General features: G+C 39.2%; 2 protein-coding genes across 4 annotated transcripts in view; one reads left to right on the top strand and one right to left on the bottom strand.

The window, feature by feature from the left end:
* Positions 1-35,546: 35,546 nt before the first annotated feature.
* On the top strand, positions 35,547-125,571 carry nfatc3a (nuclear factor of activated T cells 3a). The gene is made up of 10 exons (XM_084107523.1): positions 35,547-36,059; positions 65,290-66,484; positions 79,243-79,405; positions 96,750-96,949; positions 98,169-98,341; positions 98,444-98,584; positions 107,244-107,299; positions 107,585-107,711; positions 110,545-111,558; positions 122,966-125,571. The coding sequence occupies exons 1-10, from the start codon at positions 35,969-35,971 to the stop codon at positions 123,043-123,045; spliced, it is 3,240 nt and encodes a 1,079-aa protein (XP_083963649.1). The 5' UTR covers positions 35,547-35,968; the 3' UTR covers positions 123,046-125,571.
* Positions 125,572-132,135: 6,564 nt separating this feature from the next.
* The window catches only part of esrp2 (epithelial splicing regulatory protein 2), a 24,154-nt gene continuing 12,110 nt past the window's right edge, over positions 132,136-144,179 (bottom strand). For 2 of the 3 annotated variants that reach the window (XM_084107858.1, XM_084107859.1), the window contains 11 exons: positions 144,048-144,102; positions 143,686-143,796; positions 143,277-143,409; positions 141,389-141,431; positions 140,636-140,937; positions 139,760-139,993; positions 139,460-139,658; positions 138,720-138,918; positions 137,291-137,474; positions 134,934-135,035; positions 132,136-133,320 (listed from right to left, as the gene is read on the bottom strand). In XM_084107858.1, coding sequence (XP_083963984.1) covers positions 134,949-135,035; positions 137,291-137,474; positions 138,720-138,918; positions 139,460-139,658; positions 139,760-139,993; positions 140,636-140,937; positions 141,389-141,431; positions 143,277-143,409; positions 143,686-143,796; positions 144,048-144,102 — 1,547 coding nt within the window. In that variant the 3' untranslated portion in view covers positions 132,136-133,320; positions 134,934-134,948. The remainder of the gene's footprint in view (positions 133,321-134,933; positions 135,036-137,290; positions 137,475-138,719; positions 138,919-139,459; positions 139,659-139,759; positions 139,994-140,635; positions 140,938-141,388; positions 141,432-143,276; positions 143,410-143,685; positions 143,797-144,047; positions 144,103-144,179) is intronic. The other variant, XM_084107860.1, reaches the window with a different exon arrangement.

Genomic DNA, 144,179 nt, shown 5'->3' with positions numbered 1-144,179 from the left:
TGAGGTGGGGCTGGAGGACTGGCTGAGCTCTGTGGTGAGAGGGAGAGATAGGGAAGTTGGATGGGATGAATGACAGTAATTCAAAGTCCATACAGTCTGACGACTCCATCTTAAAGCTGGACTGTACCAGTGGTGATGATGAAGAAACAGAAGATTGAGGGTGGGATAGAGTGGGAGGCAGTGTCCCATTCTATCAGCCAGTCCTCTTTGTCCAAGTCCACCAGTATTCCCTCTGCCACAGATGTCGCTGATTCACACCCTGGTCAGACTCACTCTGGGGCTCCGAGGCGATGGTTGGCACTGTCCTCACTCGGTTGGGCTCTGGCTCACTCATCGCAGCGGGCAGACGCTCTCCATCTGCGGGGGGTCATGCGAATTCTCCGCGGTGCTGGGTGATGGTTGGCTGGGCTCTGTAGTCTGGATCAGGGGTAGATGCTCTCTGGACACCTGATGATGGCCTCCCTCCATTCAAGTCCGTGGGTGTATTGGAGGTCTACTGGATGTAATTTACCCTGATCCAGTGCAACGACTTGATTGTCTCGTCGTCAAAAAGAAGCTCTGACGGCGAGACGGCAAAATTCCACTTTAAAGTCCATTAAATCAAGGCCTCTCTAACAGTGAACCTTGCTGCATAAGAGCCTGCAGCGGAACAGTGAGCGAGCCAGCAGCCGGCCTGATCCAGCAGCGAGCCAGATGCTTACTTTCACATCCAAATAGCGCCCCGTCACAGACCGTTCTTGAGATTCGCGTTCGACGGGACAGCTTACCAGTATACAGTTCTGCCATTCGGACTGTCTCTGGCCCCCCACACTTTCACGAAGTGCATGGATGCAGCTCTCTCCCCTTTGAGACAAATGGGAATGCGCATCCTGAACTACCTCAACGACTGGCTCGTTCTGGCCCGGTCAGAGGAGGAACTAAATTTCCACAAATCTGTGCTCCTCAGCCATCTAGAATGCCTGGGTCTCAGAATAAACACAGCCAAGAGCTTGTTGCTGCCCAGGCAGAGGATTTCTTTCCTGGGTGCAATTTTAGACTCAGCCCAAATGAGGGTGTGGCTGTCAGGCGAGCGCGCACTGACTATCCAGCGACTCGCGTGCTCGTTCAGAGCAGGAACAGAACCCTCAGAACGTTTCAGAGGATGCTAGGTCTTATGGCCTCAGCTTCATCAGTACTCCTGCTGGGTATGCTGCATATTGCGCCCCCTGCAGTACTGGCTGAAACCTCGGGTTCCTCCCCAAGCATGGCACTCGGGCAGTCTTTCCATCAGAGTGAACCACGGCTGTATCAGCGTCCTGGCTCCCTGGTCGACAGCCAGTCTCTTCAAGTCTGGGATGAGCTTGGGGACTGTCTCAAGACGAATGGTGGTCACCACGAATGCCTCCAACAGGGGTTGGGGTGCTCTGTGCGAGGGCGAACAGGCCTTCGGCTCTTGCACATCAACTGCCTGGAAAGGATCGCAGTTGTGCTAACCCTCAAGACCTTCCTACCATGTCTCTCGGGTCACCATGTTTTGGTCCGTATGGACAACACGACAGTGGTTTCCTACATAAACCGCCAAGGGGGACACAGGTCGAGACGGCTATACAAACTGGCCAGAGACCTCATCCTATGGGCGAGTGGCAACCTGCGCTCTCTGAGAGCAACGCATGTACCAGGCAGAATGAACCAGGGAGCAGACATGCTGTCCAGGGTCCAGGTGTCCCCCAGAGAATGAACTCTCCACCCTCAAACGGTTCAATTGATATGGAGTGTTTTCGGAAGGGCAGAGGTTGACCTCTTCGCCTCCGAAGACAACTGTCATTGCCCAACATTTTTCTCGAAGAGCAGAGAGGTGCTTTTGCTCTGGTCTCGCTCCTTCCCCAGGTCTTAAAGAGGATCTGGGAAGGCAGACATGTAGTCCTACTAGTGGCCCCTCTTTGGCGGACCCAACCTTGGTTCCCTGAGATGATTCAGCTGCTTGCAGCAGCCCCGTGGCCAATTCCCCTGAGGAAAGACCTCCTTTCCCAGGTGAACAGGATGATCTGGCACCCCCGTCCCAAACTATGGGCGTTACATGTGTGGCCCCTCGAAGGGAGCTTGGGGACCTTCCAGCAAGCATCAAGAGTACTATCAGTGAGGCTAGAGCTCCGTCTACCAGGCGCCTCTATGCTCTTAAGTGGTCTGTGTTCTCTCTAGCTGGTGCGCAGCCAGAAACCAGGACCCAGTCTCGTGTGAGGTATCGCAGATACTCTCATTTCTTCAAGAGATGTTCGATGCAGGCCGTTCTCCATCCACATTTAAAGTCTATGTGGCAGCATTGCAGCCTTTCACGTACCGACATGATTGTCTGCTTCCTGAAGGGAGCCAGGAGGCTTAACCCCCCACGGCCCCCTACAGTGCCCTCCTGGGACCTGTCAATGGTTCTTCGAGCACTGAAGGGGCCCCCTTTCAAACCATTGCAAATGGTCAAACTAAAGCCACTTTCGGTGAAAACTGCGCTGCTGCTATGCTTTAGCATCAGTTAAGCGAGTTGGTGACCTGCAAGCGCTCTCTGTGAGCACTTCCTGGTCTGGAGTTTGGCCCGGGTGACTCTAAAGTCATCCTCAAACCAAGACAAGGCTATGTGCCCAAAGTGCTTTCAACCCCGTTCAAAGCACAGGTGATCACGCTCTCTGCCCTCCCCTCCCCTCCGCGGAGGACGAGCAGCACTTGCACCTGCTCTGCCCAGTCAGGGCTCTGAGAAAATACAATGAGCGTTCCACCCAATACAGGCAGGCGGATTAGCTTTTTGTGAGCTTCGGTGGCCGCACCAAAGGGCTTCCGGTCACGAAGCAAAGACTGTCTAGATGGTTGGTGGATTCTATTGCTTTAACCTACGTTTCTATGGGCCTGCAGTACCCCATAGGAGTAAGGGCTCACTCCACGAGAGGCATGGCCTCCCCCTGGGCGTTGTCCAGCGGGGTGTCCCTTGGTGATATCTGTAGAGCAGCAGGCTGGTCTTCGCCATCTACATTTACTAGATTTTACAGTCTGGAAGTCCCTGCTCTGCAGGCAGGTATTCTTTCTGTATAGGAAATAGGGGGTGGGGAGAAGATGGCCCCTGTAAGCCTCAGCACTGTATGGCTGTGCAGTAGCACTGCGTTATTTTATAAAGGCTTCAGTATTTCGAAGAAAGGAGTTTTCGCCTAGAGTCTAGCAAGACGCAGTACTCGTTCCCTTATCTCAGGGAACCGAGGTTACGTTAGTAACCGAGTATATTTCCAGTGAAACAGGAAGTAGAATGTCCCCCGGTGACCAATATTTTAACTGCCTACTCTCAGCTTGCTCAACATTTAGAATTCACAATTAGCTCACATATTACTCACACTGTATCACAGTATGAGAATGGTGGGATGTCACTGTGTCTGTGATCATCACATGATCACACGTGTTGACTGGGTGACAAGCATTCAATTACTTTCCCAGCTGTTATGTTAACTGAAGACATAACTGAATGCGGTTAAGTTAAAAAGTCACCAAGACGGACATTTTGACATATTTTTGCGTGTATTTAAGCGCGCACTCGAAGCCCAAAGCAGCCTGTACTTGTCCGTTTTTTTCTCCGCCTGTTGAACGCTCTCTTTCACAGCTCAATACGCTTTTACACGTGATTCGAATGATTTGGATGTTAAGTATGGGTGACAGCGCACCGCTTTAAAGGAAAGGAATGGAAAGCGGCATCATGTTTTCATAATTGTTGGAAGCCAAAATCAAAAACGAAACTAAAACACAGCCCTAAATCTTCGAGCTTCAATCTTTGAAATCTTTGGGCTTCGAGCATTCTATTGAGAGCAAGGGGGTCCCCTGGTTGTTCGGGGGCACTATGCAGCTTGCGTACTTTGCGTATAGGGAGGACCAGCACTGGTTTAAAGAAAAAACGTTTTGCATCACAATAAGTGTATTGTGATTGTCAAAACATTTTAGTAACTAAACAGAATTGTTTTAGGTTTAGTGACAACATGTTACAATGTTTACAATTTCTGGTAAGCTATGTTTTTTTATTATTGCTTGACAAAAATTTCACGATTTCAATTCAGTTCAGTTCTTGTGATTTCATTCAATATTCCATTCGATATTCAATATATAAGTACACAAGAAAGGCGTTAATTTTTCTAAAAAAAAAAAGATCTCACCTAATGCTGTAAACATACAGACAGCCTTAACAGCTGGTAGTATTATTTAAGGTTACAAATAATAATTAATAATTAATAATTATTATTAAATATAATGCGTTTTTATTATAATAACTTTAATTTAACTTTTTTTAACATTCCTAATGGTTTGATTGCCCATCTGTACGGCCCTGTAGGTATGTCTGAATAATTTACCATCTATGGAAACATTGTCATTCCCTTTAAAATTTATAAAATAAAATAAAAACGTTTTTTAATTTAAAAAATATATTTTAACAGAGGGAAAGAAGCATGACTCTGGAATGCTGGCAGAATCTGGGCTGTTGGCATTGCTGCAACGTCATGCCGTCTCTGTAGATGGCCATCCAATGTGTGTGTATGAGGACCCAGCATACCCATTGCGTGTGCATCTGCAAGCCCCATTTCAACATGTTCATCTCACCCTCAAATGATGGAATACAACAAATGAATGAGTGAAGTCAGAGTGTCTGTGGAGTGGTTGTTTGTGGACATAGCAAACTACTTCAAGTTCATGGACTTCAAAAAGAATTTAAAAATTGGTTTGAGTAGTGTTGGAAAATTGTATGTTGTATCTGCTTTGTTAAGAAATGCACTAACTTGTCTGTACGGTAATCAGACATCGCAATTCTTTAACTTGGATCCTCCACACATTCGTGACTATTTTTCATGAGGTAACACATACATGCACAACTACACTGTGCTATTTAGGCCTATGTATAGGCTAAATAAATTAAAAATAAAAATAAATAAATATAACATAGTATACAAACACACAATATAAAAACAGAATTGTATTTAAAAAGAATGAGACATTTTATAATAACACATTTTTATTTTATTATTAACAAAAATATAGTATACATATGTAGTTAGTTTACACAAACACACAATATACGTAAAGTAATAAAGCATAGGCTACTAACAACATGTTATTAAAAATATGCTATTTTATGTTAACAGATTTTATATTTTATTATTAATAGAAGGGTTTATACATTGAAATGTTTTATGAATGAAATCACAAATAAATGTTTTTAAATTGCAAAAGAATAACAATCATTTCTTTGACAAATTTTCAATGAGGCTAACTAATGCTTTTCCTTGCTGTTGCTGTTGCTGAAGTAGCATAGTCTGCATTGCCTGCATTTGCTGTTGCTGTTGTTGCATTAGTTGCATCATGTCACTCATCTGCTTTTGTGTTTGTTGTGCTGCTTTTGCTTGCTCTTCAACCTGTATTTTTTTCAATTCCAAATCCTTTTCTCTTAGAACCCTCTCAGTCTGGCTTCTCTCCCTCAAAAACTCAATGGTGTCATTCCCACTCCTTCTCCTACGTTTGTTGTTTGTCCAGTCCTCTCCCTCTTCACTAAGCCTCCGTTTGGTCTGGCTAGCCCTCTCCATGGCCTTCTTCCTTGCCTCTTCTGCTTTGGCCCTGTCCGTCTCTAACTTCCTCGTACTCTCATCACTCCCTTTGTTTTCCTCAGCTGCTCTTTCTCTGTTATTTCTTCAATGAGTTCATCAAGTTCTGTTATATCTGCAGATGTTCCACTGCTCTTCTTGTCTTTATTGTTTCTGGCCTTGTATTTCATCTGAATCAAGTTGAATCTCTCCCTCACTGACCTCTGCATAACTCTGAATTTGAGATCTTGAGAGCAATTCAGTGTGTCTGCTATAGTTGACCAGGCATTGCCCTTGTCAACACTGCCCTCCTTGTACCTGTATGGTTCTGTGAGCAGGATTTCTCTACAGAGAAGTACATCATGTTGCTCTTTCCACTCCATAGGGGGGTGTTGTTCGCGGTCGGTTAGGGCCAAGGGGTAAATCTTTCAGCCGGAAACTGAAGCTTCCCCGGGGACCGCCATTGATTAGCAGACCATCACCTGCTGTTAGCATCCATTGACTCCCATTCATTTTGGCAGCGAATAACTTTAAACCTGAGGCGTTTAAAGACTCTATTTGTCCATTATTTATTTCTAAAGAAACACGAAAATGTATAAAAGGCTCCATTACCTTGTATCTTACGTTATGGCCCCGTAGAAACAGTTTTTGTAAAAATAGGCTAACGATTGCATCATAACCACGCGACTCTCTGTTGCACAGTAGAGAAATTACCGTATGGACAGGAGGAGAAGCTTGCGAGCAATCGGGGGGACGTGGAGGCAAAATGACAAAATAATTAATCAGAATACTTAGCAAAAGTTGCTCCTGCTCCTAGCTCATGACACCTCCTACTCACGCTCTCCGTCTCTGCAAGTTTCGGAAGGGAATGATTCAGATTTCTCTTGGCACAGCTACTAGAAGACAGACAGGTTGCTCACGTCACATCTACGTCGTCAAGCTCAGTCTGCGCAGTACGCTCAGCCATCAGGAAGTGAGAGCTTCTAATTGACTTCACTTTTCTCTGTTGAATCCAATGGGGTCGCTGTGTCCATTTTTTTTACTGTCTATGGTTAGGGCCGCCGGCGATGAAGATAGATAGATAGCGGGTGCGGGGAGAGAGTATAGAGATGGGAAGTTAGGAGTGCTGTCGCTACTGTGCTGAATGCTGATGCTATTGAACTGCAAAACCCGGCTGGACTTTGCCCTTTTGTAACTGACCTATGGTGGGATTTCCCCTTTTGTGACTGAGACTGTCAGAAGTCAACGTGAGTGGTGAAGTGACAACACACCGCGACGACACTGCTCACATTTCCCTTCACGGAATGGTGTGGAATCTCTCTTTGTGAAGTTGTGGTGGTGTGTTGTCTTCTGTTGCCAGACCATACTGGCTAAAATAATTAAAGGTGGTGGCAGCAGCCTATTAAGATTTATCGTGATTATAATACTTGGCTATTTCATATGCAAAGATGTTAGCCAATCACTGCAGTTGGCATTTACACTGAAGTCTCACAGCAGACTCACCTCTTCAAACAGAGCGTTCAAATAAGAGGGCTAAAATCAGGGTAGGAAAAATACCTTTTATTTCAAAATTATGACAATTTTTGATGTCAAACTCATTCTAACATTATACGTGCACCCCAGGAAACATTATAAAATAATAAAATAATGCAGTTCATGACCCCTTTAATCTCCTACATGATTGAAAAGACTGGCATTTAAATTCTGCATTGCAAAGGCTTTAGTGTGGTTGGCTAATTAGAATGTTAATCCTTGGGATAAATTAGCTGGTGTGAACATTACAATGTACAATCTAATTGAAATGTCTTATACAGTATACCTTACCTTAACCCATGCAGCGTTGCATGGCAAGGTTTTCCATTTATAACTCTGAAAGGATTGTGGTTTTTCATATGAACATTTAAGCTGTTGTTCTCAAGATGATTTTAGATTTGGGCTAAGCAAGCAGATGAGACATGTGAGAACACACAAAAAGACACTCACTCTTAAAAATAAAGGTTCTTTATTGGCATCTATTCTATGGTTTCATGAAGAACCTTTAACATCCATGGAACCTTTCAATTTCACAAAATGTTCTTTGTAGTGGAAAAATTATCTTAAAGGTGCAGTCTGTAATAATGACTAGCGGTCTAGTGGTCGAAATAGGTACTGCAGTCCAAATTCAAAATATCTGTGATTGTTGTTTCCCCCACACCCTCCTCCTCAGATTCTACATTCACGCGGGTTGCCAGTTTGAGGACACGAAAGAGGAATGAGTGCAATTGATAATGAAAGCTGGGGAGACTTACACGCTGTAAGTTGATAAGTTGATTTATCCGCATTTTAATATGCTCTCGTTCATAGAGATTTTTAGATGGATACCGAGGCTTTTTAGGTTGGGTAGAATCTGCAATCTCTGACCCAGTTTGTTTGCTGGCTGCAATGGCTGCAATACGCTGTATTGCCAGCTGGCATCCCGGGGAGTTGAAATACAATTGGGTATACAACAAAAATTTACTTAGTTACTTACGTAACCTCGGTTCCCTTAGAGGTAAGGGAACGAGTACTGCGTTGCAAACGCTATGGGAAAACTCCTTTTCTTGAGAATATTGAAGCCTTTATTTTAAAATGCAGTGCAGCTGCACAGCGAGCACATCATAGCTGAATGAAGCGTACTGATTGGCTGTGCCGCGGCAACTGCACGAACCTATGGCGAATTAGCAAAGGCGGTCCAATCAGAGCGCTTGCCGCCTTTCCAGCCTTGAGCGTGCCAAAATGGGCGTGGCTGTAGGGTATAAATTCAGAGGAAATTCACCATAGGACAGGTTAAATCTATTCGGCGGTGACTACTCTGAAGATGTCCGGGGAGCCACGGGACTTATAACAGAGTAGTCTGAATCATCATAGACCAGAATGTCGGGCCTTAGAATGATATACTACACATAGAGAAGTGCAGAGGCCACCGCGGGGGGGGGCCTAGGTCATACATAGGTCTGGGTCGGAAGAGCCAGGGTCCTAGATAGAGAGAACCCATGCCTGCAAGGCGGGAACCTCTAGGTCAGGGAACGACAACTGGCGGCCCGCGGGCCAAAACTGGCCCGCCAGTAATATTTTCTGGCCCGCCGGATTATTTTGGAAGTCCTAAATGCTGCACAAAACTCTTCCAATACTTGAGAAAAGCCATAGTCGCGCGGCGATTTCACCGCCGCATACTGTGTGAAACGCACATAGGGAATCATGCGGCGTGGGATTGCATTTTAAAGTATAACTGTGCGTTCACACCGGACGCAAATAGCGCGTCAAATTCGCGCCTGCCGCATCTAGTTATATGCTTGACCACTTTGTGTGCATTCGCGCGTCAAAAGACGGTAGGGGTCAGAACTCTGGTGTACTTTGGACTGAGCGGGCGATCTGACTGACAATAGCCCACTCCCAACATCTTTTGACAGCATATCCGCACTTAATTCTGACCACCTGTACACCTAGCTCTGAGGAGCTGTTTGGTACTGAAACCATTGTCAGTTGTTGTAAAGTTTTCTTCCATCGAAGCAGAGACCAGTGAGACAGTTGGGATCGCGTTCAACGGAAGTTATTCTTTATTGAGAACTCCGCTGTACGTTGCTGTAGAACTTCCAACATGATCTAACTCTAATACAGTATGCATTGTAGTTATATACATTCCAAGGGGGAGGGATTACATAGAGGTGGAGATTCTGAACAAAGCATGCAAATTAAGTATACAGGTTAAGGTAACACCCTAGACTGAGGGTCTGGCCCATCCTAATTCAATCAGCATAAGGCTCCAAGAGCCATTTGGGTCCGAAAGCCATTTGCAGAACAAAAAGTGAGATTCTCAGTGAATCATTCGTGTGCTAATCCCATCAGTCTGACAATAAGGAGAGAACAGAAAATGCAACTTTGCTGAGATCTTAACCTTAAAAGATTCTTTACCATGATGTTATGTACAGAAGCATTTTTGAAATATATTCTTAAATTTGTAACCCTTCACAGTCAACAACATTCTTTTTTTGCAAGGATGTCTGAAATAGTTTGGCAGAAAATAGCCTACTTCATTTGTCAGTAGGGCAATATGATTTTCGTTTATGTTGCTTTGAAATTTGAGTGATAGGCTTTGTCCTATTCAATTTATGTTATTTATATTTCATAAATTTTTCCTGTGGCATTTTTTTTTCTCTGATGACAGTACAATGTTAAAATAGCCTAATATTTATATTGACACGAACCCAATTTTTGTATAGCATTTATAATTATTATAGGCTACTTAATCTCCTTCTTTCCGTTAGAGACATTTGAATGTGAGATTATGGAAACGAGAATTTTGCGGACCCCACAGGTCGGGAAATAAAGCGGGTGAACACCGAGTGTATTTTAAGCGGTTGCTGAATAGAACCTTGTGGGAGCGGGACGGGAAAAAACAGTCCCGCGCAGACCTTCTTAAACCTTAGGTGTGTATGTGTGTGTCCCGAATAAATAATAATAATAAAAAAGGAATAAAGTTCAAAAGTTGGACTGTAAGCAAATGAGGCATGATTGCTATTCACACCTTTATTAAAATGGCTGTAATCTGTTACCACAATAGTACTTGATCTGTTTAAAATTATTTCCTTGATATATCATGCCTAAGGTGTTAAATTCAAAATTCTAAATCAAAATTAAAATTTGTCTAATCCAGTAATTATTTTTTTCTATTTTTGATCTGAGCACAATCAGAAAATCAGAAAACCCGTCGTTATTCGTTTTTTTTCATTTTAGTTCAGGAAATAAATAATGGAAAAACAAGTCGTTTTTCATCTTTTTATTTTTGGTTTTAATTTGAAAAAAAAAACGATTGAACGAATGATCCACGGACGGTGACGGACCCATCATATTCCGCGATTATAGGCCTACAGTATATAAGAGTATTTAATTTGTATCCATAGGCCTACTCTGTGTAGCTGGCCCGCCATCTACTGGCTAAAAAAAATATTGGCCCGCGGCCAAAGTTACTTGCCGACCCCTGCTCTAGGTTATAGAATCTTGCAAATGTGGACCAGTGGTGGAAAGAGTACTAAATAATTGTACTTAAGTAAAAGTATTGCTACTTAAGTAATAATTTACTTGAGTACAAGTAGAAGTACTGAAAAATAATATGACTCAAGTAAGAGTAAATAAGTTTGTACTTATAAGTAGTTTGCTTAAAAACTACTCAAGTAACTACGTTACAAAGTACTTTAGTATTATTTTTCTATTTTTAGCCAAAATGGGGAGATGATAGCGATATGGAGCACTAAACACTCTCATGTCAATTCTGTTTCATTCATACTGGAAGCCCAGTACATGCTGATTCATACCTTGCGCAGAAAGTCCACAAGTGAGATTCATAGAATGATTCACTTATGACGTTTCAGGAAATGCCAATATGGATATAATAACATGCAAATAGAGACATTTGACTGAAGAAACATGAAGACAAACACATGATAGCGATATCTTAGGTATTTTCATAAGAATGATGTATGTCTTTAAAGGGATAGTTCACCAAAAAAGGAAAATTAGCCCCTGATTTATTCACCCTCAAGCCATCCTAGGTGTATATGACATTATTCTTTCAGATGAATACAATCAGAGTTATATTAAAAAATGTCCTGGCTCTTCCAAGCTTTATAATGGCAGTGAATGGCTAGAGAGAATTTGAAGCCCAAAAAAGTGCACCCATCCATGATAAAAGTGATCCACTTTTACTCCGGGGGTTAATAAAGGCCTTCTGAAGTGAAGCCATGTGTTTGTGTAAGGAAAATACCCATATTTATAACTTTATAATCTAAAATAACTAGCTTCAGCCAGACGACCGACCATACGCATCGATTTACGGTGGAAGACTAACCCCTGACTCGATGCACAACGTATATATATTATAGAAGAGCTTCAGTTTGTTGCACAGCCCTAATTGTTTAAACCACGAGAGGCGTCTAAGTTTACGATACTCCTACATTCTACATCATACATGTGTCACAGGTTACTCTTGTGGCGCAAGTCAATTTGCTTAGTATGCGTACGATCATCCGGCGGAAGCTAGTTATTTTAGATTATAAAGTTATAAATATGGGTATTTTCAAAAACCCATGGCTTCGCTTCCGAAGGCCTTTATTGACCGACTGGAGCAATGTGGAGTATTATTTTTTTTTATCATGAATGGATGCACTTTTTTGGGTTTTAATTTTTTTCCAGCCATTCACTGCTATCATAAAACTTGGAGGAGCCAGGACATTTATATTAATTATGTGTGAGTAAATCATGGGTTAATTTTCATTTTTGGGTGAACTAACCCATTAATGCAATGCTAATCAACATAGCCTGTATTATAGAATTTAATAAAATAATATATTCTCACACATGATTTTTGAAGCAAAACATGATATTAATCTCATAAATTGTAGTTTTTGACGGTATGCTAAGCAAACATATAGCTTTCCCTGTTGTCAAGAGAAAATGTTTTATTACTAATCTTTAAAAGTCCAGGGGCCTGTACCATGAAGCCGGATTAGGTGGCTAGCCAGCTATGTTTCAGCTTAGTTTCCGCCAACCCTGGGTTTTAGGTACTATGAAAGTAGCTCGGCTTTAATCGGTGTTCGTTGCCATGGTATCTTACGCTGCACGGCTAACCTGCTCCGGGGCAGGTTATGTTCTGGATTCAAGATCTCAGACTGAAGTTTGACCAATCAGCTGAGAGCAAAGAAACATATAGGTGACGTAACTTATTCCAAGTGTCTGTTACAATGACTTCACCTTTTCTTCGAAATCCGGTGGACATCTCAGCACAAATTGTTTGACGAGCACTTCGTAGAGAAAGAGTTTTTAGCCAGACAAAATCCCCTTGCCTTTCCTGATAGTTACTTGTATGAAAGATACAGATTTTCCGCGGAAGGAATTTCTTATCTTTGCGAACTTCTTGAGCCGCACATAAAGAATTTAACACGTCGAATTCATGCACTTACTGTACCGCAAATATTGCGTTGCATTTTTTTTTGTTTTTTTTTTTGCAAGTGGTACATTCTTGCACGGTGGGTGACGCACAGAAGCTAGGGGAAAACATATGTTTGTCGAACCATTCGCAAGGTGGTCATCGCTCTGCAGGAGTACATGAAAAGTTTAACTAATAATGTTCCCCGGACATTTATCGACCATGTCCATTAAAGAGGGCTTTTATAAAATTGCCGGTAAGATATATTGATAGGGTGACATCACATGAACACTTTTTTTTTTTCTCAAAAAGCAAATTTCACAAATGTACTATACAATATAATACATGTTAAGAATTATTTTGAATCTTTTTTATTATTCTTCTGATAATCTTATGATATGATTCCCAAGTCATTGCAACATGTATGCAGTCTATTGCTCCAATCTCCACTGCTCTAGGGGAACATGAGGCAGATTATGTTAATAGGAAGTCCTATCACAGCCTTAATGTTCAGGTAGAGATGATGTGAATATGTGAGATGATTATTTTCTGTGAGATGAAGCTTTAAATTAATAGTAACTTTAACAGATATAACAATGATCTACTAAACATTTCATCTGCAGATGACTTGTGGTCATGAACATATGATCAAGTTTGGATGCCAAATGGCCTGGCTCCAGTGCTTGTCTTACAAATTTTCCATGAGTCTGTGTTGTGTCAGCGCTTTGAGGAAAGCAAGTTAAATTTGGTACAGTACAAAACACTGTTCATTTGAACTGAGATAGAAAAACCTACACAATAACCCCCTATCATGACCCTCAGATAGGGCCACAGCACTGCTTCAATGTGGCCCTCAGTAAAACCAGAGTGAAGATAGAGATGACCTTTGGCATCCTAAAGGCACATTTCAACTGTGTTCGGCGCTTCAGAGTCACCAGAGCGGGCATCACAGATAGTGGCTGCATGTGCCATTCTGCACAATATAGCCACCAGTAGAAAGGAGCGAGAAACACAAAACCAGCTTCTCCCCGATGAAACTGACCCGATCACACTTGACCACCCAGCTGGTGCAGAGATGCAATCACCATACAATATTACACTTAATAAAAGCACATTGAAACTGCAGATAGGTCTCAAACTGTTTTATTGGTTTTGTGGGATGGGAGGGAGAAAGAGAGCAAGAGAAAGTTGCATTAATAAATATTCATACTAAAGTGTTACTTGGTTAAATAAGTTATACTAATATATATATATATATACACTATATAACTATATACATACTGAGATCAGTTTTATCCAGCTGTTTGATTTTGTTTGGAGCCTCCTCAGCTCACAGTCAGCTCCTTTAGTGTGCAGTCTAGTTCAAGTCTCCTTTAGTGTGCATTCTAGTTCAAGACTCCTTTAGTGTGCATTCTAGTTCAAGACTCCTTTAGTGTGCATTCTAGTTCAAGACTCCTTTAGTGTGCATTCTAGTTCAAGACTCCTTTAGTGTGCATTCTAGTTCAAGACTCCTTTAGTGTGCATTCTAGTTCAAGACTCCTTTAGTGTGCATTCTAGTTCAAGACTCATTTTGTACAGGGCCCTGACTGAGTCTGTTTCCACCTGAAACATAATTCCACCACAAACATGATCATTACAAGTTTTCTGGAGGCTCATCAAATCACAAAAAGTTCCTTGACTTCCTACAAACACAGGACTGACTGTAGTTTATGTCAAGGGTTTTAAATCCTTACACATTTCTTCTGAAGCCCATTGAGGTAGAGGCCTCAGTTTCTGGTCAGGTTGTGAAAAATCCTACAAAAGAGATGTGTAAGGGCCAGTCCCTTTTTTATGCCACACATTCAAATATTTGCCATAATAAAAAGCCCAGTGCATTCACATCAGCAACTGTCTGAGAACACACAGACAGAGTGTCTTCATCATTTGCTTCACCCTAATAGTGTGTGTGTGTGTGTGTGTGTGTGTGTGTGTGTGTGTGTGTGTGTGTGTGTGTGTGTGTGTGTGTGTGTGTGTGTGTGTGTGTGTGAATGTGTGCTAGCTTCAACAGGGACACTGTATTTCCCTGCAGAACATACTGTCAGCCATATTTAAAACTTAAAAAAAAAGTAGTAATGTATTGCACACGTACCCAGTGTTACTTGCTTAGAGGAGCCAGCACCAGGGTCAGATTGTACAGCACCTGTAATCCCATCCATAATCGGCCGTCCCTTATTGCCTACTCAGAGCCAACTCCTCTGCCACAGTGTATTCTGGTTTTCTGAATTTAACTATTTATTTCTGTTTGCTGCAAACAAGTGTGATAAAATGTTCACAAAAGTAATAAAAGGTTGTGGTAAATACTCTTTGATTTAACTCCTTGAAATAACCTTTGAATTATATTTTTATATTTTGTCTTTATCTGCTGCCAAGAACATTTGGAGTTGGGGTTGCATCTAAAAATCTAAAAATCAATGAATATTAATCTTTCTTAGTACATACATGCACATTTTTTATATATTATAAAAATAAGCTATAGGCTATAGTACACATATAGGCATACATATATACATACATAATTTTACATAAATATAGAACGTATTTGTTTAACTTACACATTAACAATCAGCAATCTTTCTCCAACAGTCTTCTCTTGCTTTGGCAGCAGAGAACGTATTGTTTCGAGCTTGAAATACATATTTAAATTCATCGTAATTATGAATGATTATCTCTTGCTCCTCCGCAGAAAAATATATCGCTCTCGCTCTACCCGCGATTGGTTGTTCAGTGTCGACGTCACTCTTTTATGTGCACGCGCGCGTGGAGTAATCATAGCTTGAGGATCAAAGCCTGAGTTGACAAAGAAAGTTGATGAGCTGCATCATGGTACCAATAAAGCCTGATTGCATCGGTTTGGTTTTGTCAACTCAAAACTAATCCTGTAACCCCGAGTTTGTTCAGCTACCTTCATGGTACAGGCCCCAGGTAAGATCATTTGAATGTTTTTATTTGAATAATTTCATAATTGAAAGCAAAGAAGGTTAAGTGAAAGGTCCGATAAAAAAGAGAGATGTATGAATAAAAAAGTGCCAGTAAAAAAAAAAAAGAAAAAAAAAGTGGTGTAGGCTATGGTTAACGTTAAATTAAATGCTCTTTTTTTCGTTCTACCGAAACTGTGCTGGGAGCCTACTATTGCTTTTACATGCATCTGATTGACAGACAAATCATGCGATCTTATTTCACTGTTGTTGAGGGTTTTTCAGCTTTGTACAAAGTTTGCTTCGTACATTTAGTTTAACTGTATTGTTAAAGAGGGCGAGCTTTACCTTTCAGTTGAACTGTGTTAATGTTTTCAAGACACTTACATTGTTCTTGCTCCGTCCAAGCAATAACGGTGTCCATGTTATGAGCCGAGTTTTTTATTTACTTCAACTGCTCAATGCTCTGGTAATATCAATGGGATGACCCATTGCAGGAGTTGCCATAATTAAAATTTAAAATCAGAAAATGAGCATAGCTCACTTACATTCAATAAAATATTGAAACGTTAGCAATACGGATTCTAAACACGAGCGCTAGTGATTGAATGTCAAAGCGCGGTTTGAACGCCCGCCCCCCAGCTGAACTGGAAGTTTTGATTGGTTTTGCACCCGAGTCAGACCTGTCTGTTATTGGCTGAAGCGCTTCAGAACTGTCTGTTATTGGCTGAAGCGCAGGGCTGAGGGCTCAGCCTCCACCGCACGCACACACACTCTCTCGCTCTCACGCAAACTCACACACGCTCACTCACGCACTCAAAGTGTTTGTGAAATGTAAGCTCGCTCAGTTGCTCCGTCGGCATCTTTGTCAAAGTACTCTGTACTTTTGGTGAAAAATAAATGTAGCGAAGTTGAATACTTTATTTTAATTCTACTCAAGTAAAAGTAAAAGTACCACAATTTAATTATACTCAAGAAAGTAGAAAAAATCTAAAAATCTACTCAAGTACTGTAACGAAAGTATTTGTAATTAGTTACTTTCCACCACTGATGTGGACGGAGCGGACCAGCCGGCCGCCGCACAAATGACTTCAATGGGGACTCCACTGGACCATGCCCAAGAGGAAGCCATACCTCTTGTGGAGTGGGCTCTTACACCTATGGGGCACGGAAGACTCATAGAGGTGTAGGCCAGAGAGATGGCATCTACTATCCATCTAGACAGTGTGAGTTTCGTGACCGTCAGCCCTTTGGTGCGGCCCCCGAAACAGACAAAGAGCTGTTCTGACTGTCTGAAAGAGGCAGAACGCTCCAGATATATCCTTAAGGCCCTGACGGGGCAGAGCATGTAAGAGTCACTATCTTCTTCCGATATGGGAAGAGCCGATAGGGAAATAACCTGGGCTCTGAACGGAGTTGAGAGCACCTTTTGTACATATCCATGTCTTGGTTTAAGGACGACTTTGGAGTCATTGGGCCCAAACTCAAGACAGGAACCGCTCGTGGATAGTGCTTGTAAGTCCCAAACTCTTTTAACTGATGCTAGTGCTAACAGCAGAGCAGTTTTAAGAGAGAGGGATTTCAGATCAGCCGACTGGAGTGGCTCGAAGGGAGGTCCCTTAAGACCCCGCAGAACCAAGGATAGGTCCCAAGCCGGCACCAAAGGTGGCCGAGTCGGGTTAAGTCTTCTGGCTCCTTTTAGGAAGTGAACGATCAGGTCGCTTTTACCCAAAGAGGAGCCAGCCACCGGTAAGTTGGCTGCCACATATACTTTGAGCGTGGAGGGGGAGCGCCCTGCGTCCAACAGCTCTTGAAGAAATGTAAGTACCATCGGTACTTCACAGTTATACGGGTCGAGGTTCCGAGCTAAGCACCAGTTGGAGAACACTGACCATTTGAGGTGGTAGACGCGCCTAGTGGACGGAGCTCTAGCCTCCATTATGGTATTTAGGACTCCTTCTGGGAGGTCCTGGGGTACCTGTTGAGGGGCCATGCATGGAGGGCCCACAAGTCGGGACGGGGGTGCCAGATTGTCCTGTTCGCCTGCGTGAGGACGTCGCTCCTCAGAGGGATCGGCCACGGAGCTGTGGTAGACAGCTGCATCAGCTCTGGGAACCAAATCTGGGTTCGCCAGAGGGGGGCTACAAGGAGGACTGCACACTTGTTTTTTTGACGGCATGCTTATGGGGCGGGCAGCTAGCGGATCGTTAGGAAAGATTAGATGAATGTGCTAAAAAAAAAATTGGGCCTGAAATCACTGATACAACCTTTAACACAACTCCAGCCGCCTGAACTGAAGAGGGGGCTGTGAGAGGCACTCGAGCGATCTTCGGGGGCGGTCCGGCCGCAGCGGGACATGGACCCCTCTTTCCGCCGGCTAGGACGGCTTCTTAGACTCGTGATCCAACGTGAGCTTCAGTCGAGGGCCCTGGCGCTTGGGGAGCAGGTACCGTTTCGCTGGCTTGAAGCGTTGACCGGTCTCAACCACTGGGCGGGGCTGATAAACCTGAGGCCCTGGTTTCTCTGGCTGCGGCGTGCTCTTGGGGCACCACAAAGCAGAACTGGAGCGCTTAGGAAGGAAGTGCTTCATCGCACTGGATGCCTTCTGAGCTTCGGTGAAACGTTCTGCAAACCCATTAACGGAGGGGCCGAAGAGACCTGTAGTGGAGACCGGCGAGTCGAGGAAGGCAGTCCTGTCCGCGTCCCTGATCTCAGTCAGGTTAAGCCACAAGTGGCGCTCCAATACCACCAAGCTGGCCATGTTGCGGCCAATAGCCTGAGCAGTGGTTTTAGTGGCCCGCAGTGCCAGGTCCGTGGCGCTGCGGAGGTCTCTGAAGGCGTCCGGATCAGGTCCCGACTCATCCATAGCGTGGAGGAGCTTAGCTTGGAACACCTGAAGGATCGCCATGGTGTGCAGTACAGAGGCGGCTTGACCAGAGGCGGCTTGACCAGAGGCGGCTTGACCAGCGGCGGCGTAAGCGCGTACCGGCAATAGCAGAAGTAGTTCTGCATGGTTTGGATGGGTGCGCTGCTTTTGTTCTCCAACTGCCTGCAGTGGGAGGGCACAAATGAGCGGCGACCGCTTCCTCTAGTGGTGGGAGCTTCACATAACCCATAACCCTTCTCCTCGGCGCCGTCAACTGATGAGAGCGTGGCAGAGGCAGTAGAGCGCTTTCGCGCTGAAAAGGGCGTGCGCCAGGATTTAGTGAGCTCGTCGTGGACCTCAGGGAAAAATGGAGCGGCACACTGGCGAGGGGCCTGTTGGCGCCCCGGCAGGAACCACTCGTCGAGGCAGCTTCTATTCGGGCTCTTCTGGAGAAAGCCAGTCGAGACCTAGCTCGTCGACAGCGTGAGTAATGACACGGAGAAGCTCGGCGTCAATATTCGCTCTGGTGTCGATTCGTTCAGACTGAGAGGGAGGGGCGGGGTCCGCGGAGCCCGACCAAGCCTCACCCTCAGATGCCGCCACAGAAACTGCGTCATCCAGCTCCTCTGCAGATCCGCCAAAAGAGACGAGTCCAGTCGCTTCGAGAGAGGGGCATTGATCGTTCTTGACGAACAGCACAGGAGAAGTGTCAGATCCTGGTGTGGGCGAGGCACGCGGGGACGGACCCGGTGTGCACTCGCTTGAATCACCGCGCTCGTGGATCATCTGCTCGCGCCGCTTCTTCCTTCGGGGCTCGGTGGGCACCGGAGATGGAAGGTGGGCGGGCTCGCTCTCTGACGTAGCGAGAGCGAGCCTGGATCGGAGCGCTGAGACAGGCATACTTGTCGCAGGAACGACAGCCACCTTTAGTGAGCGCTGCCTCGGCGTGCTCAGGGCCGAGGCAGACAGCACACTGGGTGTGTCTGTCAGACACATCCAGGGGAATCCTGCAGGTCTCACAGACGGGGAGCGGCATTTGCAACAACGCGCTCTGCTCTTTTAGAAAGAAGCGATAAAGGATATGCTCGTCGGATGCCACAGGGAAACGCAATCAGCTGGGACGAAGAAAATGGCAGGCGCTGAAGCAGTTCCGCTGAAGAGGCTGAAGAGGCTGATTCCGATTGGACCGCGCCTTTGCTGATTCGCCATAGGTTTGTGCAGTTGCCGCGGCACAGCCAATCAGTACGCTTTATTCAGCTATAATGTGCTCGCTGTGCAGTTGCACTGCATTTTAAAATACAGGCTTCAATATTCTCGAGAAAAGGAGTTTTCCCATAGCGTTTGCAACGCAGTACGAGAGAACCGTTCTCGTAAGGGAAACAGACATTCCAACACGGAACGCACATTTCAAAGTAAAATAACTGGCTGTAGAAGTGTTTTTCAGAGAAACGAGTATGTGAACTAAGCATATTTCCTAAATATCTGCAAACATATTGTGTTATTTTTACGCTTTAGTAGAGTGAAAAAGTTACATACAGTACGTATATTAAAACAGCTCCAGACTATATTAAAATGTTATTTACACTAAAATATTGTTTATTTTAAGAACCCTTAAAGGTTCATTCTGGAGCCCAAAATGGTTCTTCTATAATGGTATTGCTGTGAAACCCCCTGTTTGGAACACTTATTTAAAGAGTGCACATATTTTTGTAATATTGTATTTGACTCTCTTTCTTTGTTTTTATGTGCATGTTTGAGTTTCTTTGTTAGCATGTGTCCAAACAATTGCAAATATTTATTATACTCACTCTGGTCTATCTAATGACTAAAGATTTAGAAAGCACATGACTACATGGTGGGTCCCCCCAACCCCCTCTCCCTCTCTCTCTCTCTCTCTCTCTCTCTCCCTCTTCCAGTTTGTACTGTGTTGCTCTCGTTCCCTTAATTAACTCCTAATTCTTTGTCTTTATGAAATAAACTAGGAAAGGGCTTTTAAATACATTGGTTACCATGACATTATCTCTGTTCTTTCTCTCTCTTTCCTAATATCTTTAGTAAAGGGTTGTACTCTTCATAATAAATCTGTTTACTTTTCTTGGCTCTTAAATGGTTCAATAGATCCTGTGTTGAGCATGGGGTCAGAGCTATTTTTCTATAACTGAATGATTTTTACAGGAAAGAGTCTGAACAAATCAAATAGTACAGGTACATCATACAGATTGTTTGTGAGTGAGTGCCTTGTGGAGTTAAACCACATGGGAATTCATATCTTTATGCAGTTTATTGGTGTAATTGAAGGTCTGGATAAAGTTTAAGCTCCTTAAAATGACAAATCTCTGGGTTTAAAAGAAAAAGAAAAAGCCTAATACTTTCTTTCACAATGTACTATAACTTAATGCACTGAAAGCCACAAATCATTGAAAAAAAATAGGACCTTGTTCAATAAAGATGGTTCTTTAAAAGTTGTTTAAACGTAGTAACAGTTCTATTTAGAATCATACCAGTCTAAAGAACCCATTTTTTTTCCAAATCTTTTAACTGTCAAAGCCCACCTCATCATTGATTTTCTGAAGCTCAACCATCCTGGTTTCCTACCAGTCATGTCAGCACACATATTTAGAGAACAACTTTAGCTTTAAATCTACAAATAAATGTACATAAATTGACTTAGACAACACTTTTTTTTGTTCAAAAATTAACAAAGATTAAATAATGATGTTTTTGTCTTACCCTGATTCACTGTGGTAAGCCTATTGCAAGTATTTAGATTTAAGACGGGGTAGGACAGTTTTGGCGAGAAATTGTGTACATACATCACTAACCCGTGCGTGTCTCATCATATCTGTAAACAGATGGTATCCATTGTCATCACTTTCCCGCCGAAACACGCCCCTTTACTCTTTGCCTGTAAAAGCTTTATATAAATACAATATAGTTAGGTCTAAATCCGGGTGATCACTTATATCAATGTTATTATTATATATCATCATATCGTCCAGCCCTAAAACTTGTAGTTTTTTGTCAGTGTTTATTTAAAAACATCCAGTTATGCAAAATATATGATGGTAAATATTTAAATGACAAGTTGTCAATACAATATATATAACAATACAATATAGGGTATGATTTTACCCCAAAATTCAGCATACTGACACATAATGATAACTGCAAATCCACGTTTTGCTGCCTGGAGTCCAGTTGTTTCTGTGAATTACAGCAATCCATTTGCTTCTCTGTTCTGTAGCTTTCGGCAGTGTGTAAAAATATACCTCAGATTTCTTGTCAAATCTATTTATACAATCAATCTCAAAGCTCTTTCCCGGTTTTAAATGTGTTTTGTGTGTCTTTCGCGGCATTCATGCTGAAAACCAATGCTGCTGCTCAGTCTTTCTGCCACTCAGTTGGCGTAACTGCAGTCACTTGGCCGATGGTGTCGTCACGCGCATAACCTATATAGAGAAAAAGTTGCTACAGTGTCATGAGTGATCTCCACCCAGGATCTGGTCTACATCAGGACCCAGAGTGATCCCATTGGTTCAAAGAACTTTTAATGAGTACTATTTTTAGCCTGATTACAATTCCTGCAAAATCATGTAATGATTGAAATGCGTTAAAATTACCATTAATGTCTTTTAAATTAAATGTTTCAAATACTAGTATATAGGCTAACCAAAGCTATGTGTAGGTTGGAAAATCAAGCATTTCTCATTCATACTGTTTTAGCTTATGTACTAGCACTATTAATTGAAAGTGATCAAATGTGCAGACATAACCAACCTATCTGCATGGGTTGCTTTGGGAATGATGTAGGCTTACCTATGTGTGTGATGAGGCTGAAGGGGTGGATTCTGGAATCCACTGCTGCTTCAATGTATTATATAATGAGGGATTATAATCAAGGTATTAATCAATATTTCTCCTTCTAAACATCACATGAGTTGAATGACTTCTCTAGGCTTATGAGATTTTACTTTGTTATAGAAGTGTTGTGTTATGTGTAATGCAGAAACAGTGCTTGCTCATTTAGCCCGGCTTCCAGAAATGAATTATGGAGTTCTTTAACATGTGTCAATTCATCCATCTGCTTTTCTAGGGTACTATGACATCTATGGTCACAGGGGTCATTGAAGTATAGTATAGTTTAAGGGACCCTTTCTTTGTTAAAGCCTTACTTTCCAGTTAGACTAAAGTGTCCTCTCCTTTAGAGAAAGAACGTATTATCTTGATGATTTGAGAAGACTCCCCTGTTAGTTAGAGCCTGGCCAAATCCAACCTTGAAAAAGCTGTGTGTCGGTGTGTGTGTTAGTCTTCTCGGTTGCAGGTTAAGGAACCAGTGGCATTATTGGAGATGGACTGACTTGTTTTCTTTGTTGGCGCCTAGCAGGGGCGATTCTAGGATTTTCATTTTAGGGGTGCTCAGCCCCCAATGAGGGTTTGATTTAAAAAAAAAAAAGTTAGTTTATGGTCTAATGTGCATTATTAACTAGTTTCATTCATTCATCCATTAACATGCATATGGCAGGGTTTTATAATCACTGAGGTACCGAATGTGAGGTATTTAGGGGGGTTCGGGGGAGAAAATTTTGATTTCTCTGATCTACATATGTGCATTTTAAGATGTTTTGAAGGCCAAAAAAATTGGATAACAATAGCTTTAAAACCATGTGCGGGCAGCTGTTTATTTTCCACACCTCATCAGCATCACACTCTTTTTCTCTTTGTTTTTATCTTGCTCTGTCTTTTCCCCTCCTAAAGCTGAGCTTTGACTGATATAGGCTTTTCATTTTTGTCTGTCAGTGAAGAAAGTAAACATAGGGTCAACTGATAGGTTGATTCATGAATCATTTTCTCAGACAAAGCTACCAGGAAAGCTAGGTAACTAAGTTTATTAAATTCATTCACAATATGTACACATTCATTATTGATCTAGGCCTAATACATGGCCGTAGACAGGGCTTTATAATCAAAGAGGTCATAAATTTGAGGTTGTTATGGGGTTAAACATTTTTATTTCTCTGATATGTGCATTTCAAGACGTTTGAAGTCCAAAAAAGGATAAGAAATATATTTAAAACCTGCTCTCTCCTCATCTCCATCACTCTGTCTTTTTCTCTCAGTCTCCTGATCTTGCCCTGTCTCTTCCCCTCCTAAAGCTGAACTTTTTTAATTTACTGAAGGCTACAAATTGTATTATATTAATTCTCAACATGTGCACATGCATTATTAATCTTGTGCCTATTGAAACGGCTTTGTTAATGTTTCTTGTCCCCTCACAATGACATAATTACACGTTATAGGCCTATTTTCAGCTCAAAATGGCGAAATTAGACAAGTTTATTCGTTTTCTAATAATTTTTGTCATTCGTTTAACATTTATGACCTAAAAAACTGTCAAATATAAAATGTTTAGTTTAGCTACTTACATCTTCTTAACTCGTCTCGCACTTGACCGTAAACTGAAGCGTCAGTCGTGCTGCTAAAATTCGCGCTCAGCAGCTTCTGTGAACATAAAGCCCGCCTACTTTGATTTGATTGGTCATCTCAAATATTCTGACATTGACGAGAAGTGAAAGACCAATGAGGCTCAGATGAACAAACACACACACACACACGCGCGCCTCTGTTTCTGACCTGCGCTCTGCTTGGCGCTGCTGCGGACTGAAGATGAAGAACATTATTTAACCTTGTCAAAGACAAAAAATGTAAAAAAAAATTTTTTTTAGAATAACAACATTTCTTACTCCAAGTTTTAGGGGTGCTGAGCTCCTTTTTAGGGGTGCTGAAGCACCCCTAAAAAGGGGCTAGCCTCGCCCATGGCGCCTAGACACACAGGGCCCTATTTTAACGATCTGAAACACAAGTATCAAACGCGAAACGCAAGTAACTTTGTGGGCGGATCTCGGGCGCTGTTGATATTTACCAGCGGGATAAATGACTCTAGCGCCTGACGCAAATCTAAAATGGGTTGGTCTGAAGTAGCTTCATTATTCATAGGTGTGGTTTGGGCGTAACGTGCAATAAACCAATCAGAGCATCATCTCACATTCCCTTTAAAAGCAGGCGCGCTTGTTCTATGGCGGATTGCTATTATAACGGCGGATTTGCCAGGCGCACGCCAGGAGCGGTTCAAAGCCGAGGAGACCAAAGTTCTCGTCAGGGCCGTAAAAGACAGAGAAGTGACATTGTATGGGGATGGGAGAAACCCACCCAAATTAGCTTCGGCTAAACAGGCGTATAATAATTTGGGTAAATGTGTAAGCTAGATTTATGACTATTTTTTCACATCTTCATGGACACCACAATGATTTCCCTCGTGTGGAATATTTTTCCTTGTAATTATGTATGGTTTGCAAAAATGGCAACTGCTGCGCCTGTGTAGATGAGATAAGCAAAGTGTATGCACACGCTACATTATGGCCAAGTATGCGCCCTTAAAATAGCATCTGAATAGGTGCTTTAGACTAGGTTTTTCCTGGTGGAATTGTTTTCTGGAACTGAAAAATAGCACCAGGGAACGGTTGCGCTGGAACACGCCTCCTCTTTTCGCTGAACCGCCCCCGGGAATGCAAGTTCATTCCCTAATTTACCGACGTGCGTCTGTGGAGGGAAAAGTCCGCTGTGCGTCGGGTGCAAAATAGGAATGAAACATGCGTCGGTGTACAAAGTCAATTGCTCTGGGTGCAAGATAGGGCTCATAGTCTTGTTACCTTGGAGGACCACTGGTACCTAACTCAGTGTCCTGGTGGCAGCCGTACAGATTATGGAGAGATGCTTCAGTCTATCTATCAGTCGCGTCACTTTATAAACCTAAGGTTAAACCACTGGAAACACATGGATTACTTTAATGATGTCTTTACTTCCTTTGTGGGGCTTGAAAGTAGTAGTTGCGTAGGCTGTCAGTGGAGGGACAGAAAGATTTTGTGTTCCGAAGATGAACGAAAGTCTTACGGGTGTGGAACAACATGAAGGTGAGTAATTAATGACAAAATGTTCATTTTTGGGTGAACTAACCCTTTAAGTTGAAATATTTAATCGGTGTAACCCATGGCAAAATTTGCACATAAATATATTTCAGAATATGCTAAAAAAGGTCAAAGAATTGCTAATATAGATTTTAAAATATATTTACATTAATATATATTTTCTTTTTATATTTATATTATTTTCTAACTTTTTCTTTTCACCACTTTAAGTAAATTGTGTAATATATTTAGACATTTAAAGGTTTAAATGAAATATTTTTTTTTCAAATTTGAATAAATTTCCTTTATCTGTACTATTTGCAACATATATCATATACTTTATTCATTTATTATTTTAAATCAAATAAATATATTTTTTTATTAAAATAAATATATTTTGTGGGAAATTATATACAAACAGAGAAATTAAGTGTTTTAACATAAGTAAAGGCCTGTTTCTTCTTTAGCTGTTATCTGCCCTGTTTATTGTTCCCTTTTGCCTCAGGAAAAAAATAACAAAAAACATTCTGATTCTGGTGAGAGCTCTGTTCCTGCTTTTATTAAACCTGATAAGGAGAACGTCTTGGTTACGTATGTAACCCTCGTTCCCTGAGTAGGGAACGGAGACGTTACGTCGGATGACGACGAATGGGGTTTCGCTTAGAAAGCCTATCACCTTCGAGTATATAAAACGAGCCAATGGCAATGAAATGCCATGGGTCTGCGGAATTTGCATAGCGTAACTCCGCCCTACCCTGGGGGTATAAGGAAGTGCGCTAGCAACATGCAGATATGTCTTCGCTGAGGAGCCGAGACTGAACTCAGGCATTCCAGCGGTACAGCGTAAGTGGCAGGGAGACATAACGTCTCCGTTCCCTACTCAGGGAACGAGGGTTACATACGTAACCGAGACGTTCCCTTTCGTAGTCACTCCGAGTTACGTCGGATGACGACGAATGGGGTTCCCAGTGTAATCACGCCACCTCTCGACTGTCTTCCAGTGCCCTGCGTAAGTCTGAGCTCCCTGTCGTGAGACTGGCACTGACGAAGGACTCCTACTTAACACAGGAATACCAAGGTACACTGGGAAGCATATCTCAGTGGAAATATGCAATCATGCCCAACCCGAAGGGGGGGACTTAGAATACACATATGACCCCGAAGGGCTACATATGGAGAATCACTGGGGTGTCCAGCCGCAGGTGGAATATTTCAACCCCAGGGGTGGCAAGGTGGCTTGCCGAGGGAAAGACACATGCTCGGAGAGGCTTACAGTGGAAATACACATGTGGGGGTCGCCCAGAGGGGGAACCATGCACATGGAGGCACCTAGCCAAGCGCGAAAGCTGCCGGTGGCATAACTCTGGCGTTGACGTCGACAGTGCTGGAGGAGACTCAGGGCTTATTAGGCTCACCTGAGGAGAATATCGCACGTATCCCGTCCGTGGAGAGGAATGGCGAGCAAGCGAAGACACCTGAGCAGAATCTAGTACCGGCTAGTTGAAGCGAGTACATGAGAAGAAACTGGCTCTACTCGGAGATTGTAAAATCTCGCAAATGTGTTGGGTGTCGCCCAGCCTGCAGCTCTACAAATGTCTGTTAGCGAGGCGCCATGCGCTAAAGCCCAAGAGGATGCCACACTCCGAGTGGAGTGGGCCGTCACACCAAGGGGGCATGGTCGGCCTTGCTGCTGGTAAGCCAAAGCAATGGCGTCCACTATCCAGTGAGACAACCTTTGCTTGGAGAGAGCCTTTCCCTTCAGCTTCCCACCATGACAGACAAAGAGCTGGTCTGAGGTCCTGAAACACTGCGTTCTGTCAACGTAAGCACGGAGGGCGCGTACTGGACAGAGCAGTGCCAAGGCTGGGTCTGCCTCCTCCAAGGGCAGCGCTTGCAGGTTCACCACCTGGTCTCGAAAGGGTGTGGTGGGAACCTTGGGCACATATCCAGGCCGGGGTCTCAGGATCACGTGAGAGTTAGCCGGTCCGAATTCCAGGCACGCTTCGTCAACCGAAAATGCCTGCAGGTCCCCTACCCTCTTGATGGAGGCCAATGCAACCAGGAGCGCTGTCTTCATTGACAGGAACTTAAGCTCCACTGATTGCAGAGGCTCAAAGGGAGCACTCTGCAGGGCAGTTAAAACCACTGAGAGGTCCCAAGAGGGTACGAGGGGAGGACGAGGAGGATTCAGTCTCCTCGCTCCCCTCAGGAACCTGACGATCAGGTCGTCCTTTCCCAAGGACTTACCATCGACTGCGTCGTGATGTGCGGCAATGGCGGCAACATACACTTTCAGGGTGGAGGGAGACAGCCTTCGCTCCAACCCTTCTTGCAGGAAGGAAAGCACGACACTGATGGGGCATTTCGTGGGTTCTAGATGTTTAGAAGAACACCAGTTGACGAAGAGGTTCCACTTCAATGCATAGGCATGTCTCGTGGACGATGCTCTAGCGGAAGTGATGGTAGCCACCACCGCTGGTGGTAGGGTACTCAAACCTACCTCGTCCCGTCCAGGAGCCACACGTGGAGGTTCCAAAGATCGGGACGAGGGTGCCATAAGGTGCCCCGTCCCTGAGAAAGCAGGTCCTTCCTCAGAGGAATTGGCCAGGGAGGTGCTGTCGCGAGGAGTACTAGTTCTGGGAACCAGGTGCGGTTGTGCCAATACGGGGCAACCAATATTACCTGCTCCTCGTCCTCCCTGATCTTGCGCAAAGTCTGCGCAAGAAGGCTCACTGGGGGAAACGCATACTTGCGGAGGCCCCGCGGCCAGCTGTGCGCCAGTGCATCCGTGCCGAGCGTGCCCTCGGTCAGGGAATAAAACAGGTCGCAGTGGGACGAGTCGTGGGAGGCAAACAGATCTACCTGTGCGTCCCCGAACTGATCCCAAATCAGCTGGACCGACTGGGGATGGAGTCTCCATTCTCCAGCGAGAGGCCGAACCCGAGACAGCTCGTCGGCCGCCTGGTTCAGATCTCCCGGGATATAAATGGCTCGAAGCGACCTCAGATGCTTCCTCCACGACGCGACCCGGAAGCAGCTGGCTGCTGGGGCCGATCGGGAGGGGCGGGAGCCGCAGGAGGGCGCCCTCGGCGGCGAGCAGGCTGAGGCACCTTTGCCGATGACTGAGCTGCCGAAGCAGCGGGCCGCCGGGGCAGGACATGTTTTAAAGCCTCAGTCTGCTTCTGGGCAGTCGAGAACTGCTGGGCAAAGTCCTCGACTGCACCGCTGAAGAGGCCAGCCTGGAATATGGGGGTGTCGAGGAACCGGGTCCGCTCGGCCTCCCGCATATCTAGCTCGTGGAGCTCGTAGATCGGGGTGCGGGTGAGGGGACTCTACCACGAAGGTCATTGAGTCTCGACCGCAACCGTGCGATGGGCATGTTCCCGCAATGGGAACATGATTCATCCACAAACGCTGCCTTAGCGTGCTCAACACCCAGACACACAAGACAGCGATTGTGCCCATCAGAGTCAGAAATGAAAAGACCGCAACCAGAAGTGCACGGGTGAGGCATCTTTAAAAAGACGTGCCGCGTGCAATGCTCTTTTGTGAAAGGAGATTTCTCCGCAAGTGTCGAAGCGACCAGGGAGATGAAACACACAAACTCTGGCAAATCACTGCACAGATAAGCAGGGAATGTGCACTCGCTGGAACTCGCTGTCACACCAACACTTGGAGAGAGGCTCGTCTCGAAGAGAATGAAGAGATTAACTCAGTATTGGCTGTGGAGTGAAGAATCAACTTGGCTCCGAAGCGAAAACATATCTGCATGTTGCTAGCGCACTTCCTTATATACCCCCAGGGTAGGGCGGAGTTACGCTATGCAAATTCCGCAGACCCATGGCATTTCATTGCCATTGGCTCGTTTTATTTTCTCGAAGGTGATAGGCTTTCTAAGCGAAACCCCATTCGTCGTCATCCGACGTAACTCGGAGTGACTACGAAAGGGAACTATTTACTACTGCTTGTGAAGACAGGGGTCAGATGAAGCAAACAGTCTCTGCAAACCTGTTACACAGAGACTACAGAGCATGGGTAAGTGTGTGTGTGTGTGTGTGTGTGTGTGTGCGGCGTGCGTGTGTGCGTGTGTGTGTGTGTGTGTGTGTGTGTGTGTGCGTGTGCGTGTGTGTTGGGGGATTTGTATTGATCCTCTGACATTACTCCCAAATGTTGCATTGATCAGCCATCTGATTGAAGTTCTCTCCATGCAGTGCAGCACACATACTAATGACCGAGTCACGTTGCTCACCAACACACATTTAAACAAAGAACAAGATGCAATGAGGGAGTGCATTATTCTATTCTTTTAGATTATTTTGGATTTGACATAATCCAAATTTTTTCTTACATTGTGGTGTTCTCTGTGATCAATCTCACAGATGTTTTTTTTTTTTTGGTACTCACACATATAAGGATTGAATTCGATCAATAAATCAAAACATTTGCTACTGAAAAATTAATTTGTCTAAATTATCCCCATTTTAATTCCCTCACAAAAATGAATTTAGTAATATCAAAAAACTGCAAACATTTCAAGAGCAACTGACATGGACAAAGAACTAAAACATCAGTTTCTGCCTAAACCTAATACATACAAAACTTTCTACTCTCACACAAATCCGGTTCAAAACTAGTTTTCTTTTCAAGGATTGGTGTTTTGGTAATGTGTTTTCTGCTTGTCATGTGCAAATAAGCATTGTTTCACTGGAAAAACAAAAGCATGCATTACGTTTGAAGTCCCAAATAAGATTTATTAATTAAGTTTTGATTTGTTTAATTTCTTTGCACATTAGTTTTTATTCTCCAATGGAAAATATAATTTAATATATAATTTAATAAGATTTATTTCCAAATAGCATATATTTAAAGTATAAAAGTAGGCCTATATTTAAATATCTATATTTATAAATATATAAATATAAATATATTTAAAGTTTATATTTTCTGAACATACTATTTAGCTTAGTTCTTATTTTCATCCCAGATGGACACATTTTGTTGAATCTGATTTAGAGAGCAAACTATCTGACCAAAAAAAAACAAAAAACAAAAAAAACTGTAATGTCTCGAAACCATTAGCCTAATAATCAGTCTATTAGGACACATGAATTATGGTAACAGTTGCAACGGCTGTTTATTTAAATCACTGGGGCACATTTTTTACAGTGACGGTTGAATAGTCTTTTATAAGTGTCAGCTGTGTATTATAAAGAGTAAAAGCATTCTGTTGTAGTGTAGCCTACTGAATGGCAGTGACTGGTGAATTTTTTTTCTTGACTCATTAACCCCCCCTGTTGGCAAATATGCCGTACACCTGAAAGGACGCTTTATTACGTTCAACTGAAAGGAGGACGCTTTAACTAGTATTATGAATTGAGTAGTATTATTATTTGTATTATTAATTCAAAGCTTATTTTAAACTGAAGTTTTTTCATTAAGATATATTAATTTGAACATCACATAGGACAATATTAATAAATTTGGTAGGTGTTTTGAATGTGTATCATGGTGTAATGGTATAATTTCATTTGTAATTGCATTTACAATCTTAGAAGATTGTAACACAACATACAATCATTTTACACAATGATTTTTGCACAAACATTTACCAGGTCACTAAGATAAGAATCGTGCTGTAGGCCTTCCGAGTAAATGGCAGAAAAATAATACAAGAAACCTTTAACATTTGTGAATCCATTGTTGATATGGTTGAACTGCTTGATTAGAGCACTAGTTTAGGGCCTAAAAGTTATGGAAAAACGTTAATATTGGCCTATGGGTGAACAACACATGCTGTGTAATATAGTCAAACCATCATGTAATATATACCTGTACCAGTACCTGACTTATTAGGCTTATTCATTTAAATATTCCAGGAGAGAGAACAGGGTAGGGTGTTTATGATCCACATTTTAGCCATATTTCTTTTTAAACATATAGTCCAACAGAGGGCAGCATGCATCAGTTGAAGCTAGTGTTTCAAGATCAAAGGCTTTGTTCAGGACACTGTATTTCATTAACTTTGTACTGTACTTATTTGAAGTCTACTTTAAAAGAAATGGTTTCGAGACATTACAGTTTTTTTATTTTTTATTTTTATTTTGGTCAGATAGTTTGCTCTCTAAATCAGATTCAACAAAATGTGTCCATCTGGGATGAAAATAAGAACTAAGCTAAATAGTATGCTCAGAAAATATAAACTCTTTCATATTTAAATATAGGCCTACTTTTATACTTTAAATATATGCTATTTGGAAATAAAGCTTATTAAATTATATATTAAATTATATTTTCCATTGGAGAATAAAAACTAATGTGCAAAGAAATTAAACAAATCAAAACTTATTTAATAAATCTTATTTGGGACTTCAAACGTAATGCATGCTTTTGTTTTTCCAGTGATTTTGAAACAATGCTTATTTGCACATGACAAGCAGAAAACACATTACCAAAACACCAATCCTTGAAAAGAAAACTAGTTTTGAACCGGATTTGTGTGAGAGTAGAAAGTTTTCTTTCTTCTTAACTGTCTTTACGAGAACACAGTATCAAAAACCACATCGTCCCCCTCCTACACAATCCACGGATACCGTGTTCTCTATCTTCCTCCCACAAAGGTCATCAGAGACGAAGAAAAACACAGGTATTCTGAATAGTAAACAATGAGTTCGGCAGGATCATTTCAACAGTGTGAGCATGTGTTCAGGCCAATGCCCTTCACGCTAATATACAATGTCTGTGTTAATCTCTGAAATTGTATTTAACAATGAAATAAATGAAAGTCAGATGAATCATATGCAGCGTTATTCATTCTCATTGAGGCTTCTTTGAATATAAAACAACTATCCAGGACTGGGTCCCTTTATTGTTATTTTTCAATAACATAACATTTAACATTTAATAACATTTATTATTATTCTCATTCAAACTTTCAGAATTGTGCAGTATGCAAAAATGTGAGTAGGTTTGTACAGTTTTTGCAAAAGAAAATCAACATTCTGGTTGATTTAGTTTAGCTTGAAGCTCATAATTACATAAAAAGATAAAAAGTCTAGTAAACGCTATGTATTTACCACCTGAGACCAGGTTAAGAGCAAAGTGGCTCTGCAACTGATTCTGCAACTGCCGCCTGTTAATAACAGCCTAACTGATCAAACATGTTGAGTATTCAATGAAAGTTCTGCATTTAATGTGTAGATTAGTTGACATCAAGTAAATAAAGACCACAGGAAATGTGAAATGTGAACATGGCTGTTGATATGGTTTATACGCCCACATGCGTCAAAGAAAACATTCTTGTTTGGCGGTGTGAATTCCCTGTCACTGATATAAAACTGCTTTGTCCACACTTTTATGTTTTGTACTTTTTCCCTTTTCTCGATATTGTCTGATATTGTGTTTTTCTCTTAGCCGTAACACAGCACCCTGCTGACTACAGTGCAAAATACAACTCAAGTTATGAGAGGAAAACAAATGATCAACAAATGATGATGTTTATCATTTTGTTTGTGTGTGTGTGTGTGTGTGTATATATATTTATTTATCCTTAATTTTCCTGTTAGATATAGTTTCGTGTACATATATATATATATTTGATATAATGTACAATATATCAAATATAAAAAAATCTCTCGTATGAGACAGTGCTCCTCCTGAATGTACTTCAACATTAAACTTCATGCCACTTTAGAAGACTTCAGTGACTCAAACAAAAAAGTCCTCTTAGGATAATGAGGTAAACAAACACTCCACGCCGTTGAGTAATCTGGTTAAGTATTTTTGCTGATGACTTGTGTCATAACACTTTTCCTGTGTTGCATTAAATTAGCTATTGAGGACTGAAGTTTGCACTGTGCATTATTGTTTGTGTGAGTGTGATGACAGATTAAAGTTAGTTTTATATGTGTGTGTGTGTGTGTGTGTGTGTGTGTGTGTGTGTGTGTGTGTGTGTGTGTGTGTGTGTGTGTGTGTGTGTGTGTGTGTGTGTGGATGTTAAGGCATATTTTATTTACATAAATTATAATGTCATCACTCTAATTTAAAGATTAGGAAAATAATAAGCTATCTCTGTCTGTGGTAACAAAACTGTGTACATGAGTATTGAAATGAAATTCTTTAACAAAACACAAATCTTAAAGAATATATGCTGGCATATAGTTGGGTATAAATGTCTGACACCACATTGATAATCTGGGGTTTAAAATGAATTTAAATGTGGAAATAAACTGATTTCTAATTTTTTTGAGAATATTAAAACAATTAACTTTGTTATGTAAATATTAAATATTTAATTTCTGCAATATTTAGATGACAAATGTGTGACATAGGACATGTTCCTCTAAATAAATAGCCAAATGTTCTGGTTTTCAGTGATGCACAACATGCTCTTTGGTCCAGCTCACATGATCATCACGTTTTCCATAAACTTGTGCAGTTCATGCAGCTTGAGTTCTGCTGTCATTAAAGCAAGGGAGAACAAATATTGAAAAATTCTCTGAAATTTAATTTTGACTCAATTTGTAATACTGATATTATAATTTGTAATGTTTTTTCTTATTATTATTATTAAATTAGAAAATGCTATCCAGAGTTATTTGTAAACCAGACTGAAGAGCAAAGATATATGGTTTATATAAAGGGGACCTATGCCCCTTTTTACAAGACGTAATATAAGTCCCAGGTGTCCCCAGAATGTGTCTGTGAAGTTTCAGATTAAAATACCCCACAGATCATTTTTGAGTGGAAGGAAAAACATGCTGTTTTCGTGCATGTATCTTTAAAGTCGACATTAAATCAAAATTGGCCCTATTTACTTTGTTAGCGCATATTACGAGTCTTGTGGTGAACAATTAATCCGTGCAAGTTAATACACCGAAAAAAATAGTTTGCCGTGGTAATCTTTAATCAAAATCTGAAAAGTTACTTCCGGTCTGGAATGGCGTTCCTTTTCTGATGACGTCAGTTTGACGGCTTGGGTTGAAAACGCTTAACCACTCCCCTCAAACCGTTAGTCTGCTGAGCAGAGATGGAGAGGAGGAGCGCTAAAGTAAAACCCTGCCCTCTGTTCAATATTCCATTTCACTTGGAAATATGTCACAACACTGGAGAAAAGTTGTTTGCAACTTTCGGTTCACGGGGAAATAAGCTGCTGGTCACCACCCAGCTTTCCAGAAGAGGGTGGAGCCTGTACCGCTTTGTGTCTGGCATACTCTGCCAAAAACTAAAACATCCATTTGATTTTGATTATTTTTTATCATCATGAAAGTTTTTATTATCTGCATACGTTTTTAAGCCATATAAGTCTAAACTTCTGATATATGGTTTTCAGTGCGCACACATCCGAAGCACGTGCACAGAAAGCTGACTGTCAGATAGCGCGTCCCGTGAGTATTAAACTAAGTGCATGTGTATATTAGATTTGTATTAAAGTGAAAGTACCTACTGCTATATATGCTTATAATATGAATCAAACCATGAAAAAAAAAAAAAAAAAAAAAAAACAGAAAATAATTCACTGCTCTTGCTAACTTTTGTAGCTTTAATAAGATTTATATTTCTTAGGCTACTTGAATGCTGCTGTTAATTGTTCTGGCGAGGAGATAAACATGGCTAACTGTGTACAACTCACTCAGGTGAGGAGCAAAGCTGGCAGAGTCCATCAGCAGTCGTGGGCAGGGCCTGTGCAATGTGAGGTCACACTGCTAGAATCTGCAAACAGCTTGTTCTGAGACACTGCTTATGATTTATGGGGATTAAAAAAAGGAGTGGGTGGATTTTTACCTAATGGTAAAAATCCACCCACTCTTTTTTTAATAGGGTGGTTGTGTACACACACTGCCGGCACACATTTATATTCAAAATGAATAGAATACATACAATGGAATACAACAATCTGAGACCATGAAAATTTGGAATTCAAAATCTAATATAAACCTGGCAAAAACAAAGTTATAAAATTTAGAAATTATGTAAATGATGAAACTTTATGGTGTAAAATAAGTATATAAGTATATAAATATTATAATATAATTTATATGAATTATTAAATATAACAATATGTTACATTTTATTCCGTTATATTCAATATTAGAATTTATATTAATGTCATGTGTATAGTTTATTGCTTTCACAATAAAATGCACTGAAACACGTGGTCTTTGAAAGAGGACGGGTGATTCAACTGCAGCCGTCACAGAAACTACAAGACCCATAAGCCCACTAAGTTTGTGTATGTGTGTGCGTGAGTGAGAGATTGAGTGCTTGTATATGCGCGTGTGCGCGCGCTTGTGTTGTCTGCCGACTCGCCTGACGTCACCGCTGGAACTGCCCTGTCACGCGCTGTTAGTAAAAGTTGGGATAGGAGCTCGAGCCTCGAAACGGAGAGCAGAAGCGAATTTACGGACGAACTCGACCAACGGTCGCGCTGACGCACAACGCTCACCCCCCTTCACGCCACGGGCAAAAAGTTGAAGCCGCTGCGAGTTCGCTGAATCTCCGCAGAAGGTCGAGCTGTTTGGATTATTCTGAGGGAGAAGCAATGACATTTTCTGCACGGACTTAGAGAAATACAGCACGGAGGAAAAGTTAAAAAGTTTTGCCTTCAATATTTGTCAATGTAGTGAGTTTATTAAAGAGTCGGCGTACATAGACGGGGTGAGCCCGAGCTGTCAAACCCGATGACTACTGCAAACTGCCCCGGGAATGAAGAGCTGGACTTCAGACTGATCTTCGGGGAGGACGGGCAGCAGCCGCCGTTAGGCCCCGTAGGTCAGTACCTTTTCTTCGGGATACTCTCTCTCACACTGCTTCAGTATAGATTAGCTCATGAATCATGCATCGAAAAAGTGAGGAGGTCGATTGCACATTGAAAACACGCTATCAAAAGCAGCGGAGCCGCGCCGTTAGAACGACAGCACTCGCCGGCTTTTCGCTTTACACCAGCAGCTGCAGTTTTGTTTAGTTTTTTGTGTGGTTGTAAATTCAGCCAATGAAAACGAGAAGCGGCAAGTTTAGGCGGGTGAATGAACTAAAATATAACCAACAAGCACCTGTATAGTCTTTCCTGAAGACTTTAAGCCGGTCAAAAAACAAAAAAAAACAAAAAAAAAACTAGTTAGCCGACTACCTAGACAGCCTTTTTGGGACAACATAGGCGCGTTGAGGTGATTTGAGACAGAGCCACCACGAATCTGACAGCTGCTGCACAGTGAAATGCTATAAAAGTTTCTGTTATCACTTGCTCCTGCCTTCAGTTAGAGCACATGGAAAAAGTTTCAACCCATAAGTTTCCACTAATACTGAACTTACACTGTTCCATCTCTCCATATTTACATCAATACAAACAGTATCTAGTTCTGTCACCGACTTTGCAGGTGATACAAATTTATTAAAATAAATGATTATATAAATGAGTCCCCATCACAGTTCAGTTCAGGGAGATGTATCTGTTTTTCCTTTTCCAGAATATGAACATATTTTGTGTGTAGTCCATCTGATGTCAGTTATTGTGTTCATCCCTAAAGTCATAAAACTGCTCAGTTTGATATTGCCTACTCTTTGTTGAAGTATTCTTGCTTTTGTCATTAACATAATCTACATAGCTATTCAAATATTGCATTAAGCAATATTACATGCCAATCACATTATAAGATTAAAACTAAGTGTTGCTGTAATAAATGTGAATATTTTCCTTGAAGGATAGTTAGGCTATTATGCTTTTGCATTATCGAAGTTTTAAGAGTTGTTAAATATCTCAGCAAGTGTTTTCACTTAATGTGGAAATTTAATTGATACCGGGGTTTTGATTATTTGATAATCACTTTTTTTTGTTCCTGCCCTCATTATTTTGTATAATAATAATAATGTATAATCAGCAATGCAGATTGTCTCTAGTTTGCTACCAACAGACATGACATATGTGTGTCTGTTTGTGTAATTGCCTAATGAAAAAAAGTGTGTGAGAAGCAGCAACCCTATCAGCCTCTGTCAGTGTGCTCGAGTGTGTCGTGAAGGAAAAAGATTTGGGTATAGTGAAAGCAGAATGCCTGTGTGTGGGTGGACCCCTGTGTCTGTTTTTTTTTGTTTTGTTTTTAAAGTATTGCATGATGATCAGTAAATTGCATATGGATATTTCATACATTGCCAAGGCAAAAGAGGACTGAGCATTTTATCGTATTTTAAAAGAGCAATCACCATGTTTTGTTATTAGGTAAAATACTGCATTATTGTGGTGTGAACAGTAACTTTGCTACTTCAAAAACTACAGGAATCAGTGGAAACATCACTGTTGTGCTTTTGTTAATGCACAGAGATTTTACCTCACACACGACCGCCTGATGGTCTGTATGGAAATTGACAGAAGAAAAGAGAAAACCTTTCATTTGAGACAGAAGTTGGGAGGATGTATTTGGACTAAATGTTGGAAATAAGGGGGTTTAAGTTAGTTGCTCTGTATAATTTGGCCCGTATGTAGGATTTGTAAATTAGAATTGGTAGCAAACTGTGTTTATTTTTTTTCTGCTACCATATAGTCCAACTTTATCCCTAAGAAGTATGGAGGATTAAGAAGTATTTCAGACTACCCCCCCCCCCCCCCCCCCATATCTGTGTATCTATATGCACTCAGTGTCATATCTGAATAACACTTTTAAAACGCTTCTTTTTTAATTTTTTATAAAAATATAATAGTTTTAAGTTGTTGAACAGGTTTTATCCCAAGGTAGGTGTCCACTCATGCAAGGAGTCATCAGGATTTTAATGTAGCTAGAGGACAGGGCTGTTGTTACTATACACAGTCACTCATCTGTGTTTTCTGCTCTAGTTGTTTTTAGACAAAAATAACTGAATTGTTTAGTCTTGTATTTGTTATTAAGCTGAGACAGTTGAATTAGGTCAGGTCTCTCTTTGTAAGATGTCACAATATAATCACATCCTATTAAATTTTGATGACTATTTTTGTATTTATTTTTTGGCTGCCATGTTTTTTTTTAATCATCAACTCATTTTATTGACCAAAAATCGTAACTCTGAAACTTTATTAAACAGAATTGAGAACTTTCCAAGCATGACATTATGGCCACTTGAAGGTGAAATGCTGATAATTGTAGGCATTCGCATTTTTATAGATTCACAGCAAGCTGTAATTTCTGCCGATTTATTTTAAAAATAAAAATGTTAAAGCCAAGGTTTATGAATTTTAGCATGCCCATTTTCAAGCTTAATTACTGTAATTCACCTAAACACAATAGTTATACAGTTAGAGGAGAAAAAAATATAAATTAATGTAAAATGACTTAAACAACAAAGATGATAACACATCTGCGTATGAGTGATGTAACGGGAGTGCTGACATTCAGGCAGTGGGTGTAGCGTTAGAGACCGTTTAAGTGCACATGTACTGTATGCTCTCAGTCTCACTCAAAATCAGTCACACATAAACGCTAGTCTCTAACAAATCTGATTTGTTGTTGGTTGTTGTGATAATTGCAGTAACAGCAATGCATCAACATATTTGTCAGAATCAACCATTCAACCCTGTTGAGAAAACTGGTACAAAATATTTAATGACCAACATGTAATCCCAAAATATTTTAATTTAGACTGTATCTGCCACCTTGTTACCCGTTCTGTCACATTTTTTCCTTTTTGTTCCGCATGTAATCGATTTTGTCTATTTAATTTATAAATGGAAAAAATATGCAATTTTCTTCTGGAAACAAACTTTGTTGCATTATTTTCCTGTTATCTCTGTAAAGCTGCTTTGAAACAATCTGTATTGTAAAAAGCGCTATATAAATAAATGTGACTTGGCCTGACCTGACTATTATATTTATGTAATTTTTTTTGTTAAAAATAATCAGACAATTTAGTCAAATACAGTTCCAAAATTTTGTTAACAGGGTTAATCAAACTAAATAAAACTAGTTCTGTTAGTTCTCAGTGTTGTTTAGTCCAAAGTGAAATATCACAGGACTGTCTGCTCGTTTGGTTAATCTGTGAATATTTGCATAGTGGCCATCGTCACCTTGAATGACCCACCCCAGATGAATTTGAGTACATGAGGCAACTTTTAATTTGAACTTTTCTGTGCAGTTTTTCCAAACATAACCGGATGTGACTTGGTAATACATTTATTATTGTGAGCAGAAAAGTAGAAACAATTTAAATTGAATATTAAATTATGTAATTGTTATTTATTTAATTGTTATTTATTTGTTATTAATTATTATAAGTCACATATTTTTTTTAAACAATTAAGTTTCATTGTAATAAAAAAATAAAAGATTTTGACTAAATGAACACCTTTTTCTTTTTCAACAATTTCATATCATGTTACTGAATCCAAACCACAATTTCTTGATCAGGCTCCAGACTTGCGACCAAATGGTTGCATTTTGCGACTTTTTTCTTGTACATTGCAAGTACATTTTGTTAGATGTCGCACTGATAAGAGCTGCCATTTCTGTTGCATATGAAAAATAAACAAATGAAACCACGCTTCTCATTTGAGCTGCGCTGCTCGGACCTTTTATCAGCTATAGGATTAATAACAGACAGTGCAGCGCAATCTCAGAACAGGTAGGCTACTCCGAACACAGCACTGGGAGATTCAGTGAGAAAGCGTTTGAATATGCCGCAGTATTAGCCTAATAATCAACTAATTGATCGGATCAGCTGCTGAGAAGGGTGCGGTATCATTATACATTACGAGAGCGGCCTCTAGAGGCAAAATAAAAAACACCACTGATGCTTCGTGGTGTTTGTTTTGACACATAAGGCTGCACGCTGCACAGAGCGGGACACTTCAGATACGGATTTAAAACATAGACAACGAAACAGTATATACTGCATGTTTATATATTATTATAAATAATACATTTTGTTGACTAGATGCTGCATTAGTAGAGAACAGCAGTATGTTTGCCATCGAGGCTGAGAGGATGCTAACATTAGTAGCCTACCTCAAGCTGTTAAAATAATGTGACAAAAACATAATTTCAATGCTATGGCCTTTGTGTAGATATTTAAAGATGAAAATCTTTAAGCATGACTATTTGGATTTATATGAAATGCTAACAGTACAATAAGAGTCCATTTGTAACATTTACTAACTAAGGTTAATAAAAGTATTGTTCATTGTTAATTTCAACATTTAGGCTACTAATACATTTTTACATTTTATAGTTGCAACATTAGTTAATACACTATGAACTAATATAATAATATATTAATATATTACTAATAATAAATTAATATCTATATTTAAAAAGTATAGTACATTTTCATGGTTCAATGCTGTTTAAAAAAAAAAATTAAGTTCAACACTATTTAATGGGTTATGTTTGTTTCCATTCAGTATCCATTTTAAAGACTATGGGTTGATTAATCGGTTATTGTCCAGCATGGTCCAATCGAATTATCGGTAAAATCTGTAAAAAAAACTCTAATAACATCACTGCGAGATCTAGTGAGAAGCATTCAAACTTGCCACAGAATTCTCTTGTTATAAACTAGGGATGCAAATTATCGATTAATTCATTAATCATTAATTGATTGACCTTATCGATCGATTAACTGATAAGCGGCTATTTTCCTGAGAATGTAAATTTCTCACGGTATCAATAGTGTCTAACATAAAAAGCAAAATATTGCTTATAGGCTACTGAATAAAAATGCATGTTATATTGCTCAATTGATGTTTTATTGTAGCAGTTGCGATATGGTACAGATAATGGCATTTATGTAGTTTAACAAAATAAATTATCTACAGAAAATTAAAATACATAAAAAATAATTGTGCACTGGCTCACCTGTTGCTTGTGAAACATTAAGCAACATAACATAAATTTTAAATAAAAATCTACATGGGTAGGCTTAGCCTACAATATTAAGCCTACATATAATAATCTATCTGGTAAACTACTTGAATGAAAAACTTGAAACATTAGCAGCAGCAGCACTTATAATCCCCCTTGGTCTGAGAAAGGTAACAGTAAGATTACTAGACCTGGAAACTTCAAATATAGAACTGAACACAACTTAAATCATCCCTGAGGAAGGTGACAGTAAAATTAGAGGGCGTCCCTCGTTTACACTGTCAGTGAAATGTGACCAAACTCCGTCTTCCATTTTTTTGCTCACATGTGACACAGATCCGATGTGTTCTATGACAGTGTAAACAGGAAGAAAACGCATGCATTCGGATATATCGAGATCGGTTTCAGGCCTCATTCATATGTGGAAATAAATCGGATATGTGCCAATGCGACTGTCATGTAAACAAGCAGGTCAGATTTTCTGAGGCATTAGGCAACGTCTCCGCGGTTTAATGATGAGAGAAACCCACGCGCATCTGCAAAGGGACGGATGGCCAGACGAAACGTTGTGTCGTCGTAGGAGAGGAATGTGGACAAACGTTGACACAACATGTTGTACACAACAAAATTTCGGTCCCACTGCTCCTCGTTAAACCCAATATTTAAAGCCAGTATGCTCCCACCAGTCCTGAGATCTCTCTCACACACAATAACTGAAGCATGTGCGCAATGGTGGCACTTTTCGTCCTCCTTCGCCTCAAATTTGAAATGCTCCCACACTCCACTCCGTTTTGACCGCCTGATGTTTGGTTTCTTTTTTGCCGCCTCAGGTTTGTGTCGGGTCTCTCGCCGCCAGCGAGAATCTCGTGTCACGTTCGCAATGTTCAATTAGCCGACAATTAATTTAATTTAATCTAGTAAATTCTTGTCGACAATTAATCGATAATCGATTAACCGTTTACATCCCTATTATAAACCATTTCAGATCAAAGAGCGCTGACGTGGAAACCAGGAGAATCATTGTGCCATGAACGAACATTCACCGTTGATTTAATGTAGTAACACTGTAATCATGGTATTTTGGCAGAAATAGTCAAATGTTTGAATTCCTTTCAGGGTTCGTACAACCCTTTGAGAGCACTTCCCAAATTCAAGCACTTTTCAAGGTCTTTTAAGTGCTTCATACAGCACTTCAAAGCTCTAAATATTATCCAATTTAAATGTTATTTTTAATGTGATGACCCCCCCAAAAAAAAAAAATTACATTTCCCTATAAAAATTAGGTTTTTACTGTTGTTAATAAAAGTAACTTTTTTTTCAAGCTCAGTGCTTTACTGTCAAATGTACATTTCCAAAAATTAAACATAGTATTATCAGTTACTATTAGTCCCTTATTAATGCAAAACAATGATTAAATTACCTCTATAATAAAAATCCCCCCACACCCCAGTGCTACCAAATCAGGTGCTGGTGCCACCATCTGTAGAACTTGGTTCTTATGTTAGCCCATTAAACCAAAGGTTAGTCTGGAGCCCTGTTGATGTTTGGTGAATCTCTAGTTTGGAGATTATAAAATATCAGAACACAAACCATCATATTTACTGTCTCACTTGCTACTATTATATTATGCTATCTCAAATTTTTAGTCTCAAAAATCTAAATTATTTTATGCCCTCAGAATGAAGGCTTTGTCCCTTGTTTCTAAGACGTGCAGTAAAAGTGGCCTCTTCCATTGTAGAGGTGGCAGTAGTAGGGCAGAAGGTGCTCTCTCAGGGCTGGGTAAAGTCAGATAGTGTGGAGCTGTCTGGCGTAGTGCCCAGGCACAGCATGTGGTCTTCAGATGGCAGTGGAATTCAAGGGGAGGGGCACGAGACCCTCCTGCCTAGACAGAAACAGAAAAGGGGGTTGAGTCTTTCTCTGTCTCTTCATCTTTTCCATTAGTAGTTGGCCCAAAATGCCACATGTAAGTGTGTGTGTTTTCTTTTCTTTTATGATAGACCTTTATATCTTCTTATGGTCTTCAGGCTCTGAAAAACCAGGTTGACAGAGTGCATGAGTACCAGTCTAGAGGTATTTTTAGGAGTGGGTAGTTAAATGTCGGTGAAGAAAAAGCGGGGCGTGCAGTGTTTAGCGTCTGCTAGCATGCATGCTCATCTGGCTGGCTGGCTGTCTCAGTCGTGGGAAAGACTGAAATTACATCGCTCTCAGGGTGGGTTATTTTAAGCCACAGCAAAATTGGTAGAGGGCAAGACTGCAGGTTCGCTAGTCCCGTCAGAGGAGAACTCCCCCCTCGGCCAGCAAGTGCCACCGGACAAATCGCCACACCTTTCAGCCCTGCACCGCCTCGCTCTGTGTGTGCCGAGCAGCAGAGAAGTGTTGAAATGCTGTGCGCTACGTCCCCAGGTGAGGCCGCAGACTCAGGTGTATCATTGAAGCTTGTTGGTCAGGGGACGAGTAATGGGGTGTAGCTTAGCCTGGCAGTTTTATTTAGACCACAACAGTGTAACTGCAAGCCGCTAGTATGGTAGGACGTTACCATGAAATCTATCGTGACATTAAAACAATTTGAAACATTGAGTGGGAAAAAAAGTATTGAAAAATTGTTGTTGCTGCTTCCTAAAGGAAGCATCAATGTATTTGGTTTCTCATAGATTTGTTTTTTTTTTCTAAACCATTACCCCTAGCCTTAAGTGTTACCCTACAGTGCACAACTTGTCCCACATCAATGTGCTACGGACATGAATGATACCTAAAATGGTGCATCCTGTTTAGGAGATGTGCCATTACTTTTTCTAGACCATTGGGCTGAAGAATTTTGCCTGGCAAATGTTCAAATGTAGGGGAAAATACTCCTCTAGATTTGCATTGAAGGAGAGAATAACTTATGCAGTGGGTTGGCTCTTTCTGACTTAACCAGTAAGAAACCACCTTTAACCACCCTAGCAACTGCATAGCAATACCCTAGCAACTCGCAACACCATAACATTGTGGCAGTGAATATTCAGCAGAAATAGTTTATAAAACTCTCAACAGCATAAACATCGTCTGCTCAAACATGCAAGTGTTTGAGTTAATGAAGTGCATTTTTTTTAAAATGTTATATTCATATTCAATTCTGCCCAGGGTTTGAAGCAGGCTAACAGTGCTGACTCATTTTTGCCTCTGCAACACCGTGTTAACATGCAACATAAACGTGTGAATGATCTGCTTGCAGGCGATCCATCGCAGAGGAACCATGAGGAGATATTATGGATATTGTAGCTTCAGAAGGTTGCTAAACTCCAGCATGAAAGTCTACATGGAAGTTAACGATTTTTATTTTTTTTTCACAAAATTTCAGTCATTAGCCTTATTATTCAGTTGTTCACAGAAGTTGGTCTGTGCGACCTTGGTTGTCAACAGGTGAACTTCAACAGCCATGCCAGCTCACCTCTGCTGGGTTAAAGGCATCTAAAACACAAAATATGTTTTGCAGAATACCATTGACTTCCATGAACCAAAAACAAAACACTAAAACATTTCTCAAAATATTGTCACTTCATTAGTTCCACAGAAGAAAGAAAGTCATACAGGTTTAGAGCAACATGAGGTGGGCTCTCAAGGCCTTACCAGTGATCAATTACTTTCCCATCTCCAATTCATTCTTTTATTTGCAGTCCAACAAATATGATCTGGTTAAAATGCTTCCTGTTCTTTCTCTTTTCAAAAAGAGAAATGCAAAAGCATGTATTGCTAACGCTAAAGCAGGGCGCTGATCGTTGTCCGTGGTGGTTACATCCATGTGGCGCTGCTGTTCTTATTTTGGGCTTCATGTTGATTTGCTTCCAGAATGTGGTGTTGTAATACATGACAGTGAATCAGCTTTACACACATTCAGGGGACTTGATACTAATCGTAAGGGCCATCAACATTTCAAGCTCATGTCCCACAAGTTGTTTCTAGAGCTATGTTTGTGGCAGTTTAGCTGTTAGCTTAGCTCCAGCAAGAGGACCATGTGTACCAGTGAATCGTCTCACTCATCGGGTGTCAGAGAAGGTGTGTTTTCAGAAAGAATCTGAACACTGTGTGAGAGGGGATCTGTAATGTGGTGGGTTTGAGGGACTTGTTTCCTGGGGCGAGGCACGAGCAGATATGTTTGGCATTTGTCTAGTTTAAATTTAGTGTAACTGAAACCAGCGACATTCATTGGATGCTAATGCACAGGGGACATTCTGAAGTCTCAGGGTTGGGCCATAGTAAGAGGTAGAGAGACGGGAGCTTGTTGGATCAGACACAGGTGCCAGCTGATTTTACATTTCAAATAGAATGCGTCATAAAAGCACCTTTGGCAACATCCTTTAGCTTTAAAAAAAAAGATGGCCTAAGATGACTCGTGTTTTACTTTACAAAGAATAATAGTTTTAACTCTTTAAAATTTACTGTGAAAGTCCACTACTGTTCAGAAGTTTGGGGTTAGTAAGGTTTTACTTTTATTTAGCAAGGATGCATTAATTTGATCAAAAGTGAGAGAGAGTAAAGGTTTTGACATTGTTAAAAAAGATTTCTGTTTCAAATGTTCTTTCTTTACTTTCTATTCATCATTTTATCACAGTTTCCAAAAAAATATTAAGCAGCACAACGGTTTTCAACATTCATAATAATTATACATTTTTCTTGAGCAGCAAATCGGCATATTAGAATGATTTGTAAAGGATCATGTGACACTTAAGACTAGAGTAATGACTGAAAATTCAGCTTTGCCATCACAGGAATAAATTACATTTTAATATATTAAACAAAAACAGTTATTTTAAATTGTAATAACATTCCGCAGTATTGCTGGGCTTTTACTGTATTTTAAGAGAGTTCCAAAATCAAAAAAACAACTTAATGGTAGTGTATGTTAATTCAAACTTCCAAAATTGTTTACAGTATTTTACTATAAAATTACTTTTATTGACACACTTTACAATAAGGTCTCATTTGTTATATTCTAATTTACAGCATTTATTAACCTGTCTTAATGTTAGTTAAAAATCTTAATGTTCACGTTTGTTCAGTGCATTAACTAATGTTAACAGATTTTAATCAAGATTAGTATTAAATTCTGTATAAATATTGTCCATTGTTAGTTCATGTTAACCAATACAGTGAACTGTTAACTGATGAACCCTTTTTGAACTGATGAAAAGTGTTATCAATTTTACATGTATAAAATTATGAATATTTTCATTAATATATTTATATTATTCATTTATTTAATTAGTCAATTACGAAATAACTTCGAATAATTATTGTAGTAACATTTGGAACTTAAAACAGCTTCAGTCTGAAGATAAAGCATTGTCAAAAAATGTGAACTATAAAGTGAAATTTTAAATATCTGCGGTTATAAATCTGTGTAATGAAGTCTGGTTGCTTTAAAGCTGCTGGATTTCATGTACTAATTATTGAATTAACTGCTCTAAAAATGACATTCATTGGCCCTTGGCAGTGTTTGGCAGAGGAGCAGTGTTGATTTCAGACCTTGTGTTCGCCATAGGGCATCACTGTAGTGTATGTGGCGTTAAGTTGCGTGTTTATAAAATACTATTATTCTCTCATCAATCATCTGCCAGTAATCTCTGTGAAATCACAAATCATTATGAAATATTGTTTTTTCTTTTCAATTTCACATTTGATCTGAATTTTCATAGCAACTTGTGAAACGCAAGCCTCATTTTTAATTTTGCAGTTGGTTACACCTAATTTTCAGAGAAAATTGCATCAACACACATGGTTTTCTACCCATGGCAGCTATCAACACTCTGGAAAGAATTAGGGGTTGTTCACACTCTTCTAGAGCGCAACTGAATGGATCAGAAGAGTTTTTTTTTTATCATTTAAACAATTATTATTATAATTTTTTATTTATTTACTTGAGTATTATTTATCTCTTGTGTATTCAAATTATGGGTGTGCGATTTCACGATTTTTGATCGTGGATGATAAAAATGTCTCCACGATCTGCTTTTGAAGAAATATCGTGCTACAGTGCATTCTATCAGTTGCAGTTCTGGCGCCTCCGTCTCAAAATACTGTAGAACGCGACGCATGTTCACATCAAATGTTAACACAGAGGAACGGGTTTGGATTTTCTGAGCAATATGATGTCATATTGCTCATGCTCCGCCCACGACCACTGACGAACTGTCCCGTATTAACATCTTTCGGCCCTCAGCCATTTGTATACTGTCTGCCAAGGCAGCACTTTACGTGTCGACGTGCCCATGGAAGAGAGGGGTGGGGTGAGCAGTTGCTCATTGTCATTTAAAGAGACATGCACCTTAACGGGTTGCTGTGAACAGAGCTGTTTTTGAGGAGGTAAAAAGGGTGTTGTTTTATACAACCATTGAGGAATTCTAACCAAAGTATGTTACAAACTTTACATGAAGACCCTAAAGAATCAACTTCCAACTTCTGCCAACTTGTGGAAAATGGGCATCCGATGACCCCTTTAAAGCCTTGCCGGTTAAACATGTCATTCACATGCTGATGCGCTGTTCTAACATGCGCTTTTCTGAGCGCAAACACCCAAAGCGCAGGAACTAAAAGCCTGTCAAACATAGGCTTGGGTATCGAGTATCGAGTATCGATTGGAACCGGGACTAGCTTTGCGATTTTCCCGGAATCGTTCAAAAGTTTAAATTTCGATTCCTAGTTTCGATTCCCAGTCTGCCGACCGGAAGAAGACACCGCTGTTAGGGGCTGTTTACACCTGGTCACTTCATGCGTTTTCTCAGATTGGATAGCTATCTGATTAATCAAAACGATTCCATTTACACCTGGTCACATAAATGTGTTTTTGCGAAACGGATTTAAATCCGATCTTCAATTCCCGCGCTATATGCAGATTGTGCACGTCACTGAAAGCAACAGATATGAGCTGCATTTTATTGATCATCAGCTAATTTCAAAATCAAAGACCGCAATAAGAGAGAGTGACAACAGCCCTGGTAAGATCATTTCTTTCTTTACTTTTAATGATGATGATTATGTGTTAAGCGTCTGCGACTTACTTTCACTTTACTTTGCGATAGTTTGCACGTTGGCTTAATGAACAGATGCTCAGCTTCTCATCTGCGGTGACGCGCGTGTTCCAGTATCGTCGTATCTGGCTATTACATTACATAGCCTATAACACGCTCTCACACGTTTATTTATTTTATTTTTTTGCATTTTTGGGAGGAGGACAATTTACATATGTGGTTTCAACAACCAGATGCATTTACACTTGTCCAGTTTCGTCTGGAATGCGGCCCAGGCCACCTCCTGAAGTGGTTTGAGCGATCGGATTCATTTTACTCACGTTCCCCTATTAACTCACAGTGCCTCATAAAATGTATTCAGAGCAAACAACCCTGACGTTAAACTTTAAAAACGTACTTATATGATGTTTTCTTATTCTTCGGTATCTTGCAAGTTACAACCATATTCTCTCGTCCTCTGCTCGTTCGTTTGAAAACTGCGCGCGATGCCGGCGAACGTAAAATAAATAAATAAATAAATGATGAAAACACATTTACACATGAGTGTAAACAACCTTATTTAGCCTATTTTACCTGATAGCCCATTTAGGTCAGACTATTTCCTTCAGAAAGACCGTTGGTTAGCTAGCTCATTTAAAATATCCTAAAAAAATTGTTTAAAATAGATTTGATATTTATATTGTACTGTAGTTGAAAACAGCCCTGTGAGAAATTCATAGTAAAGTTCATAAAAAGTAAAAAATTCATAGAATTAAAATTAGGGGTGTCCATGGTTAACCGATTAACCGATTAACCGTTAAAAATTGCTTAACCGAGTGAAACATTTTGCTCGGTTAAGTGGCGTCAATGGCGTGCATTTAATTTAGTTGTAATACATTTTTGCACCACCAGAGACCGCTAGACCAGTTTTCTAATATGAAGCGGGCAAAGAAAGCGCGCGTCCGAGAGTGAAGGCTTTGCGCGAGCCAGAAACAAACATAGTATCCGCGCCACTGATGGCAGCACAATAATATCTTTCTGCAGAGCCGCAGAGCCACAGCTTTACCCCAGCAGTTTTACCCCGCGCATGCGCAGTTTCATCACAACAGTTTTACCCGCAGAGTCCGTTTACCGTTACATTAAACCATACAATTTGTATTATGCATTTCCTAAACATGTACTTGCTAATCAAACACTTTATATGAACAAACTACTAATCTATAAAACACAATCGGTCTACCGACCTTTTACTATTGTGTTGATATGCGCGAGGGAGAGAGAGCAATACAGCGCTCGTGTTGTTTGAAGGCGGTGAGAGTGCGCGCGCGCGGCCGGGGCTCTCTCTCTCACTGTTTGTTCTTATGCGCCCTGTCCACTGATCTAAATAATTAGTTGTTACGACGACTTATTTGTTCCCTCGTTTTAATAAATCGTGGACACGTTAAACTAATTCCCTCCCTCATTTTGATTTAACGAATTACAACGTGGCCAAAAACAGTTTGATACTATTAATAATAGTGCTAAAGACCTATTTTTTGTGAATTGGTGAATATTCAGGTGAATTGTTTCGTGGCCACAAATTAATAATAATTATTAAACTGTTTTTCTTACCTGTGAAGATAGCTCTTCAGTGAATGCCGACTATTCTAGTAGGCCTAACGTTACAGCTTTTTATTCCCTTTTTTTTTTTTTTTTTTTTTTTTTTGTGAATTGGTGAATATTCAGGTGAATTGTTTCGTGGCCACGAATTAATAATACCTCAGCACGTTTTACAAGACCCTTCTCGATCGCAGCGGCAACGAGCACTTTGATCACTTGATTTAAAAAACAAACATTTCAGCGCTAGATCGGCAAAAAAAAAAAAAATGAACGAAATGAATGCTCTGCTAGTTAACTGGAGATGTTTTGTTTATTTGTATTGGTATTCGTGCCGCGAGATGTTTCAAAAGTGGTGGGGACAATATCGACCTTAGAAAATAGTGGTGGGGACATGTCCCACCCGCAAATTACGCCTATCTCGGGGTTGCGGCGCGCACACTATGGTTAACCGATTATTAACCGCTAAGGGCCTCGGTTAACGGTTAATGAAAAACTTGAAAACGTGCAGCCCTAATTAAAATTGATCTAAACTTTTTTGACCCTACCTCTTAAAAGAATCGGAATCGAGAATCGTTAAGAACCGGAATCGAAACAAGGAATTGGAATCGGAATCGGAATCGTTCAAATTCAAACGATACCCAACCCTAGTCAAACAGTGCCTGGTTACTGGACTAAGTTATCTTTCGAGTCATATTGCGCTAATACTGTCAAATACACACAAGGTTTACGTAAGCAAAGTTGGTTATGTCTAAAGTGAAAGCAAACAAAGAAAATTGAGAGAAAATCTGCTTGTCAAATGTGTGTATATTAGACGTGTCGCGTGCAGGTCTTAAAGAGACATTAGCCTAATAGTAAACATGCTGCCGCTTGTCCTTGAAGGGATAGTTCACCCCAAAATAAAAATTCTATCATTATTTACTCACTCTAATGTTGTTCCAAACCTGTATTCATTTCTTTCTTTTGCTGAACACAAAAGAAGATATTTTGAAGAATGTGGCTATCCAAACAGTTGAAAAAAAATATAGCCTATACTATGGAAGTCACTGGGGACCAGCAACTGTTTGGTTACCCACATTCTTCCAAATAACTTTTAGTTTCAACAGAAGAAAGAAACTTATTCGGGTTTAAAACAACTTGAGAGAGTAAATGATGTAAGAAAGTAAGAAATTACTTTCTTCAAAGCTACTGTTAAATACTGTCAAATTCATTTGTATATTAAGTTGTGTATGTGTAATGTGTATCTTTGTTCTTAATTTTTAATAACAAAGAAAATAATGACAAAGATTTTTATCTTCGCCACTTTGGCCTAAATGTCTGCCATTCTTTTTTATTTAATATTTTGTTACCTAAGGCTTTGTTTTTAAAATAGGGACATTAGTTTGGCTGTAATGCTCAGTCACTTGCAAAATAGTAAAACCAACGAGAAAAAGAATCGTGATAAAATCGTGAATCGTGATTTTCCTGAAAAAAATCGTGATATGATATACGGTTTTACAGTGAGGAAAATAAGTATTTGAACACCCTGCTATTTTGCAAGTTCTCCCACTTAGAAATCATGGAGGGGTCTGAAATTGTCATCGTAGGTGCATGTCCACTGTGAGAGACATAATCTAAAAAAAATAAATCCAGAAATCACAATGTATGATTTTTTAACTATTTATTTGTATGATATATTTATGTATGAAATACTTATTTTCCTCACTGTATATCCAATGATCTTTTTGCACAAACTTGGATTTAAGATGAATGGGATTCTGAGGCTAGATTATTTAATCTTCTAGACCAGTCTTTCCTTCCCTCACACTTGTTTGCGTTGTACCTAAGGTCCCTCATTCTCCCCCAAGTCACCGCTTCACTTCCTTCCTCTTCTTTTGGTCCCAAAGGCACTGTTACACAATTTACCCTCGGGCCGTTGTGTCTGACAGCTGTGTGTGTGTGTGTGTGTGTCTTGTATGTGGTTGTGGCGTATCACAGATTAGGCTCTGAGACTTTTGGCGGCTAAGATGATGAGTGTATTTTGATTCACCTCAGCAAATATACTTTCAGTCATGTAAATGGCTGCATCCTCTGCTTAAAATATGTAGTTTAGACCACAAAAACTTTTATGTGTAATAGGTAGTAATGCGGAAAGTAAAATGCTAAAATCAGTGAACCTAATTGTCATTGCTCTGTGCAGCGCTATTTCTTAGTTTCCCATTCCTTTTTTTCTTTTACCTCTGTTTTTTTTTTTTTTTTTGGCTGCAGTGAAACCAAAAGTGTTCCTGAAATAGTGGACTGTCTGTCAGCTCATCAAAATCTTTTGAATTCTTTTTGCTCTGGTAACCACTTTGAACTAAGGGGATATCATCCGTTCAGATACAGTACGAACAGGAAAAAAGCACTGTTTATGATTCATAAAGAGAGGCATGAGGCCGTTATTTATTTCTGGGTATTGTAAGCTATTGGCCAGACGTAAGATCTGAAACCAACTCTATTGCTTTGGCTATTTCGGCAGTGATTGACAAGGTTGGGACTAGATGAACCTGAGGCGTTCCCTCTGCCGGCTGAGCTTTGTTTATCCTGTAATGTTATCACAGCATGAGATGGTTTAATTAGGGAGCTTTATTTAGAAAGCAAACATACGTTCATGTTGGCTTAGGCTTCCATCACCTAGCACAGCGGACATCCGCAGCTTGTTGGTGATGTAACTGGCTGCAGAACTGGCGCCTGCATGGTGAAGAGGGTACAAAAAGCTAGTGAATGTTGCTAAAACAAAGAAACGGATGTAATCCTCCTTGAAAGAAAAAAAAATGAGACTTTTTTTATTCTGTTCAATTTCAGTTAAATAAGATTGCAGAATTTCTTTTTTGAAGATACAATATTATTAAGGAAAGAAATGCTTCTGATTAAATGTAGAAATTCCTTAATATCATATTAAGTACACATTATTTAATAGGGCTGTCACTAATGATTATTTTGGTAATAGAGTAATCTGTCAATTGTTTTGACGATTAATCGAGTAATTCGATTTTTTTTGTGGTAATAGAAATAGACCTAATTGTACAATTGGTTCAAATAAAGTACCAATCAGGCCATCCTTAAATCCATTTTTCACCGATGTCTAGGGGCTGTTTACACCAGGCCACTTCATGCGTTTTCTCAGATCGGATTGCAATCTGATTTATCAAAACGATTCCATTTACACCTGGTTACATAGGCTAAATGTGTGTTTTTTTCCGATCTTCAATTCCCGCTATATGCAGATTTAGGAGTGCACGTCACCGAAAGCAACAGTTATGAGACGCATTATTTTATTGATCATCAGCTAAAATTTCTGAATCAAAGCCCGCAATAAGAGAAAGCGGAAACAGCCCTGGTAAGATCATTTTGTTTCTTTACATTTAATGAAGATGATTGTGTGTTAAGCGTCTGCGACTTAACGTTACTTTCACTTTGATTTGCGATAGCTCGTTGATGCTCAGCTTCATCTGCGGCGATGCGTGTTGCAGTAGCGTCGTCATATCTGACAATAACATGACATATAGCCTATAACACGCTCTCACATGTTTATTTTTTAATAAACCATATTCAACAACATATAAAAATGAAATAATCTTTAGAGTAAAGCCGCAGCCATCATTACCAAGCGCGAACCATTGACAGTGAATGAAACGAAGCGAACTTAGCCTACGTATGTGATGCGTAAACCAATGGTGTAAACATAATCATAGATGACGCGCCACGGGTTTTTATTTAAAAGAAAGAACGTAGCTTATGTTTGTATGTAGGTCTAGGCAATTTATATTCACAATACTTAATAACTATTATTTTATTGCATTTGTATTAGTTGTTTGAAGAGTTTAAAAAAAATCGGTCGGTCTTAACGCAAGTTTACAACCGGCAAGTCGGTCGGACTAAAAGGGAAAAATAAATAAATAATTGGGTCGGTGCTAAATTGACAGGGTCGGTCGGGTTACGGCAAACAAGAATATTTTTAAGGATGGCCTCATGGTTTTATTGAACAACACTATTAAAATACATAATGTAATATTAGGGCTGGGCGATAAAACAATAACAATAGGCCTTTATCGCATCACAATAGAATGCCGGAAGTAGCCGCGAAAAATTGCTGAAGCAGTGTACTGCGTCTTCCGCTTATTGCGTTCACCATGGCTGCCTGTTAATTATCACTGGACTACTTCGCTCTCGCATCTCTCAAAAGTTTCTTTTTTTTTGTTTGTTTTCTTGATTCCATTTTAATGGTTTAATTAAATTGTTATAACCAATTATTTAAAATGTAATGATTTAAGCAAAACTTTCTTCAAAGGTTAAACCAAACTTTTACTTTGACGGGTTGCCGTGTATACCTTTGACGGGCTGCCGTGCCGTCTTCTCTGTGTTTTATGATATGACGATAGTTTAACTACGTTATAACGAGTCATTAATGTATTTAATGTATTTTAAATTATACGTTTCATATACTAGTATTTAACCGAAGCTATAGATTGTGAAATTAAACATTTCTCGTTGTTAGTGTGTTTTTTAGTTAGCTTAGATCATCGGATAACGTTAGCTGTATGCTATGCTATTATCTAAGCTAAAATACATGAAATACATTAATGACTCGTTATAACGTAGTACAAACGTCTTCTATAATAAAATGATTTTGTATGATTTGTAACCAGGCACTAAAGCGATTACCCATAAAACGTGCTTTGAACCAATCAGATTGGTTGGGTGTGTGATAAGTGGAAAATGAGTGCCGCAGCGAGCGAGGAAATTGTTGATAAAACAGGGGAAATCAGCTTGCCAGTATGGCAGTTTTTATAAGTCTGACTGTAGTCAGACCAATGTCGTCTGCAAATTATGCAAGACCGTCGTCGGTTTCTCTATGTTTGTATTTAACACTTTGCACTATTGTATTACACTTTATTAAGCATTTCTTAAGTATTAAGTATTATTTAATTTTGCACCTTAATGTTAAGAGATAATTGTTAAGTGTTCAGTGTGTTTTTAGACTTATGTTTACATTTTAATTATTTGAGTGTTTTCCATGGTTGTGTTGACATTTCTGCCTTTAAACCTGAGGGGATTATAATCAGAGGAAGGTTAAGTTTAAAATAAAAATGTTTAAATGTAATATATTTTTTCTCCTGGTCCTTATTTTAAATAGGTCATAAAAAATATCAATAATTATCGATATCAACCGATATGAAACACTTATATCGTGATACAGTTTTTAGCCATATCGCCCAGCCCTATGTAATATACATAATGTAAAGAATTAACTTATGTACATTATGTATTAAAACAAATGCCTGCAGATGGCGCCAACATGATTGTTGTTGTTACACTTTACAGCAGATCAAATCTTTTTCATATAGGCCAAACAACATTTAATTTAAATGTCCACTTAATCTTTATTATTTGGTCTCTTCTTTATGATTTTTTTTTTTCTTTTCTTTTGTTAAATTTCTTGAACAAGAACATGTGGACATCAAAACATGCAAATTCAGAGTAAGGGTTTAAACTTTTATTTTGAAATCACAATGAACAACAGTTCGCACATATTGATGCATTCTCCTGTGTTGGCTTAGGTTTATAAATGATTTACCTTACAAATATTGTGAAATGATGCATGTCGTGTTCCCAGATGAATGCTATAAGAAACCCAAACTCGCAGCATATGCAGAGATGGAGTTTGAAACGCTCTCCATGCATGTAAATGATAACAGTGCAACACTTCGCATGAAACGCAAAGCGCCTCAGACTTTATGCATTCCCAAATGCACGTTATTGGTACCCAGACAAACAGCGCATTGGTTAATAAAGGCCTTCTTTAAAGATTTTCAAAGTCTAAGGCAGTCAGCCTCCCTTTTGACACAACTTACCCAATGGCAAAAAAAAAAACCCCACACAGCAATATGTAGAGTGATCATCAGTCTTGGGTCTGTTACAACTAAGCAGTATCTACTTGCTTCTTCGAAAGACGACTAGTCATCTTTTTTCACTTCCTAAAGCTACGGTTTAATTTGTAAAAAAAAAAAACCAATTTGCTACTCTAAAAATCAGTTTGGGAAATTATGGGACCTATTTATAGAGCCTGCCCACAAATAACCTGTGTAGGGTTGCAACTAACAGTTATTTTTATTATAAATTCACCTATTGAATATTTTCAATGGACCAGATAATAGAAAAGTAATTTGTGTGAATTCATTACCACAAGCAAAACAACAAAAAAAAACAGCCTCTTACAACTCGGTCTGATTGAATAAGCATCCAACATCGACTATTAGACACACATATGTGCACACACTCATATGCAAGCTTAGACAAAGGCAGAATCGCTCAGTTGTGCGCACACACTCCCGCTGTGGGTCTTATTGTGTTCTTAAGCGGCTCATTGTGCGCTACAGAGATGTCGGTGCTACAGGTGTGGGCTGCTCTGTGCGGTTTGCGTCAGAGAACTCAGTGTTTAGAAGTGATGGCACTCTGCCAGCAGTTCTTAGAAGCAGGTTGTGTTAGGAGGCAGCTTGTTCGGTCAAGCGAAAGCTCTTATTTAAAGTCTTCATCATTCATTTTTATTTTATTTATAATGATTTGTTTGGGTTAAGGCCATTTGTACAATATAGGCTGATGTTTGATCTGTAAGAGAAACCTTTCGTTTATGCGAATGTGTTCTACATAGGGAATTCCAGATTAGGTTGCACCATTTGTCTATGCATGATACACACTCTCAAGCACTCAGGTCAGGACGTTGTGTAAGCAGTTCAGGAATTTACCCTCTTTGAGGCAGGTACATGCATATCTTATAGGAGTTCACGCAGGCTGTCGGTTCAGTGGATAAATTCAAATTAAGGTATTTCATGTCGAAGATAACAGTGTACTTGTGATTATGACATTTTCACAGTGGCCTAAGGCTTAATTCTTGAGCTACTGCATCATTTTCACAAAGAATCAGCAAAACAAATGACTCTGGAGAGAAGCTAGGAAAGCAAAACATCATGTGCAAGTAGGAAAATTGCAAGACTTGAAAATGAAGCCAAAATGGAAAATCGAAGAAAGCAGGACGTTCTCAAATTAGGCTTGAGAGTTTAAAGGCATAGTTCACCCAAAAATGAAAATTTTGTCATCATTTACTAACCCTCAAGTTGTTCCAAACCTGTATGAGTTTCTTTCTTCTGCTGAACACAAAAGAAGATATTTTGAAGAATGTCAGTAACCAAACAGTTGATGGGCCCCATTCACTTCCATAGTATTTATTTTTCCATAATATGGAAGTCTGTGGGGCCCATCAACTGTCTGGCTACCAATATTCTTCAAAAAATCTTTTTTTGTGTGTAGAAAGAAATTCATAAAGGTTTGGAACAACTTGAGGGTGAGTAAATGATGACAGAAATCAAGCGTAGCTTCAGTTCTGGCAGGTCACGTTAGTCAAGCTCGCATCATCTGACTCTCAGCTGATCCACGTCTACCTATAGGAATACGACGCCTATCACTGTATACATATATGAGCTCCTTCAGTATTATCAGCAGCTATCGCGTTTCTCAGGAGCTCATTTCCCTCCTCCATCCACAGCTCCTCCTCTCGTCAGTCGGGATTTGGCACTCTGATTACCCCTGAATAAAAAATAAAAAATAGAAAAATTCTCTAATTATGTTGTGCATTAAAATTAATTAATGTTATCTGCAATACATTCATGTTGGTTCTGTTCTGTTTACCCTAAGGGGTTATTGCTGCTCTCCCTGCTCTTATCCATGCTAGGCTGCATGGATGCTCAGGGAGTTCTTGCCCAGAACAGAACCATACCGCCAATCCTAACTGCATGCTAATTGTCGATAGTGGTCCTGACAGAATTTTTATTTTTGGGTGAACTATGCCTTTAAATGTTGTTACACCCTTAAGTGATCTGTTTTCCTACAGTAAGTTCTCAATAAACCGAAATGAGTTCCTGAAGTAAGTGCATTCCTCCACCAATAAATTACCCAGATGTCATTGCTTCATCAAAGTCAAAGCACAGCACAGATATTGCAATTTAGGGCTTTTCACACTTTAAATACCTAACCCAGGGTCAATTTAAACCCTGGTTAAACGGATTATTATTAAAAAAAAAAATTCATGTTTCACACATCATACTTTACTCTGGGTTAACAATTAATACTAGGTATTCATAAACGGACTTTTCACACTCTACATTCCTAAACTCTGGGTTAAGGTCCTTAGTTGCATATTTACGATGTCATTGATCTGTAGTTAACATAAAGGCTCTAGCATTGCATATCCTCATATTATAGGCCTCGTTTACACTGTCAGTGAAATGTGACCCAATTCCGATTTTTTTGCTCATATGTGACACAGATCGGAAGTGTGCTCTGACAGTGTAAACAGGAAAAAAAACGCATGCATTCGGATATTTCGAGATCAGTTTCAGGCCTCGTTCATATGTGAAAATAAATCAGATATAAATCAGATATGTGCCAAAGCAACTGTCATGTAAACAGGCAGATCGGTAGTGTAGTGTTGTCAAAGTACCGGTACTTCGGTACCAAGTCGGTACTGAAAATGTGACGATACCAGCATTTCTGTAGTACCGGGTATATTCAGTACCCACTAATAGGCAGCTGCTTTAAGTCGCTTCTGTGTTTTTATCTAAGCGCGGGGCTCCAGACTAACTTTTTTACTTGGAGCACTGTCTGTAGCCGATATATACCACTATATATATATAGTGTCTGTGTATATTAAACTGCAAAAAAACTATTTAAATATTAACCCTGCATGTTCTGCTTGTCTCTGTGAATGAATGGTGCAGACGCTCGGTTTCATTTACCTCACACACACACACACACACACACTGAAGCACGAGTGACGCTCGCGCTGTTTTCAGTCTCTGCTGCCTCACGATATGAGGACATGATGAAATTCATCTCCAGAGCCACTCTGAGAGTCACTTCATGAGCATTTTACAGTTTAATTTGAGAAAAAACTATCATCATATCATATACACACAGAAACTCAAAGGTCTTCACGGCAACCCATCAAAATAAAAGTTTGGTTTAACTTCAAGAAATTTATTTTTTTTGATTGATTTAGCTACGTCTCCATGGGATTTTTTTATAAGCAATATTTACGTTTAAACAGCATGTAGCCTTTAATGCTTGTATGTATCATTTACTTATGATTACCGTCATAAATAAAGTCATTGAATTGAATTTAATATTTTTTTTCAAATAGTTAAATAAAATAGAAAAATAGTTCCAACAGATTTTGCTGTGGTACCGAAATTGGTACTGAGAACCTTAAAATTTGAATGGTATCGGTACCGACTACTGGAATTTTGGTACCGTGACATCCCTACATTATTGTGATTATGAGGCACCCGATTGGCTGTCTGTTGCAAAGCATCCAGCCTTAATTTTCTAACACCACATTGTTTCACACTGTACAAGTTTGACCACATGCAGGGTTAACACCACAAATAAAACCCTGGGTTAAAAGCAGTGCTAACCCTGCTTTTAAATTACAAGTATGAAACGTTCCTCTGCCCGGTGTTGAAAGCGTGGTTTAAAACGATGAAAAGCCCTTTTGATGTTGATTCATCTACCACAGTGTTTCCCAAACCTGGTCCTGGAACTCCTTTCCCCCAAAACACTGTACATTTCACTGTACACTGTACATGCTTTTCTTATCTGACACAACCATTTCAGGTCTTGGAGTTTCTTCTAATGAGCTAATGAGTTGAATCAGGTGTGTTTGTTTAGGGAGACAGACATCTGAAATGTGCAGTGCTTGGGTGGTTTGAGGACCAGGGTTGAGAACCGCTGATTAGGTCTGGGTGATACAACAGTATCTATTTATCAATGGTATACCTTTATCGATAACGCTAGAAAAAATGTTCGATGTAACGCTCGACAGTTTTACTTAAATGTATTAATGTAAAAACATGAAACCACATAACAAGTTTGGTCCACCGTCCCTGGATCATAAACAGCCTATCATATGCCTTGATAAAGTGCTATGAGTGACAAGTAAACTGCCAATAATTTAACGAGTTGTGTTGCTGTGGGAGGTTGCGCCATCGCCATGTGACATCAGAACACACAAACTCATGCCAAAATGGATTCTGTGCCTGCCGTCGATGGGGAGATTATGAATAAAAACTATACATCGTGCAGCCCTACTTTTACGTGCTGCCATGATTTCCCTTTCAATCCTGTTTCTGATATTGATGTCTTAAACCACACAACATGCACACAAACACAGACACACTGCAGCAGGTAGGGACAGTTGGACTCACCTCTGGGTGACTTTATTGGTGAAAGCCTGTGTATTAGGAGTGTCACAGACTGGGAAAGGCATTGAGTGCTTCTCAGCGCACTGCAGCGATTTCCCACTATTATTAGCTTAGGAACAGCAAAGCCTCTTAGGGCTCTTTATTTAACCAGATAGCCAGTCTGATGTGGATCTGAACAGCAGGCAACACTGAGACTCCATATTAGTCATGATACTACACTTTTGCAGTTTTCCCCCATTTTGTGTGTGTGTGTGCGTGCGTGCGTGCAAGGCAACAAGCATCTTCAAGTATGCAATGTATTTGTACCACACACAAATAAAATACGACAAAGTTTGGGGTCAGGAAGTTTGTTTTTTTTAAGAAATTAATAATTTTATTCAGCAAGGATACACTAAATTGATTGAGAAGTTCTGTAAATACATTTAACAAAAGATTATACAACTTTTGTACAACACCTATTTCAAATAAATCCTGTTCTTTTGATTAACTTTAGATTCAGCAAATAATCCTGAAAAAAGGTATCATGGTTTTTACAGAAATATTAAGCGGCTGTTTGATAATAATTTATTATTTGCCATCACAGGAATAAATCCAGAGCACTTGCAGTAATCGCTGCTGGTTTTCCACACTTTTCCACTTTAGATGATGCAGATGTCACAATCACATTACAGTATTTATCTTTATCATGTGAGCTGAGGGCCAGTGGATGGCCATACTGCTTTCATCATGATATTCATTAGCTCCGCTAGGGAGTCTGAAAGGTCTTTTGGGGAACGAGCCGTTCTTGGAGAGGTAGTTGTGTTGCTCATTACTCATTTTCTCTCTTTCTCTCTCTCTCTATATATATATACACATATATTATATCAAAGTCTTTGTACAAATTAAAAAGCATGTAAATGGTTTGAACTGATTTTATGCTCTATTGGGGAGTCTTCAAAGCTGTAATTAAGAGCTTTGTAGAACATCTAGAAAACCGAGGAAGGCCTAACAGCATATTTACTTTTGGCCTGACGCAAATGCTTTTGTTCTTAAGATTAATGTGCTGAGAAGAAGCATAGGCTGTCTGCTCCCTTCCTTCACAGACCTCTACTTTGAGAAGCAGGGTAGGGATTATCTCACCACTTTCTGGCTTGGACATTTTCTGTTTCAGATCATATAGGTTATAAACAGGGACACTTCTGTCATCTGAAATTGGATGATTGTCATGTTTTTTTAATGCATTATACTTTCTAAAACGGGTGTTCAATTAATAGACTATTGTGATGTTTTATAACTGTGGTTATAATTATTGCTGAGATCACACTAGGGCAGTCAATCTTCCTCTATAATACTATTCGAATTCCATTCCTTATTTTATTTAATATTCGAATAATATTCGAATATTAAATGCTCAAATTCATCCTATTATTAATATTTACGACATTACACAGTCTTATGGATCGCCAATGCCAATGCGTGATGTCAGTTTGACTGTTATCGCCTTTTGGCGGACAGCTGGTATAAGCCCCGTGATGAGGAGAGGAGAGAGGCAGAAAAGAAGTAATTCTTGCCTGTTTTAGCGGCGGTTCCTCGGACAGATCGCCTAGCTTGTCAGGGTGTAACGTTGTCAGGTGTTCCCTCAGGTTGCTAGTTGAGGAGTGATATTTCATTCGGATTTTGCATATTCTGCTGATTGCCACTTCTTTATTTGTAATTTTTCCATTTAGGGTTTGAAATCCAAACACCTTCCACACGTCGCTTCTCAGGCCATGTTTTCGTTTGAAAACGTATATTTTTCTCTCCGTTTTGGCCTTCCGTCCACACTGAGACGGCGTTTTTATTAATCAAAACAAAGCTTTTTTGAAAACGCACTCCAAAGTGGGTACATTTGAAAACGCCGTTTTCACATTGTAGTGTGGACTGGGAATCAAATTGTCAGGAGTGTTGATCGCCGTTTCCGTGGAGACATTGCTGTCCGCGATTTTTGACAGTATTGTTATGATGATACAGCGTGGATCACGTGCACAATTGTGTTACGATTCAAAAACTTTAGACGAAAGAAAAGCATTTCATTTTCACATGTGTGTAAGCCAAGGCGGCGAGAAAGGCAAGATTGCATACATTTTTTGAAAAATATACATAAAAAAGCAATATTCGAATAGGAACTTCAGCATTCGAATAGTATTGATTTTTTTTTAATATTCGAATGATATTCGAATTTCGGAATTTGTTCCAACAGCCCTAGATCACACAATGCATTATAAGGTGCATTAAAAGGCATAACTGATGCATTAAAAATAAAAGTGTTAGTGAAGTGTTACCCTATTATTATTATTGTTATTATTATTATTATTATTATTACAAAACCAAAATAATTTATACTGATTGGCTTGGCTATAGAAAGGATTGAATGACTACAAATTTTTGATGAAACAGGACCTGGTGAAAGCCAAATGATCCAGCACTCTGTGGGGCATTTTAGTGGCTGAATCACTAAGTTACAACTAAATAAAAATTCATTTCTATGTCCATTTTATATTGAAGCATACCCATAGCATTACAATACATGTCTCAAGCATCTCTTTACATGTCCGAACTGAGCCTTATATCAGACTCAAATCGTCAGCCTGCTTTTCCACTGCTCCCAATACTCAAAGCTTTTAGTGCCTTTTTTCTCCTTTATTTTATCCCTCCATGACCATTGCATTTATTCATAGTGTTATGCTAATGAACTGGCAGCCAGCGTATGGTGGATTAATCAAAGCCTCCTTTCCAGCATAAATGAATTTCAGAGTGAAATTGTGGGTAAAAGAAAACATGGATTTTGCCTTTGCCGATTATCTCTTGGATTGGAAGATCGCTGTAGTAGAATGTTATTCTGAACATGTTTTAGTACTTATACTGCAGTGTGTGTGTCAGACTGATAGACTGAACCCCCAGTGGTCTGTTTCCCGCGAGGTCAGAGTTCACAGTTGGATTGGCATGTTGAGTCTTGTGTGACACGTAGGTTTGTCCCCCTTCCTGTCTGTCTAGCTCTGTCATCACAAATAGGCATGTCTTATGACAGGGAGTGTGTGGAGCATCTATAAATAAATTGATCAGATGGTGAGGGGTAAAAATAGAGAGATGAGAAATGGGGTAGAAAAACATAAAAGAGAGAAAAATAAAGCTGAGTCAGTCAAAAGAGAATAGAGAGAAAGAGTGAGAGAAAGGTCATGATGACTTAATTTACAGTCATTACATGCATGTATTAAGCTAATGCTTTTCTCCCAAAGCAGCATACCAGTGGGGAATCAAGATAATATTTAACAAGACCTGATTGCGTTGCATTGTGAAACCGCAACGCTGTTTCTTTGACTCTGTAGGGCTGAATGCTGCTTGTAGAAACACATCTCACTGACTGCTCACTGCTGTCTGGCCCTGTCAGGCTCCCTCTGCCCAGTCACTGGAAGCTCATCAATAACCTTTAATAGAACACAGGCACAATATGCTCTGTGGGTGTGTGTCTGTACAGTATTAGAGCATAATAGCCATCTGTGTGTGTGTGTGTGTGTGTGTGCGAGCTGGCGTTATTAATAAGGTCGGTCTCTATGTGGTGACAGGCCAAAGCATACGCCTATGTGCGAATTTGTTTCCCGTGTGTTTTTTGCACACGTCCTGAGATAGATGACATGTGCATGGGTTATTCCTCTCTGGATTTGAGCCCATCTGTCACCCCACCCAAAATTCTCCCCATTGACTAACCCACCGGCTCTCTGTCTCATTATATCCGCTTCTAAATGGATCAGACTCTATGGATCTCTCTCTCTCTCTCTCTCTCTCTGTCTCTCTGTCTCTCTCTCTGTCTCTCTCTCTCTCTCTCTCTCTCTCTCTCTCTCTCTCTCTCTCTCTCTCTCTCTCTCTCTCTCTGTCTCTCTGTCTCTCTCTCTCTCTCTCTGTCTCTCTGTCTCTCTCTCTCTCTCTCTCTCTCTCTCTCTCTCTCTGTTCTTCTTACCCCTTCCCCTTGCGCTGATACTGAGATATCAGTACCGTTTGTGCTATAACACTCTTATTGTTAACCTGTTGCTAGTGTTGTAGTGTCTGCAGATTCCCCAGTGGCTTGTTTGCAACTAGCCCAAGTCTTTCCTTTTCAAGGCTATCAGAACAGCAGTCCAATAAAGGAGAGAGAGAGAGGAGAGAAAATAGCCTGTTCTCTTTCATCTCTCTTATCAGCAGACAGACGCAGACCTTGAAGTGCCTCAATAGACAGTAATTATTTATGTGTTAGTTATACAAGCAATTACACTGTAAACTTCAGTAAACGTTATGCAGTTTCTGTGAGTGACTTCTTTCATGCACACTTCCTGTCTATGCTGGTACTGAGTACCATAGTTCAGGCCCTAATGTCCCTAAAACTGTAGAATTTGCTTGTGCTGTTTTTAATCATTTCAGAAACTAATTTCCCCAAACAAGTGTGTTTCTAATGCATAACCGAAAGGTTTTCTATCTCTTTTCTTTACTCACTCTAGTGATTGTGTATTGTGCAATATGGAAATGGGTTATTTAAAAAAATGTTTGTTGTGGGTGGGTGTGTGTGTGTGTGGGGGGGGGGGGGGTTCTCTATCACTGCATTGCCACTGAAAAGGGGTGCAGGAAAACTACCTTAACTGTGATAGAAATGACAATTTTATACTGGTCGGCAATTATATCGCCCACCTCTTGTGTACATATAAGCCTTTTACTTTTTAATGTTTAATATTTTGCATTTAATCTTTTATTATATTTATGTATGTCTGTATGTATGTATGTATGCGACAGTTAAGTATATGGCACATTAAAGGCCTGTTCACTGCAACTCAAATGTTCTGCACAAAAATTTGGTTTGGATTTTTGCATGCGATCTGTCTGTTTAGACTTGTGCAACAAAAAACATTTTTGCAGACGGACTGAAAGACAATGTAAATTCACTCTCTGACAGTAGGTAGCACATATAGAAAAGCAAAAATACAGCCCTTTACAAGGGCAGCAGTGCACAGCTTTATGTTTCTGACGCCCGCTTGTCATGAAGAAGAAAGGAAGTCAAACTGTATTTACATGTTTTTAACAGTTGTTCAGATTTTTGTGTTCATTATGGTGTTGATGAAGCAACGGCAAATACAAGAGTACAAAGACAAACAAGCCGGTTCCAGACTCTTCCTCTGCTTTTCATTGTCACTTAGCAAAATAGTTTGTTTGTGAGCACCACCAAGTCGTAGTTTTTGCAACTGCAGCTTCTCTGGGCATGTAGCTTTTTCCACATTCTGGAAAAAACTGTTGCATTGACGTCATGTATTGTTTTTGATTTGTGTTGTTTTTGTTTTATTTTTAGATCTAGAAACAGATGATAACACCTCATTTTACATCCTGAATGTTGGCCAACCTCCTTTACTGGTGAACCAATCACACGGTCTCCAGCGGCATGGAGGCCCGCCCCCAGCCCAACTCATTGCCACCTCCCCCTCCCTGCAGGCCCACCAAAAGACCTATGAGCAAAGCTATGAGCATCAGGACTCTAAATACACGCCCACAGGGATGGGTGGAGGAGGGAACGGCCCACCAAAGGCCTTTGAATGTCCCAGCATCCAGATCACCTCTATTTCCCCAAGCTGCCAGCAGGAGATGGAGGCCAGCGACGATGAGATGAGAGCAAAGGGTCCGGATGGAGACTACCACGACAGACCTCTGTCTCGAGACCACCTATACCTGCCTCTAGATCACTCGTATCGAGATTCGTCCCTGAGCCCGAGTCCATGTAGCAGCCTTTCCTCACGAAGCTGGTTCTCAGACGCATCGTCCTGCGAATCCATCTCACATGTGTACGATGATGTGGATTCGGAACTAAATGAAGCAGCGGCGCGTTTTACCCTGGGCTCACCGCTCACTTCGCCTGGCTGCTCTCCACAGGCTGGACCACAGGAGGAAGTATGGCAACAGCAGCAGCAGCAGCAGCATCATCATCATCATCATCACCAGGCCTTCACTCACTCCCTTTCTCACTCACACGGCCATTCTCTCTCGCCCCGCCAATCGCCCTGTCACTCGCCCCGTACCAGCGTCACAGATGAGAACTGGCTGAGCCCACGTTCACCTTCACGGCCCTCTTCGCGCCCGACATCGCCCTGTGGGAAGAGACGCCACTCCAGCGCTGATATATGCTGCCTGGGCTCTTTATCACCCCATCACTCCCCGACTGCCACTCCCGGCCCCTCGCCCAGGGGCAGCGTGACCGAAGACACCTGGATAGGAAGCCCATCCATGGGTATGTCCCCTTTCCAATGTTGTCCCTCTGAGGCTGACATCCCCTCCAAGACCAGGAAGACCTCCCAGGACTGTACAGCAGCAATCCAGACAGGGAAGGGCGATATGAGCATGGATGATTCTGGGAATGTATCTCCTTTGCTTGACTCACCTGGTGAGGATGCCATGCATGGATTAAAGAAGGATGGATCTGGAGAGCAGTTTCTTTCTGTCCCATCTCACTTCACATGGAACAAACCCAAACCAGGACACACACCTATTTTCAGGTAAACCCCCTTCTCTGCTTAAAGACACAAGTAAGAGTAACCATTATAAAGTTCAGTGCTTCTTTCTTACAGGTGTTCATGTGTGTAGACATTAGCTCTTTTCTCAAAACTTAGAGAGCTGTATGCTACATTGTCAGTGGCCTTCTAAGGCAGCATCTAAACTGACAAAGAACATCATGTGACTGATTTGGCAGCAACTTTATTTTAATGGTCACTCACATGCAGCGCACAAATAGTGCTCCTTACACGCATAGGAGACTCAACTTTCAGTTAGATATGGCCGATACCAATAATTATTTTGATCTTATCTTATGTCTAATAAGCAATAAATGGCAGATATTATATTTTGTCTAAATAAATAAAACAAAACAAAAGAATCTGTCATTTTAAATGCTACAAGTCATTTAAGGCATCACAACTTTATAAAATACAATAAGTATGGATAATCAAAATGAGATTAACAGTGTTTTTAAATATTAACTAAGTGAGTGTTTGATGATGACAAAGGAAATCTAAATGTAAAAATATGGGGGATTTCGATACCGATAAATTTATATGAACTAAAAGAAAAATTAATAACGATTAATCACTCCTAACATTTAGAATTTGGAATCATAAATACAAAAATGTTGAATCATAAGTACAAAACACACTATGTTGTTGTGGAAACAACATAAAGACAGTATTTAAAATATCTGACTTTAGCATTTACTTCAGGGAGTGGAAATATGGATGTTAAACAACAAATATTAATCTCAGAAGCCAACTTGTTATTTTTCCTTCAGCCCTAATTAAAATATTTTTAATATCAGCTGATAACTGGTATTATACCTTTTAGAGATGCACCGATTACAATTTTCTTGGCCGATCCCGATTTCCGATTTTTCATTGAGTTTGACCTGCCGATCACTTTACAGCACACACAAATATTTATTTTCTGTCTTTTCTTTAATAGAACAGTTTGCATAGAACATAGAATTTTTTTTTTAACAGATAATGTTAATATGTAATATAGAACTATATAAATTACTCCTGGTGTGGGAAATTCACAATGCAGTGTTATGGAAGAACCATTTCCTTCTTTTCACATTCAATATCAATTTCTTCTCTCATCTGCCACATGTCCAGCCAGGCTAAACAAGCACTCACTGTCAACACTTGTACATGGCGTACAAGTACAACACACATAGTGCAAGGTACATGCACTATTTTTTTTTTTTTTTTTTACTGCATTGTGGCTAAGTTATTGATTTTATTTCACACATTTGCAAAAACTTGCTTTGTGTTACAGTCACACCAGTTCATTTGGGGTTGGGGTGGGTGGAGTGAGTCTATTTTGCACTCTTGATATTTTAGAGTGTCACCCCTTCACTTCACTCCCCTGTACTTTTTTTTTTTTTGGCATTCGTGGCTTATTTGTAGATTGTACCCCTAAAAATTGCTCTATTTTTTCATAATTTTCTATTTCCCATTAATAACACAAGTATGACTATTTTTTACAACCATTTAGCTTTTTCGAATCAAGTGTACTTTTTTTTTTCCAGTCCCATAGTGACTGCCACAAAAGTCACCGAGCTTTGTACCATTCCGTTGAAGTAGCTGTTTTTAAAAATTCGAAATGTTTTATATATATATATATATATATATATATATATATATATATATATATATATATATATATATATATATTATGGATGCAAATTATCGATTAATTCATTAATCATTAATTGATTGACCTTATCGATCGATTAACGATTAACTGATAAGCGGCTATTTTCCTGAGAATGTACATTTCTCACAGTATAGTTTCTTTAACATAAAAACCAAAATATTGCTTATAGGCTACTGAATAAAAATGCATGTTATATTGCTCAATTGATGTTTTATTGTAGCAGTTGGGATACGGTACAGATAATGGCATTTATGTAGTTTAACAAAATAAATTATGCACAGAAAATTTAAATACATAAAAAATAATTGTGCACTGGCTCACCTGTTGCATGTGAAACATTAAGCAACATAAAATACATTTTAAATAAAAATCTACATGGGTAGGCTTAGCCTACAATATTAAGCCTACATATAATAATCTATCTGGTAAACTACTTGAATGAAAAACTTGAAACATTAGCAGCAGCAGCACTTATAATCCCCCTTGGTCTGAGAAAGGTAACAGTAAGATTACTAGACCTGGAAACTTCAAATATAGAACTGAACACAACTTAAATCATCCCTGAGGAAGGTGACAGTAAAATTAGAGGGCGTCCCTCGTTTACACTGTCAGTGAAATGTGACCAAACTCCGTCTTCCATTTTTTTGCTCACATGTGACACAGATCCGATGTGTTCTATGACAGTGTAAACAGGAAGAAAACGCATGCATTCGGATATATCGAGATCGGTTTCAGGCCTTATTCATATGTGGAAATAAATATGTGCCAATGCGACTGTCATGTAAACAGGCAGGTCAGATTTTCTGAGGCATTAGGCAACGTCTCCGCGGTTTAATGACGAGAGAAACCCACGCGCATCTGCAAAGGGACGGATGGCCAGACGAAACGTTGTGTCGTCGTAGGAGAGGAATGTGGACAAACGTTGACACAACATGTTGTACACAACAAAATTTCGGTCCCACTGCTCCTCGTTAAAGCCAATATTTAAAGCCAGTATGCTCCCACCAGTCCTGAGATCTCTCTCACACACAATAACTGAAACATGTGCGCAATGGTGGCACTTTTCGTCCTCCTTCGCCTCAAATTTGAAATGCTCCCACACTCCACTCCGTTTTGACCGCCTGATGTTTGGTTTCTTTTTTGCCGCCTCAGGTTTGTGTCGGGTCTCTCGCCGCCCGCGAGAATCTTGTGTCACGTTCGCAATGTTCAATTAGCCGACAATTAATTTAATTTAATCGAGTAAATTCTTGTCGACAATTAATCGATAATCGATTATACGTACGCAAAAATCACGGTTCGGTACGTACCTCGGTTTTAAAGTCACGGTTCGGTTCATTTTCGGTACAGTAAGGGAAAGAAATGCAAACATTAAACTGCAGGTTGTTTATTACTATAAACTTTTTTTAACAATTTGTTTACACTTTTTTAAACACTTTTTAATAAAATATAAAATATATATAAAATAAAAAAAGAATAAGAAATAAAATACTGCTGCAAAGTTCTCCACTAAATAAAGTACTCTGTCTCAAACCAATATCACATAATAAAATATAATGAAAAATATAAATAAATAACTATGATTACAGTGCAGCATTACCAATCCCAGCTTGTAGGCCTGCTCATATTTAAAAAATATATATATAACTTTTCCAAAGTGTAAAGGGTGGCTCTTCAAGCTCCGGCTTGTCCATACTGTCTATGGGCTTGTCTGCATTGGCCATGACGCTAGCTAGCGAGAGGCTGGGCTAAAGCGTGCCGTGTATGTTGTTGTACAGCGCGCGGTGTGTGATTTTTATTTATTTAATTTTTTCGCCCTGCAGTCGATTTCATTGGTTTAGGTTACAGCGACGACGGGTAAAACTTTAGAATCAGCTGCAGGGCGGGATTTGCGCTGAACGCGGAAACTTCCGCCACTTAATATGTTCGTGGGGGAACTAACGCTTTAATCTTTGCGATTAATTTGAGATGTTTAACACGTTTAAAAAAAATAACGCAATTAATGCAGCACTTTTTTTTTTTTGCCTCATTTTAATGATTTCCTGTTGCGGCTGCTATTGAAAAGGCTGAAAATATGCCGTCCCGCCCCTCCGTGTTCGGCGATCAGGTTTCATTCTCGTGCAGCGAGACCTGTGTGTGTGTGTGTGTCGGCGCGCTGCTGCGCTCTCTGCTCAATGTACCGATCGAATCATGTACCGATCACGCACTGGAAAAGCAAAGTCCGCTCAAATAACGTGAAATTTCTTAGTAGTAGACTTCTGTTTGCAATAGCACTACTGAGCTGGTATAGTCATGCTGGGCAACAAAGGTAAAATGACCTGCTCTGATCACAAGCTCTGGTAATAATAGCTTTGTAGGACTAAATTTTATTTTGATGATTAGTAAAAAAAAAAAAAAATATCTGTTAAATTGATTATGTTGATTGATTATTGAAAAAGAATAATATATTGATATATTGATGTTTAATATTATTTTAATATAGGGCTATTTTCTGTTCCTTTTTTTCCCTGTGTTGTTTAATTTAATTAGGTGATTCTAAATATTGATGATTACAAGCTATATATATATATATATACCCTGGACCCTGGACCACAAAACCAGTCACATGGGTAAATTTTCTGAAATTGAGATTTATACATAATCTGAAAACTAAATAAATAAGCTTTCCATTGATTATGGTTTGTTATGAAATGACAATATTTGGTCGAGATGCAACTATTAGAAAATCTGGAATCTGAGGGTGCAAAAAAATGGAAACATTGAGAAAATCTCCTTTAAAGTTCTACATTTATGTTCACGATGCATTCACTCACAAAAATAAATGTTTTATATATTTACGGTAGGACATTTACAAAATATCTTCATGGAACATGATCTTTACTTAATATCCTAATGATTTTTTGCATAAAAGAAAAATGTATAATTTTGACCCATATAATGTATTGTTGGCTATTGCCACAAATATACCCGTGCGACTTGTGACTGGTTTTGTGGTCCAGAGTCATATATATATATATATATATATATATATATATATATATATATATATATACAATATTTGGTTTATATATTTATTTATATATATATATATATATATATATATATATATATATAAATAAAATTAAAGGGCAACACCAGAGGGCTAATATACATTTAGAGTAGCATGAGGTAGTTGAGTGAGCCAATGAACACCAAGAGTTATAATTGTGTCTGCTATCCATATCAGAGCATCAGATAATGGTTATGTATATGTGTGTGTGCTAGTCAGATGAAGACGCCTATGTGTGTGCCCTGGCCTCTGTCACCATAAATCAGTAAAGAGAGCGTGTGGCTGTGGATCGCAAATGTGTCCCTACCCACAGTCATTCTGTTATCGACCGCACCAACAGAACACACTTTTTAACTCAGTCAGGCCCCTTCATTAATAATCCACAATGTATAGTAAACACACTTGGTTCCACGTACAGCAAAACAGTCACATATGAAAAAGCACACAGTCACACAACCTCTTTCTCACAAACATGTCAAGAAACGTTCAGCAAAGCAACATGTAGGAGCAGTGTTGACTAACATCTTTATGGCGGTACCTTTATACAAAAGAGACATGATACTTGATCCCTGTTATATGAGCTCAGAGCTCTGCTGTCTGCCATTGGACCTGTATGTGAATGTGTGTGTGTGTGTGTGTGCTGACTGCTCTATCAGTCAGCAGCAATAGAAAGATCTAGAAGCTTGACTGGATTAACAGATGGGAGTGCTATGGCAGAGTTGATGAAGTTGGCACAGCATTGAGCTTTAGTCTATTGTGGGTCTAGTTTAGGACAGACAGCTAAACATAACTTACTTTCAGATGAAGAGACACACCTTCCCACTCTGTGGACTGGCCAATGTATTAAATGGACAATGGGTCTCAATCACTAATAATTGCATAGATTATTTATTCGCACAGGAGAACTTCTCACAAAAAATTCCCACCTAATTCACAACACTTGCGTACGCACATGGATTTGTTCTTAACCCCGTTCGGATGTTAATTTGGAGTATTCTAAAAGAGTGACTACGTGCCCGAGGTTTGTAATTTACATAAAACACACCCACACCATGGTTATATAAGGGCTTTACGCACATCCTTTCCTTTCGCCGCTCTCTAAAGACGCGCTCTCGCCTGATAGCTCTTGCAGCAAGCTCCTCGAGCAATGCCAAGTGTGCCATCCTCAAAACAAGTTCAAACACAAGAAACACCTTAAATACAGACCCAGATATGTTATATTTTTTATATTATTTATTTCTTCTTAACGCGTTTATAACGCCACCCAGGTTATGAGGATTAAAAAAAATTGTATTGGAAACGTTTAAGATATTTGCGTATCGATATGTATCGTATTTTTGACAACACTAAATTTAATGGATCCATGCTGAATAAAAGTATTAATTTTATCCCCAAAAAAAGGGGGGAAAATAACTTACAGGGTTCCCACGGGTCCTTGAAATCCTTGAAAGTTTGTGAATCTGAAAAAATGTTTTCAAGGCCCTGGAAAGTTTTTGAAAATAAACATACATAGAGACAGGTGCTTGAAAGTGCTTGAATTTATTTTGATGGTCAGATACACTTTTTCCACCGTAATGTTTCTGTTGTTGTTACCACTTGTGTCTATTCAACCGTATAGTGCTGCGCGGATCGCGGCTAATCGCGGGTCGGGCGGGCCAAGTAATACAAACATTCCATTCCAATTAATCGAGGGTGGATGACAGATAAATCATTATAATGTGTTGAGTTTAATAAAGACACGGAACTCTCATCACAGTAAAATGCAATGAACGTGTGTGAACGTGAACGTTTACTTTCGTTTTCAACAACGTAATTCTCTTCAGGGAAAACCAATCAAGGAAAACATATCAGGGCTCGACAATAACGCTTGTCCGGGACCATAGACTGTGTCTGGGACACGTGTGTTTTTTTCTTTTTTTGAAGGGGAGAGAGAATTGTAGGCCTATTACTTGCCCAACCAGACAAATGCCCTGATTAAAACAATTTTTAGTATAAAAATACAAAATAACTAATTCTGTTTTATTTCATTTAATGTAAGTGGCGATTGATAGCCTATAGTTGATAATAATATAGGCCTATAATGTACTGATGGTAACAATGTTGCGCTGTTGAGGTTTGCGCAGTTATTTATAACACTATAGTTAAGAAACAATATTTTGTATAGCCTAGGCTACACACGACCAGAGAGCCATCAAGATTGAAACCGAGACTGATTTCATAACAGTTCAATAAACAAATAGTTAAAATTAAGTCACTTACATTTTGAACGCAATAACTGTTTTTGTTCCGTTTCAGCAGCGAAAATAGTTCAAAACAAAGATCACAGCAGAACCATCGCGCATCTCACAGCAACACTTGCTATACTGAATGATACTGAATGATTCAGCATTTTGAGCGAATCGGTTGAGTCAAAGATTCAGTTACCCATTCATAAACTGCCCCATTCTGAATAAATCAGCCGTTTGTTCGAATCGTTTGAATGAATGACTCAATGACTCGCTCATTAAGACGGTCGCCTGCCGCCTCCTACTGGCGGTTTAGTTTCATAAAGTATCATTCTTTTCAACATTCCTTACTTGTATATTCAAAAATATTTTAAATAATCTAATTTAATACACTTATAATTTTTCAATGTAAATTATTTAATTTGATTGGAAACAGCATAGTGTCTTATTATTTTAATTGAATATATTGATCAAATTTAAGAATTTGAAATGAAAGATGGAGCAAACATTTAATAAAATTAGGGGAAAAATGCCCTTTATAAAAGGTACAAAAAAATTAGTGTTTTCAAACAGTGATGTAATGAAACACTGACAATTTAAGTTTGAAGGGAGTAAAGCCTCTGTTTAGGCTATTAAGGAAATGTAATTTTGCCAAAAGAAAAACTTTTATTTTAAATAAATGTTAATTTTTAATCAGCCTACTTCAGTGTGATATGTTACCATATCATGCTTAACACTGAGAATCTGAATAATTGTAATGTGATGATCAGATGCAGATATCTAAATCAAAGTATATGGGCGGTTTGCGGGTGTATTATTTATTTTTAACAGTGGATTCGGGTGACTCAAAGTGCACCAGATTAATGAATTTATCTTTAAAATGTAAAAAAATTTATTACGGGGGGGGCATGACCCCAGACCCCCCTAGGGGTACCAGGCTCCACCCACAAAAATAATGTGGGAAACACATTAGGCTATATGATGATCTACAAAAAATAATAATTTAATTATCTTATTATTAAAATACATTATTAGGATTTTACCACCTCCGCCTTATTTTGAGCCAGGAAAAACCCTGGATACGTTAAGTTTTTCCGCATGAGGTAGGCTACTTTGTGTTGTACGTTGCCATGACGTTCACAGGCGCATGAAAGTACCATGGTACCTCAACGTTTGTTGTTGGACACAACAAATGTGTCCCCACATTAAGTCCTTGAATTTGAGGGTATTGGACCTGGAAAGTCCTTGAAAGGTCCTTGAATTTGAAGTTAACCAAGGTGTGGGAACCCTGAACTTATTGACCCCAACATTTTGAACGGTAGTGGTGCAGAAAAGTGTAAAGCAGGGGTGGGCAAACTTTTTTTCATGAAGTGCCATTTTTATGTATATAAACATATTAATATTCATAATGAAATAGTGCAGAACCTATTTGGGCCTATTTACATCTGGTCATTCATGGCTTTTAACTGATCGGATAGCTATCCGTTTGGTTAAAACGGTTCCATTTACACTTGGCAGCATAAATGTGTCTCTGCATCTAATCTTCAAGTCCTGCACTATATGCAAATTTAACATCTTTTCACGATTGGATAGCCATCCGATCAGAGAAAACGCATGAAGTGACCAGGTGTGCATGAATGGAGTTTTCACATCCATCACAGTCATTTTGATGTTTGTGGAATGTTTAATAGGACTCAGTATACTTGTTTTGGATATCTCTGAAATTTATAGCATTGACTATGTACAGCGGAACAAGCTGTAAGCTGTCAGTCAAGTAACTTGTGTACGCGTGATGCGCAGTGGTCATGCTAATGGTTTGTTAGAGACTCAGAGCTGCGCGCTTTCATTGACTTGCAAAGTGTAATTCTTACACTTTAATAGTATTTATAACTCCTACCTAGGGCTGCTCGATTATGGAAAAAATCATAATCACGATTATTTTGGTCAGTATTGAAATCACGATTATGTAACACGATTATTTCACATGACTTTGGGAACGTGTTGCATTTATTAAAAAGACACGGTAACACTTTACAATAATGTTAATTAGTTAACATTAGTTAATGTATTAACTAACATGAACTAACAATGAGAAATACATTTGTTACAGTATTTATTAATCTTTTTTAATGTTAGTTAATAAAAATACAGCTGTTCATTGTTTGTTCATGTTAGTTTACGGTGCATTAACTAATGTTAACAAATACAACCTTTCATTTTAATAACGTATTAGTAAATGGTGAAATTAATATTAACTAAGATTAGTAAATGCTGTAGAAGTATTGTTCATTATTAGTTAATCTTAACAAAGGTAGTTAACTAATGCTAATTAATGAACCTTATTGTAAAGTGTTACCAAAGACAACTTTCAACAATTCTTAAAAAATCAAAATTTGAACATTGATTGTACTTTTTGAACTATTATATAAATAATATATAACAGATAATACTTCAATGAGTATTTTAATAATTCCCGCAGGTCTACCACTTATAATGCGGGAAATTCCCCCGCAAACATTGATTCACTTTAGCATGTAGATTGTATGAGTAGCCTAAATGAATCCACACAGATTATAAAATCAAATCAGTCATTTTAAAACTTTCTCCAAGACGCAATTTCACAAACCGCGTGAGTGTTCAGCGGTGCTGCGTCTTCTCCCTCTCTGTCTCTCAAAATGGGTTGGACAAGGCAATCGTCGAAACTACACATTCGCGTTTAGGAGTCGGGACATGATGGAATTGTCACTTGTACAATCGGGCCAGCATTGCATCGTAACTAAAGTTTATCATTTTCAGTTCTTTTTAAGTTTTATCAGTTTAAACATTCAAGCTGAGAGAGTTTATGGCATCGGGAGGGGCGGATGTGCGCGTGCGCGCGTCATTCAGAACACGACAAAATAAGAGCGTTCTTTCAAAACAGAACATGGCAAAATAATCGTTTTTACTCGATTATACTATTTTGGTGATCGTTGGGAGTAGAAATCGAAATCGAAATTCAATTAATTGCACAGCCCTACTCCTACCTTAATAAAACAAGCTGTGTTACTATGAGGAGTGATTACCTCAAAATGTAGATCTGTATGTAAGTACGAGGTACTTTATCCGAATGACATATATGCACCTCTCTCGTTTTTGCTCACATGCCAGTGATTACCCTACGTGCCAGTGTTGGCACATGTGCCATAGGTTACCAACCTCTGGTGTAAAGACAATAAGACATGCTTGAATAGTGTCTTTGATTTAAACTTCAAATTTACTAACTCCAATTTTTGCAGTTGACGAATCTTCATGAATCAGAACTTCATAAATCATTCTGTTTGTTTCTGCAGTATTAATCGATTCAAAATTATGTTTCAGTGATTCGTCAACACTCATCAATGCTAATGAAAGTATCTTTGTGGCATTTATATGTATTATATATTAAAATATGTTGTTTAATATGTAATATTTAAATGTGTAAGTTGATATTCCTGTTTATTGTCATATGTGTATACTAAGGATAAAGATTAATTATTTTTCCTTGTTTATTTTTGTGTACCGCAGTTGTGCATGTATAAGGCAAGTGTACATTTTCACCAAGTAAAGCTGTTTGGTTTCCTCAGGCCACTAGGCCACTATCGTTAGGTCACTACCGTCACACACTGCCTTCTCAAATTTCCCCTGACGATCCATCTCACGTTACCATGACAGCAGGGCATGTACATGTCATATTACAGGAGAGGGGTGGTCTGGAAAGTAAGAGGATGTGTTGGAGAGCTAGACTAAGGCAAATATCTGTGAAAACAAAATCAGTTAAAACATTTTTTGTTGATTTAGAAAATACATAGTTTTGCATATCCTTAAATGGATAGTTCACCCAAAAATAAAAATTTGGTCATCATTCTTTCACCTTCATTTTGATCCAACCCTATATTATTTTTTTCTTCTGTGGAACATTACAGAAGATATTTTTAGAAATGTCTTATTTTATGTCAATGGTCACTATTGGTTTGGTTTCCAAAATATTCTTCTGTGTTTGGAACGACAGAAAAAAAATTACATTACTACTGTATGTTACTGAGTGTTAGCATATAACCTGCCCTTACAAAAGGTAATCATGGTCTTTGATCACAAGTCTTATTCCTAATTTTAAAACCATATTTTAACATCCAATTCACAGCTCAAAAGGTCATATACTCTTTTTTGTTTTGTTTTTCTTTGAGAACTTTCTAATTTGTCCTGTATCTCAGTGGACATGCATATGGCGAAAGACATTGTGGCACACGCACACCACAGCTGAACGATTTTATTGTCGAATATATCTAGGTGCAGATGCAAGCTGTGCCAAGCCAGTTTTTCTGGTCCCGAATCACATAGTCTTGCATAGCACTTTTTCATGGGGAGTGGGAACCGTTTCTGGCACTAGCACCAACCCTGGAAAAATAAGATTTGTTGAATTTCTGTGGTTGTGACAAGCAAAAGAACATGAAATCGATGCATCCTAAAATGTTGCATAGCTGCTCAATGATTAAAGGTGCCGTAGAATGGATTATTTTATTATTTTATAATGTTTCCTGGGGTGCCCTTATAATGTTAGTATGTTTTTTAGATCAAAATTTGTTATAATTTAGAAATAAAAGGCATATTTCCTAGCCTGATTTCATCACCTGGTTTGAACACTCTGTTTGAAGGGGCGTGTCTGCTGTGAGACTTCAGTGTTGTTGCCCACTGCTGTGATTGGCTGACATGCTTGCATATGAAATATCTGGCATTACATGTGGAACTATCTGGAAAACTTTTACTATTACAGCTATTATACGTTTTTACTATTACAGCTATCGGGATTAACGAATCATGAGAAGTTTTTTAAGTATTTAGATCTATTCCAGCATTGAGCAGATGACAGCCTGTTGATCGCGTGAATGAAGATCTTATCACTGCAATGCGATTTACTGATGCATAAACAGTGTTGAACGACTTTGAGAGAAAGATTATCTGTCTGAACTTGAACAATTACACATCAGAAATTCACATAACCCACTGGTTCTTCAGAGGCTCGGATGAAGGAGCTAAAAAAATATTTTTGTGTTCATTTGTAGTTACATCCAAACTGAGCAACTGCCATGCTTCGTTCGCTCGTTTGCAAGCCACGATGTCTCTCGAGGAAAAAAAAAAATATCGCGCTGGATCTAGATAACACAGTGTAAATTATCGTTAATAAAATCACTTCTTACCGCTTGCGGGAATATAACGTTAGTTGAAATTGCCCCCTTCGTCCGTTTGAGACGCCGAGAGAAGCCTGGCTGCTTGATATTGTTCCAGGTTAGAAAAACAGTCCGTGGTGAAATGGGCAGAGCAACTTTCTTCGAATTAAACTGTAGCGGTATCCGATTATAGATAGATTATAGATAGATCTGCCATTTTCCCTATGATCCTCGCTTGTTTCTTCACCTGCAGAACTTCTGATGATTCGGCTGCGCAGTTCCGCCTGGCACTGAGCATGGGCTGGCATATGCAAATTTTTAGAGGCGTACATATTAATGATCCCAACTGTTGCGTCACAGTTGGTGTTATGTGGAGATTCGCCTGTTTTTCAGGGGTGTTTTTCAAAAACGAGATTTAAATAAGAAAGAGAAAACTATGGTGTTTGAGACTCACTGTATGTCATGTCCATGTACTGAACTCTTGTTATTTGACTATGCCAAGATAAATTCAATTTCACATTCTAGGGCACCTTTAATCTTGTTTTGTAAGTCTTAATTTTTTACAATATCTACAACCCATCACTATGCATTGTGTAACTTCTCTGTTTATGTTGCTCTTGGTCTGTGTACAGGGCATCATCCCTGCCTCCCCTGGACTGGCCATTGCCAAATCAGTATGGGCAGTATGAACTAAAGATTGAGGTTCACCCCAAAGCTCATCACAGAGCTCATTATGAGACCGAAGGCAGCCGAGGTGCTGTCAAAGCCGCGTCTGGGGGACACCCTATCGTCAAGGTGAGTCTCCACAACAGGACTTTTACTGATGATGTCATTTTCCCTGGCTATATTTCCTGGTTGAATACATTTGTTTGTTGATTACCACCAGTGGTTAAATTTGGTTTTGGATTTTCATACAAAGCCTTGTAGCCTTGATTTTTTTAGAGCTCATTACGCTGGCCACAAAAGTGGGAACAGAGCGTGATGCCATCCGTTCCCTCACAGGAAGCAGAACTTGAGAAGTGAGACCACACAGAAAGTGTCTTCTATGTGGCCTAGTAACCTCATTACTGGTCATAAAATTCCTTTTACTGGGTAACAGCTAGTGCGGGACTGTGTTGGTTTCAGTTAGATCTAAGCAGGCAGTATAGCAGTCTGATTAGAGGCTTTATTTAATACCGACTGCATTTGTGCTACTTGTACTAGCTGCTCACCGGTGGGAGTGTACTTCAGTAGAGGTGATGGCATCATTTATGTAAAATGAAGCCAAATTAGTAACCTGCTGTATCATGTGGTACTCCTGAACGGATAGGTAAACTTACCTGGCACTCTCTTGAGGCTTAGCTCTCATAGAGAGACTGAGAGAGAGAGAGAGAGAGAGAGAGAGAGAGCGAGCGAGAGAGAGAGAGAGAGCTTGTTGGTAAATATTTTATGGTCTTGGAGGCAGTGGCCTCTTTTGTGGTAGCCTTAATGAAGCACATACAACTCAGGAACCAAGATCATTGAATGTGTGAGGAAAAAAAGAAGGCCTTTCCCCTGAATCATAACCTCTGGCATTGAATGGTCCATTAAACAACCACAATAAGACCTGCATTTCTGCCACGTCACACCTCTGTCTTGGGGGCCATTAATTGGCCATCATTCCTTGTTTATGACCTTCGTTATGTTACCTGCATGATCATCTTTCATTATCAGACATCTCCCCTCTTTTATACTACAGGGCTGCCTTTACAATGACCTTTGTTCCAATTCCTCTTGGTTAGTTTGAGCCGTTTCTTTGTACTTTTTCTGGACTATGCCTTGTGAAATTTGTAGATGTCAAATGCAAAAGCATATCACAAAATTTTGGGGGATTTCCTATCTCTCTGGTGTAGTTTGTTGTCAGTTTGTGTGTATGGGTTGTTGATATGGCAGTTTTTTTTGTGTCCTGAAGATAGTACTGAAGATAGTATTGAATAATAAAATATAAATAAAACTACTTTGAAGTAGTTATAATTATTTGAAGTCATAATTATATTGTTAATGTGGTAATTGAGTATACTACTTGAAACCTGAAGTTCAAACTGAGCATCAGAATGGGGACGAAAGGTGAGTAAAGCATGGCATGGTTAGTGCAAGATAGGGTTGTGCCGATGGACGATATCATCATGGAGAGCCACCATCGTGATGCCACGCCCCCCACCCTGTCAGACCAGCCCAGTCTCACGGCAGTTTGTGAAAGGTCACATAATTTAATCTATTGATTCGTGTACACCAGTCAGTGGTTGGGAACCTGTGGTTCGCGAGCCATACCTGGCTCTTTGGCAAAAATCATGTGGCTCGCAAGGTCTCTCACCCTTTACCAACAAACGATAAAAAAATTAAGACACATCAACAGAGATCGGCTCTCTGCAGAAAAATCAGCCAATTACAATTCCCTTGTTGTACAGCCTACCGAAGTTAATTAAAAATTTATGATAATAATAATATTCAAGTTGTACCGGCAAAAGTGCGTGTTCAGTGCTGTTCGCGAGTGTCACGAGTCACCACAGCAATCAACTAACCACTTACGTTTCTGTGGTAACCTACAGCTCCTGCACTGGGATTCAAGCAGTTGCAGCTTGTTTAAGGTAATGGCGAAAATCATTTTAGAACAGCAGCGAAAATGTAAAAGTAGGCTATATAAACTTTAATATATCCTTTTATTGAAACGGGTACTTTGCTGTGCAAAGAGACATTTCGAAACATTTCACCCACTGGCCGCTGGTACTTTCACTTTTGCCGCAGAGACCCTTTATGTCCTATAAATGTGTTGTATTTTTGATATTCCGCGCAGATTTCAGTTGACGATTCTATTTAAGGTTATAACAAAATATGAATGAAAGAGAAAGAAAAGAGCAGGATGTGCTTTATATTGAAAAGAAATATTAAAAGCGCGATAAGTCTCGAAAAAGAACTGAATACTGAGAGGATGCTGTGCACGCGCTCCGAGCGCAACACGGACAAGCAGCCTTTGTCTCCGGTTGCGTGCCTAACAGCCAAATAAACACTGAAATATTTCAAAATGCCAAGTCAAGTATTCCCGTAAACACAGTACATATAAGTACTATGTGCATTCTCTCTCTCTCTCTCTCTCTCTCTCTCTCTCTCTCTCTTCGTCCCCCCCCCCCCCCCGACGATATCATCGTGATGTTTTACTGTAAACATCGTCAACTGCCAATTTAGGGGACATCGCCCAACCCTAGTGCAAGGTGGGCTGGTCTGAGTAATGTAGAAACTGCTGATCTACTTGGATTTTCACACACAACCATCTCTAGGGTTTACAGAAAATGGTCTGAAAAAGAGAAAGTATCCAGTGAGCTGCATTTCTGTAGGCGATACTGCCAGTGGTCAGAGGAGAACGGCCAGACTGGTTCATGCTGATAGAAATGCAACAGTTTCTCAAATAACCACTCGTTAAAACCAAGGTCTGCAGAATAGTATCTCTGAACGCACAACACGTCAAACCTTGAAACAGATGGCCTACAGCAGGGATAGGCAACTCCGGTCCTGGAGGGCCACTATCCTGCAGAGTTTAGCTTCAGCCCTCATAAAAACTCACCTGCCTGTATCTATCTAGTAATCCCGAAAACACTGATTGCCTTGTTCAGGTGTATTTAATTAGGGTTGGAGCTAAACTCTGCAGGACAGTGGCCCTCCAGGACCGGAGTTGCCTATCCCTGGCCTACAGCAATAGAAGATCACACCAGGTGCTACTCCTGTTAGCTAAGACTGTGACTATAATTCACAGAGACTCACCAAAATTGGGCAATAGAAGATTGGAAAAACGTTGCCTGGTCTGATGAGTCTCTATTTCTGCTGCGACCTTCAGATTGTAGGGTCAGAATTTGGAGTAAACAACATGAAAGTAAACAACATCCATCATGCCTTGTATCAACGGTTCAGGCTGGTGGTGGTAGTGTAATGGTGTGGAGGGTATTTTCTTGGCACACTTTGGGCTCCTTTGTACCAATTGAGCATAATTTAAACGTTACAACCTACCTGAGTATTGTTACTGTACATGTCCATCCCATTATGACCACAGTGACCATATCCATTTTCTGATACCTACCAACAGGATAACGCACCATATCAAAAAAGCTCAAATCATCTTAAACTGGCTTAGGGAACATGACAATGAGTTCACTATACAAATAAGGTTTTTAGAAACTCAAAAGGCCATGCATAATGTACAGGGTTTAACAGTTTAATTCATTTTATTTCAGAGAAATGGGTAACAGATAGTTTCACTATATTGTTAAGTTTGTATAAACAATTATTTGGACTTCGACTTCAGTAGACTAATGACAATTAGTATGCAGATGTTTCCTTCAGAAAAGATATGTTCCTTTTGCATTTGTAGAGAAGAAATGTGCTTTCATGATTGAGCCAGTAAAAATGTAACAAATTATGTTAAAGGGTAGCCTGGATGCCAGCCGAACTTAGTCCCACCCACAAAATTTTTCGGTCGGGAAGTTCGGTCTGGACTCGATCCGTTGAGGAGCTATTATGCCCGAACAAAAATGGTTCGGACCAATCAAATTGTCAGGGCGGGCTTTATACGATGATGGACAGATGAGCAACGGTAACGTAATCATCCACGTCACCAACGAGCGCTTGGGTTGAATTCAAATGACTGCCGCTGGAGAATTGAGATTTCACGAGTTCACGCTTACAAATAAGTCAGATAGAATAAATGCATATTTGGCGTGCTGTCTGAGGAGAGGGCTCGGGCTCGGTATTCGGCCTGAACCCAAAGTACTCCCCCCATATTCCTGGCTGTGGAAGAACAAGCCGAGAGTGAGTGGAGGGATGCTAAAAACTGTCAAGGAATGTTAGGTGAGTTGACAGAGTGAATAAATATATGCTTCCTCTCATGCTGATAAGGTAGGCATGGTAATTGTTTGATGACAAGTTGATTGGATTGATTATTTGAACGTGCTCCTCTCGAACTTTGTTTATAAAACATTATGTGTAGATTCTGCCATCGCGTCTGTTATAGAAGATATCGACAGCGCATTAATTTTAAAAGAGGAACAGAGAACCGCGATCAAGGCATTTGTCGATCGGAAACATGAATGAAAAATATACGTCACTTACTCCGTTGCTCTGATTGGTTGTAGGTCTATCCAATTGAGTGCAGAGGCATTTTCTTTCCTGGTTCGGTTGAAACACGCCTCATAATCAAAGCTCAATGGAGCAGTATCAGACTCGTATTCTGACTAGAATCTGAGTATGACGACGTCAGGTTAGTTAAAGGGGTGATGAACTGAGAAATCAAATCAAAATCAAAACAGATTTTTGTCTTGTTTGTTGAGATTTATTTCCCACTTCCAGCCTTTCATGCTTAAACATCAACCACCTGTATGCACATGAGAATCAGTGTTGTGCGAGCGAGCGTGCCTTACTTACTATTTCTGGGTATTAATGACTAACTCTTTAACATCATAGCCCCACTTCCCTCACACTATGACTGAGGATGCATAATTACCTCACATTACTGAAGTCTGTTCAGTGGTAGACACACACTGATCCACCCACAGGGAAAAACTGCTAGAAAACCTGGCTAAATATCTGTTTGTTTGTTTTTTTCAGGATATTTGATCATATTTTTACAAAAGGTGAATTAAATGAATAGGGAAACTACGTTCGTAGACAGATGCAAGCCTTAACATGTATAAAGCTATTATGGGTAATAATATACTGAACAGATATACTTGAACAGAAGAAGGTTAACATGTTTAAGTGATTGGCATCTATACAGATATGCATTTACAAACTCTCTGAGAACTACTGCAAACAATCAGTATAGGAAGATCAGCTGACCAGCCTATGTATCTGCAGTAATTTTGATCAATCTTAGCAATCAAGTAATAAAAATGGTGGGTTTAGATTATTTAATAATTTTAGTTAATGTATTAAGTATTAATTAACTTTTACAGCATTTATTAATCTAAATGAAATGAATTCTACATATAGTAATACATTTTTGTATAACTTATGTGTTATTAAAAGTTGTTAATTATAAATGAGCAATTTATAATTGCTAAAAATAAAAAAAAACTGCATTAAAAAATGTTTAGTTAATGGTACCTAATGCATTAACTAATGTTAACAAATTTAACCTTACTGTAAAGTGTTAACATCGTATTTTCACACTTGTCTTTGGTTTGTGTTTATTTTGACTCTTTTATATGCTGTTTGATTGTGGTTTTGAAACGCCCTGGTTCCGTTTGGGAAAATCTGCACATGGAAAATCTCCCATACCTTCAGACCTTTCAGCGAACAGCTGTTTGCGATAATGTTTCCCGTGATGCTTTCTGGGGCATGCGCTGCTGGAGTCTTAGGCTGCTACTGTGGAGTATCTGTTGTTGTGACGTCAGCAGGTGACACCGCAGACTCCATCTGTCCCGGGAGTGAGCTGCTCTGCGGTGACTGAATCTTAGAGACGGTGAACAGACTCACTGAGCCATATTGCCGTCAGCAGCACTTGCGCTGCCAATTAGTCAGGACAGTTAGGACAGACCCATACATCTGTATGCCAGGTGTAAACTAACACAGGTGTCTGTGTGTTTTTATGTGTGCATCTGGGCGTTTGACAGAGAAGGCAAAGAAGGTAGTACCTAAAAAAAAAATTAGAAAATAGTTATTACAGAAATAAATCAAAACTAATGAAATCTGAGATGAAATAGTATGTGAATGGAACGATATTGAAATGAACTTGAAATGTGATCTATGACTATTTACACTTGCTGTGTTTACTGAGCATTTGTTGACTAATGAACCAAAAAGAAGGTGGCTATTACTAATAGGTGAACAAACAGCCACTAGTATAGCCACTAATAAGAGCTACACAAAATATACTTGTTCTTCTAATGTTGTAGTTATTAATGCTGTTCCATATGCCTTTAATGCAGAAACCATGCAAAAATAAAATGGAATTGGAACATCGAATTATACTAGACAAAAAAAAACAGGGTGTTGTAACCTGAAAAGAACAGTCACAAAAATGTTTTTTGTTTATAAAAGCTGAAATAAAATATAAATGTTAGATGAAGAACTTAGAATTTAGAAATGTTGCCTTTGCAGATATAACTGAAAAATAAATTAAAGTGAAATAGAAAAAAACAAAAACGAATAAATTGACAAAAGCACAACAAAATTACACACAAAAAAACATGAAAAAAGAAAGCTAAATATATATGAAAATAAAAGCTAAATAAATACTATAATAGTATAGAAATAAATACTAAAATGTGTAAGTGAATGCTAATGAGTGTTTGTGTGTGGATGATCTGACTGGATACTTCACCTTCAGCTAGGGCTGCAACTAACGATTATTTTAATTGAAAAGAAAATTGACTGTTTAAAAGTATTGTTGTTAAATAGTGCAGATATCGATCTGAGCAAACCTTGTAAAAACAGCTCCTATTTAATAAAAGTTTAAATCATCTGAACACAGTAATTATATTACACTAATAGGCTATTCCAATAACAATCCCTTTACTGCTATGATAAAAATGATTACTTGTGTTGCATGTAGAATTTTAAACCTATACTTAATTTTTTTACAACAAATATTTTAGGCAGAATTATTGCACTCCTGTTCTACTGCGCTCCATCGCTTACGCACATACGTGCACTGACGCTTGGTTATTGAAGTCTGCAGTTTAACGGAGACTCGTTTATTGTCAGAATATGCAAAATGGAAATACTCGCAGGACTTAGACTTAATTTACAGATAAGGATATAACAGTAAAATGTAAGTTATGTACTGAGGAAAACTTGTCTCAAAAGCATTAAACAGCACATGCATTTCTCAAAGTACGACAGGGCAAGACGCGGTAAACGTTTATGCTTTTGTTTGAAGCGCATCAACTGTAACTGCCGATTTTCAACCCCCTTTACAGGATTGTTACAATGTCGGTAGAATATGAAATGAACCATGTATACTCATTCTCTGAGTTCTCTGGACTGAGAAATTCATGTTTATTTGTCAGCAAAAGTCCTGCATCCTAGTCCTACTGCATAGACAGCCCAGTTTTACTTCAAGCCTATTTTGCCACCGGTAAGGTACCCCTTTAATATAAAGCATTCTCATGTTTCAGATAACTTGGGTCAGGCACCTTTCCCCGCAGCAGCTCGCTCTGTGTCCTCCACTATTTTACATATGCGTTTTGTCCAAAGAAATGTGTTATTCACTACTATAAAGCTAAGTGACTGGTGGATGGTTTCCGTGCACAGCGTGCAGAGGTGACTAATCGATAACCGGATTCGTTGTCGATTATTTTTATTATCGATTGTAATCGATTTTATCGATTAGTTGTTGCAGCCCCACCTACATTCCTTCTGTAGCTGCTCTCGGTCCCATGTAAACATGTACTACGACCCAGTTATGTGGATGGTAGACCGTACACAGGTCACAAGGTTAAGAGAAGGTCACGAAATTAGCTTTACAGGGGCAAGAGCAGTCTAATGTTACAACCAGAAACACATACTTTACCACTCCAATTATTGTGTGAGAAATCAGAGACAAGATTTCTGGTGAAATCGAGAAACGTGTGTGAGTGTTTCTATCAGTTGTGTGTAAGTCAAGCTGCCATAACAGAAGGCTGCGGATTGCAGTGTACAGTAGCCAGACAAACACCAGCAAAACAAAGTGACAGTGTTTACTGCTAGTGTTTGCACTGGGCTAATTCACATTCAGAGATCTACAAGGAATGCTGTGTAATGCACTACAAACCTTGCTCGCGTCTCGCTGGGTTCGCTGTTAACCAAAATCAGCACACATGTTGGTGGAGACATAGAAGTTCTGATCCCATCTGGCTTAGACTTTCTTAAATGTAAGTATGTGTGAGTGAAAGATTACAATTGAACTGGTTAAACACACAGACGCTCACAAAGGGCAGCAGAGTTTACATATGCCGTAGGATCTGTTCATGTGTTTTATTCTCAGAGAAAGTCACTTGCACCTTTCACCCAGAGCTTTTATGTGGATAAAAAAGGCTAAGTGGAATCAACACAGATGGTGGAAATCAGCTTTATGAAAAATAAATTACCCTGTGTTTTTAAAAGGATGATGGTAAAGGAATATTCTAACTCTACTGAGAGCATCTGTTGCAGGCTGTCAATTACCACAAAGAAGATGTCTAATGGCAATTGTGCTGGAGAGGTTAAAAGCAGAAATGCAAAGCCAATGTTTTTGTTGAGCACTTGTCTAAATGTTGCTTTTGAGTTGGGAGTACCATTCTGAACATGCCCATTGTAGAAAATTACCTGCTTCATGCCTGACAGGCAGAGGTGGCTCTAACTTTGCCCTTACAAGCCTGTAGGGATGATCAACCTGTCAGGCACTAAGCAGGGAACTTTTCGCCATTCTGGTTATGGGTTACCAGTGTAATTCCTGTAGGTGAAATTTTGCTTGTGTGAAAATCATGGAAACCGGGTTTATCAGGGCCCTAAATTGTTTATGAATTTCATTTACCATGTATTTTTTAAAATAACTTATTTGTGAATCTTTTTGTTTAGTTTTTTTGGAGGAAAAAAAAAGTAAATCAAACATAAAATTTTAATTATGCATTTGGCAGACACTTTTATCCAAAGTGACTAAGATATTGCATTCAGGGTATACATTTCATTTGTTCATGCATTCTCTGGGAATCAAACCCATGCAAAAAACATACTCTTCTGTTTGAGCTACAGGAACACTTTTTAGTTAATGAAAAAATAAATATTTCTAGCAATTTCGGCAGGGCAAGTAAAAGTCAGTAATAGTAAAAAAAAAAAAAGTCACTAAAAGTACAAAAAAATCCTTTGTGAAAATTTTACACAAATGTATTCCACTGCTTTACAATCACTGTATAGACGTCCATTATAAGTGGTTTAGATTTACATTTATTACTTTGTTTTTACAAACTCAAAATCATATCTGTGGTACAACAATTTAATCCTGAATAGTCTGTCAATTAATCTTTTCCCAAAGATATTAGCTTTAGTATCAGATAACAAAACAGATAACAGAAAAACAAAATGGCTGACCTTGGTGACACTCAGATCTCAAGGTTGGGTGATTTTCTGTGCTGACCAGAGACATTTGTGGTGGTGTTTTTTTTCCTGGGGAGCAACCCTGTTGTCTGTATACCCTCATGAGTGCAGTGCTTTTGTTGTACAGTAGCCTGAGGCTGTATCTGATGTGGATTGAAGAGTGAAGCATAGGACACAGCACAGTGCGAACGGAGGGGGTGAGAGAGGTACACACCATGGTAAATGCTGTACTCATTCTATACAAAAGTTTATATCTTGATGTGTTTGTGTGGGAGTCCTAGTGTAGCCTTTTACACATAGTGTGTGTGTGTGTGTGTGTGTGTGTGTGTGTGTGTGTGTGTGTGTGTGTGTGTGTGTGTGTGTGTGTGTGAGAGAGAGAGAGAGAGAGAGAGAGAGAGAGAGAGAGAGAGAGAGAGAGAGAGAGAGAGAGAGAGAGAGAGAGAGAGAGAGAGAGAGAGAGAGAGAGAGAGAGAGAGAGAGAGAGAGAGAGAGAGAGAGAGAGAGAGAGAGAGAGAGAGAGAAAGTAGGGATAAATAGAGGTATACACGCAGAGAGCACTCAGACCCAGAAGGCTGGGTAACCTGTTGTTTAAATAAGGTCAATACACATACTCTCTCCCTCTCTCTCCCTCACACACACACACACACACACACACACACACACACACTCTCACACACACACACACACACACACACAGAGGCATATGTTGTGTAAACACTGCATCGGTGAACAGACTCTTACTGTGTCCAGTAAGCACAGAGAGTATGTCAGCGCTAATCCACGTTTTGGGGCAAGAGGTCACAGTGTGTGTGTTTGTGAGTGAGAGTGTTTTTGTGTGACCTTGAGTCTCCGCCCCACCCCCTTAGGCTCGGGTTTACGCACGCACGCACACACACACACACACAAACACACACACACACACACACACACACTCAATCATACTCGTGCATGCACACACACGCACCGGCTGGCCTTCACCATAGCAACCACAGAGCAACACAGGGAAACAACTTGCCAGCAGCGGGTAGGAAGGAGAAAGATAGATAGAGAGATGGAGAAAGGGAGGAGTGGAGATAGAGATTGAAGAGAAATAGGGGAATGAGACATAAAGCTTTAAGGGAAGTTCAAAGTGTAAAGGGTGTATGAAGGGAATTAAGGCATGATGAAACATTCAGCCAACAGCCAAAAGTACAACAGCGCAAAACGTGCTACACCAAAACATGCGCTGCACGTGCTTTTGTGGTACGCTAGACTGTTTCTTCCTGCTGTTTTTAAGACCACCTGATTCTGTGTTTCAGCCTGGGAATGCAATGAGAAACAGTCAGAATGAGACATCTTTATTTAGTCCTCAATATGAAAGGCAGCCCAGGGGGGCTATTTTTACCCCCGCTAGCTTTATTTCAGCAATGGGACATGTGACTTTTCTTAATGTCAGCAGTTTAATATAACCAGTGTCAGGGAAGGGAGGTTATAGCAGTGCAGGGACAGTCGTCTTGTGAAATCTCACACAAACACACACTGTGGATTTCTTCAGGCCTGCCGATGATGAGAGGATGAATGAGAGGATGTTTTCTGTAGCTGCTTGTGTTTGAAGAGATGGCACATCAACTCATTCAAGACTCCAGGTTTTTAAGCTTGTTTTCTGTTGTCCCTTCCTGTTTTTTGTTTTTGTTTTCTCTCTCTCTCTCTCTCTCTCTCTCTCTCTCTAAGCTTTTCTTCAGGATTAAAAGAAGAAGAAAAAAAGTGGGAATAGAGCGTGAATGTAGCCACTTCACAAAGTGGTGTCATACAAAACGCAAATGACTTCCCGTTCCTTGTAGTGTGAATCACAGTTGATCCACAAAACTCTTAACACATGTACACTACCTTCAGAAAGTAGAAAACAATTGGGTTTCCACAAAAACATTTAGCAGCACAACTGTTTTCAACATAGATAATAAGAAATGTTTCTTGAGCAGCAAATCAGCATATTAGAATGATTTCTGAAGGATCATGTGACACTGAAGATTAGAGTAATGATGCTGAAAATTCAGCTTCGACATTACAGGAATAAATTACAAAAAAGTATTAAAAATTATAAATTATTTCAAAATATATTCAAACAGAAAACAGTTAAATTGTAATAATAATTTGCAATAATACTGTTTTAACTGTATTCTTTATTGATTAAATGTACCCTGGTGAGCATAAGAGACTTCTTTCACAAACATTTAAAAAATGTTATCAACCTCAAACTTTTAAACAATAGTGTATAAACACAATTAAACACACTGCAGGCAAATACAAAAGGAGATCAGCTGTAATTATTTTGACTTAATGGAGGGAATGGCAATATCTTCTGAATGGAAATTACAGAATGAGAGAGAAAGAGTGCAGGGGTCGTGCTGAAGTCAGCAACAGAGGCTGAGCCGCAGGCCTTCAGAAACTCCTTGAGGATGTGGCATCTTGTAGCTGCTCTAAATGTCTTGAAACTGAAGCAGCGCTCTGAAACTTTGCTGAGGCTGCAACATGTTCATGGAATTTCCAAAAGTCATAATTGTTCATGGACTGATATATCATCGTGTAAAGTGATTTTACATTATAATGCATCATACTGACCATTAGGGGTTTGGGATACTTCTTTTTATAGCATTCCAGATCAAAATGAATGAATTTGGTAAACTTAAAATAAACATGAAACCAAAACTGACACTGTTTACTTTAATAATACATGTTCTCAGTCCTATTGTGCATGATTCATCAGTGCACTTTATTTCTAACAGAAATGTTTGTCTTTACAATTTTTAATCAAAATGAAATTACTGGCTCCATTATGCTATGGAACATCCACTCTTCAGGATCAGTCAGTTCCTATTTGAGTATTGAATATTGAATATTTTGTTTTACTCAGTCAGAAATAAATCATAATTTAGAAGTATAATAAGTTGTGAATGTGGTTTCATGTTGATTTAAATCATATCATACCATTGTTAAATAGAAAATTCACTTTTTGATGTCTAGAGTCTGCAAAAGGTTTGGTTAATTGAGATGATGCACTATTTAAATCTGTTGCACTATTGAAATGATGCACTATTTAAATCACACTGTGCAAGACTAGAGAGCAGTATATTTCAAATATATTCAAATAGAAAACCATTATTTTAAATTGTATATTGTTTCACAATATTACTGTTATTGTATTTTTGGTCAAATAAATGCAGCCTTTGCTAGCATGAGATGCTTCTTTCATTACATTAAACATTTTTACCGACCATACATTTTTGATTGGAGTGTTAGTTAATTAAACCTGGAAGCCAGTTTCATGCACATTCGCACAAACAACTCAGGCTTGTTTTGTTTTTCTTTGCGTACACACAATGAAAATTAATTGTCCAGTTGGGTTTAGAGCTGGTACCGGGGGTGGTTCACTCTCACCACTGAAATAAATCCTACAAGCATGTGGTGTTGACGGGGTCATGGTTCATTTCAGTTGAGCTCTTCACCTTTTTCAGGTCTTGGAGCATAAACATGGCCTCTGCTCCTGAATCTCCCATTGCCTGCAGGTCTCTGTCTGCCGGGGATTGTTCACCTCACAGAGTTCACTGCACTCACAGAAACAACATTACTTGATGGAAAAGCATTTAAGAGAAGGACGAGGCAAAAGTTTCATGAAGAAAAGTGACCAATAATGTTCCATTCAACATTTTTTTTTAGAAATTGTCTACTTTTACTACCATTTTTTTCTATAGTTCTGCCATGCCATCTAATTTTTTTTAAATCTAGTTTATTGTTAATTAACCCTTTCATGCATGAATTATGATAACCTCAGTCAAGATTTTTTTCCTATATGTTTTTATTGCTCTTAGGGCATGAAAAACAAGATTTGAATTATTTTATTTTTTTTTACACATTTTTCAAAGAGATTTTCAGATGTTCACTTGAGTGGACAGCATGCGTTTATGGTTTAAACTGAAGAGATACTGTTTTAAACATAATACAATAATCAAACAGATAAAGTATGTGTATTTAACAAACTACAATAATCAAACAGATAAAGTATGTGTATTTAACAAACTAATAAATAAAATTATATCAAATCATGTGAAAACTATAAAATATATACAAAAAATATAAATGCGAAATATTGCAAAGGCAATTGAACTTCATACAAGTTGCACTTCGCGTATCTTTGATATCAGAACATGAGGACGTGATTCCATCAGAATTTTCTACAGCCTGTCAAGAACACACAGAAACATTCAACGCTGCCCCGCAACGATATGCAATATGAAACCGAAATCGCGACACTCAGATCTATGAACCTGTGTCGCGGTGTGAGAAGGCAGAATCGCGACACACCCCTTCGAACTCCCAGAGTTATCCTTCCCGTCCAGATCCAATGCTATCACATCTTTAAATTACTATTGGGCAATTCCAGCGTTATGGACGTGACATTTGCAGTCAAAACTTGAAATATACATTCTCAGAAAATGCATTTAATACCAATATATTGAAACGTCTATCTATCCATACTCCCATAATAAAGGAGTCCAGACATTAGAAAAATACTAGTCTACACATGCGTTTTATATTTAATATGAGGGAAATACACATGCGTGTACACAAAAATTCTTTAACTTTTAGGTGGCAATTTTTTTTTTTAGTAATTCTGTGAATTACACTGCGCAAACCAAAAGTAATACTACCCACCGGATGAAGAAGGGTTGGCTCTCCACAAAACATAAAATATTCATTTTATTTTATTTTTCGTGTTCGCATTTATGAGGAAAAAACAATGTTACAGATGTGACAGTTCTCCGTTATGGACGTGAGCGCTCTAACACTTTCACAGAGACCTCAAACAGGCATTTAAAACACCAAATTTCGTTTTTTATTAATTGTATCTTAATTTTAATGTGTCATAAACCAATTGCCTGGATTTAATAAATAAGAAGTAAATATAGCAGGCAATATAATCAGGACATGGAGGCGCAGCCGACACTGACACAGAAAACACTTGTTTATTAATAAACAATTGAAATGTCTCCTTGCTATATTTGACATATTCATAATCATTACTTTTGCCGGTTCTTTGTGACAGCTTTTAGGTGCGTTATTGGCAGCGCCACCCTTACATGTTACATGAACGCGTCACCACCGCTCAATAGTTAATTGTTCTTTGGTGTTCCGTTTATACAGGCTTTCAAATGTTATTTAATAAAAATAAAAAAAAATCTCTCTATTTTTTCTCTCGACACCGCTTTAACTTGACACGAAGTTCTGGAAAAACTGTCAGTGACGGTCACAATATGCAAATTTGTTTAAATTCATACCAAAATTTTACTTTTTTTTTTTTTTTTACATTGAATCTTGAAAAAAAAAAATATAGACCTACCCTACCAACCCTTTTGTTTTTTTTGCTGTTACTGCAAACCAAAATATTTGTAAGGATGGCCTAATTAAACTGACAGCTTCATTGTTAATAAAGAGAGATATGCTGAACAGATGCAGGTACACATCTCTCAGCTGCTGCCATCTTGCGTCGATGCATCGATTGTATTGAAAATTAAATCTGAGGACTTAAGTATTAATAGTACTGTAAGGGCCACGTTTCTAGAATGCCGTGCCATGATGAGATGCGAGATGGAAAAATGCATTCTTTTTGAAAAGCCCCTAATATTGTTGCTGTGTTCATCTTCTTACCCAGAAGATTGTTTTGTTCACTCACTGTAATAGTTTATTAGATAATAAACGAATAAACGGGTAAGATTTCAAAACTGTTGCATATCTATATGATGGGCCCTATCTTACACCCGGCGCAATGCAGCACCAAGCGCGATGCAAGTGTTTTTTGCTAGTTTCAGTCCAACGCAGTTATCATTTTCACGTCCTGCGCCACGCTGTTTAAATAGCAAATGCATTTGCGCCCATTTGTGCGCGCCCATTGGCGTGCTGGTCTGAAAACGAGGTGTGTTCTGGCGCATTGTTGGCACGTTGCTATTTTGAGGCAACAGAAATAGACTGCACCATTGGCCAACTGAAACCTCTAAAGTCAATGGCGCAATATTATTATTTTTTTGTTATTTAAAGAGCACGTTAGTAATGTGTGCCTATAGGCGGGTCCACAACGCGCGTACACTCTGCTTATTAAACACACAGGGATGCACAGCAGCACACAAACATGCCAAATATTTAAAATAAAAGGATTACAATGTAAAAGATTATTATTGTGTCCATAAAGATATGGTGGAATCCGGCTTCTCCCGTAGTTGGTGTGCTTGCGCACTTTTACCTCGCGCACGAGCAGTTCTGTTTGCGCTCTGGAGACGCGTTCGGTCTTTCCACTATCAAATTCCGTCATGTAAATAGCGAATCTGCCATGGCGCGAGCGCAACTGGCATTTAAAGGGAATGGGAGATGAGACACTGATTGGTTTAACGCACGTAAATCCCAAAACACACCCATTACTCATTATGAGAATAGGGACAACGCTTTTAGACCATGCGCCTGGCGCGCCGACCATTTTTCCCGTCATTAAACTAGCAAAAGTGGATTCGGAAACGTCCTAAGTGAACTTGCGCCCTGCGCTTTAGAAGACCATGCGCTTAGATCGTTAACAACCAGCTGAATGTACTTTATACCTTACCTAATAAATGCTAATAAAAGGGTTCTTTTTTATTGTTATTTCAATGTAACTATTAATTTTAACATATAGAAACTTATTGTAAAAAGTGACCATAAATATTTTGAAACAAAGCATACCCTTTTGGTTTTATAATTTTCCTAGTTACGGATGTCTCCAAGTGTAATAAAACCAAGCTGTCCTGGGAACTACATGAACCAAATGCCACTACAGTCCAAGTCTTCCGTTGTTCCCTGATTCTCTTTTCCCAACGTCTATTTATTTTTCCTCTATCCACAAATGTCTGGCTCTGTTCTCAAGACCCGTCAGTTTAAATGTGAAGCATGTTTTTCTCATTATTGTGTTGCTGTGGTTGGCTTGGTCCTTCCGTTACCTGTGATGGGTCATCTCTCTCTCTCTCTCTCTCTCTCTCTCTCTCTCTCTCTCTCTCTCTCTCGCCCTCTCTCTCTCTCTCTCTCTCTCTCTCTCTCTTCCTTCCTTTTTTCTCTCATTCCCAGTTTCTCTCTCTCTTTCACTACATTGGATCAGTGTTTGCCAAGCATAACATTTCAACAGTAGAGAGATTGTTAGGAGCCTGTGTGCTCAACCTAAGTAACACCCACCCACACATGCATGTCAGTGGAAAAGCTCCCTTCTGTTTGTGAACTCCTCACCTGTCTGGGAAGCTTATTGGCAGGTCATACGTGTGTACAAACTGCTGGATGTGGCATTGCGCTGCCTCACTGGAGGTTTGCGTTGGACACCCTTGTATGCAGCACCAGGAGGAAAAACGCTTCTGTAAAAGCTTTTTGTTCTGTAACTTCAACGACCTCAGAATGATGTGTTACTTCTAATTAATCACATTTTAATGGGTTTTTCACTTCCCTATTTCCATAAGTCTTGTTTATACTATTTTAGCAGCAAAAGTAGAATGTCTTTCATGGTTTTGTTTTTCTTTTCTCACCTTTTCTACCCACTAAATTGTTTTTCCTTCAATTTGATTTTGGTGTTTTTTGTGGTTCGTGGCTCAAAAACATGTTTTTATGTTCATGTCTGGATTTTAATTAGTAGTTGCAGTGTGTTTTAGATTCGTCTTGGAAAAAGTGGGCTAACGTCTGATGTTAATGTGCATGGATGAGGATTTGGGAAGTAATTGCACATACATAGGTTCCTTCGGATGGAAATGCTTTTGGGGGAAATGATTGTGATACAAATGGAGAATATTTTCCAGTTTGACCTGGTTGAATGTCCAGTGCTTTTAGATGAATACAGCCTGTCAAAAATATAAGAGTTCGGCTATGGAATGATGTAATTTTGCAGGCCAACCCGGAAGTTACCATCGCCCTGATTCCCTCGACAAAAAGCCCATAGGATTTTTCCATTGTCTTTTTGGATTATTACAGAAAATATACTGACCAACAAAAGTTGATAAAAAATCACAAGTGGGTTCATTTCATAATTTCTTCACTTTTTTAACAGCTCGTTGGCTTCAGTGAGAAGCCAGTGAACCTGCAGATGTTCATCGGGACAGCGGATGACCGTTATTTGAGGCCGCACGCATTCTACCAGGTTCACCGCATCACAGGAAAAACTGTTGCCACGGCAAGCCAGGAAATTGTCATCACCAGCACAAAGGTTCTCGAGATTCCTCTCCTTCCTGAAAACAATATGTCTGCCAGGTACCTGCCAAGCAGTTCTTCACTTCAACATCAACCTTAATCTCTCTCACACACATACACATGCACATTTGCTTTTCTATCGTGTTGGGGACTTTCCATTTCACTTCTTTTGCTTTTATTCTGGCCTAATAATATTGTTTTACCCCTAACCTACCTATCACTAAACCTAAATCTCACAAAAACATTTTCGCATTTTTATATTTTCATTATTTAGTACAGAATGATAAAGTTATTGACCATTGACTGCACCCCACAATGTAGGTGATTTTAGGTTTTATTATCCTTTGAAATTTGATATTCACAATGTAGTGAAATGCACACAAACTCTAGAAGCCATATTCGCGATGACCTATGGTTTTCATACTGAAATAATATGTACTACAACTTTCTGCTTCTGACACTATTGGATTTGGATTAAAACGTAATTTGGCTGGTTTAGTCTTAAACCATTAGAACTCCTTCTCATGTCCTCACAAGTTAGTTTTCTATATAAGTGGAGACATTTTCAAATAGTTGTCTGTCACAAATAGAGTAAAACCTATACACACGTATCAACACTCTCATGTACTACAGTTCAAAAGTTTGCGGTCAGTAAGATTTTCTGTTTTTCTCTCTTAGTCTCTTAAGCCCATCAAGAATATATATATATATATATATATATATATATATATATATATATATAGTATATAATCAGAAATACAGTAAAAACAGTAATATTGTAAAATATTATTACAATTAATTTATTTCTTTTTAATAAACATTTTTATATGACAAAGCTGAATTTTCAGCAACAATTACTCCAGACCTAAGTGTCACATGATCCTTCAGAAATCATTATAATATGCTGATTTGGTGCATAAGAAACATTTAATATTATTATCAGTTGAAAACAGTTGTGATGCTTAATATTTTGTGGAAACCATGGTAATTTATTTTCAGGATTCTTTGATGAATAGAAACTTTTTGATTGAAAACACCAATAATCTCTTCCATTGTTTAATGAGTACAGCTTGAACTTTTATTTCTATGCCATCCTTTTTATGTACAATTGAATTGGGTTTGCAAATATACCCATTTGTTTGTTATCAGTCATTTATTAACTACATGAAAAGAGTATAAATGCAGAAAGTGACTTGGATTGATTAGAAGTCAAGCAACTTTGTTTGATACTATACATGGATACTCCTTCTTGACGTGCTACTTTTGCTGTGTTTTTCAGTATTGACTGTGCTGGAATCTTGAAGTTGAGGAACTCTGACATTGAGCTGAGAAAAGGAGAGACTGATATTGGACGAAAAAACACTCGGGTCCGCGTGGTGTTCCGGGTTCACATACCACAACCTAATGGAAAAGTGGTCTCACTGCAGGCTGCTTCAATTCCAGTGGAGTGCTGTACGTTTTCTACACGAACATATATTTAAGAAAATATTTGTAAATTTACTCTGTAAAAAAACTTGTAAATTTGACTGTTTATCTGTATTTGTGATTAAATAGCCCAACGCTCAGCACAGGAGTTACCTCAGGTGGAGAAGGCCAGTATTAGCAGCTTCCCAGTGAGTGGAGGAGAGGAAATGGTTATCACTGGCTCCAACTTCTTCCCTGAGTCAAAGGTCATTTTTCTGGAAAAAGGTCCAGGTAAGAATACTCCAAATGAGGTTCAAGTGTTATTTTAGATGGGAGTTTTAGCCACTTTTTCTTCTTCATGTAATGTTTTTGCTTATTATATGGCTCTTAGGAATACTTGATCAGTCATTTTTATTTAATATTTTGTATTAATTAAAAAAAATGCATTTCCTTATATTCCCTTATATATTAAATAATTGTCTCTAGTAAACAATTTACATAGTTACATAGCTATGCCAGTTTCATATCTCTCGAGTCTCTCTCTTCTTGCATACTTTTTCCTCACTTTAGACATAATACTAATAATAATAATACATTTTATTTATAATGCGCTTTTCTAAAACCCAAAGAGCTACAGACAGTAAAAGCAAATAAAATACAGAAGTACAAGAATAATACAAAAATAATCATTAGAGTACAACACAGTAAAATACTAATCATGACAGTCTATATAAGCAATTTTAACAACTACTTGAAACTGGCTAATGTGGGAGCATCTCTAACAATATGAGGAAGTGCATTCCATAACCTGGGTGCAGCAACAGAGAAAGCTCTCTCCCCATAGATTTTAATCTGCAGGGAGGCTGCTGAAGAGTATTTTTATTATTATTTTATTATTAGTTTATTTGTCAGGGACAATGCAGTGCACATTATTACATACATAATTATTACGGTCAAAGCCATAACAATATGTGTAGATGTGTTGCATAAAAGGTTTCTAGTCAATAGGCTAATTTGCAACCCCAGTCCCTGGTCAGGCTTTTCTAAAAAGATAATCCAAATATAATTTTTAAAAGAACTACATAGTGTGAGTTACAACATTTCACAGAATCGTGACCACATTACACAAAACAGCACATCACGTAACAACACAAACCCCAAGCACCCAGCTGCTCACTCCTGCTCACCTATACCCACCCCGATAGTGAGGGCCTGGGCCGCTACAAGTTTATTTCCCATACCCAGACCCCGGCCCGTGGGGTGAACCTTGCCAGCCATGTGCAAACAGCCAGGCATCTAGCACAGACAATACATTATAACAAAACTGACTCAGTGGCCACATGTTTGGTTTTCTTTCAGCCAGGTTTCAGCCAACCTTTCTATTAAATGTTTCAGTTCGGTTTGTGTTTTTATTTCAGTTAGTAAATCATTCCAAAAATGGGTCCCTATCACTGAAAAACATGACTGGCCGAAAGTGGTTTTGCGCCCCACTGCTATGCAGTTGCCACCCACTGCTCTCCTAGTGGCCACTCTCCTTATGTTTTGTTTTGTTTTTGTCACAAAAGGACAGAGTACGGCTGGAGCTAGATTATTTGCGCATTTAAAAGCCAGTTTGAGAAAAGAGAACTTAATAAAGCTATCAAAATTTAAAAGCTTGCGAATCAGTAGACCGAAGGGAATGAGAAGGCGCGCACTGGCTGACTAAGTCACAGATATAAGAAGGGGCTATTTCATGTATAGCTTTGTATGTTAGTGTGAGAGTTTTAAAAGCAATACGCGACTGAACAGTAAGCCAATGCAAGCTATAAAGCATGCCTGTAATGTGTTGACGTGGTGAAGTGTATGTAAGAACACGTGCTGCTGAATTCTGGATGTACTGCAGCCGTTTTATTGATTTAGCAGGTAAACCAACAAATAGTGCATTACAATAATCAATCCTGGAAGTAACAAATGCATGAATAAGCCTTTCAGCGTCAGGTAGAGTAATGTAGGGCCTAATTCTTGCAATGTTTCTGAGATGATGGAATGCAGATTTTGTAACGGGCTACTCTTAATATGTGAGTCTAGCCAATAATTTAAAGTCAAATCAATCATACCCATTTATTTTATTTTATTTTATTTATTTATTTATTTATTTATTTGGTAAGTAGCTGTGTACTAAGCTGGATAATGTTCAGTCAGCAGGTCATTATATCAAAATGAACACCTTTTAGAGTGATATTAGATCCCTCCACTTAGTATTGTTACTTGAGTTTGGCTAGTACTAATTCCTTTTAGCAGGTTGCTGCAAGCTCTGCAAGCACAGCTGAGTATGCACTATAAATGTCTTCATCATTCACTGTGAGCAAATATTACTCCTCACCCATCTTATCCTCAAGGGTCACAGTTATACCTGCACTTATCTCTGTCTTAGTGAAGCTAAGCCAGCCTTATTGTTAAAAACATCAAGATCAGGTGGTTTATAGTTAAAGTATGTATAGCTTTGGGAAACTGGAGCGACGGGTAAAATGTGAGGGAGTGTCAATTTCTCACTTCTCATTTGAGAGTGGAATTTTATTTTTGCTCGTCAACCCAGAGTGATTTATCTTCACTTTATCAGCATCTTGACCTCCCACGATTTCCCTTCTCCTCTGGGGACATTGTGTGTGTGTGTGTGTGTGTGTGTGTGTGTGTGTGTGTGTGTGTGTGTGTGTGTTTGTGTGTGTGTGTGTGTGTGTGTGTGTCTGTATATGTGTTAGTGCAGTTCAGCATGAACACACCTACACACACAAACACCACTGCACTCAAGCAAGCGCTCACTCTGTACACGCATAGACATAAACACAAATGCACTCTGCACACTCCTACATCTACACTGCGCTCAGCCCATAAACACACACACCATAGGTGCAAGAGCATTGTGCGCACAAATACATACCCTCATTACCTTATGCTTACAAACTTGCCTGTTTTTCCCTCCTTACTTTCTGTCTCTCTGTCCACGCACACACATGGAGGCTATATTTATGGTTGGCGGTATAGTGGCATGTCACTGATGTTCTGGAGCTCACCTGTAGTCCTCAGCATCTGCTGTAAGGATGATTCAGAGTTCAGCATGGTTGCTCTGGCTGCTGGCACACTGCTGATCGCTCGCTGGATCCAAGACAAAGCAACTAATAGCTTACTGAATGCCAGACAAACTTTGTACCATAAGGATATTTTTGTTTCATTATCTATAACTATTTATTGATTGCACTAAAGTCTGTGCATACAGTATAATGTATTTAAAACATATTCTTACATTGTGTATAATGTGTATAATAATATACACTCATTGTTTCTTAAGTAGGTACAACCAAAGCTGTACATTTAAAAAGCTTACCTTTATATTGTTACACCTTTAAGGAGTGTAATACGTATATTGTGTTACAATGCCATCTGTACACAATTAACATAATACAGAATTTACCACTTTAATGTTTTTGTAAGGTTGCAGTCAGCTACTAATCAACTACCTAATTTGATTAATTAATCTGTTTCGTTAAAATTTTATTCGAATGACTGTACTAGTTTTAATTCATTATAACAGAGGTAACCAAAGTGTTTTACTAAGAAGAGCCAAAAATCTAACTTTATCGAGGGCCATAGGATGAAAGCAAAAGCTGCATTATATACAACTATATTATTATTGTTATTATTAAAATGTACATTTCTCTTATATTCCGTACATTTCAATGCCTAATAAATGTTAAAATGAAAAGGTAAATTAGAAATCAAGATATGCTTTAATGGCATGTTTTGTTTTGTTTTTTTCAAAAAATTCCACCCTCTTGTGACATGGCATGGTGGACCGAATAAAAGGTCATCATGGGTCAGCTTTTGCCATCTCTGCACAATATGCTTTAAAGTTGTAACCATGACAATCTAACACTCACATCTAATCACACAATGCACTGTTTTATCCAATGTAGTTTATTTTTATGTATTTACTATTCATAACTGTCACACATACAATATGCTTTTATTAAAAGGTGTATTATAAGGTGTCATTTATGCATTAAGAATATTTTTATAATGTCTGTACCAAAAGCTGTCCAATATTCAGGTGACCTGAGTTTGAGTCCCGGCTTGCGGACATTTCCCGATTCTGTCCCCCCTCTCTCCCGCTCTCTCCCGCTTCGCTTCCTGTCAGTTCACTGTACTGTCCTATCGCAATAAAGGCAAAAAAAGAATACCTTTTAAAGTGTTACCACAAATTGTCCATCTGTTTTTAAAACTTAGTGAAATACAATGTGAACACCGGCAGAAAGTGCATTCAGGGTCAGATCAACCTGAAACCATCCTAATTTTTCATGGTTTACTAAGGACTGATTAGTCGACTAGTCATTCAGGCAAACCACCGGAGTAGCAGTATATTTCAATATATTTAGTTTTGAATCACTAGGTATGTCTGCCTGATAAGTGACTAAAGCTCATTTGTTGTATGTTGCTCTTTCTCTCCCATTTGACACATAGGCCAACCATGTGGCCATCAGTCTGAATTCTCAGCTTTTAGTCACTGTGCTTTCAAGAGGCTTTATTAGACAGACTTTTTGGGGTTAAACTGTGTCATAAGCCTCAGAAGTGCTCTGTCTGTATGGATTTTTGTTGAAATAGACTTTTTACACATTCAACAGAGCCCTCAGAGACCGTCTGTCTTCTCTCAGAATCTATTAGTCTTTATAACTAGCATAGTAGAACATAATCTTTCCTTGACTCTTTCCTGCATCACTTGTGTGCTCTTTTTGAAATTCTTTGATAAGCAACACTTCTCTTTTTCCATTTCCATCACTCACGGACACACTCGTTTGTAAGTAATTAAACGCAAGTTAGGACCTGCCTCAGATGAAGGCAATGAATGAAAGGCATTCTGGGAATACAAGTCTTGGCCTGCCTTGAAGTGTGTGTGTGTTTCTAGTTTGAGACAATGACACACTGACTCAATCAATAGGAGTTTACACATAAACACACAGGGCTGTACTAACCCAACAAACTGACTCAGAGAGACACCCTTTGGAACTTACCTCTCCTCTAATTGGCTCCCTGTGAAGTGGCAACCCCTCTAGGCAATCTATATGGTGATTACCCATGCTTTTGCATTGTATAAAAATGGAAAGTCCTGGGTTGCTTTAACAAGTAGGATGGAAATTTAGCTCTCACATCTGGCCTTGAGCAGCTCCGGGGGAAAAGTTCATATCTTTTTGAGCAGGAGCTCATCAAGTAGTATCTGTGTGATTTGCAAGAATGTGTTCTATAGTTGTGTTTGAAATTGTATATGTTGTTAAAGGACCACTCAGTAATATGACACTGGTCTTGGACTTTATACCGACCTGGCAGCAAACTGTTGGTTACTGATGTCTAATACTGATGCTCTATTTGCAATAAGCCATTAAAAATATAACAAGTGAGATAAAATGAGTAGTATTGAGCTGGTCATGTTTTGTTAACATGGATTTGTTATCTAATGTGTGTGTACATCATTTTTAACTTTTTTTTTTTTTTTTAAGTATTATTCTGTTTTTGTGTGTGTGTGTGTGTGTGTGTGTGTGTGTGTGTGTGTGTGTGTGTGTGTGTGTGTGTGTGTAAAACTTTTTAATAAGGAATTTACTCTGTAGGGCTGTAATCAACCAAAGAAAATCTTGGTCGACTGAAGACCTGAAATTTTTTACTAAAAATCAACTAAAAATTACATTAGGAAAAAAAAACTTTAAATTAATTAGCTGCGCACTGTGTGCAGTACTTGGTAGCCTTGTTGTCTGCCTAAATTAATTATAAATAAACATAAAAACTAGTAGGCTATTTGCAGTATATTAAATCGTTTTTGACCTAATTATTTTGCACTGAAATGAGTCTGACACGCGAGTCTGACGGCTCTGCAGCGTTGCATCACGTGCACCTGCGCAATATCAGAGCCTAGATTTACGAAAATAGTACTATGTTGTCAACTAGTGATATCATCACAAGAACTTTTGAGGAATATGCAACATAATTTAGACAATTGTTTTTGTTATATGTAGCCTATTATAATAACTGTCAGACACTATAATTTCAGCCGCTCTGTGGAGCTCAGCTTCGCGGCTGAGACACGAATAGACTATTAACTTTTAAAAAATGCTGCCACACTGCTGATGTCTTTGTTGACATGGTAGAAGAGGACTGACTGACTATGAATTAAATGCTCTCACAATTAAATAAATAATATTCAGCAAACCTTCTAGTAGCCTACTTTCTTCAATCTGTCTCTCTTCTCCGGTGGGTCGGGCTAATCCAAAAGAAGTGAAAGCAAGGGGGGTGTTCTGAAGACAGACTGTTACCTGTGAAACAGGGGTGCTCTGAAAACACCCCCATTAGCAATTAGTGCTTTCCACCTGATGAAATGAACGCGGAAAAAACATGGGCAAAACTGATGAAATGAATGCGGCAAAAAATCGACCAATCAGAATTTTGGTCGAGCCAGAACGTATCGACCAAATAATCGACTAATAGACTGGGAGATTACAGCCCTATTACTCTGTGCACCCTTGAAATAATTGAGGATAGAGTGAAGTTTTTGTATTATTCATGATAACATGCCACACATTGATGCAGTATTATAATCTTTAGAGCCGACTGGTCAAGACTGAGACTTATTTCGTTGCTCCAATAATAACCCATGCTGAATCTATAAGCAAAATGTTGTCTAAGATCTCTGGATAATAGTTGACAGAGTCTGGAATTCATAAAATTATATCCACAATTCACTCCAAAATATAGGGAGAAGTCTTTTTGTTGACTGACACAGAGCCATCCATCTGAGAGACATTCGTCCCTAGGGGCCACTCTAACAGTAGGGATCAAAGCAGGACATATGAGAGGAAAAGGACTGATAATTTTAGGTCTAAATTTGACACATTGGATCTAATCTAATTGAATGATTATTGGATCTACAGGAATTAGATGGGTAGTTTCTAACTGAGCAGCCCATGTGGTGGTTCTGAGACTTTGTAACTCGTTTTTGATTTGCTGAATGGATAGAAAAGTAGAGAAGTAAACCAACCACACAACTGGATAGCAGAAGTTGTATTGCCCTCGTATTCAGGAATAAAAATAAACTTTAAAGGATAGTTCACCCATAGTCTACAAAGGATAGTCTTGGCCTTGATAAAAGTGTTGTTTTTTTTGTTTTTTTCTTCTTCTTCCTAGATTATGAGCTCCATATTTTGCTCTATCATATTTTGATATTTTGCTATAAAAAAATAATAATAATAATGGAAAAAAAAATTAGTTTTGGTTACAGTGACAATATATATGGCAGATAAGAAATAGTAAGTGCAATTGAGTGTTTACTATGGAAAAAAAATCTGACCCAGGAAAGCTAACAAAAAAATGTTTTTATAATTAATGATTCAGGAAATTATTAGTGAAGAGTTACATTAACCATCTGTTTCAATTGAGTCTAGTTTTCGCTTGCCAGCAGGACATTTAATTCCACATAATGACACATAAAGGCTTTGTATGATTGTGCCAGAATTGTTTTTTTTTTCTTCATGAGTTTGTTTATCACACTAGTAATAACAGAACAGCAGTGTTTCTGAGCTGAAGAATTAGGACAGCGAGTGTGTGTGCGTGTAGTCTCGTTCCTGTTTGAACCTGCCCTCATGTGGGGCCCTCTCCGGTGTCCAGTGAATGTCAACATGTGCTGCTGTACTACTGCTGAAGTTACAGGCGTCCAAGGTCATTCTCATATTAACAAAATGCCTTTTGACACAGAGGGGAGTTGAGACTCTACACAGTAACCTTGTGTAAACAGCAGTCTCTGGAGTGTAATGCACCAGGTGATAATGAAACTTCTCACAGTGGTATCTTCAGTTTGATAGCAGTCCTCAAACAGTGCCCACTACATTATCCCTTTGAAAGGGGGTTATGTATTGCCACATTTTCAGACATTCTTGGGGGTATACTGCTGTTTGTCCCATGTTAGACTCATGTCAAGCACAAACTTCAAAGCTGGAAATGTGTTTAAGAGTGTAAATCAGACCTGTGCCATGCAGTTAATGTAATTTATGATCCATGAAGTGACTGTTTTCCCTTCCAGGATCAGTCTTAACCAGTCGGCTGGTCCCTTGGTTTTTATTTTCTGTCTGTAAGACATCTGCGCAGTTGATTAGCTTCATGTCAAAGGAAAAATGAGATGACAGCATGTTTCCGAGAGATCCTGCGCCTCTCCGCGGGAAGCACGTGGAGGTGTTGTGCAATGAATACATTTATTCCACGCATCTTGCCATGATTCAACAATAAATAAAGTTATTCCACACATCTCTCTAAGACTCTAACGGCCTTATAAATGACATAATTACCTGTTAGGTGCCTAAGAGTCTTCTCTGTTCCTGTCAGCAAAGGGCAAACAGAGTGAGACTGATCTGAGCTTTATTAAAGAGCCTCTTGAGTAGCCCGCTGTGAAAAACTCACTCTGCTAATAAAGCTCCAGCAATTCTAGCCCTCTTTCTTGGGAGTATTTAATATAACATTTGTTTTCATGGTCAGGTCATTGCTGTACGCAGTCCCTGCATAGAGCTGACATTTTGATCTATTCGAGCAATTGAGTCTCTTTCCCTTTGTGGAAAAAGGCTTATCGTTTGCAAGCAAATTCAATTAATCATTTTATTATTCTAAAGGTGAGCACAATTTTTCAAGCTTCTCACTGGATTCGGTGCAGGAACACCTGTAGATACATGCAGGAGTAAAGCTCCCTATTACTTAATAGCTATTTGTAACCTAGATCTTGAAAGTTTCAGAGGAATGCTGGAAGACATGATAATGGTGGGGCAATAATGATGAGAGGGTCAAGTTACCTAAATTTGAGGGGCAAATATTGGCACACAGAGTTCTTGTGTATGCTAGCTGACCTAATATGTTGTTCCTGCGTATGCAGCTAACGCTTTTCTTTCTTCAGATGGAAGACCGCAGTGGGAGGTGGAGGCGAAGATCATCAGAGAAAAGAGTCAAGGAGTAAGTGAATGCTTTCCTTTTTACATGTCTCATGCCAACAAATGCACAGACATAAAAATGTCTACATACCCTTTTTCAGTCTTTTTTTCTGTCTTTAACTGAACTAAAAGCTGAAATTCCCCTCACTCTTCTGAATGTTTAACACATGATAGATTTGAGGACACTGTAATATGTTTTGACTATATTTGAACTTTGTATTCTTCTGTGGATCAACTTAGAGAGGTTTGCCTCAGACATCCATGATGTGTTGTTTAGTAAAGTTATGTTTCATGTCTCCATCTGCAGTCAAGCATTGTGGTGGAGGTGCCTCCTTATCACAGTAAGACGGTCACTTCAGCTGTGCAGGTGCAGTTCTACATGTGCAATGGCAAACGGAAAAGGAGTCAATCACACCGCTTTACCTATCTGCCAGGTTTGTATTAGACAGCACATTACAACACTAGCTCAGAATATTACTCAACTATTTTTTGCTCTTAACTAAGCAATGTCATGTACTCATAGGCCTCATAGAAAAGTATATAGACTACTGTTTTAAAGTTTGGGGTTGGGAAGATTTTTTTTTTAAAATGCTTTTTTTTTAAAGACATCTCTTATGCTCACAAAGGCTGCATATATTTTATAAAACATACAGAAAAAAGTGTTATTGTGGAAAAAAAAAAAAAAAAAAAAAAAATATATATATATATATATATATATATATATATATATATATATATATATATATATATACAGTTATTTGATTTAGTTTTAAAATGTAATTTATACCTGTCATGGCAAAGCTGATATTTCTGCAGCCATTGCTCCAGTCTTCAACATTTTTTCTGGATGCTAGATGACTGGAAAATTCAAAAGAACAGCATTTATTTGAAATGGAAATCTTTTATACAAGAGTAAAAATCTTTACTGTCACTCATGGTCAAAATAATGTATGTTTACTGAATAAAAGTATTAATTTAAAATAATAAAGTACTTCATGGATCCTAAGTGCCTCAAACTGTTAAAAATTAGCTCAATATGTTTTTGTAATTACATTTTACAGTAAAAAAAAAAAAGAAAATAATATCAACCAATTATTGATACGTCATAATATAAACAAGAAAATGCAATATAAAGTATATTGAATCATGTAATGTATTATGTAATTTATGACAAATGCGACTTAATGTCCACATTACATCAAGAATTGGATTATGTCTGAGTCTGGCCTTCATGCAAAATAGTTTTCTTGCTAACTTCACCTAACAGTAACAAGAATGGCACACATGTGGGTTTTCACAACATAGTCACTCATTTGATCATGCCAGCGTTCCTCTGCACTGTGCACCAGTGTGGTTAGGGATGAGGTTGTTCCAGTAACAGTTGAGCACCTGGTAACCGCTCATGTAAAACACATAAAGAAAGAATCAGCATGATTTACATGTGCCAGGAGGCATGCAAATTCGGGGTACTGAAGAACTGGACCCCTTGAATGTCTTTGTCTTTCTGTTTTTCTCATTCTCATTAAATGCTCTCGTTCTGTTTCCATCTCCCGTTGGCTTCATCTGTCTTAAGAGTCATATTCTGCTGAACTGTTTTGCATTTTGGAAGATTTTCCCTATGATAAGTCTGTTGAATCATGAGCTTGATGATTCACATGGCAATAATAATGTGTCTCACATGTTGAATTGATATGCATTACATCAGCACATTATTAGCTCTGCTTTTTAAATTGGTATTTATACATCTGATGGAATAGACCGACATCCAGTGTGCAGTAAAAGGCGAAATCTAATTATGGCTTATAGAGTTTCTAATGAAGTGTAATTGTGTGTGGTTCACATAGCTATAAGCTGGTTTGGTATTAATTTCCCAAAGTGAGTCAAACCGAAAAACAGCGTTGGCGTAATTGAATCACACGTGAGCAACTTTTTTTCTTTGTCTCTATCTCCGAGTTGCATGCTAACCTGTAAAAGAGATCGAGAAAGACAAAAAGAGAGGGAGAGTGAGAGAGCGAGATAGGCCCAGCCTCCCGCCCACCCTCTCCGCTCCACAAAGCACCCACTCAAATTAGGGTTTCCTGTTTTCCACACTAACCCGTCGGGTTTCAGCCAATCAGATGACAGCACAGGCAGCCAATATTATGAACAGGCCACGGCGACTGTGGTTGCCATGGCATCAGCCCACTGAGAAAGTGGCATAGCAGGGGGAAGGGCTGAGGTGCTGTGTTGTTAGAGTAGAGCCAGACTTTTCATGGGTAATGAATAAGACGTCTGATGCAATGAGCAGAGATCTTAATCCAGATTTAAACTAAATACAGTGTGAATGCTGTTGGGCCTGCGAGGAAGTAGTTTGTAATCCACCTAATTGAATGTCTGAGGCTTCTTTGTTGGTCACAGACAAATCCACCAGCTTTGGTCCAAAATTCACCTTGAAATGAATGCTATTAGTTGTATTTATCAACTGAAACTAAGCTTTTTTTCAAGTGCATTGTAAATACACAATGAGTAACACCAGACTCAAATGCATTCACACTCTCTCCCACACATGGTCACCACTTGCGCTTCATATCAGGAAACTACAGTTTTACTGCAGTAATGGCCTTGCAGCAGCGTATGGGCTGTGAACTGGATTTTGGTTCCCATTTGAAGCTATGCTGGAGGGCAGACAGCATTCTTCAGTTCCCAAATTCAGCACTGGTTTACATGGCACTCAAGCAGGCAACATATGCTCTCTCAGAGTCCACAGCAAGTAAAAATATCCCCCACTCATGCGGGCCAGGGAAATGGCAGATCGGGAAATGGGTTACTGAACACTATGTGTTACTATTACTCATTGTGTGCACATGGAGGAGAGGAGAGGAGAGGAGAGGAGAGGAGAGGAGAGGAGAGGAGAGGAGAGGAGAGGAGAGGAGAGGAGAGGAGAGGAGAGTTTGATGGAAATATTGGATCATAATGAAATATGTGCAATTATTATACTGAGCATAGTTCTTGAACATATGTTAGTCATATAATGTTGCTGTCATATCTCAGTAACTCTCAATATGATCACAATAAAAGTATAAATAAAAATACTTAAAGAGGTATTACTGATATTATTGAAAGGTTTCAAACTAGTGAAACAGATAATAACTGTTCAGACTAATTCAGTGACATTTTATAGCAAATGTTAAGATTATAAATTAAAGTTTTTCCTCTTTCTTCATTTTTTTTTAACCATCTCTCTCTCTCTCTCTCTCTCTCTCTCTCTCTCTCTCTCCATCCTTCCAGTCCTGGTCAAGCAGGAACATAGGGATGATCTGGACTCCCCTGCCGTGCCCATGTCTATGCCTCTGGTCCATGCTGCCAGTTTGGTCTGCGCTCAGCCGCTGTCCTCCCCAGAGCACTCCCACCCACCAGACGGCCTTATGTCTAGCTCCCCACGTGGCCTGGCTGCAGGCCTGCACCCACTCCAGGCCCCCTGCGCCCCAATGGGCTCCCCAACTCTTCCCCACCTGCCCCATCTTCAGGCTCAAGGGCTGAATGCGCCTCCCGAATGCCAGATGCCCTTCCACCCAGGCCCTTCTGCCACTACCAGGCCATCTTACCCACCCATACAGCACAACATGCCCTTCAACGGCCAGCACAGTCTTCCTATGACTGCGGGCTCCGCACAGGCCTACGAGAGGATGCCCTTCCAGGCCGATCCATCCGGGTGTCACACCCTGGGTTTGGGGATGGTGTATGGCCCGGCTTCTTCAACACCCACCTCTGGAGTGCCGCCGGGGTCTGGCCCCAGCCTCAGCCATGCAGCCTGTACAGTTAGCAACCAGGTCATGGCCCACTCTGCCCCTCACCTTCACTCTCTAGGCTATCACTGCCCCACTCCAGGGCAGGTCCCATCACCCACCCACACGCTGGGACAGCAGGTCCCACAGCTGCAGCGTCCACTGGTTTACCATCCAGCTGGGCAGCGGTCTGCCTCCTGCCCCACACCCTCCAGTGCTCCCTCTCGTATGGTGCCATCTCCCCACTCTGGGCCCTCGTCCCCCCAGATCCATTCCCTCCCCTACCATTCCCCTACCTCCCCGTCTCCTACTTCCAGCAGCCCCTTGGGGCCCATGGCGCTCTCTGGACAGCCTTCCCCACAGGCTAGCAGCCCTGTTTTGGCTGGGTTGTCCCCTTCAGGTCCTTTGGTACACCCCCTGACCCAACAGGAAGAGGGGCTGAACATCAAACAGGAGCCAGAAGATAGAGAGCCCACTTTCCGTACCATTGGCTTGCAGGACATTACGCTTGACGATGGTGAGTCTTTGCACTTTGTTAAACAGTGTCTTTTCATCTTATGACACTTGATAACATTTGAATGTGCCTGCTCACTTCCACATTTAGCCCCAGTGGCCACCACAACTTCAGGTGCAGTGCAGTGTATGGAAATTGTGAGAAAATTAAGCACAAAATTAAACCTTCAGGAATAGTCCCACAACAGGACAAAGCAATATTGATATGATATCATCACTTTTAGACTAAAGACATTTAAAGCTTCTAAAACTCATTACCAAAATGTGGTTTTATTATAATATAATTCATTGTGATTGACATGTAAATAAAATATAGGGCATAAAAATATGACAGAAAGAGTTCAATATTACCACAGTTTGCTGGGGGAGAATACTATACCGGAAGATTGCGTAGCTCTGAGATTTTAGTGGAAATATGTAGACAGTTGGCATGTATAGTGTCCATTGACTTTTGACTGGGTCACTCCAGGTTGCATTTGATTTAGCTATGATGACCAAAACTACAACGCATTAGTCACACCAGCAGGTATGTCTGTTTTCCTCCATTCGTTATAGTTTCTGTAGTACTCACTGAAATAATTACCCTTTTATTCACTTTATTCATATATATTTATGGATATTAGACAATGACAGGTACTTGCAATAATTTAACCAGTCGACTAGTGTGTGAATAATACATTAAGGGTAAATAAATATGTGTGAATCTGTGCAGTAGTATCTTATTCATAACAGGAACTAGTAGAGTTAATGCTTCATTTACTAAAATGAATTTGCATGCACACGTTGCCTGGGACGTTAGAGTGGTTGGCAGGTCCCAGATCTTAAGAGTGTCATAGCATAGGGCGGATTCATTACACTGTTAATCCTTCTTAGTAAGAACTATGAGACCTAGTAAAGTTAGTAGTGTGGGGGAGGGAAACAGAGAAGCTGTGTTTGGAGTCGCTTACTAGTTACTCTCGCTCTTTCTGCAGTATATACTATGGTATGTAAAAAAATTCTTTAAAAAAATTCTTTACAGACAAGTGAATGACCCGTTTATTTGTTTAAAGGACAAGCACATGACAGGCCTAAATGTTGAGCCCTGCTGTATACAATAGTGCATGCTCCCACAATGCAATGCACTCAATATGACCTTCCATTTTTGAAAAATATGTGTGAAATATACTTTGTGAAACATTATTCCAATTTAAAATAACTTTTATATTTTAATATATTTTAAATTAAATTTATTCCTGTGAGGGCCAAGCACAGTGTCATATGATCCTTCAGAAATCATTCTATGCTGATTTGGTACTCACAAAAAATGTCTTATTATCAGTTAAAAACAGTGCTGCTAAATATTTTTTTGAAAACTGTGATACATTTTTTCAGGATTAATTGATCAGTTCAAACGAGCAGCCTGTTTTGTTTTGTAACAATATAAATGTCTTTGCTGTCACTTTTGATCAATTTAATGTGTCCTTGCTGTATTAATTTCTTTTAAAAATATTAAATCATACTGACCCTTTTGTATGGTAGTGTATATAACCATTTTTATTTATTTTTTATTTATTTTTTATCATTTATCAGTCACAATTACATGCACATGATGAGGTAATGACAGCATGAACAATAGAATACTACTAGTTAAAATGTTTATTGTTTTTGTGACTTTTAAAATAGTTAGTTTTCACTGTGTACTGTGCGGAATACAGTGGCTACGTCCGGAATGGAATACTATGGTTCGGCTTAGAGCGAGAGAGCTTGACCTCAGCTTCTGTGTTTATATGGATAATTTTTTGCTGATGGTGTGTTTATTTGAGAAGTACAGACAACAGACCACAATGGATTCCTTATTCAAAACTCAGCAATTTACTACTGAAAATGTGTTTGCTCTGTATGCTGTATTACACTAAAACCTGGTGCATCAATCATAGTAGATTTTTTTTTTTTTTTTTTTTTTTTTTTTCATGGATTACTGATGAGAGTTCAGGCTAATGCTGTTCATTAGCACAGATTCCAGCAATGTCGTCATGTTTGTAAGATAGATACCATTCCTGGACCAGAATTTGATCACAGAGAGTCACTTCTGCTTTCTGGCATTCTTCAGTTACATATTCAAATGTGCAGTCAGGCAGAGTTAATAAACAGCTTGAGTCACTCAAATTAGACGTGTGTGTGGGGGGGGGGGGGGGTCCAGAAGGATCCAGCATCTGTAATTAAAACACACACAGAGTTCACACACTTGGCCAGCCACATACTAATTCACAAATGTGCACTCATACACGCTCAGTTTTTCAAAGTAGGCATGCTCAGCGATACAAATACTCACTGCCAACATGTTGCTCACGTATACTGTAACATTAGATGTCCTCATGCAGTCAGTGTGCGAGATGAGATGAAGTTGAGCCTTTTTTAAAGTGAAATTTTGAACTGATTCCACCAGAGACTGTATCCTCCCTAAAGCACACACTATAAATAGTGTCTGTGTCATTCTGACTGAAGCTCTTGAGCACTGTCGAGTTGTTAAGGAGGTCAGAAATGAACTGCAAATAGAACAGAACACAGCTCCAGTCACTGACATGAACCTTCTACATGAACATACAGCTACCACTGTTATTGAAATGTACAGCATGTTTTGCTAAAGCATTACGCTTGGCCTATTTGAATAAACTGCAAATTTATAAACACTATTTAGAAAAATGCTAATAAATTTGAAAAAATCTCAAATGGCATTTATTTATTTGCCATATCCCATATATTAATATGTATCATGTCATAATTATGATTGTTTATTGCATTCAAGTATAAACTCAACGTTTTAATTTTTCTTGCTGTCTTGTCTCGTGTCTGTTCATAAGAGTCATGCATCACTTTTTATGGTAAACTGTAAGCGCTCTGCAGCTGGCTGAGAGTTTCACTAGATTTAAATGTAAGTTTATGTATCAGTCAGACTCTGCAGTTCTTAATCACACTTTCCTGGCACTTTTATGGCCCCAGAAACTTTAGTTCCATTTGATGAATCACTTTTCAGCAGAATTCAGTGGCTGTCACTCTGTCAGTGGCAGTGCATTCTGGGAGTTGTGTGATTTCTGTGATCGTTTAAAACCTGGTGTTTATTTACAAATCGCACCGGCTTTCATTTCCAAAGCAGTTTTGATACTGGTTAAACTGGTTTTAATAGTGCTTACTAGCAGATTGTGGTAGGCAGGAATCGCACCTGATATTCCGGTCCTATTGTTTTTATTCCAGGTCTGCATGGAGCCAGTGCTACCACTGGATGGATTAAAGTTTATTTATATAGAAAGCTAATATTAAAGGGCTGAAACTGTTTGGGGTTTTTCATAGACAAATAAGAATCGTTTGTACGGCGGTGTGTGTTTGTGTGTGTGAACAGATGGCACAGGTGATGTCAAAGACTCTTTGCAGGTGGTGTTGGGGAGGGGCTACAGACAGACTGACAGATGGATGACAAAAAAGCAGGGAATTGACACAAACACACACACTCCCAAACAGAAAGGTCATAGAAGGAATAGAATATAGTTATTAAAAGAGTATTGTAATTTGAGCAGTCTACTATTAGTACCACTGCATTTATCTCTCAACATGATATCCGTGATTAAATGTAGACTGCTTATGTGCTGAGGAGGCCAGGCCGTATGTGTGTGTGTCCGTGTTAGGCGAGCATAAGGAGTTCGGTGCCATATTTTCCCTGATGAGTTTGGATTAGTTCCCTCATGCTGAACAGGAGGAGCAGTGTGTTTCAGTACTTACTCTAGTCTTAGTCACTTCTCTTTTCTCTTGCCTCATCTCATCTCTTCTCTCCTCTCCTCTCTTTTTTTAATGGCAATTGTATTTAATTAATGTCCTCCCAGAGGTCTGTGTTTGAGATGTGTACGCAGGAGTGTGCTTGTGCTGCTTTGTTCTCGTGGACGTCTGTGTGCAGCTGCCACCCCGGCATGAGTGCACTGATCTGGGTTAATAATAGGCAAAGGCCTGCTGTCTTCGGGTCCCGTATCTCTGTCATACTGTATACACACACACAAACCCAGAGCTAATATCTCATTGTCAGTCTGTTCCGCCATTGGATGAGAGTTAGTTTTAACGTGGAATTTCTAAAGTAACAATAATCAGTTGTTCTGAACTGCTCCTTATAACGTATATCCTCATATTATGTGCTGCCCTCATCTGTTACTTGTGTCTGTTTCCCTCTTTCCGTTTGTGGGTACGGAAACTTCATTGTGCAACATATCCCAGGTCTGTAGTCTTTAGCCAGTGGTAAATGACTGTCAAATTAATAACACAACTCCTCTCATCTCTGGGGGAAAAAGAGAGTGTGGAAGGGAAAAAACAGAGCTCTGGGCCAAATACAGCTCGTTAAACACAATCAGAGAACTCTTCTGAATCCAGTGGAAACCTGGTTTTGTGTCATCTTTCCGTACAATTACAGTTTCAGGAGCATAATTTTGAGGTCTTGGCGGAGGCGTGCAGCAGCATTGTGGTCGGTCCAGTTTGCAATGCTGTGGTGTTTGGCTGCAGAGATGTGGCATGGTGCAAAGATCCTTGGGAATTGATGTGACAAGGGTGTGCTCCCTGACTAGGAAACTCCAACTCAGACTTTTTCATTCTCTTGCATGACATTTTCACCTTATTTAGTGCACTACGATTTCCGCGATGCGGAAAACACGGACGGAATCGCGGAATCCAGTCTTAATAACTGAATTTACTGTATAATGCGGAATTTAATGGAATTTGTCACATTTTTGATGAATTAATAAAAAGCAGGGCAGTACACTTAAATCAAATTGCAATATAAACTAGTGTCTGCATTTTACTGTTTCATTTGATAAAACTATCATCATATATCATATATCATACCCCTGGGGGATTTTATCAAAAAGAGAAATAGCGAGACTAGATCATTTACTCGGGGGGATTGTGAAGTACCATTTAGAAAATCTTCGTTTGCACAAAATGTCCTCTCTATTAAAGGCTGCACAAATTGGAACAGTATGCTAACGGAAGTTAGAGATAGCCCCACTTTTGTTTAATTTAAGAAACATCTTAAAAGATGGCTGAATAACAATCAAAAATGTAATCATTAAGTAAGAAGGTAGAATTTTTGATTGGTAGATTTATTGATATATTTATAATAAGCACTTTGGGATGTCTATGCACAGGCATTTATGCACTTTAAATAAATATTAGAATAAGTACTCTATAAGGTATAGGAACTTTTAATGTTTTTTAGCTCTATATGTATATTTGTTGATATGCATGTTGTTTGTTTGTATTTGTATATGTCTGGGACTACGGATGGAAATTAGCATTGTGCTAAATCCGGTGTATTTACGTTCAACTTTGATTTGTACGTTCATGAATATGCACTGTCCCATCTAAATAAATAAATTCAAATAAATTCAGATAAACACACAAACTCAAAGGTCTTCATGGCAACCCATCAAAATAAAAGTTTGGTTTAGCTTGAAATTGTGACAGAAATATATTAAAGTTGTACAGTAGAATTTAGCTACGTCTCAATGTAATAATAATACTAACATTAATAATAATAATAATAAATTATGATTAAAGCTTTATCTTTTAAGGGATAGTTTTTCTTCTGTTTTAATTTTAAGAGTAAAGCTCTGTTGTGCAGCACTTTGTGTTACAAAAAAGTTTGTTTAATTTCATATGATTAAAAGATAAATTACATAAATGTTTTATGCCAATATTTGATAGAAAAAAAATTAAAATAATAATAATATTTCTTAGAATATTTGTATTCAATTAGTTGGACATGCTTTTTTATTATTAAAATTTAACTCAACCATTAAAATGGAATCCAGAAAACCCTAAAACAGAAAACACAGAATTTGGTAAAAATAAAACGAAATTTGAAAAGAAAAATAAAACGTATTACATAGGGCCCTAAACAAGTATTTTTTTGTTAGACTTTTAATAAATTGATAAATATGATTTCAATTAATTAGACATGCTTTTTGATTACTAAAATGTAATTCCCAAAATATTTTAATGGAATTTGGGGGAAAATAAAACTGATTTCATAGGGCCCTACTTATTATGTGTGTATTTTGAGTGGGTAATAAAACGTTCTTTCTGTTTTATCTTTTTTTTTTTTTTTTTTTTTTTTTTTTCTCTGTAGCCTACTATTGTTTTGTTCACCCAAACTGAAAATTAATTTAATTCATTTTCTGTCTTCTGTGTAGCAAAAAGATATTTTGAAGAATGTTTGTAACCTAACAGGTTTAAAAAATTAAAAAAAATTAAAAACATTTTTCAAAAATCTTCTTTTATGTCCCACAGAAGAAAGAACAGGTAAATAAATATTGGCTATTAAATATTGGATACAGGTTTTGAAAAGGCACGAGGGTGAGAAAATTGTGAATTTAAATGTTTGGGTCTTTAAAGTTAAGTTCGATATTGTTACACTGCTAATATTGTTCTTTGATAAATTGCTTTATTTTTTCTCATTTGTAAGTTGATTTGGATAAGTGTCTGCTAAATGGTTAAATGTACTAGATAATTCTGTTTCGAATGGCATAATTAGAATTTTGCATTTATTTGTTTTGTTGGCAACTTTGCTCCACTGTCTATATCTAAATTACTGATTCAGAGTTCCTTAATGAATCTAGTTATAGAAAGAAAGTGTGTATTTGGGCAGAGGAGGGAGGCCAGAATAATTAAGGAGTGCAGCATGTGGCTGTGTATGCACTTTGTGCTTTGATTTTATCATCTTAGTTATAAGGACGTGCTCCTCCCGAACTTTCATTAGGAACATTTTGTTTTATTCACCTGGGCTAATCTACTCACTTGAAGAGCTCAAGAGTATTTGTTTATTTATTTTCCATAATTGAAAAACACATTAAAATGCAACAATCGGCTTGAGTTCTTTACGGCACCTACACTGCTATGCAGTTTTTCTACGCTGTACTGATCGTTAAAGCGAGTGAGTAATCATGTAAAACACGTTAAAGAGGTTGCTGAAGCCTCTGGTCAAAGAAAATGGGGGTGAATCACTGGCTGACTCTTTAGATGGGGAATCCACAATATGATTCACAGATCAAACTAACTGCTCCCTTGTGCTCTCTCAGCCACCGCTTGCTTCTCTTACTTAGACTCTCTTTTTTAGAGTTGTGTAGTTTACATTTTTGCCGAGGTCATAAGGTGATGTAAAAAATAAATTAAAAAAGAGCACCCTGTCATCAAACACAGTCTAGATTTCACACTCTATAATTTTGAAGCTACAGATCAGTTAATTGAAACATCTGACTTGGGTTTCTTTTTTTTCTAAATGGAAATGGATGTTCTCTATCAGTTGCTCTGGCTGGTGAGGTCAGTCTTACCTAGTATAATACTTTCCATCATAACACAACACAGTCGCTGCTTTGAAAATGGAACAAAAATATATATATATCATCAGGATCATTTCAAAGTTCCTGTTTTAGGAAATGGGTTCATTTTTTTTTAACTTTTGCAATTTTGCAACTCTGTTCATTTCTAAATACAGTTTAAAATGTTAGTTTATTTGATTGTTATTTTCTAGCAATATACATTTAAGTAAAATGCACAACATTTTTAAAACTATCCCAGAATTGGTAAAAGGGTTGCAAAGTTAGCTTAAATTAAGCTGTCACTCAGTAGGGCTAGCTTGTGTGGGACCAAATGTTTGTATTTCCCTTAAGTTAAAAGAAAAAAATAAATATTAGTTTGATCCAGTAACCAGTTAGTCATTATTATTGTCAGGTTTCCCATTTGTGGTCATTCAGAATGTGACAGCCCATCTGAATTGATGCCTTGGTTAACGGTCAGCCAGTGCAGCGGCTAGTCCAGTGATTCACAGTCTTGGGGCAGCACCGTCAAACAATATCATTTACCCCAGCTCAGAGTTTTGCTGTCGGCGAGCTCTCAGACTCAGACCCTGTATATTATATGTTAATAAGGGATGGCCCCTTCCACTCATCCACAGAGGATCCCCTGTTTAAAGACTCTACGCTGAGACTCTCAAGCGTTATGCGAAAGAGTTCGAGATGAATCATGCTTTCTTACATGTGGGGAAAGATGATGTTGAAACCTCTCAAGTCAGTTGCTGCTATATTGCGATATATTGCACAGTAACTTCCCGTATTTCACTGAGTCAGATGCATCGCTAATATCGACAGAGCTCAGGTCTCAGTTTAGACATTTACTCCCTCAATATGTTGTTGAGATTTGTACTTTGTGCTGTGTTATATTATTCACAGTAAGCAACTGTAACGGGAATGGAATAACTTGTGAGTCCAGAGTTTTGGATGCTCTGTCGTGAGGTGACTTGCTTTCCAAACTGGTCCAAACATTGAACAAAGAGAGCACGCATTGAAACTGCAGCGTGTATGTGTGTGTTTGAATGAACATGAGAAACTACAGTGTGCTTTTAAAGTGTCACACAAAATGGAAAAAGTGAGAAAAGAAAGCTTTTGATCTGGGAGGAGACAGGAAAATAACGTTTTAAAATAGGAAAGTCCTCTTCAAAGTAGAGTAAATACCGTGGCAGATGACATATTAGACTTCTCTACAAAACGGTACCCTTATAAATCTGCCAATACCACTACAGATGCTGATTAAATAGCTGTCTGGATTTATTGACTGACTGTGTACTGACATACTTTTTTTTTTTTCTCTTTACCAGACGTTTAAGTGTGCGTGTTTAATGCTCCATGGCAATAGCTAAATTAAACCATATTGTGCCATTAGCCTTTTTTTTTTTTTTTTCTTTTTTTTTAAATTTCAAAAAAAAATAATCTTTTTTTTTTTAATTTCATTATTGCTTTTAAAGGTATCTTCAAAAGTTAATTGTTTATGGCACATTTAGTGGAATTTGCGCTATAATTCATTTATTTTGTTTAATGTCTTAAACACCAAGTCTCAAACACCTTTGATGAGAGTTGCAAATTATTGGATAAAGTGTGCAGAAGATGCTGACATTTACATTTACTCAGTATGTTTCAATTGTATCAGTCTTCTACAATGTGTGTGTGTGTGTGTAAGATTGTTAGATTGTTTATGCGGCGTGAGAGGCAGACAGCACGTCGAGTGGCTTTTAAAGCAGAACTCACAATCAGCCCAGTGCAGGTCTGCATGTGTGAAGTGTGTTCATGCAAGAGGAAGAGCCGCCTACGCCAACAGGATGATCTGTGACAGCGGCTGGGCATTTGAAACACAACACACTCACACAAAACCATCACAAAATAATAACATCAACCACATGAGAAATGTACCAAAACAGTGCTAAACTTCGAACACACAAAATAACTGTGAACAGCATAAACCTAATCAACATGAATAAAAACACTAATATAAGACTGCGCACAAAGCAACAAAAGATATAATCTTCAGTAAACGCAAATAACTAACAATACTTATGCAAATGTGACGCACTTAACCTGAACGATACTAAAGTGACGGCGCTATAGTTAGTCTCGTGACATTACGATTTTTTTTTAACACCAAAGAGTCGTAAGCAATCTCAAACATCAGTAGCGTTACATACTAAAGCACACTACACAACTGCTTTAAATATTCACCCTACATAAGGACTATTATAGTAGATGCTCATTATTTTGATTTACAGAGCAGATCAGCACAGTCCCTTATATGGTGTTCTGCCACTTTTTTGTAACACCCCCTCTTCCATATTTAACATTTAAACGCACATATTCTTTCATTTACCTTTAATGCTATTTTTAGCACCAAGCCCAGCTCTCTGTCTTTTGATGTCTTTTTACCAAATGACTGTTTATGCCGTTAAATACGTCTACTTGAGCTTGGCTCTAATCCTGTGTAGGCAATAGAGCAGCATATTTGTTCACTATGACTGAGCTCACCTTTTTTTAGTTCTGTTGGAAAATGTGGTGAAACATGGTCCATCCCAGTCAGTCATGGTTTGTCTGGATAAGGAATGCAGGGATTATTAACTCGCTTGCAGAGACAGGCTCCCAAATGAATGATACCTGAGGCCCTCTTCAACAGTCAAACCTGTTTATCTGATCCTCGGCTTTTTCCTCAGATTTGTCATCGCCTTTTATAGATGTGTTTTTTACTCCGATGACAAGCTTGGAAATCTGGTGATTGAATGTTGTGGTGAGTGTGTCAAAACTCGCCATCTCTCCTAAGGAACAATCATTTTTTCCACAAAGTAATGAACCGTCTTTGCCCTAGTTCTCTCTCTCTCTCTCCCTTTTTTTTTTTTTTTTTCATATATATAGGACGAACTTTTGTATTATGATTGTCGTTGACTAATTTTGTCATGGCAGCAATATCGTCGTGCTTGCTAAAACAAGACATGTTATGTGCTATATGAGAAAATCCACTATCCAGTAGAGCATGGGGAGATATGGTCACTTTTTTTTTTTTGCATTAATCAGAACCGTGCTGGGACAAACTGCTGCTTGCTTAACATCAGCCTGCTAAAGTAATTACCACACTTGCTTCACTGTCTTCTGGGATGGAACATGTGTTTTAACAATGGATCGATTTTATACAGGCATTTCATAGTGCTCTAAAAGCCCAAGCCAACAGGCGAGAGGAAACGTAATCAAAGGTCATTAAACTCATAATGAACTGATGCAACTGCCTGCACTAAAGCCTAGTAGTAAAAGACGCGGAGGATTCTTTTATAGCCTGTGTTGTGGTCATCTTAAAAGACTGCTGCTGTCAGAACTTACATACTCACACGCACAGACCCACATTCACAGTAGTCGCATACCAAAGTTCTTTTTTTTTCGACCCCCTTTTATTTGTCTTTTATTTCTATCAGCCCTCAAGGATGATGCCTGTACTCGACTTTACATAGCTCAACACTGCCCTTCAGTGGTTAGATACAGAAATGTTTTTAAAATCCTCAGTATGAACTTTAAAAAGCTCATACTACCGTTCAAAAGTTTGGGGTTGTAAGATTTATTTATTTTTTTAATTTGAAAGAAATTAATGCTTCTTTTCAGAAAGGACATGTTCTATTTCAAATAAGTTCCTTTGAACTTTGTTTCTCAAAGAATCCTGAAAAAATGTATCACAGTTTCCTCGAAAATATTAAGAAATGTTTCTTGAGCAGCACCAAATCAGCATATTAGAATGATTTATCATGTGACACTGAAGACTGGAGTAATGATGCTGAAAATTCAGCTTTGACATCACAGAAATAAAAAGTTAAAATTTGAAATTAAAAGTTCAAATGAAAAGTTTAAATTGTAATAATATTTTACAGCCTTAGTGAGCATAGTGAGACTTCTTTCAAAAACGAAACAAAATAAAAATCTTGCCGACCCCAAACTTTTGAACGCTAGTGTACCTCCTGCCATATCAGTCTTTGAAATGTTGTCTTTTTCACTTTTGGATTCCTCCTAAATGTAAATAATGTCTCTTTTTGTGTCTTTCAGTGAATGAGATCATAGGCAGAGACATGTCTCAGGCCCCAGGGGCTCATGGGGGCTCTCCATCTGCACATAGTCAGTCCTAGCCCACAACACACCACGTCAGACACGACACAGAGACTCTTTACAGGACTCCAGAGCTGGTCGACGAGATTTCACCCTATAGGCTAAAAACACCTTCCCCAGCGTGGATCCAGAAGCAATTTAAACAACAGTTATTACTTACTCTTGATTCATGAACACAGCTATATACTGTATGCAAAATCAGGTGTACTTTACACATGTGCAGACATGGTTGAGTGGGAGTAAACTTGGATTCATTCTCTTGGAAATAAAACCAATAATTCAGGGCTCTCTGACAGCATGATGTATTATTATTTGCGGCTTGCAGATTCACCCCTCAGATTGGCTAACTATGCAGTCGAGCACCCTCATCCCTGACCGGAATATGCAGCAATTCTACAGTCACTTTAGTGGGATAGCCGAGGGCTGCTCGAACCGTGATAGATGCCCACGTTTCGCCTTCTTACCAGCGGAAACGCCGCCTTTTTCAGTACACATTCTCCCAGTGCTGCCCTCTAGTGGACGGGCCCTCAGGCGCTGCACTGAGTCTGTAGTAATAATATGCAACATTCCACATGTCTAGTGACCTTTCTGAGCTGTAGATAATGTTTAATGATTGGCCCATTTCCTCTTCAGGTTGAACAAATGCCTTATATAGTAGCTGTGATCGTTAACAGGTTTTCTGCTGAGAATTTATATGAGTTTTTTCTTTCTTTTTTTGAATGAGGACATGGTTAAATCCAGTGTGTGTATTTTATACTTAGAAGTAGCTGAGCTTCATCTTGTGTTCTGGAGTGCTGTGAATTGTGTTAGTGCAATCTTACTTTCACAGTGCTGTGCTTTAAAAGTCGAAGGAATTGTTCTCAGACTCTAAAGATAACATGTTTGGAAAGTTGCATGGGAAGATGAACTCATGACCATAGACCAAAAGGTCTGAAGAGAATTAAGTCCATATATATTGATTATGCTGAGACTTGCTTTGTGCCTTCGATTAGAGAAAAAAATATGCATAAACATGCTTTGGACAATAAAAATAATAATAATTTAAAAAAAAAAAAAAAACATTTGCAGGTTTGATGTCAGGGAATGATTTTTTTTTTATTATTATTATTTTTTTATTATTGTAATCAACAAGTGAATTATCTGTTACTATAGAGTGACTTGCAAGCTGCTCTCAGTTTGTGTCCCTTCTGTATTCTAGGACTTTTCATAAAGGTTGAAAATCAAACAAGCGTCCAAACCTATCAGCCCATCTTAGACAATTATAGCGCTCCTATTTGCTCACAATTTGCTCTCATGTGGACAAAATCAATTTAGGCAGGTTTCCTCTGTACTTCACTCTTTGGGTCAGACACAGACGACGGACACTGCCAGAGCAGATGCCGTTTGATGCTAACAAATCTATGAATTTGTATTGGTTTCTTGCCTTAAAATTTTAATTTGGAGATTACAGTTGTTTTTGCAACTGTTTTTTTGTTTTTCATGAAAACTGGCACAATTCAATTAAGATTTTTTTTTTTTTTTTCTTATCTTTTTCAGTCTTTGTGAGACACACAGCTGTATCCATGACTGTTAATTATGTTTGAAAGAGAAAAAAACTGCTATGCACTATAAACCTGCCTTCTGCCTATAATAAAAAAAAAGGAAAAAAGAAAACCTTGATGCCTCTAGACTAGATGCTGTAGAGATGCTTCTTCATAGAGTAGTATGCCAGACAAGAGTTCTGTGTGTCAAGATGTGTCTGTTCATGCACAGAGCAAGCGTCTTAACGGTTTTGTGTGTATGCGCTTCTGTCAGTTTGTATCCAATGAATTGTAAATATTTGTTTTTGTATCTTTAAAAACCTTTGAATTTAAATGGTGTAAAAGCACACTGATAAATTAGGCTATGCAAGGATGGACAATAAGATGGTGTGACATTTTCAAACATACAAATAGCAGGTTCGTTTGTTACTCTTGCATCTATACTGTATGTAAGTATATATATATTTTGTTGTATGTAAACCCTTACATATATTGACAGGTGTTTTTAATGCCACTTTTGACTATTTAATTTAAACTATCAAATATACATAGGAAAGCCTTAAAATTCAATTTTAGAGAATGTGTGTCATATGGTTTGAGTTTGATTTAGGAATAGTGTTTTTTGAGAATCAAGACAGAAAAATAATCAAACAAACTGATGGGGAGTTCTGGGATGAAGCAGGGTCCCACGATTTGCACCTATTTTCACTCTTTAGAAACCAAAGATGGAACAATCTGTTCCCATTTTACATGCAGATGACAACGCAGACACCAGAACTCTATTTTTGATACTTTGAAATGGATGTCATTCCTAAAGTTTGGGTAGCTTGGATGGTTTGTAAAATAAAAGTACAGGTTCAGTTGATGTTTACGGAGCCTTGTATTGTTGTTTCATGTACATTTTGTATTTAACATTTTGTAATTTTTAAGACTGCAGTGCTTTTTGAAATTATTCAAAGGGAACACCGTGCGGCATAGGCTCTTCTGAGGTAGTGTATCAATAAAAAGAATAAATGCCCAACTGTCTATTGTGTCAGTCTGTCATTGTGACCTGAATTCTGCATGCATCAAAAATGAAATTTCTAAAATGAGTGAATAGGCTGCACACAATGGTCTTTCATCAGAATTTACTTCACCACATTTTCATCACTTTTAACATTAGAGCGGGCGCAGCCTTTGTAACTTGATTGTGTCGAGGTTTCCGGTCTCATATCCGCTTCTAGTTATTTTAGCTGTACAAAAACTCCGTTTTGCAGCTTGATATTGTAAACTGTTATTTGTTATAATATTATTTTAATTTATTATCGTAATCATAAACACGCTAGTTTGTAGCGCATATAAAATACCCTATGTTCAATGTCATCAGAATACAAATGAGAAAAGAAGAGCTGAAAACTTAAAAAACAAAAAAAAAAAAGATAGAGAAAAAGAACATGGGGGTAAGTAAGATATTAACCTATACATCAGTTACATTGTACACATTTTGTCATGTTATGTTTAAATAAGTTTCATACGAAATGTTAGGTAATGCAGGGTCCAAAGATGAGACGGCAAGTTTTAAAGTTGAGACACTCACACACAGATATAACGCATATTTTAAAAACATAATATACATAATATAAAATGTATATTTATTTGCAACAGTTATGTTAACAGCAATAATAAGACATTTCTGTCATAAGAACAGCTATTCAGCTGATGGACGCTGTGCTGCGTTGTCCCAGGTGAAAATAATGAGGAAATGACGTTGTCTTTCTTTGCTCCCTTCACCAGTGCAAAAAAAAAAAAAAATCAAGACGGTTCATAATTTTTTTTAACCTATTTAAATAAAAAAGGTAGATTGGTCTCATTTGAATCCAAAAAGTAAGACTGATTAGCCCGATTAGAATTGCTAGCGTGTCAGACTAGTAGTTCTTAAGAACTTAGTGGCTATATGTTTTTGCAACCGGCCACAAACTGAAACAAATCTAGAGTAGCTGCTATTGCATCATGACTATCTGCTTACAGTTTTGTTTTGTTTGTTTTTTCGCTTTGGTAGCCTACTATTTTCACAAGTAAGGTGTACATTTTCAAAACTCTTAGTGCTAATATCACAACAGAATCAAAAGTGCATTTCATCATGTTTTCAGTTGTGTTCAATTTTGTTTCATCTATATAAATGTTTAATTTACAGTAGGTTGCCTTTCATAATGCCATTACTATCAAACTTTCAACTTTCCGGTGTTGGTGTGACGGCGATTTCAGCGAGTCCACATTGCCTGCTGATCTGTGCAGTGATCTGCCAGTGAGTGTGTTCTCCCTGTGCGCTTCAACATCCGCGGAGTTTTCCTCTCACAAAAAGAGCTTGTACGCGGCACGTCTTTTTAAAGATGCCTCACCCGTGCACTTCTGGTTGCGGTCGGTCAGTTTCTGACTCTGATGGGCACAATCGCTGTTTTGCGTGTTTGGGCGTTGATCACGCCAAGGCAGCGTTTGTAGATGAGTCATGTTCCCACTGAAAAAAACAAAAAAGGGGACATGACCATCGCGACATTACGGTGACAGTGTGGACTAATACACAGACGATTTGTCCTCGGCCCACATCCCCCTCTCCAGTGTCGCAACCCGTGAGCGCTCCGACTGAGCGCGGTGGTCTCTCTTCGGAGGCGCCCCGCGTTTCTTTCGGCGCTCCAGAGGAAGATGCTGTGTCGATCACAGCATCACAAGGTGGGCGTGAGTCCTCGGGAAGTGAGGATTCGGCTGTGCTGCCGCCCTCGGGCGTGCCAGCATTGCCCGAGTCTGATCCCGAGCTGACGGCCATGCTTTCCCGGGCCGCCGCAAGCATTGGGTTGGAGTGGAACCCTCCACCCTGTCCTCAGCGCTCGCGGCTGGATGATTGGTTTTTGGGTGCGGCCACTGGTCAACGCCAGCGTCCAACCCCAATGCCATTCTTCCCGGATGTGCATGAGGAGGTCTCGAGGTCCTGGAAGGCACCACTGTCTTCCCGTGATAGCTCGTGGGCCTTCTCCGCCTTTCCTCCCCTCGACGGGGCCGCTGCCAGTGGGTACCCTGGGGTTCCCCCGGTTGAACGTTCTGTTGCGATGCAACTGTGTCCTCAGAGCGCTTCTTCTCATGGTGACCCTAAGCACCCTTCCAAAGCCTGTAGATTTTCGTCCACTCTCGTGGCGAAATCCTACAGAGCCGCGGGACAGGCAGCCGCCTCACTGCATGCCATGGCCACTCTGCAGGTCTACCAGGCCCAGATGCTCAGGGACATGCATGACGGTAGGACTGACCCAGGGCTCTTCGATGAGCTGCGTGCCGCCACCGACCTCGCTCTCCGGGCGACTAAAGTGACCGCACGCTCCCTGGGTCAGGTGATGGCCACTAACGTGGTCCAGGAGAGATACCTGGCTGCTTCGAGACATTTATATTCCGGGAGACCTGAACTGTGCAGCCGACAAGCTCTCACGGCTTCGGCCTCTCCCTGGAGAATGGAGACTCCATCCCCAGTCGATTCAGCTGATTTGGGGATCAGTTCGGGGACGCACAGGTAGATCTCTTTGCCTCCCACGAATCGTCCCACTGCAACCTGTTTTATTCCCTGACCGAGGGCACGCTCGGCACGGATGCATTGGGGCACAGCTGGCCGCGGGGCCTACGCAAGTATGCATTTCCCCCAGTGAGCCTTCTTGCACAGACCCTGTGCAAGATCAGGGAGCACGAGGAGCAGGTCATCTTGGTCGCGCCACACTGGCCCACCCAGACCTGGTTCTCCGAACTTGTACTCCTCGCGACAGCACCTCCCTGGCCAATTCCCCTGAGGAAGGACTTGCTTTCTCAGGGATGGGGCACCCTATTGCAGGTTTGAGTACCCTACCACCAGCAGTGGTGGCTACCATCACTTCCGCTAGAGCATCGTCCACGAGACATGAAGACCCCCGGAGATACCCGATCAGTGTTGTGCTTTCCTTCCTGCAAGAAGGGCTGGAGCAAAGGCTGTCTCCCTCCACCCTGAAAGTGTATGTTGCCGCCATTGCCGCACATCACATGCAGTCGAAGGTAAGTCCGTTGGAAATCACGACCTGATCATCATGTTCCTGAGAGGAGCGAGGAGACTGAATCCTCCTCGCCCTCCTCTTGTACCCTCTTGGGACCTCTCAGTGGTGCTAACTGCCCTGCAGAGTGCTCCCTTTGAGCCTCTGCAATCAGAGGAGCTTAAGTTCCTGTCAATGAAGACAGCGCTCCTGGTTGCATTGGCCTCCATCAAGAGGGTAGGGGACCTGCAGGCATTCTCCGTTGACGAAGCGTGCCTGGAATTCGGGCCGGCTAATTCTCACGTGATCCTGAGACCCCGGCCTGGATATGTGCCCAAGATTCCCACCACACCCTTTCGTGACCAGGTGGTGAACCTGCAAGCGCTGCCATCGGAGGAGGCAGACCCAGCCTTGGCACTGCTCTGTCCAGTACGCGCCCTCCGTGCTTACGTAGACAGAACGCAGTGTTTCAGGACCTCAGACCAACTCTTTGTCTGTCATGGTGGGAAGCTGAAGGGAAAGGCTCTCTCCAAGCAAAGGTTGTCTCACTGGATAGTGGACGCCATTGCTTTGGCATACCAGCTGCAAGGTCAACCGTGCCCCCTTGGTGTGACGGCCCACTCCACCCGGAGTGTGGCCTCCTCTTGGGCTCTAGCGCATGGTGCCTCGCTGGCAGACATCTGCAGAGCTGCAGGCTGGGCGACACCTAACACATTTGAGAGATTCTACAATCTCAGAGTGGAGCCAGTTTCTTCTCATGTACTCGCTTCAACCAGCCGGTACTAGATTCTGCTCAGGTGTCTTCGCTTGCTTGCCATTCCTCTCCACGGACGGGATACGTACGATATATTCCTCAGGTGAGCCCTAATAAGTCCTGAGTTTCCTCCAGCACTGTTGACGTCAATGCCAGAGTTATGCCACCGGCAGCTTTCGCGTTGGCCAGGTGCCTCCATGTGCATGGTTCCCCCCTTGGGAACTTTCCCTTGGCAAGCCACCTTGCCACCCCTGGGGTTGAAATATTCCACCTGCGGCTGGATACCCCAGTGATTCTCCATATGCAGCCCCTCCGGGTCATATGTGTATTCTGTAAGTCCCCCCCCTTCGGGCTGGCACTGATTGCATATTTCCGCTGAGATATGCTTCCCAGTGTACCTTGGTATTCCTGTGTTAAGTAGGAGTCCTTCGTCCGTGCCAGTCTCACGACAGGGATCTCAGACTTACGCAGGGCACTGGAAGACAGACGAGAGGTGGCGTGATTAGACTGGGAACCCCCATTTCGTCGTCACTGACGTAACTCGTAGTGACCACGAAAGGGAACGTTACGTCTCCCTGCCACTTCCGCTGTACCGCTGGAAACGCCTGAGTTCAGTCTCGGCTCCTCAGTGAGAAAACATACTGCGCTATGCCGGCGTACTTCCTTATATACCCACGAGGTAGGCCGGAGTTACGCATGCAAATCCCACAGACCCAAGGCATTTCCATTGCCATTGGCTCGTTTTCTATATCTCGAAGATGATAGGCTTTCTATGCGAAAATTTCATCGTCCCCCATTTCATCGTCACTGATGTAACGTCTCCGTTCCCACTCAGGGAACGAGGGTTACATACGTAACCGAGACGATTTCTATATATACAGATTCTGTAGATATTGCAATTTCTGATACAGATAACCAAATGTAACGAATTATTTTAACATTATAAGTGATTTTTCTTAGATTATAACCACTATGTTCTGTGTGTGTGTGTGTGTGTGTGTGTGTGTGTGTGTGTGTGTGTGTGTGTGTGTCCTGGTTAACTCTACATTATGGGGACAAAATGTCTCAAGATGGCAATATCCAAAATCCTTGTCCTTGTGGGGACATACACTGTTGGTCCCCATGAGGAAAACAGATTAAAAATCCTATTAAGGGATGTTCGTTGAAAATGTCAAAATAGTTTTCTGTGATGAGTATAGAGGTTAGAATAGGCCTATACAGTTTGTACAGAATAAAAATCATTGTGTCTATGGAAAGTCCTCATAAAACATTTAAATACAATGTGTGTGTTTGGGGGGGGGGGGGTGCAATTAGTGAACATAAAGCAGGATAGAGTACAAAGGAGAGGAAACAGGCAATGACTGTATAACATCAGATTGATCAGAGACGCATCAGAAGGGAGACAGATGGCATAAATATAGTACATTACAGTATGTATGCCATGTGATACTGTAAACTGATTACCATGGTAGAGACTGCCACATTACTGCAACTCTTCATCTGTAAAGGTCAACTACAGTATACAGTTATATGGCACAGTGAGAATATTTACTGTATTGCCAGCAAACTCTGTTCTAGCATCAAACCTCATGGCAGTTTCATAACTTCATCACACCTTTTGATAACACACAACTAGATAGATACCATTACAAACATTATGGTTTCAATTTCATAAGTTATGTAAAGTAAGTGTATTGTCTAATGTGGCAACTGTAGCCTGTAATTATTTAAGCAACAAGGGTGAATTGAAACATGTATCTTGCATTGTTTCCTGTTGAATTAATTGATTGTTAAAAGTACTAAACTGAAAAAGATTATACTGTTGTGTTTCGGTGATTAAACCAAATGTTCTCATTACATATTACAATAATCTTGTGTTTGAAACAATGATCAGGTGGACTGAAATATAACTGTAATTAAAGCATGGGATCAGGTTTTGAAAGAATGACTAGCTGTGTTACAAGTGTGATCAGTTTGAATTTTTGTACTAAGAGTTTTGAAAATGTACACCTTACCTGTGAAAATAGTACCAAAGCAAATAAATAAAACTGTAAGTAGTGATGTAAGGAATACTGTTTCTTGGTCCAAGCCTCTACTCGTTTTAACTGAACATTATACCTTGACAGTAATTTATGAGCACTATTTATTCATATCACATTTAAACAAAGCTTTTAAAAACCCTGCATTCCGGAAACCAATATTGTAACAATTCATAAAAGATGAATCATTGTCAGTCCATCTGAAATTTAAATATGGAGATTAAGGTTATGATCATGTTATTTTCAGTAGTGTTACAGCACACCATGAGTGTATATTAGCACCATTTATTCTTTGCTTTTAGCATCTGATTGATAGAACATGTTTGAACAATTTGATTGCTCAGTCTAAACCAGTGCTTCTCAACCACATGGCATCAAAGATGAATATTTAAGATAAAAAAATAAAAACTCAATTGCAAAAATCAATCCATTTCTTATTTCAATTCACCCCTTCAAAATTTTTCCCGTAAAGAACAGGATATATGGTCGCCAGATTTTAAAAGTGTGATTTCTAGGCCTGGAAACGTCAAGCAAATTAAACTTCACAGGCATTTTTTTTAAACTGAATATAAATTGTTCTAATTATGCCACGGAATTGTGAATAAATAAAACTATTTCTTTAAAATCCATAACCCTTATTCAGTAAAACTGGAAAAGTCATGTGCCTTTGTTGTGGACAGTGGGAGGAAACTTGGTGTTAAAAAGGTTGAAAACTACTGATCTAAACAATCACTCAAAGCTGGTCCAAAACATTTCATGTTACCACTTTGACATGCTGATGGTCAGAGCAATATCAATTTATTTGTTGCATATAAGAATCACATTTACACATACATACATACACATTTCATACATTTTAAGGAAAAATGCCCCTTCTTTCACTAGAGAGGTGTGACATTTTGTTCAGCCTGTATTGCACTCCGGGTAATGTTGTCATGAAATACATATAGAAAAAAAAAAAATCATGATTCAAGCAGCCTACCATCAGTAGAAAAAAAAAACTGATGTAGACAACAATTCCAAAACATTGCAAAGTCCAAAACAAGGTGAGACCACAGCATAGTTCAATCTGCACATAATCTCTCATGGGGTCAGACTGGGGACAACAGAATACACACCTCTATCAATTCAATTCCTTTAAAGAATGAGCAGTGAAGCATGTAGATCACACAAACAACTCATCTTTAACTTTAAATAAAAATTTCACTTTTCGAATGGATTAAACTAAAAATCAGTTCATGCAAGTCTATAGAGTACATACTTGGTCTGATCTCTATTAAATAAGGAATAAGTCTGAAGGCTGTGTCAGTCCAATAGTGCAGAGGTACTATCATGCTTTTTATGGTCTTACAGTATTTTAAAGAACATTTATGCTTTTTACATAACATTCCATAATGGCAATAAGTACTGCATTGCATTTTGTTTCTCTAGTGCCTAACTGGACTGCCCAACAGGAAGATCTCTTGTTCCATAAACTGATGGCTTTGTAAGGCTTATAAGTTTGCTTTAAGGTCTTGAGTTAGGATAGAAGAGCTGTTGACATCAAAAGACAGGAAGAGTTTAGCATGCATGCCATTGATCTCAATTTTCCTCACACACATACACAAGCAGTGAGGCAGTGCTACTGAGATGTTTAGCTTGTGTGTATATAAACATATACAGTGCTTCTGCGTCAGGTCCCCTCCTAAACTACTACTTTGTGTCAGGAACAACGGGACAACTGTCTGAAAAGCCAAAAGACAGGCAATGATGGAGAAAGGGGTAAGACAGGTGAAGTACGGTCCTCCCTTAGTGGGTGTAGCGGTCACTCGCAGCAAACCAGGCGGATGGGATGGCCGGAGAAGGGAAGATTGGAGCATTCGGCTACAGCATGTCTCGCTGCTTTCTCACTGGGGAAGGTCACCAGTGCCTCCCCACTACGCTGACCACTCCAGTTATACAGCACGAGCACCGAGTCCGCCTGGAGCTACACCAAAACAACATTTAAAAACCAAGTAAATATATACATGGATATATATATGCATATATATAGATATAGATATAGATATAGATATATACAGTGCCGGTCAAAAGTTTGGAAGCATTACTATTTTTAATGTTTTTTTGTTTTTTTTTAAAGTCTCTTATGCTTATCAAGCCTTCATTTATTTGCTAAAAAAAAAAATACTGAAAAAAATCTATTTCAAATAAACGTTCTTTTTAAAAATTTTATTCATCAAAGAATCCTGAAAAAAAATTATATTAGCAGCATATTAGAATGATTGCTGAAGGATCATGAGGCACTGTAGATTGGATGATGAAAATTCACCTTTGCATCACAGAAATAAATTATATTTTAAAGTATATTCAAATAGAAAACCATTATGTTAAATTGTAATAATATTTTACAATATTACTGTTTGTATTGTATTTTGATCAAATAAATGCAGGTTTGATGAGCAAAAGAGACTTCTTTCAAAAACATTAAACATAGTAATGTTTCCAAACCATTTCCAGACACACACAGTAGTGGTCAAAAGTGATGCCGGAGGGGATATTCATTTGAATTACTCTACAAGGCAAAATGAGGATTTAAAAAAAAAAAAAAAAAATATATATATATATATATATATATATATATATATATATATATATATATATATATATATATATATATATATTTTATTATTATTATTATTATTATTATTTTTTTTTTTTTTTTTTTATATGGGGGAAGAACAAAACTAACTTTTTAAATTATTTGCCAAAAAAAAAAAAACTACAGCTACTGGTTTTATTTTACTATGCAAAAAGTTCACAGGAATAAGCACACATTGACTTCAATCTATTAATATTTGATTGGTTCTCTTTTGTTTTTTCATGTGTTCATAATTTCTTTGTATGACTTATGCCAAATTGTGCGGACATAATATTGCAGTTTCATTGCGTTATCACAAAATTGATTCCAAGTACAACTTAACTTACAAATGAACAGTTTTTAATAATATTTGAATAAAGGGAGATTTTGAATAAAGATCACTTTTGGCCACTATTGTACATGTTCCAGTGGTGGCATTTATAAATAAATATATAGAAGGGCAAGATCCCTCCACATGCACATACAGCACACAGAGTTCTATAGAGAGAAACAGGATTTGAGTTTGGATTAAACACCATTTAAGCATTTTTGCATAAACCCTCCACACACAGAATTTGTCATTTTACAGTCAATCAAATCAGCAGAAAAGATGTGCAAGTATATATACTTAGCCATTCATTAGGAATCCCTTAGGAAAAGGCTGGAGACTTGCAGCAAGTTAAGAACAATGATGACAATCAAACCCCAAACCAATAAGTCACATCGGAGAGAAAGAGCATTTTTTTCAACAAGCTTCTTAAAACAGCAGCACACAGATCATTTAAGCATACTGGGAGTAAATTATGCATGAAGCAGAGAGTGAAGATTAATTTACACATTCAAAAACAGAAGAGCATTACTGCACTGCAGTACCGATTGGAGGTCACCCTGAGAGGAGGAGTTAGCGTATTAGTCCATGCACAAGCGAGGGGTTCGGGTCACGGGGCATGATGGGAGCTTACCTGGAGGGGCTGCCCTTACAGACAAAGCCACTCTTTAGGCTGAATCAGGCTCCGGCCCTGCTCACTCACTCCAACCAAGCTGCTGTAGTCTTCAGGAGCGTACTACAGCACAACGAGCCACAGTCAGTGCCACAGGCCTCACGTTACACTCACAACAATCAGCACTTCAGCTACAGGTCACGCTAGAGTAGTATGCATTTCTACTAAGGGTGTCAAAAGATGTGCATTGACATGGCAGTGAAAAAACTTAAATTACAGTGTTGAATTGATCATCATATAAAAAATAAGATGCATTAAATTGATCAAAGATTTCCATTTTTAAATAAATTATTTTGACCTTTCTATTCAAAGTATCCTGAAAGATAATATTAAGCAGCAAACCCATTTTTAACATTGATAAGTAGAAATGTTTCTTGAGAATCAAATCAGCATATTCAAATGATTTCTGGAGGATCATGTGATACTAAAGTAATAGAGAATAAGTATAGAGTAATGATGCTGAAAATTCAGCTTTGCCACCATAGGAATAAATTACATTTTAAAATATATTCAAATAGAAAACAATATTTTTAAAATTGTAATAACATTTCACAATATTACTGTTTGTACTGTATTTTTGGTCTAATAAATGCAGCCTTTGTGTGTGTGTGTGTGTGTGTGTGTGTGTGTGTGTGTGTGTGTGTGTGTGTGTGTGTGTGTGTGTGTGTGTGTGTGTGTGTGTGTGTGTGTGTGTGTGTGTGTGTGTGTGTGTGTGTGTTCAATAGCGGTATTGACAGCGGTCAATAGCGGTTATAATGTTTGGAGATTTTTTTTTTAAAGAAATATCTTCAATATTAAGAATGGTTTTTGCTGCTTAATATATTTGTGGAAGCTGTTATACTTTTTTTTTTTTTTTTTAAAGGAATCTTTGATGAATATAAAGTTCAAAAGAACAGAATCTGACATGGAAATGTTGTTTTGTAAAATAAATGTCTTATTTAAAAAATTGTATTTATGCATTTAATTGTATATAAGAATTAATGTATTGAGAATGTGGGAACTTAATCTTAAACGTAATCTTGGTATAAGTGTAATTAAATTCCAAATTCCTGATTTCATTTATTAAGAATCAAATCATTGTCAGAGCACATATTCAGACCCCTAAGTCTACAGTATGTTTGAAAATGTAAAAACTAAATGTAAACAAAGTACTGGGCATACTGAATTATTCGTTAAAGACTAATTCAAGTATTACAGTTGATTTAAAAGGTTCAAACACAGGTCTGAAGCGTAGTGCCTTTTATCATTCAGATTTCAGAACCAAAGTAGTGACACCAGTGTATGCCCAGACATTCAACACACCACCCAAAATTCACTGCACTGCAGAAAAAAAAAAGAGAAGAACAGTACGCATCGTACAGGGTTGCATATAAGATGTTTAAGCATGAATGCACTATATAGAAAGAAAGAGGGGGGCCTGCAGACCACCTGCCAAAAAAGAAACACTTCCCGCACACAGAGTCCCATAGTGTGCATTTTGTATCAGAGGTTAAAAGCACACTTGGAGGGTGGACTGGGCTCGGATCCATTTCATTGGTTCAGCCAGGAGTCAAACCTGAACTCAGCATTTCACACACGTGCCACTGTGCTACGCTTTGTGAACAGTGTAACACGCACACCACTCAGGTAAACGCACGCCTTAGAGGAGAGCGCAGGTACTCTGCATGCCGAAGACAGTTGTACTACCATCCCCACCACACATCTGGAAAATCTCCATGGCTACACATTAATATACAGAGAGAGAGAGAGAGAGAGAGAGAGAGAGAGAGAGAGAGAGAGAGAGAGAGAGAGAGAGAGAGAGAGAGAGAGAGAGAGAGAGAGAGAGAGAGAGAGAGAGAGAGAGAGAGAGAGAGAGAGAGAGAGAGAGAGAGAGAGAGAGAGAGAGAGAGAGAGAGAGAGAGAGAGAGAGAGAGAGAGAGAGAGAGAGAGAGAGAGAGAGAGAGAGAGAGAGAGAGAGACCCGTGCCCAAAACAAAGCAGCACTCTTTTCCACCTAACCATCCCTCTGTCTGTTATAACCCCCTTCCCTCCTTCTCTGAGTGCAGGTGTCATACCGTCCTCTGAAGTCTCCGCCTAATCGGCTGTCAGCTATTGAGAGGACAAAATGTACACAATGATTCATCATAAAACACTATGCTATACAACACTACAATACAAACGAAACTTCTTAAGATGTCTGCTGCTTATCCAACAGAAGCAGGGTCCTGATAAAGTCTCAGGTGAGAGGTGCACTGCTTGGGAAACCCTAGTTTTTTTTACTTGTTTTTGAACTTGAGAACCTTAATGAATGAGTGAGTGAGAAGTGGAATGAAGAGTCACCTGATATCCCTGAAAGAAGCTGAGGATGTCTTTGACCCCGGCGTTGTACGGCAGGCCCTGCATTCGCACCAGTGCTCCGGGCTGAGGGGGGAGGAGGGCAGGGGCAGACTGGGCCGCCACAGCTGCCGCTACTGAACCCGGCGGGGCCGCAAAATAACTCATCGTGGAGGGAGAGACCGGTGGACTATTCAACAGTGAGAAAAAAGGTTTTAATCATGGAAAATAGATTTATGAAGTGATAAAACAAATGACATTATAAAATGGACAGTTTAGAATTTAAATTCTGATTGGAGGAGCTACATTTGAAGCTGTTGTAAAACAGCTGATTGATGTATACGTGACCACACATTTTATGTTAATGTGTGAAGTTGATAAGTAGCTTGGCAACTGTTAAATGGCACAGTTAACCGAATAAACTACACTACCATTCAAAGGTTTGGGGTCACTTATGCTCTCAAAGGCTGCATTTATTTGATCAAAAAATGCCATAAAACAGTAATGCTGTGAAATATTACAATAATAATAATAAAAAGTTTTCTATTTTAATATATTTGTTCAAATGTAATTTATTCCTGTGATGGTAAAGCTGAATTTTGAGCATCATTACTCCGGTCTTCAGTGTCACATGATCCTTCAGAAATCATTCTAATGTGCTGATTTGCTGTTAACACCATGTCTACACTGGACGCAACAAAGCATTTGTCCTTTGTGTCAGTTTGCAATTACAAGGTTAACAGGTGTTTTTGGAATAAGATCAATTTCTTTTTCATGAGATTACTTCCTCTTCTTGGCCAGGTTACGTTTCTCCATGTCATAAATCCTAGGGGCAAGGCTTCTGAACTGTAAATTTTTAGGGGCGTGGTATTTAAATGATGATTGTTTTCAGCTGCCACATTTATCAATGTACAATCATTCGTACAATGGGATTGGCGGCACACAAATGTTTCATAAATCACATGTGAACCCTGTTGTAAGATGATTTCTGTGCTTGGATCTACGTCAGATTGATAAATGAGGCCCATTGTTTGAAGTCGCGTCACGCCGCTCGCATCCTGTATAGACAAGGCGTTAAGAAACATTTCTAACTGTTATCAATGTTATCAAAAAGTTGTGCTGCTTAATGGTTTTGCGAAAACTGTGATGCATTTATTTTTCAGAATTTTTGGATGAATAGAAAGTTCAAAAGAACAGGATTTATTTGAAATATATTGACATATTTTGACACCTATCCTACAATAGTAGTGTATTTTTCTTGCTGAAAGTAAAGTTAGTGATTATTATTACAACAAATACATTCCACACACATTCATAATTTTTTCTAAAAAGGTGATATGATACACGACACGGTTTAATAAATAAAATAGTCAATTTTACTTTCACCATATGCCAACCTTTTAACCAGGTGGAATGAAAGATTTTTGTCTTGTACCTTGGGTAGTAGGTGGTGTAGCTCATGTTCATGTTCATGTAAAGCTGCGGAGAATAGTAGGCTAAAGCATGTGCAGGGCTGTGTGTTGGGGCCTGTGGAGTTCTTGGAGTGGCCAGCAGGGGGGACTGATACAACGCAGCCTCAGTGGGAATCATAGTTGGAGTCGCATGAAATGCAGTGTATGTTGGTGGAGATAGACCTGAGTGGGACAAGACAAAGTGCTTTATATTAAAATAAACAAATACATTTGTTTTCACAAAAACAGGCAATGTGTAAATCTCTCTCATACACACACACACAGCTGACCTTGCACAAGTATGTGAATGTCATGTATACTTAGCTCATATGGCACAGGAACAACTACAGTGTCCTCTGATGTGGCATGAGCACATACGGCCCATTCTCAAGCCAAGGTCAAACAACCAGATCGAATCACTCAGTAAACAGCCCTTCCTTTAGTGCCGCTACAGGCTTGCTCTTTCTAAATGCCAAAATGTTGCACCTTTAGATCCATGAAAGAGGTGATCACACTGCTTTCTTGCAGATAAGCTGAAATCTAATCTCAAACAGACTGGAACACTGCACACAGATCAGTGTCTTTAAAACAGGAACTGATTACAGCTGCTGGCTCAGGCTAAATACTAACCCAAATGAACAGAACAGTTCCATCTACAAGCATTTGAAATAAAATAAAAAAAAATCTCCATAAAATGAAAGCTTCCATTCAGACAGTTTCTTACAAGGTAGTTTGCAAGGAGGCGGCGACAGGCCGCTGCGGTTAAGCGTTCCCCCCATCAGCACAAAGCTCATCTCTTCAGTGGAGCACTGGAACACCTCCACATAACGATCCTTCATCATCTTCTTGTGGCACTTCTGAGACACCATAAATGCACGGTCAGATGACTTCATCTGAATGAAGGCATCACCAGAGGGTCGACCCTAGAAAGATGGACAGAGAAAAGACAAAAAAAAGGTAGGTCAAAGTGTCATTCTAATAAGGCCTGATGATTTTTGTTTCATTAGGTTCCTAATTAAGTCACCTGCTGGTTAAGGACCATGTGCACTCCATGTGGTTTGATATCAATGGTGTGTTCCCCCATAAACTCTAGGATGTCCTCGATGGCGGCGGTGTATGGCAGACCTCTCAGTCGGATGCAGTCTCTTGTGTTTCCGGTGGTGATGAAGGGTGGCGTGGCTAACACAGGCATGGATACCATCGGAGGAGGAGGAGGAAGTGTAGAGATCAGTGGAGTGGACATGTAGCGATTCAGCACCTAGTTACAAGATACAAGAGGTCAAGGAAATGGCAATAAAGAACTAGATGTTGGTTTCCTAAAAAATGTACACAAATGTCAATTTGTTGTTGTTTTTTTGTTCCGATTAATCCTCAGCATAGCAGAATTGCAATAATAAAAATTTTCACTAAATGTGGGTAAAAACATAACTGCTGTAATACACATCAGTGTGTCAGCTACTTGTTAGGGAGAAATGCATATTAACTGCCACAGCTTATATCCTTTACCAAGCAAGCATTTGACATCAAATTTTTAAATTAATTTTCTGTGCGTCTACTGACGGGAAAAGGTTTACATGACTTTGAGACCATTAGCAAAACATGCACAGAGGGCATTAGGGGGTCAAAACATTTCTATTGTTCTTACACAATGGAGCCTGAAAGTCAAAATGAAGGGTACACAATTATTCCTTGTTTTTAGCTGTTTTCTGTGCCGTTTCGTCATTTTCTCATTCATAAATTATTTTTTATTAAATGGTATTAAAATACATACATTAGTTAAAAAAATATTTTTTGCATTTTAAGATAATGACTTCCTAAAGACATGTTAAAAGGTGAAAAAGTAATGCATCATGAAAAGCAATGCTTGGGTCACTAAGGGTTAAATAAAACACATCAGTACCTGCTGGACCTCAGCTGCAGTGCTGCGGAACAGCTCGATGTATCTCTTGCCCAGGACCTGTTTGTGCTTCTTCAGGGAATTCTGGGCATATTCCTCACAAGCAAAGAGAACAAATGCATCGCCTGTGGGACGTCCATCTGGGTACTTCACAAACAGAAGCCCCTCCATCCCGTCCGTGACCGGGCTCTCTGGGCCCAGGAAGCCCAGAACATCCTGAGGAGTAGCAGTGAATGGAAGCCCGCGCATTCGGATTATCACCTGGTTTTCCTTAGAAAGGAACTGAGCTACCTCATTGGACGTGCCTGTCAAAAGAGGGGGAATTTTACATTTAAAATGGTGAGTAGTTACAGAATGTCAGAGACACTCTCAGCTGCTCTAAAAGCTTTCAGCAGACACATCCACATGCACTGTAATGATATCTCGGCAGGCCGCTGTACTTTTACACCTGCTGTGTGTGAGGGAAGTGTGAGGCTTTTGAGAGGCTGCTGACCCATCTTCCTCCCTGAGGGAACGGCTCCCTTTCTCTGTGGCCTGGCCAGATCAGGGGGGGCAGGAGAGAGGGGGGGTAGTTTCCCCATCTACCTGCCCAACATGAGTCAGCAAAGGAAAAAGACTCACAAAGAGCCTTTCATTCCCACAGGGGGGGTGAACACACACAAACACACACACCAGGGAATAACGGACAGAGATTTACTCTACAAATGCTAAGAGTCTACTCCTATTACAACTGAAGACTTCATGTAAATGTCTCACCTCCTGCAATCTTCAGAAATTCCTCCCCAGTCGCTTTATACACCTGTAACAAAAAAAATGCAGAATGTCAACCATGATGCTTATTGTATATAGCCATTTATACCATGGTCTGTATGAATTTTGATTGACTGGAAGGTGTGCATTAAAAATTGTTTAATGCACAGGTAGTTCCAAATCAGTTTAATCACTTTTCTATATTAATGCACTGCTTTCATTGAAGCGCATACACACACTTTACTCGCACACAAAGATCAGAGATCGCTCTGCGCACACAGAAACATTCAGGAGCACAGAAACTGCCTGTCAACTCTGCCCCAGTTAAAGACATGGGTGTTATTAGACAGCAACTTGTCTATCAAAAATCATATTACAAAAGCAGCCTTTATCCACCTCAGAAAAATCACTTAGCTATGGAACATGTTAACGGTTTCTTATGCAGAAAAGTTAGTTCATGCATTCATGACCTCTGGACTGGATTACTGTATTGCATAGGTGGTTGTTCTGCATCCTCAAACTAGCAGCAGCATTTTGGACTTCTTACCAAGTCAAAAAAAAAAAATATGATCATATAACACCATTTTTATCATCTCTACACTGGTTACCTATTAAGTTCCATATAGGTTACAAAGTATTGCTACTGAACTATAAGGTCCTAAACAGTTTAGCTCTTCTATCTTCTATCGCCTTACAATCCATCACACTCTTTAAGATTACAAAACACTACAAAAAACTTTTTCCACTAAAGGAGGGACAGCGTTTTCACATTTAGCTCCTAAACTCTGGAATAGCCTACCTGATAATGTTTGGGGCTACGACTCACTCTCCCAGTTTAAATCTAGATTAAAGATGCATCCCTTTAGCCTAGCATGCATATCATAACCTTGCTTTCCAGAGGGCATATGTCAGATCAGAAGCATATACCTCCTATTTACATTGCCTTAAATTTGTATATAACACACACATATTGTCAACTGTCTATTTTGTATATTGTGTATTTTTATTATCTGCATCTCATCACTGTCATTCTGTCTGTGCTGTGGAAGCCTCAGTCACCAAGACAAATTCCTTATATGTGTAAACATACTTGGCATAAAGCTCATTCGGATATGACCATGTATTGTTTGAAACGTTATGAACAGCAGCTACACTAATTATTTACCATTTGCTTTTGGTATCAACCTTGAGATGCCCGTAACTAGAGATTACACCAGCTTCAGTTAGAATCTAGCCTCTTATGAAGACTTCAGATGACAAAACACCTGTGAAGAGATGATGGCAACCCCTACGAGCTCTTCAGATGACACACAATTTTCTATGTATTGTAATCATTACGTTCACAACTTGTAATAATTGCTTTAATGAGCTCATTTTCTCTGTCTGAATGAATACATGATATTAGCTAACGACATGATTTGATTTATCTTAGAACTGTACATTTCTGATAACATTAAATTGTAATGTAGAAAGTGTAAAGTTGCATTGAAACGATATGTATAGTGAAAAACGCTACAGAAATAAATGTGAATTGAAAATGTGAATCAAGATGGAAAATGTAATCAGGATGGTCGATTTGACAATGAGGTTGACTGTTTTTTTCTTATTTTAGCAACAAAGCTTTAAAAAGGAATGAATTTAGATTTTGTGCTTTAGCATGCTGTTAGACTGTCATGGTAAACTCTCCAAAAAACTCTCTAAATTCATCCTCAACTCAGACTAGTCGGTTATGAGAAAATTTAGTTTCTCACATGCCTAGTGTAAATTTAATATAGAAGAATTAGGATTATCTCAGACTAAAGTGAGTATTGGGACTATGCATATTATTAGAACAGCTGATGCGAGTAAAACAAAACAAGCTCATGGTTAAGATGCTGTAAAGAGGTGAACTCACTTCAATGTATCTGTTGCCCATGTGGTGTTTATGTCGATCCAGTGCCATGTCTCTGTGCTCAGAGTTTATGAAGCGCACCAGAGCTTCCCCGTTCCTCCGGCCCTGAGCATTTAAACACAGCGCAACGCCGCCTCTGATACACACAAATCAAAGAAAGATAGAGATGCAACATTTAAAAACTAGTTTGTAACCTTGAACAATTTGCTCGTTATGATACATCAGCTTTGACATTCCAAATAACCCTTTTCCACTAGTGAAAGTCCTGATGTGACATTTGGCTGGATTTGCCTTTGAGGTCTTACAGAGTTTTGCATTACGCTGTTAATGTGTCCTAAAGGGTCTTTTCTGAGTGCATGCTCAGTGTCATTGTGAGTGTGTGTTTCAGAGTTACGCTGAGATGTAATCTTACTTGGCAATGTTGAGGCCCTTGAAGAAGCGAGCAATGTCCTGATCAGACGACTGCCATGGCAACCCACGAGCTCTGATGACCGTCTCGCTGTCCACAGCTTCTGTCTTACTGCTGGAAACAGTGCACATATGCAGACATACAGATAAACCTCATGCTAAGAAGCATTATTATGGGTATTATAATGAGAAAACTCCACAGATGTATTTTGAAACCTATGGTCAAAATCAACAACTCTCAACAAATTACTTTTTGGTCAGCAGAAGTAAAAGGGAAACTTCTCACTGCTCACACACACAAACAAAATACACTGTTTGTTTACAACAACAAAAATCAGACTACAGCAAATATGACTGAGTACATACCACGCTCCAGATTCGAACTTGTAGTTTACAGTTTCAAAAGTTGAGAATTTGTGATCTACAAAGGAAAAAGTTTAATTATGAGATCTCAAGCAACCTGGTCAGTTGTGCACATCAAAAGTGAAATACGTAACA

This window comes from Abramis brama, assembly GCF_963993115.1.
Source record: "Abramis brama genome assembly, chromosome: 3".
Taxonomy (NCBI): domain Eukaryota; kingdom Metazoa; phylum Chordata; class Actinopteri; order Cypriniformes; family Leuciscidae; genus Abramis; species Abramis brama.
The sequence above is the reverse complement of the archived record's forward strand: the minus strand, read 5'-3'. Positions and strand labels throughout refer to the sequence as shown.

Bases quoted from the DNA above. Each gene is read 5' to 3' on its own strand.
- nfatc3a (XM_084107523.1), top strand. From the start codon at position 35,969: ATGACTACTGCAAACTGCCCCGGGAATGAAGAGCTGGACTTCAGACTG. The intron at 98,342-98,443 runs GTACGTTTTCTA...GTGATTAAATAG, and splicing joins TTCAATTCCAGTGGAGTGCT to CCCAACGCTCAGCACAGGAG. The intron at 98,585-107,243 runs GTAAGAATACTC...TTCTTTCTTCAG, and splicing joins TTTTCTGGAAAAAGGTCCAG to ATGGAAGACCGCAGTGGGAG.